The 142,282-nt window shown below is 34.9% G+C and overlaps 12 protein-coding genes, 4 long non-coding RNA genes and 1 other non-coding gene across 33 annotated transcripts; 4 read left to right on the top strand and 13 right to left on the bottom strand.

Moving 5' to 3' along the window:
- Positions 1-248: 248 nt before the first annotated feature.
- Positions 249-3,820, bottom strand: LOC146940425 (uncharacterized). 12 transcript variants are annotated; one of them, XR_015032007.1, is made up of 8 exons: positions 3,411-3,807; positions 3,086-3,297; positions 2,931-3,000; positions 1,865-1,956; positions 1,475-1,506; positions 949-987; positions 710-791; positions 249-567 (listed from the first exon to the last, which is right to left on the bottom strand). It is a non-coding gene; the product is annotated as an uncharacterized LOC146940425 (long non-coding RNA). The 12 variants fall into 12 exon arrangements; XR_015032011.1 differs by lacking the exon at positions 949-987 and having other exon boundaries at positions 1,865-1,911; positions 3,411-3,810; XR_015032005.1 differs by having other exon boundaries at positions 949-1,506; positions 3,411-3,809.
- Positions 3,821-9,215: 5,395 nt separating this feature from the next.
- LOC146940424 (uncharacterized) lies at positions 9,216-10,745 on the top strand. Its single transcript, XR_015032012.1, has 2 exons — positions 9,216-9,959; positions 10,222-10,745. It is a non-coding gene; the product is annotated as an uncharacterized LOC146940424 (long non-coding RNA).
- Positions 10,746-11,665: 920 nt separating this feature from the next.
- LOC146940422 (Tmem18) lies at positions 11,666-28,414 on the bottom strand. 2 transcript variants are annotated; one of them, XM_085754128.1, is made up of 5 exons: positions 28,128-28,414; positions 27,307-27,412; positions 23,557-23,705; positions 23,299-23,434; positions 11,666-11,886 (listed from the first exon to the last, which is right to left on the bottom strand). In XM_085754128.1, the coding sequence occupies exons 1-4, from the start codon at positions 28,272-28,274 to the stop codon at positions 23,339-23,341; spliced, it is 498 nt and encodes a 165-aa protein (XP_085610254.1). In that variant the 5' UTR covers positions 28,275-28,414; the 3' UTR covers positions 11,666-11,886; positions 23,299-23,338. The 2 variants fall into 2 exon arrangements, with proteins under 2 accessions (XP_085610254.1, XP_085610252.1); XM_085754126.1 differs by having other exon boundaries at positions 23,524-23,705; positions 28,128-28,395.
- LOC146940423 (small nucleolar RNA R71) lies at positions 13,764-13,870 on the bottom strand. Its single transcript, XR_015033748.1, has one exon. It is a non-coding gene; the product is annotated as a small nucleolar RNA R71 (small nucleolar RNA).
- Positions 28,415-28,701: 287 nt separating the features above from the next.
- On the bottom strand, positions 28,702-29,934 carry LOC146940421 (uncharacterized). Its single transcript, XR_015033493.1, has 2 exons — positions 29,387-29,934; positions 28,702-29,297 (listed from the first exon to the last, which is right to left on the bottom strand). It is a non-coding gene; the product is annotated as an uncharacterized LOC146940421 (long non-coding RNA).
- A 4,635-nt stretch (positions 29,935-34,569) lies between these two features.
- Positions 34,570-36,381, top strand: LOC146940420 (large ribosomal subunit protein eL15z). Its single transcript, XM_085754125.1, has 4 exons — positions 34,570-34,621; positions 34,719-34,885; positions 35,686-35,883; positions 35,976-36,381. The coding sequence occupies exons 1-4, from the start codon at positions 34,618-34,620 to the stop codon at positions 36,219-36,221; spliced, it is 615 nt and encodes a 204-aa protein (XP_085610251.1). The 5' UTR covers positions 34,570-34,617; the 3' UTR covers positions 36,222-36,381.
- A 5,401-nt stretch (positions 36,382-41,782) lies between these two features.
- LOC146940419 (protein argonaute 4-like) lies at positions 41,783-49,619 on the bottom strand. Of its 4 annotated transcripts, none has more exons than XM_085754123.1 (23): positions 49,415-49,619; positions 47,978-48,248; positions 47,680-47,885; positions 47,349-47,570; positions 47,108-47,244; positions 46,931-47,028; positions 46,758-46,855; positions 46,458-46,611; positions 46,162-46,278; positions 45,941-46,048; positions 45,272-45,334; positions 45,051-45,167; positions 44,801-44,966; positions 44,600-44,712; positions 44,211-44,348; positions 43,985-44,115; positions 43,785-43,850; positions 43,401-43,464; positions 43,209-43,320; positions 43,050-43,123; positions 42,569-42,663; positions 42,434-42,465; positions 41,783-42,334 (listed from the first exon to the last, which is right to left on the bottom strand). In XM_085754123.1, the coding sequence occupies exons 2-23, from the start codon at positions 48,224-48,226 to the stop codon at positions 42,159-42,161; spliced, it is 2,736 nt and encodes a 911-aa protein (XP_085610249.1). In that variant the 5' UTR covers positions 48,227-48,248; positions 49,415-49,619; the 3' UTR covers positions 41,783-42,158. The 4 variants fall into 4 exon arrangements, with proteins under 4 accessions (XP_085610249.1, XP_085610247.1, XP_085610250.1 ...); XM_085754121.1 differs by having other exon boundaries at positions 49,521-49,619; XM_085754124.1 differs by having other exon boundaries at positions 49,556-49,619.
- A 29,361-nt stretch (positions 49,620-78,980) lies between these two features.
- LOC146940418 (Glycine cleavage T-protein family) lies at positions 78,981-82,785 on the bottom strand. The gene is made up of 5 exons (XM_085754120.1): positions 82,275-82,785; positions 80,047-80,300; positions 79,845-79,943; positions 79,599-79,757; positions 78,981-79,493 (listed from the first exon to the last, which is right to left on the bottom strand). The coding sequence occupies exons 1-5, from the start codon at positions 82,706-82,708 to the stop codon at positions 79,249-79,251; spliced, it is 1,191 nt and encodes a 396-aa protein (XP_085610246.1). The 5' UTR covers positions 82,709-82,785; the 3' UTR covers positions 78,981-79,248.
- A 1,246-nt stretch (positions 82,786-84,031) lies between these two features.
- LOC146940417 (protein EDS1-like) lies at positions 84,032-87,465 on the bottom strand. Its single transcript, XM_085754119.1, has 3 exons — positions 87,046-87,465; positions 85,625-86,419; positions 84,032-84,945 (listed from the first exon to the last, which is right to left on the bottom strand). Exons 1-3 carry the CDS (start codon positions 87,367-87,369, stop codon positions 84,220-84,222), a joined length of 1,845 nt encoding a protein of 614 aa, XP_085610245.1. The 5' UTR covers positions 87,370-87,465; the 3' UTR covers positions 84,032-84,219.
- Positions 87,466-91,694: 4,229 nt separating this feature from the next.
- LOC146940416 (formin-like protein 4) lies at positions 91,695-95,279 on the bottom strand. Its single transcript, XM_085754115.1, has 2 exons — positions 93,835-95,279; positions 91,695-93,096 (listed from the first exon to the last, which is right to left on the bottom strand). Exons 1-2 carry the CDS (start codon positions 94,650-94,652, stop codon positions 91,836-91,838), a joined length of 2,079 nt encoding a protein of 692 aa, XP_085610241.1. The 5' UTR covers positions 94,653-95,279; the 3' UTR covers positions 91,695-91,835.
- A 1,790-nt stretch (positions 95,280-97,069) lies between these two features.
- LOC146940415 (two-component response regulator ARR5-like) lies at positions 97,070-99,685 on the bottom strand. 2 transcript variants are annotated; one of them, XM_085754117.1, is made up of 5 exons: positions 99,267-99,685; positions 99,081-99,157; positions 98,890-98,967; positions 98,661-98,731; positions 97,070-97,541 (listed from the first exon to the last, which is right to left on the bottom strand). In XM_085754117.1, the coding sequence occupies exons 1-5, from the start codon at positions 99,409-99,411 to the stop codon at positions 97,310-97,312; spliced, it is 603 nt and encodes a 200-aa protein (XP_085610243.1). In that variant the 5' UTR covers positions 99,412-99,685; the 3' UTR covers positions 97,070-97,309. The 2 variants fall into 2 exon arrangements, with proteins under 2 accessions (XP_085610243.1, XP_085610242.1); XM_085754116.1 differs by having other exon boundaries at positions 98,661-98,734; positions 99,267-99,646.
- A 4,279-nt stretch (positions 99,686-103,964) lies between these two features.
- On the bottom strand, positions 103,965-108,948 carry SDH4 (succinate dehydrogenase subunit 4). The gene is made up of 6 exons (XM_085754114.1): positions 108,589-108,948; positions 108,448-108,478; positions 108,315-108,328; positions 108,162-108,212; positions 106,512-106,576; positions 103,965-104,412 (listed from the first exon to the last, which is right to left on the bottom strand). The coding sequence occupies exons 1-6, from the start codon at positions 108,823-108,825 to the stop codon at positions 104,136-104,138; spliced, it is 675 nt and encodes a 224-aa protein (XP_085610240.1). The 5' UTR covers positions 108,826-108,948; the 3' UTR covers positions 103,965-104,135.
- An 8,709-nt stretch (positions 108,949-117,657) lies between these two features.
- LOC146940413 (uncharacterized) lies at positions 117,658-118,098 on the bottom strand. Its single transcript, XR_015033492.1, has 2 exons — positions 118,035-118,098; positions 117,658-117,891 (listed from the first exon to the last, which is right to left on the bottom strand). It is a non-coding gene; the product is annotated as an uncharacterized LOC146940413 (long non-coding RNA).
- Positions 118,099-121,469: 3,371 nt separating this feature from the next.
- On the top strand, positions 121,470-123,241 carry LOC146940412 (uncharacterized). The gene is made up of 3 exons (XM_085754113.1): positions 121,470-121,604; positions 121,690-121,778; positions 122,723-123,241. Exons 1-3 carry the CDS (start codon positions 121,575-121,577, stop codon positions 122,874-122,876), a joined length of 273 nt encoding a protein of 90 aa, XP_085610239.1. The 5' UTR covers positions 121,470-121,574; the 3' UTR covers positions 122,877-123,241.
- Positions 123,242-124,443: 1,202 nt separating this feature from the next.
- On the top strand, positions 124,444-127,284 carry OTP43 (Pentatricopeptide repeat (PPR) superfamily protein). Its single transcript, XM_085754111.1, has one exon. The coding sequence runs from the start codon at positions 124,700-124,702 to the stop codon at positions 126,161-126,163; it is 1,464 nt and encodes a 487-aa protein (XP_085610237.1). The 5' UTR covers positions 124,444-124,699; the 3' UTR covers positions 126,164-127,284.
- Positions 127,285-127,392: 108 nt separating this feature from the next.
- On the bottom strand, positions 127,393-132,596 carry LOC146940410 (uncharacterized). Its single transcript, XM_085754112.1, has 14 exons — positions 132,356-132,596; positions 132,169-132,269; positions 131,550-131,628; positions 131,401-131,461; positions 131,197-131,243; positions 131,015-131,107; positions 130,810-130,900; positions 130,584-130,632; positions 129,641-129,757; positions 129,413-129,560; positions 128,931-129,023; positions 128,785-128,853; positions 128,061-128,103; positions 127,393-127,677 (listed from the first exon to the last, which is right to left on the bottom strand). The coding sequence occupies exons 1-14, from the start codon at positions 132,509-132,511 to the stop codon at positions 127,577-127,579; spliced, it is 1,248 nt and encodes a 415-aa protein (XP_085610238.1). The 5' UTR covers positions 132,512-132,596; the 3' UTR covers positions 127,393-127,576.
- Positions 132,597-137,340: 4,744 nt separating this feature from the next.
- On the bottom strand, positions 137,341-141,561 carry LOC146940409 (aminoaldehyde dehydrogenase 1, peroxisomal). Its single transcript, XM_085754110.1, has 15 exons — positions 141,377-141,561; positions 141,108-141,250; positions 140,537-140,617; positions 140,289-140,437; positions 140,078-140,170; positions 139,872-139,995; positions 139,654-139,719; positions 139,505-139,571; positions 139,253-139,329; positions 138,920-139,033; positions 138,292-138,369; positions 138,055-138,206; positions 137,901-137,961; positions 137,696-137,802; positions 137,341-137,586 (listed from the first exon to the last, which is right to left on the bottom strand). Exons 1-15 carry the CDS (start codon positions 141,483-141,485, stop codon positions 137,496-137,498), a joined length of 1,512 nt encoding a protein of 503 aa, XP_085610236.1. The 5' UTR covers positions 141,486-141,561; the 3' UTR covers positions 137,341-137,495.
- Positions 141,562-142,282: the final 721 nt, after the last annotated feature.

Here is a 142,282-nt window from a genome sequence, read left to right as displayed (position 1 = left end):
GAGAAACGTAATTACTAATTTCAACTAATGATCAAAATGTGTGTTAAATTAAAATGAGTGGTTCAATGTTGGTTTCTGCAGAATTAGTAACTAATAATAGAGACCCTGCCAATCCACTTTAGATATTTACACATATTACTTGATTACTCAAAATCAAAATATTATGTTCATTAAAAACCTTCTTTTGCAAAATTGGTATTCTCAATTCTGACCTATGAGTGTGGCGGCATGAATTCTGACCTATCAAGTTATCTATTCCCACATGAGATCCCATGCCATTATGAATATGAATCATAAAATTATTTACAAAGATGAGCAAAATACTCACAATCACTTTATCTAAAGTCTATAAATAATTGAATAATGTTAACTTGAATGTCTAATTCAAACCTCTTGTCAAAATAATAATAAATAAAATGAATATGATATGAATCAACTCTAAAAGTTTTTTTTTTTATCTCCTACAATAGAATTAATCAAGAAAAGTCTTTGTTTGGCATTGCCCTTGAACTTTATCTCTTGGTCGCTCTGCTTGTTCTTCAGCTCCAACTTTATCTCAGAAAAAGACTACAAAATAGGAATTCAATTGTGAACTTTTCTTAATATCTCCACAATCTACTAAGTGTATGTAACCTTTGTACTACGTTATTCTAAAACATACAACATTTTTTTTTTAAACAAAAGGGAAAACTATGGATGGTTACAATACCTATCTTACTCTTTCAGATGGCCTTGAGCAAAACAAAAAACTTTAGTTCTCTTGTACTATATATTTGTCTTTCATAGCTTTTCTATATCCCATGGTAAGTGGAAAATGAGTCGTTTCAATAAATAAATAAAAAGAAATTTGAGATAAAAAGATGCTTTGGAATTTAAAGTGGATTCAAAAACAATATGCTCATAGTTGAACCAAATTAAAAAAGAAACCAAGTTAGAGGCCAAACTTACTTGCATGTATTCTACTTTATGCTCATAATGTCAATCTCTCTGTTGCATACATAAGACTAATGATAACCTCTCTTTGTCTAATGAAAACCTTGAAGAGAGTTATAAGACTATAACCTAATAATGCTATTATACCCAAAAGCCTTGAAATATTAATGGTAAACAGGTTAAAAATTTGATGCATAAGTCTTTAAGGAATATCAAAAGTCATATGAGATTGCCATTAAGAGCTAATAATATAACACATTATAAAAATGTAATAATAGAATTTTACAAAAGCTTAAGCTCATGACATTAGAAAGAAGAATCTTGTATGAGCAGTTTGAAATGTTTGGCATTATTAATGTTATACCATGTGAATCTTCGATCATAATTAAGTATTATAATCTAAGTTTTCAAAAAGAGAGACTTCAAATTTAACCTTCAAATTTACATACAATCAAGCAACAAATAAGCAAAACCTAGTTCTGAATTCTCTTAGAACTATACATAGACGGACATTTTGTAGGCAACTGATCAAAAGACTTACCTCATTCCTAACCTTCATCAACAACTCTGAGCCTGCCAAGTAATATTAGAGAAAAACGTAATTTAGAATCTCAATTAATGAAATACAAATAGGAATATAATTGAAGCAAGACGAATCCTACTTAATACATATTGAGACATTTCCTTAAACATTTAGTGAGCGCTCACTATAACAATGAAAAAATTAAATCCAAAATGTAAATGAAATGCAAACCATTCATTTTTTACATCAAACACCATAATCGAAGAAGCACAATTCCGAAATAAAGAAATAATTAAAATAAAATCACATGATTGAGAACAAAACAAATTTCATTTTCATGAAAATAACATACCTTATGGAACAAAATTACCAGAGATCAAGATGTACGTACTAAAAATTTGCACGTACCTGAGTCATATCTAATAAACCCTTCATTTCCATTCCTTTGAATAAATCTACACATTCACGTAACTAACAAAATCAGTGTACTTCAGGATTTGCTGCAAAAAAAATGCATAAAATCAATACCAAAATACGAAAATCAATAGCCTTATATTACTGGAGAAAATTTCAAATGATCATATAAAATTCACTTGAACATGTCTATGTTGTTCTCTTAAAAAACTACTCATAATCCTAGAAAATAATTCTGCATAATAAATAATTTTGCATTAGCAATGTTGATACCAAATTAATTTATTAGCTTATAAAAGATACACAGTAGTTTAGGATATGTAAACTCTACAAACAACCAAAAAATCAGAATCCCAAAAGAACAAAATATCAATGTATAGAACCAAAAATATCTCAAATTTTGAAGGATGCATCCATATAGTTTTGAAAATTATTATGCATTATGAACAAACAAATATTGCACCTATAGTAGAGAAGCCTAAAAAACAGCAGAAAATGGCCACTCAATGACGTGCAAAGGTTACTCATTCAATCACTTATAGTTCTAAATCACTATAAACTAAAGCACCGACGTGCTCAAACTCAAGATGTACAACATTATATACAAATACCCATTTTGGATGGCATATGACTTGATTTTCTGTTGCACAATAGTTCAATTGAAGGGCTATGTCATTTCCTAACATTAAATTGATACTAAGACCAACCCCCACTTGCTTGGTATTGTAACTATGATCTAGTAAAGTTCAACAGCTAAATTGCCAAATCACATAACTTATACAAAGGTTTCTATGCAACATTATTAGTATTACTTCAAAAGCGTTGAGAGTAACATAATTAAAGCTAAAAATCATAGTAACATTTCACATAGCATAAACTTAATCTCAATCAATTCACATTTCAAAGTACATGTTCATCAGAAAATAGATTTTCAAAAGTACACATTCATCAAAAGACTAATCTAAAAAAAAACCAAATCTCATATTCAACAAAAGACCAATCTAAAAAAATCATCAAATTACACATCCAACAGAAAATAGATAAAAGTAATTGTATATACCTTCAAGTAGTGATTATACCCACGCATATGTAGTTAAATCAAGAAAGTCCTTCTTGTCTAGAATCTTCACCTGAATTAAAAGAGAATTTTTGTAAACATTATACAAAATTCAATTTAAAAGAAATTAATCTCAAATGAGTTTTTAGCAATAATACCCTGTTCCCATCCGATTAGTCATTCTCAAAAGTGATTTTGATGGATCAGTGAAGATTTCTCCAACATGCACAAAACAGAATCATTCAAAACCAAAGATAAATTAATAGACTATTTTCTGATATGGGAAAATAATGGATTAGGGTTTCGAAATTCATATTTCACCTTGATTATTATTCTTCCCTAATTTCTTCTTCGTTTTCTCCGAAAGAACCTGTACGAAAACGAAATAACTCAAAACATGAGACTAAATGTGAAAAGGGAAGAAGATTGATAAGAGATTAACTAAAATTGATAGGAGATTAACAAAGACAGAAAAAAATTTACCTCACACTCAAAATTGATCCCTTTTTCACATGTTGAGTGAATACTTCTTCATACCCACAAACTTTCAGCAGTGAAACTCAAATCCTGATACCCATAAACTGATTTTCGAAAAGGGTCGAAGATATGAGCGACTGAGAGAAAGCAAAAGTAGAAGATTGAGAATCATGAAACCCATAATCTTTTCGTGAAGGATGCATAGAAAAGGATTGATTCGAAATAACGTTTGAAATAAGATGAGAAAGAGTTCGGGTGTGATTTTTTTGAAGAAGAAGATGAAGAAAAAGGTTTGTGTTGTAACGTAAGAGAAGAGCGGGAGTGGTGGAATGTTTGGGAATGAAAGAGAAAGTGATGAAAAACAGGATGAGAGAGAGTAAAAAAATGGAATGAGGGAAATTAATGTTGGATAGGATAAGGGAGAAAATGTATGAGGAAAAAAAGGGTTTAAATGAATTTGAATTTTGAATTTTGAATTGAAGAGGGAAAATGAGAGGAAATAACATTTTAATGTTGGTGTGTGTTAGTGAGGAAAAAAAGTAAAGAAATTTGAGATGAATTAGAGAGAAAGGTGAGTTCAAATTTGAAAGTGATGTTTGTTGGGATAAGAGAAAAAGTAGGAGGGAAATTAATGTTGGATAGGATAAGGGAGAAAATGTATGAGGAAAAAAAGGGTTTAAATGAATTTGAATTTTGAATTTTGAATTGAAGAGGGAAAATGAGAGGAAATAACATTTTAATGTTGGTGTGTGTTAGTGAGGAAAAAAAGTAAAGAAATTTGAGATGAATTAGAGAGAAAGGTGAGTTCAAATTTGAAAGTGATGTTTGTTGGGATAAGAGAAAAAGTAGGAGGGAAAGAAGGATTTGAAAAATTTTGAGATTTGAATTTTGAATTGAAGAGGGAAAATGTGTGATAATGATATTTTATTATTTGCATTGTGTGAATGCTTAAAGTGGCAAAAATAAAATTATTTTTTAATGATGATGTGACATGAAGTGGCTTAGAATTTTGACACATTGGATTGGTGCAAAATTTTTTGCTATTTGTTGTTCCCCATTTGTATATTATTAAGATTAAGATTAAGATTAAGATGTCAACATATGGTTAGGTTTGCATTCATATAACCTATTTGATCATATATCGTTGAATCATTCATCTACTTAGCTCAAAATCATAAGTCGATTGATACAATGAATATTTTATGTCATTAGACCGATATGTCAACGTACGATGAGGGGTAGATGAAAACATAATTAAATTAGGAGGAGTATATAATTATTCAAGAAAATATTTTTGACGATTAGTTAACAAACGTTAATTCTGACGATCTAATCTTTTTATTCTTGTTTTATTATTTAAATTGCAAAGACCAATTTATGAACAAACAAATCCTTCTTTTCATACTTAAAACAATATTCGTTGAATGGATTTAATATCCTACAATAATTCTATGACAAACTCCAAATCAAACCTTAGACTTTTTCTTTTTACCGGATCGACCATACTGACCTTGCAAAATCTAACTCAACTTATAACATGTTTTCACCCTTAAGTTCATAACAAGTTTACCCTAAATGCCATCACTCTTGAATGGAAAAATATATATTATTGCTATAGAATTCTCTTTAAAAGTTTCTTAAATTTTTGAAACTCAAAATCAGATGTAACAAACAAAATAATACTTATTTGCTGAGAAACCTGCATGCAGCTTGATCCCATGCTCTTATAGTAAATGCTAATTCACAAAAGTTGGCATTTATAATAATTTTCAGAGTAAGAATTAGACTTCACTAAAAAAAAAAATGGTGTTTTTAATTAATTCATTACCAGTATGGTATCTATGCGGGACTTCCACATCTCTCATTTTAACCCTCTAATCTAAACCAAAATGATCGTGTAATTGTGTAAGGGTTTTTAACTCATAAATATTTTTCTATAATTATTCTTTGTTTCAATGAGTTTTTTGGGATACGTTTGATTTGCAAAGGATAAACACTTGACGAAATAGTAGAAAACAAATCTTTTAAGTATTAAACAACTTTTTGTCATGTATGATGAACAATGAACAACACAAACAAAATAAGGTGAAGTTTAATATACAACACCCTTTACGAATCTAAATCTTAACAAAGGAGAGAGAGGGAGAGAGATGTTTTAAATAGAAAAATAAAAGAGGTATTTCAGATAGCTTATTTTTTGAACAAAAAGTTATTTTTATAGTTCAATAAGAACAATAATTTGGGCTTTTGTTCAGTCTATTGCTCCCATTTTGTCTTGCTACAAAAACCGTCTAAAATTAACTACATAATACACCTGAAGTTTTATTGTTCGGTCCCTTATTTTTCTGCAAATCAAACGCACAAACAAAATGACAAGCCACCTCTTGTCATGTGGAACAAGATAAGATTTTCAAGCCATACTTTAGAATCATAATTAAAACGTGTAGATATTATGAAGGATAAATAATTCATATACAAACATTCTCGACCAAATGAAGCCATATCCATCACGGAACAAATTTGTTGGAAGTGTCTTAGTGTGTGGTTGATACTTGATAGTGAGATGTGGAGCATGGTTTGCATGGAATTTGTTTATTTCTGTTTGAAATATTTGTTTTGTCTTCTTTCATTGTTTGGACAATCATTCACATTGGCATGCTACGTTGAAATGAAATTGTATTTGTACTATTCACATTTTATCTTTTTTTTATTATTTTTTCCTTTCAAAACAAAATCTCTTTTTTTGGTTTTTTGGTACAATTCAAATTTTATAGCTATGATTGACCAATTGAACATTATTGATTTGATTTCAATATGGTTGCTGGTATTATTTGTGGATTTCAGCTGAGTTGGCATCAAAAGAAGATTCAAGAAAAGCTCATGGAAGACATCTGACAGCTATTCTTCCTCCCCTCATGATTAAGGTCCATAGTGATTTGTCTGATTGTCATATGCTTTATTTTTAAAAAAAAAATTAATTGATGCCATGTGCTTTATTTTCTCACTTTTTTACTCTAATCCTGTTTGCAGTAAAATATTTATTTATTTGAGCAGTTAAGTTAGTTCCTCTTATCCAAACTACATTGGTTTTGAAGGGGTTGATATGTGCAATATTGTGTCCTTTTTTTTTTACTGTCGTTATATTTCTGATATATGTAACTTCAATTACATAGAAACTAGAAAGTATATTAGTTGGGCATTGTTGATGGGCAGCTGAGGCATGAGTCCTTATGTCTCAGAATGGAAAAGTATAAAATTCTATCATTATCGGTGAAAGATATATGGGAAGTCATGGTCATGGATGTAGCAATTGGGTCGTATTTGCTGAAAGCTTAAGGAAGTTTAGTTGGTCATGCTAATCATTTGATATCGTAGTTCTTTTGGCCTCCTAGTTGTTCTTTATACCGAAAAACAATCTTCTTTAAAAACATAAAAAATGTGATTCGAAAGTTATCTCTCAAACAGTTTGCGCATTTGTGGAAGGCCAAAAAATCAACGATGCAACTCCGAACCCATAATTGATCTATTTGCAACCCCATCTCAATATATACAGACATGAAATTTATAACTTTATAAGTAATTATTCGAGATCGGAAACTGTTAGATCAATGACCTGCATGTTACTATTTTATAGCTCACACTATATGATAATTAACTGTTTCATATCAATACGCAAGATACTGATTTTGCTTCCTGACAAGTGGGTTGCTAAACTGTTAGGGATGATGTTATTAAAGTTGAGAATGCATTGCTCCAGCTTAAGATTTTAAAAGAAAAAAAAAAAAAAGACTGACATTTATGTTTGGGTTATGATAGAAGACACCTTTTGTGAAGGTGTCTTTTATCAAGTTACTCTATGAATTTTTGCGAAAAGACACCAACTTACTTTTATGAAGGTGTCTTTTAGCAAAGTTATAACTGAAAAGTGAAAATCACACCTTAAGGTGTTGCTTGATAAAAGACACCACCAAAGGGTGTCTTGTAACATAACCCTTTGGGTGCGTTTGATGGTCAGGATAAAGAGTCAGGATAGGAAAGATATATCATATCCTGTCTTAATCCTTCGTTTGATGCACCAATAGGATATGATAAATTATTCCTTTAACTTATCATATTCTATCACTCCTTTGTATTTTCTATCCTGAGTTTAGGCTGGGTTAAAATTAACCTGTCAGTAATAAAAAGAAATCCTAATTTTGCCCTCACCCTTGTCCTCTCTACCTGATCGATGTCTTCCTCTCATCTGTATTCTCTATCTTTTTCCTAAATTTCATTTTTTTTTATTATCGGATTTCAATTTTTCTTTGTACAGATTCATTTTTTTTTTCTTTTCTTCTTTTCATCGATTTCACTTCCTCTTTTTTAATTCCCCTTTTTTTGAACTCCCCTTCAAATCATCTTTCTGAAACGAATTCTGTTGAATTCATTTTTGTTTTGTTTAAAATTCAAATCCTCATTTTTTTTATTCCGCTTCTTTTTTAATTGACTTCTCATCTGTTTTTTTTTTTTTTATAAAGATTCCTATTGGTGTTGTTTTTCTTCTTATCGATTTCAATTATATTCCATTGATGGTGCTGTATTATGAAAGCTTGTTACAAAATAAAATTGATTATAAGAGTAATTACGTCATTTAATATGATAAAATAATGTTATCTTACTTATTATCATGTGCGCGTCAAACACATGATATGATAAATGTTATCATGTCTATATCATATCTTGTCTCTATCCATTTTTATATCATATCATGTCTTTATCCTATCCCGACCATCAAACGGACCCTTTATGTTTTATGCATTGGTCACGTTTAAGATATATTTCAAATTATTAATATCATACAATTAATTTTGCTTATCAGTTTTACATTAGTATATTCTTATATGGGTTAAATATGTTTTTGGTCCCTATAAAATCGGGACATTTTAAGTTTAGTCCTTACTTAATTTTAATAGTTCTTTTAGTCCCTAAAAAAATATTCTGCATTCAGTATTAGTCCCTACTCAACTCAAATATCTGTTTAATTTATGCTTAAACTCTTGAGTTTTTGAACAATTTTTTGCAGACGTGTTAATAACATTACTAAAAGTTCCTCTGCAAAAGATTATCGCAAAATTTTATTTCTACGTCCAAATTTTGTTAATTTTATCTTTAACTTTTGTCGTTTTAAAAAATTCATATTTAATTCGTTTCATGTTAAAAAATTCTAAATTTTAGTAAATGAACCTTTCATAGTGTTCTAAACTTCTCTAAAAAAAAATCGTTCAAAAATTTAAGAGTTTAAGAATAATTAAACAAACTTTGTTGTAGTAGGGACTAAAATTAGAAATAATTTTTTTTTTGTAGAGAGTTAAAAACCTATTAAAATTAAGTAAGGACTAAACTTAGAAGTTTCCAATTTTATAGGGACTAAAAACATATTTAACCCTTCTTATATTGTCTTGAATGTAAAGTAAATTTGAAATTAGGCAAATGCTGTGTATAGCGAATTTTTGAATTTGATAAATTTTTATTTTGCTTTCCAAATTTAAAATAAAATAAAATTAGTATTATAATAAAAGTTTGGGTTTTTAAATTTAGTAAGGGACAATAATTTGGGTTTTTGTTCCGTCTATTACTCTCATTTTGTCCTACAAAAAAAAAGTTCTAAAATTAATTACGTAGTACAACCGAAGTTTAAAGCAAATTACTCAAGCATAAGAATTCATGATGTGGGCATCCTTGGATTTTGTTTTAGATTAACTACACACAAGCGAGCAACAAGCGACATCGCTAGGTATTTTTGGATGATAAAATCATTACTCGTAAACACAACATTCATGGACATAGGAGACTTGACATTGTCATGCATGACTTTTGAATTCTATATAGAAGGACAATAACCTCTGGTGCTAGGAAGTCAAATGTGTCAAATGCAAATGGTATAAAAACATGTTGATTGTCGGAACATGTTTTCTCATGTTTGACCACTTTGCTTGATGCAACTTTTAGGGTTATTTGTCTTACCGTAAAAATCTCGACGCTTAATCTCACAAGTGGTGAAACCTCAATCAAGTTTATACAGGCATATTTTCCTCCTACCCATTTGTACACCATAACATTCACATGTTTAAGTGTCGATCTTTTATCTACTGTGTCAATGAAAAAGTTCACAAGCACATCCTTCTTCATTGATATTCCCTCCCGCATGAATATATCAAAAAGAACATCCCTAACAAAATCATGTATGTCCATAGCCAAAAGGCTCCTTACAACCGAAGTTGTATTGTTCCATCCCATATTTTTTGAGAATCAAACGCACAAGCAAAATGACAAACCACATCTGCCATGTGAAGACAATATAAGATTTTCAGGCCATACACTTTAGAATCATAATTAAAACGTGTAGATATTGTGAAGGAAAAGTTATTCATATAGCGACATGATTGACCAAATGAAGCCATATCAAATTGATATTGTGAGTCTAAAATAAGCAAATGATCCATTTATCAGTCACGGAACAAATTGGATGGAAGTGTCTGAGTGTGTGGTGGATAAGATACTGAGACATGGAGCATGGTTGGTTTCCCTTGAATTTATTTGTTTTCGTTTGATATATTTTTGTCTTCTTTCATTATTTCGACAATCATTCACATTGGCACTACGTTGAAATGAAATTGTATTTGTATTATTCATATATTATCTCTTTTTTATTTTTTTGGTACAATTCAAATTTTATCGCTATGATTGATCAATTGAACATTATAATGTGTATGCATTTTAATTTATAGTATATTGATTTGATTTCAATATTGTTGCTGGTATTATTTGTGGATTTCAGTTGAGTAAGTTGGCATCAAAAGAAGATTCATTTGCTGAAAAGAAAAGCTCATGGATGACATCTGACAGCTATTCTTCCTCCCCACATGATTAAGGTCCATAGTGATTTGTCTGATTGTCATATGCTTTATTTTATAAAAAAAAATGTAATTGAAGTCATGTGCTTTATTTTCTCACCTTTTTACTCTAATCCTGTTTGCAGTAAAATATTTATTTATTTGAGCAGTTAAGTTAGTTTCTTCTTATCCAAACCACATTGGCTGAAGGGGTTTATTTATGTGTACAATATTGTGTCCTTTTTTTATTGTCGTTATGTTTCTGATATATGTAACTTCAATGAAAGTATATTAGTTAAGCGTTGTTGATTGTCAGCTGAGGCATGAGCCCTTGTGTCTCAAAATGGAAAAGGTGTAATATTCTATTATTATTATCGGTATATGGGAAGTCATGGTCATGGATGTAGGAATTGGGTTGTATTTGCTGAAAACTTAAGGAAGTTTAATTAGTCATGTTAATCTATGCTAATCATGTGAGATCATTGTTCTTTTGGCCACCTATTTGTTCTTTATCGTGAAAAACAATCTTCTTTAAAAGCATTAAAAGTGCCACTTGGAAGTTATCTCCCGAACAATTTGCACATTGTGGGGGCAAAAGAGCAACAATGCAACTCCATGCCCATAATTGATCTATTTGCAACCCATCCCAATATATACAGACATGGAATTTATAACTGATAAGTGATTATCCGAGATCAGAAACCGTTAGATTAATGACCTGCAGGTTACTAGTTTATAGTTCACTATCTGATAATTAACTATTTGACACAAGGAAGCAAGATACAAATTTTGCTACCTGACAAGTGGGTTGCTAAACTGTTAGGGATGATGTTTTTTTTTTGAAGGAAAACTGTTGGTGATGATGTTAAAGTTGAGAATGAGAATGCATTGGTCCAGCTTAAGATTTGAAAAGGAGAAGAAAAAAAGTCTGAGATTTATGTTTTAGAGTAGTGATATTTGTACATATCTTTGGTACAACGCTTATGACAACTTTGGTTTTGGTCAAAAATAATAGAGATAGAAAAAAGAAGAGAGAGAATAAGAAGATAATGTGAGTATGAGAGAGAAAGTTGTCAAAAAGTTGTTAAAAAATAGTTGTACAAATATCATTCTCTATGTTTTATTCATTGGTCCCGTTGTAAGATGCAAAGTAAATCTCAGTCTAAATTGGGAGAATGCATTGGTCCCAACTGAGATTTATGTTTTTGCATACAATTAATCTTGCTTATCAATTTTATATAAGTATATTCTTATATTGTCTTGAATGTAAAATAAATTTAAAATTATTAGGACTAAGCCGTTCATATTGAATTTGATCAATTTTTATTTTGCTTTCCAAATTTAGAATAAAATAAAATTAGTATTATAATGAAATATCTTGCTCCACCATTAGAACACTTACTTAACAAGTCAAAAATAAAAACGATACTTGTACAAGTGATCCTTCGTTTTTGGAAGAGTTACATAAACAGAATGAACTGATGCATGGGAAAATTCTTGGTAATTAAAGAAACTTTGTTTGGGAGGAAAGAAGAAAGACAACTCATTTGTATGGCCATGTGATTACAACACCTCATGGACACGAACTCCTTAGTTTAATCCATCAAAATTGATGACACTAGGTCATATAGCACTTTTGCTTTGATTTCTTTGTAATTTTCAGTTAAGTTCAGATGTTTTGTATGAGTTATGAGCCACAGAGAGGTGAAAATTCAAGGGCACAAGTACATGAACCATCGTACTACGATATGTAGCATCGTACTACGATATGAAGGCGTTTTGGAAGGCTGAGGTTACTGGAAAAATCGTAGTGCGATGTGCTTTCATCGTACTACGATGTCAAGGAGCGTTGAATGATGATCTGGTTTAATGAAGCATCGCACTACGATATACCAACATCGTAGTACGATATTGGCGTGACACAATTTTTTCTATAAAAGCCAGAAGGTTCTATTTGCAAAGCGTTCGGAATTTTTACGGAGAAAAGCGTGAATTGGAGTCTGAAGCATTGGGCCAACGGTGGGAGACCATCAAAACTCATAGTCAGTCATCAATTAAATGTAATGGATCCTTCTTTTTCATTTGTTATTTGTGCTTTAGCCATGAGTAGCTAGATCTATTGTGATTAGGTCAAGAGATGATTCTGTAATAGCTCATTTGATGTAACCTGAAACTTTTACATTTATGAATTTCAATCTAGTTTATTCAGCATAATTTGTTCTCAGTGCTTTTATGATCCTGACCAGATATAATTGATCTAAGAGATTAGATGACTATTGACACTAGCGTTTATCTCAGAAAATATTTATGCTTTTCTTTCTAACGGACAATCTAGGGATAGAGCGTTGTTAGATTGTGATCATTGAATTAACGAATCGATTAGCCTTTGATGATTATAGGTTCACCTAAGGGATTAGGGAATTATAATTAGACAAGAGGACTTAGGATCAAGGAATTGACTTAAGTTAAAGTGTTAATTTGTCGTTGACTTTGTGAAATTCGTGGATTTAAGATTACAGGTTACTTAACGAGTGATGTATAGATGAATCGATTGACCTAATCATCTCTTTAACATTCCAAAAACCAACTTTATTTCTGTCGTTTTTAAATTACAATTGCACTTAAAATCCAACTGCCTAGGGCAATCCCTTTATTTAATCACATCTTAACGAAGACGTTTTTTTTGCTTAGTGGAATCAAAACAGTCCCTGAGGATACGAATTATTTATTACTTCGATATCAATTAGTACACTTGCTAATTTTGTATCAAGTTTTTGGCGCCGCTGCCGGGGACTGTTGATTAATTTCAACGAGGCAACAACGTTAATTGTTAAGATTTCTGTCATTTAAATTTTTATCTGTAATTAAAAAAAAAAAAAATTATCTATTTATTGTTGTGGTGCAGTGCTACTAAGGTACTCTTTTGCTGTGTATGCGAGGTAGAGTCCGACCTGAGGACTTGCAGTTCAATCCGGAGATCGAAAAGACCGCAAGAGCTAATCGAAAAGCAGTTCGGTTAGCTAAAATAGCTGAGAGTACAAGCCAAGGTTCTTCGTCAACGGAAAGTCAGGACGTTGAGTCTGAACCTGAAGTCATAATCATGGGAGACGCACAACCACAAAGACCTATGATGGGGGACTATGGATTGGATGCCAACCGTGGCCATCTAACTCATGTTTTCCAACCAGCCAACCCGGTAGCTTTTGACATTAAGAGTTCTGTCCAACAAAACCTTAAGGAAAACCAATATGATGGGCGCGATGACAGAAGCCCTCATGAGCATCTGAGCCATTTCCATGAAACTTGTCAGTTTTGTGTGCCACCCGCTAATGTCACCGAGAGCCAAAAGAAGCTTAGACTATTCCCTTTCACTCTAACCGGTAGAGCCAAAGATTGGTTGCTGTCCATACCTAGTGGAACCATTCAAACTTGGGATGAGCTTGAGCTTAAATTCCTTAAGAGATTTTTCCCTATGTCAAAATACTGGGAGAAGAAACATGAGATCACCAACTTTAAACAAGGGGAGGGTGAGACCTTGTATGATGCTTGGGAGCGTTTTAACCTTTTGCTTAAGAGATGTCCTGCACATGGCTTAGATGAAAAATCTTATCTTCAAGTCTTTACCGAAGGGTTAACCGCTAACCATAGAATGTTCTTAGATGCATCTTCAGGTGGAAGTATGAGAACCAAAACTGATCACGAAGTCCGAGACCTGATAGAGAACATGACCCAAAATGAGCATCGAGCTGATGCTGAGAAAAAGAAGAGGGGAATGTTTGAGGTGAGTGACAACACTGCTATCTTGGCCAATCAAGCAGCCATGAACAAACACCTTGAAACCTTGTCTAAACAAGTCCAAGCCATAACTTTGGGACAAACACAAGCCCAACATGCCCAAGTACAACAAGTGCAACAAAGGTGTGATTTTTGCCAAGGAGATCATCCAAATGGTGAGTGTACCTTAGAGGGATCCAGTGAGGAAGCCAATTTCATGGGAAACTATCAAAAAAATAATCCCTACTCTAACACTTACAATCCTGGATATTCCAAACATCCTAACCTGAGTTACTCCAACACAAATACCCTTAACCCTCTTCTTCCTAACCCTCAACGCCAACAACCGCAGCAACAACAAAGACCCCCAGCAGCTTGGGAAGAGGCCATGACCAAATTCATGCAAATGACTCAAACCAATTTGGAGGAAATGAAAGCAAGCCAGGAAGCTGAAAGGAAAAATAATGAGGCAGCCCGAAAGATGTTTGAAACTCAAATTGGGCAGATGGCAAAGCAGATGGCTGAGCACACTAAGGGAGGATTCTCAGGCAACACTCAAGACAACCCTAAGAACAATGAGAGTTGCAAGGCTATTGAGTTGAGAAGTAAGAAGGTGTTGACACCTTTACCTCCAAAGGTGACTAAAAAGAATGAAACAGTTGAGGTGGAGGAGTATGAACAAGAAGTAGTTGAAAATGATAAGGGCGCAGTTGAAAATGAACAGGAAGAGAAAAATTCAGAGGGAGAAAAAAATAAAGAGGGAGAAAAAAATGAGAAGTTGATTGATGAGGAGTCCATGTTGAGAAAGACGAAGAGCCAGCTCCTTGAAGATGGTGAGAAGAAACAAGTTGTCCCTCCGTATGTGAAATTGCCTTATCCGCATTTATCAAAGAAGAAAGAGAAGGAGGCTGGTCAATTCAAAAAGTTTATGGAGCTGCTATCTCAACTACAAGTGAACATTCCTTTTAGTGAGGCCATTGAACAGATGCCGTTGTATGCAAAGTTTATGAAGGACTTGCTAACCGGAAGAAGGAAACCTCGAGATGGTGAAAACATTGCCTTGTCAGAAAATTGCAGTGCCATCCTTCAGAGGAAGCTACCTCCTAAATTGAAAGACCCAGGCGCTTTTACCATCCCTTGCACTATTGGGAAGGTGAATGTTGGAAGAGCACTATGTGACTTGGGGGCCAGCATTAATTTGATGCCGCTCTCTATGATGAAAAAGTTAGGATGCGGGGAGCCCAAACCAACAAAGATGACTCTCACACTTGCTGATAGATCTATTTCTCATCCTTATGGAGTGTTGGAAGATGTATTGGTAAAGGTAAATGAGCTGATGTTTCCTGCTGATTTTGTTATTCTAGACATGGAAGAAGATGAGGAGACACCTTTGTTGTTGGGAAGACCCTTCTTAGCAACGGGAAGAGCCTTGATTGATGTTGAAATGGGTGAGTTGATACTACGGTTTCAAAATGAACAAGTTGTATTTAATATCTTTGAGGCCATGAAGCATAGGAATGATCATCCTCAGTGCTATAGGGTTGATATGATTGATAGCCTAGTTGATGAAACAACTCTAGAAGAAACTCCGGTGCAACCATTAGAAAGAGTGATGGCAAATTCGATTGAAGTTGATGAGAAGAACACTAATGATGAAGTTGATGAGTGTGTGCAGCAATTGAAGGCATTGAAAGTTGAATCCTCAAGCAGAAAATTTGAAGTTTTAGCAGCAAAAAGTGAGGAGAAAACAACTGCACCAGAATTGAAGGAACTCCCATCCCATTTGAAGTATGTGTTTTTAAGTGAAGATGCCAGCCATCCAGCTATCATAAGTAGCACCTTATCCTCTCTTGAAGAAGAAAAGTTAATGAGAGTTCTTAAAGAAAACAAGGCAGCTCTTGGGTGGCACATATCAGATTTAAAGGGAATCAGTCCAGCCTATTGTATGCATAAAATTCATTTGGAGGCTGAATATAAACCGGTGGTCCAACCCCAAAGGCGCCTTAACCCCACAATGAAAGAGGTGGTCAAGAAAGAAGTCCTTAAGTTGTTGGATGCAGGCATGATTTACCCAATTTCAGATAGTGCATGGGTGAGTCCGGTGCATGTGGTACCCAAGAAAGGAGGGATGACCGTGGTGGCAAACGAAAAGAATGAGTTGATTCCCACTCGGACGGTGACAGGTTGGAGGATGTGCATCGATTACCGAAGGCTGAATCAGGCTACTAGGAAGGACCATTTTCCGTTACCGTTCATGGACCAGATGTTGGAGAGGTTGGCTGGACAGGCCTTCTATTGTTTCTTGGATGGATATTCGGGGTACAACCAGATTGCGGTGTCGCCGGAAGATCAGGAGAAGACAGCGTTCACATGCCCATTTGGTGTGTTCGCCTATCGAAGAATGCCCTTTGGATTGTGCAATGCACCAGCCACTTTCCAAAGGTGCATGCTGGCCATCTTTGCAGACTTGCTGGAGAAGAACATAGAGGTATTTATGGATGACTTTTCTGTTTTCGGTAAGTCCTTTGATGATTGTTTACATCACTTGGATGTTGTTCTTAAGAGATGCATTGAAACTAACCTTGTTTTAAACTGGGAAAAATGTCACTTTATGGTGACGGAAGGTATAGTTTTGGGCCATAAAATCTCTGGGAAAGGCATCCAAGTTGATCAAGCAAAAATTGAGGTTATAGAGAAACTTCCTCCTCCCATCAATGTAAAGGGGGTGAGGAGTTTTTTGGGGCATGCTGGATTTTATAGGCGATTTATAAAAGATTTTTCAAAAATTGCTAAGCCCCTCTGTAACCTCCTTGTTAAAGAAAATGATTTTGTTTTTGATGCTGAATGTTTGGAGTCATTTTCATTAATTAAGAAAAAGTTGGTCACTGCGCCGGTAATCATTGCACCAAATTGGGACCTCCCATTTGAACTCATGTGTGATGCAAGTGATTACGCGGTTGGAGCAGTGCTTGGCCAACGCCATGAGAAATTTTTCCATGCCATCTATTATGCAAGTAAAGTTCTGAATGAAAATCAAGTCAATTATGCAACTACTGAAAAAGAACTGCTTGCTATAATTTTTGCTTTGGAAAAATTTCGCTCGTATCTCATTGGATCCAAAGTTGTTATTTTCACAGATCATGCAGCCCTGAAATTTTTGCTTACAAAGGGGGACTCTAAACCCCGGTTGCTGAGATGGATACTCTTATTACAAGAGTTTGATTTGGAAATCCGTGATAAGAAGGGAGTGGAGAATGTGGTGGCTGACCACCTCTCCCGTTTGGATAATGAGGCGGTTACTAAGAAAGAGAAGGCCATTGAGGCCGAGTTTCCTGACGAACAGTTATTTGTGGTAGCTGAAAGGCCATGGTTTGCAGACATGGCAAATTTCAAAGCAGGGAACTTGATTCCCGAGGATTTTACATATCAGCAGAAGAAGAAATTCTTCAAGGAGGCAAATTTTTATGTGTGGGATGACCCATACTTATTTAGGACTAACGCTGATGGTTTGTTGCGTAGATGTGTTGCAGGTGATGAAGTGAAAAGTATTATGTGGCACTGCCATAGCTCAGCTTATGGAGGCCACCACAGCGGTGAAAGGACCGCAGCCAAGGTATTACAAAGCGGCTTTTGGTGGCCAACTCTGTTTAAGGATTGCCAAGAGTTTGTCAAACAATGCGATAAGTGTCAGAGAATAGGTAACATTTCTAGGAGGAATGAGATGCCCCTCAAGGGAATCCTTGAGATTGAACCATTTGATTGTTGGGGCATCGATTTCATGGGTCCATTCCCATCCTCCTACTCTAATCTCTATATCCTTGTTTGTGTGGATTATGTGACCAAATGGGTGGAAGCTGTGGCCTGCATAGCTAATGATGCCCATACGGTCGTTAATTTTCTAAAGAAAAACATTTTTCCTAGGTTTGGGACCCCTAGAGTTTTGATCAGTGATGGGGGGAAGCACTTTTGCAACAAATACTTAGAAAGTGTTCTTGCAAAATATAATGTGAAGCATAAAGTTGCTACTCCCTATCATCCTCAAACTAGTGGGCAGGTAGAAGTGTCTAATAGACAATTGAAACAAATCCTTGAGAAAACAGTTGCATCATCTAGAAAAGATTGGTCTAAGAAACTTGATGATGCATTATGGGCTTACAGAACTGCCTTTAAAACTTCCATTGGTTTCTCACCATTTCAGTTAGTTTATGGGAAGTCTTGTCATTTACCAGTTGAATTGGAACACAAGGCCTATTGGGCGATTAAATTTTTAAACTTTGATCACACATTGGCTGGTAAGGAAAGACTTCTTAAACTAAATGCATTGGAAGAAATGAGGTTGCAGGCGTATGAGAATGCGTCGATTTATAAAGAAAGAACAAAAAAATATCATGATCGCAACCTTGTTTCTAGGGAGTTTTATGCTGGGCAACCAGTGTTATTGTTCAATTCCAGGTTAAAGTTGTTTCCAGGAAAGTTGAAGTCCAAGTGGTCTGGACCGTTTATTGTGAAGAACGTGTCCCAAAATGGAGCTGTGGAGGTAATGACACCGGATGGTGAGAGAAGCTTTAAGGTGAACGGGCAAAGGCTGAAGCCCTATCATGGAGGTGACTTGCCCAAGGAAAGAGTGGGCTTGATACTCACCGACCTTTAAAAGGTCGTCAGAAGTCAAGCTAATGACGGAAAACGAGCGCTGAGTGGGAGGCAACCCACTGATTTTTGTTTCAGGTAATTTTTCATTTTCTGTGTAGATATACATGATAAAAAAAAAAAAAAAAAAAATGTTTTCAATGTGATACAGAAGGAACAACTGCAAATTTTTTCAAAGAGGCTATAGAAAAAATTTTCAGAGCAAAGAATCGTACTACGATATTTCACATCGTACTACGATATTAGAAGCCAACAAAAGTGGTTCCTTCTGGAAAAATCGTAGTACGATATCCAGAAATCGTACTACGATAACTAAGTCAAGAAAAGTCAAACGAGCAAAAGAAAAATCGTACTACGATATAAGATATCGTACTACGATATTTGAACCTTAAAAATAGCTCGTCTCTGGAAATATCGCAGTACGATATGGGGAAATCGTACTACGATATTCAAGTTTTTCCACGCTCCCCAACCGTTACAAACTTCATCGTAGTACGATAGGATCCATCGTGCTACGATACCATCTCCCTATAAAGCCTGGAACCAATCAGTTTTTCCCATTCTCATGGTTCCTTAGCGAAACTCTGCAGAAATTTTTCCCCAAATTCGTGAATCTTCAATCCCAAACCAATCTTCATCAAATCTTCATCTCTTCTCATTAATCCACCCCCAAACCATCAATTTTATCAACAAATCATCATCCTCATCAAATAACCTATCAATAACCCACAAAAATCTCAACTCTTCTCTTACCCATTTCATCAAACACCTTCCATACAAGCCAACTTCCTTCCTCAAACCACCATCCACATGGCTAGAACTTCGGAAAACACCGACATTCAACCACGAAAACGTACCCGAAACCAATCAAAGGCATCCTCATCAAACCCTCCACCACCAAATCAACCCCCAATGCAAACACCGCCCACACAACCCACCACTTACCAACGTTTCAAAACGGAGAAGGCAGAGGAAAGATACCAAGAGATTAAGGAGAGGGAATTTGTTGGAGAAAGAGCATTTGATGTTATTAAGCTCACCGGACATCCCACCTTTGAAGCAACACTAAGGGAAAAAGGTTGGGAAGGCTTAAATGGTATGGTGACAAAGACGAGCAATAAGTCCATCGCTTTGGAGTTCTTCGCAAATGCTTATGCGGAAGAAGAGAATAGAAATTTTGCAATTGTGAGGGGGAAAAGGGTGGTGTATGACGCAGGTATCATCAATGCTGTTCTGGGATTGCCGGCTCCGGCAAGTTGTGATGTGAGACGGCGAATTGCTCCTGCTAATTTGCCTACAACCCAGGAAGAATGGGATAATTTGCTTGTCGGGATCATGAAAGAAGGACAAGGGTGGAGGAGAAAGACCCCAACCAGCAATCCTCAAAGGATTAACACCGCACATTTGTTGCCAATCTACAGAGCTTGGGCATCTTTCATCAATTCTACTATTGAAGGTACTTCTGCTGCTGCTCAGATGATTGTGAATCGAGTGTTTATATTGCTAGTTCTCCTCTCAGAGCATGAGCAGATGGATGTTGGAAGGCTGATTTCCCGCAGTATTAAGGAAATGGTGAGAACGAAGAGTTCGACATTGGGTCATAGCTGTTTGATAAATATGTTGTGTGAGAAGGCTGGAGTTCCAACCGAGCCGTTGGATGTGTTTGTCAAGTCTCAGAATCCTATTACGGACATCACACTGGAGGGATATGAGAAGAAGATGAGGGAAGAGGGAGGTGTTCAGCATGAACTAGGAGAGCAACCAGAAGTGCAGGGCCCACCTGAAGCCGAGTACCCACCGATGCACCCTGCATTGGCGGAGTACATTTATACATCGGCAAATTGGCAGGAGGAAGCATCATCTCAGTTGCTAATTGAACCGCCTCGATTCTCGGAACAATTTGCAGCTATGGCACTTCAGTACAAGAGGAAACCAACGGGTTCTTATAAGAGGTTTGGTGGCTCTAAGGATCGCATGGAGGGTTACTTTGAGGCTACCAGACAGAGGGCAGTTCAGCTAGAGAAGGATATTAGAGAGGACTTTGAGTTCGGAGAGAATGTGGAGATTGCAAACATGTTAAGTACCGACCCTCCCGACTTGTCTGGAGACGATCAGCAGGACCATCAGCAGGACCAGATGGATGAGGAGGAGGGTTGACTCCGGACTCGTAGAGCAGTAGTTTTTTTTTTAGCTTTTCATTTTGTTATGCTTTGTTTTTGTGCAATAAAAAGATCAGTGTTGTGACTGCTGCTAGTGTATTGTCTTTATATGCCCTGTTGTGTAATTGCATCTGCGCTTGTTTGTTATTAATGAAATTGCTTTGTTTTTGAATTTTACCAGTTTAGTAGCATTTGTTCATCCATGGTATATCAAAAGTTCAAGGAGGAAGAGCTTGCAAGAAGGTCTCGGTTGAAGTGTACGGCAATGTGAAACAACTTCCATAAACCTCAACCAGTAAGTTCCACAGCCAAAACTTTTATTTTTCAATTTTCACCAAATATGAGTGTTCCATTCTAATGCTATTTCTGAGATTTGCGGATTTTCTTTATGTTGATTGGTCACATTGCTTACACACAAAGGCAAAGTGCTTGTACCTTGAGCCTTTGAAGCCTACCTGTTGCATTGAATTCTTCCCATTTTTAAGCCAATTTTGAGCCAATAGGTTAGACCCCGTTGTTTCGGTGACAAACCACATATTTTTAGCCTAGAGACCTTAGGAAGTTGTCCCGTTATTATGTTGGAGTTAGGCAAATTTTGATGTGGTTATGATTCTAAGTTTGGGGTTGCTCATGGGATAGCAACATTTTAAGTTTGGGGTGAGGGTTACTGAGAACATGAGTTTATGGATCACAAAGGTCTCAATCATAATGTCTCACATATAAAAAAAAAAAAAAAAAAAAAAAAAAATGGTTAAATCAAGTTGATACAAAAAGTAATCAACTTCAAAAAAAAAAGAGTTGCTTTTGTGGAATAAATTGAGACGTGTGTGTAAACTTAGTGATTTGAATCATATTGTGTTCTCTAACTCTCTGCATTGAATGTCAAGTTGTGGTGATCTTAGCTGAAATAAGTAGGAAGTGTCTAACTCCAAAGTATCATGTTTAAGCCTACTGTCCAAATTATCCCACCTTTTTAACCCTAGCCCCGTTACACCCTAAAAGTCCTTAAATGTGTGCATGGCAATGTGATTTTGATCGATGTTTAGAAGGTTCCCAAGTTTTGGTAATATAGTGATTAGTTTGTCGACTGTGTGAACCCTTTCAATGATGTTGCGTGAAGTTGTGGAGTGAAGGATTTGGCAAGCAAGTTAGCCCACTATTGCTGACTAGAAGATGAACTTTTGATTTACCATTGAGGAGGTAGGTGCTATTTTACTGTTAAAATCCATTTATAAAGTAAGTTCCTTGAGGACAAGTAACGATGCAAGTTTGGGGTTGTGATGACACTAGGTCATATAGCACTTTTGCTTTGATTTCTTTGTAATTTTCAGTTAAGTTCAGATGTTTTGTATGAGTTATGAGCCACAGAGAGGTGAAAATTCAAGGGCACAAGTACATGAACCATCGTACTACGATATGTAGCATCGTACTACGATATGAAGGCGTTTTGGAAGGCTGAGGTTACTGGAAAAATCGTAGTGCGATGTGCTTTCATCGTACTACGATGTCAAGGAGCGTTGAATGATGATCTGGTTTAATGAAGCATCGCACTACGATATACCAACATCGTAGTACGATATTGGCGTGACACAATTTTTTCTATAAAAGCCAGAAGGTTCTATTTGCAAAGCGTTCGGAATTTTTACGGAGAAAAGCGTGAATTGGAGTCTGAAGCATTGGGCCAACGGTGGGAGACCATCAAAACTCATAGTCAGTCATCAATTAAATGTAATGGATCCTTCTTTTTCATTTGTTATTTGTGCTTTAGCCATGAGTAGCTAGATCTATTGTGATTAGGTCAAGAGATGATTCTGTAATAGCTCATTTGATGTAACCTGAAACTTTTACATTTATGAATTTCAATCTAGTTTATTCAGCATAATTTGTTCTCAGTGCTTTTATGATCCTGACCAGATATAATTGATCTAAGAGATTAGATGACTATTGACACTAGCGTTTATCTCAGAAAATATTTATGCTTTTCTTTCTAACGGACAATCTAGGGATAGAGCGTTGTTAGATTGTGATCATTGAATTAACGAATCGATTAGCCTTTGATGATTATAGGTTCACCTAAGGGATTAGGGAATTATAATTAGACAAGAGGACTTAGGATCAAGGAATTGACTTAAGTTAAAGTGTTAATTTGTCGTTGACTTTGTGAAATTCGTGGATTTAAGATTACAGGTTACTTAACGAGTGATGTATAGATGAATCGATTGACCTAATCATCTCTTTAACATTCCAAAAACCAACTTTATTTCTGTCGTTTTTAAATTACAATTGCACTTAAAATCCAACTGCCTAGGGCAATCCCTTTATTTAATCACATCTTAACGAAGACGTTTTTTTTGCTTAGTGGAATCAAAACAGTCCCTGAGGATACGAATTATTTATTACTTCGATATCAATTAGTACACTTGCTAATTTTGTATCAAAAATCTGACTACATTCAATCAATCAAAATCCAACTATAGATCAACTATTCCTGCTTACTACGAGCAGCCCTTGCACGATGTCTTAGTTCAGCTCTTTTCCACTTAACAATCAAGTAACATAAGGAAAAGAGTGTATTGATCTGCAGAAAGAGACAAGATACTTATAGTTAATATTCAATATGAAAAGATGACCGATAGTTAATATTCAATATGAAAAGATGACCGTCACCATAATGGTTGTGACATAAGGGGAAATACCAACCAAGATTATCATAGCGAATGCAAGAAGAGGACCAGACCAAAGAACTGACATAAATACTCCACTTGGATCAAAATAGTTTTGACTAGAGAAGCTTTTCCAGTTTTCCCCCAGAATACTATTAAGTCTCTCAGCAAGATATACACCAGCCACTGCAAAACAATTTCCAAGAAAGTTAAGCTACATTATTGGTTCAAGTTCAACAAAGATAAAAGAACTTAGAAAACATAAAACTGACATCAGGATTAAGAGACGTATACACCAAATATGTGCATGGAAAATGAACAGACACAAGAATGCACAATGGGAATGTGTGCATCTTATCTAAACCAGGTATCCAAAGTTCCACTCTGATAGAAACCAACTGATATAGAAGAATAAAATAGGGAAAATCCCTTTTGATTACAGAATAATATTGCAGAACTTCGAGGGTCTGCACCTCCCTAATGCCAAAATGCCAAAATGGCCCCTTCCCAGTCAAATCCTCAGATGCCCCTCAATCTTCCCTTCTCTCCCCTATTTATTCTTAAAACTTAACCTCCCACTACTGACTTAATTAATTATTAATCATAATATATTAATAAACCATAACTGCATAATTAACTACTATAATTATAATAAAACTGACACAATTCTAATAAGATATCTAACAATACTCCCCCCCTAAAGATTCACCTTGTCCTCAAGGTGAATGATATCATAAGTGTCCACCTGGGTCCCATAACTTGAAGTATAATGACAGAGTGATGTGTGAATCATGCAAACTTATGCCTTGATCATATACTCTGTTTGTAATGATATTTTTGAGAAAAAAATACAGGATGATTGATGTCGCGGTGCCCATAGTAGTTCCCCTTATCTCTGACCCCATTCTCATTTCTTTATTGCAAATAAGTTTGCACAAATCCGTTTTGCTCTCCTGTTCCATTTCCACAATCATGACATGCATATGGGCATTTTCTACACTTACTTAGACTGAAAACGTATTCTCTGTACAGAATGTGAGGTGAATAGGCAACCATATATAGGCATGAGTCTCTCAATCACTTCCATTGATTAAGGAAGGAAATATCTAAGAAAGGAAACATAAATCAACACACAATCATACAATATCTCAACACTCCCCCTCAAGGTGGTGCATATACATCATAGGCATCCATCTTGTCACATATGTAAGTTATCCGAGGACTTCGTAGAGATTTAGTAAAGATATCAGCAAGTTGGTCCTTGGAATTGACAAAGGAGGTTCTAATGATTCCCGTGATAATCTTCTCTCTAAGAAAGTGACAATCAACTTCTATATGCTTTGTCCTCTCATGAAAGACTGGATTGGATGAGAGGTGTAAAGCTGACTGGTTATCACACACAAGTTCCATTGGACCAATTTCACAAAAATGAAGTTCCTGAAGTAAATGCTTCAACCACAATAGCTCACATGTGGCATGAGCCATGGCTCGATACTCAGCCTCCGTACTTGAACGAGCAACAACAGTTTGCTTTTTACTCTTCCATGAGATCAAATTTCCACCAATGAAAACACAATAACCTGATGTAGACCGTCTATCGCTAGTATCTCCTGCCCAATCAGCATCTGAATATCCAATGATATCAGTGTTGCCTCTATCAGTGAAAACAAGCCCCTTTCCAGGGGATCCTTTGAGGTACTTAATAATTCGAATCACTGCATTCCAATGGTTGTCACAAGGAGAGTTAAGAAACTGACTTACTACACTGACTGGAAAAGATATGTCAGGTCTAGTCATGGTGAGATAGTTCAACTTTCCAACAAGTCTCCGATATCTGCCTGGGTCGGTATAAGGCTCCCCCTGATTAGGAAGAAGCTTTACATTAGGGTCCATAGGAGTATCAACTGGTTTGCAATCTGTAAGACCTGTCTCCTCCAGGATATCAAGAGCATACTTCCTTTGAGAGATAGCAATACCTAACTTTGACTGGGCTACTTCGATGCCAAGAAAGTAACGAAGAGGACCTAAGTCCTTTGTCTGGAAGTTTTGAAATAAGTGTTGTTTTAACAATTCGATACCCTCATTGTCATCACCTGTAATCACAATGTCGTCAACATAAACCACAAGATAGATATATTTATTTGATGAGGAGCATTTAGTAAAAACAGAGTGATCTGCCTCACAACGGATCATCCCAAATTGCTGCAGTACTTTGCTAAATCTTCCATATCTATATCTCTCTATTTTCCCCATTTCTACATCTTCCAAACCTTTCTCTTCTCCTATCGCGGTGGGATTTGGATTTCCCTGGTCACTATCTTGTGGTTGAATATTGAATGAACCTTGAGTCGTCAACCGCTCCAATTCAGTTTCAGGTTCCTCTTCTTCATCAGACATAGGCATGATATCCCGATATTCCGGTTTAAAACGCCAAATAAATGCAAGCGAGAACATATGCCAACTAACCTGTTGATGGCGTCGATTCCACCAGTGTGACCATTGGTGAGCACGACCTCTGAGTAACATCAACGCATCTGTCAGTTTCTCCTCATCTGGTGTATCTCGCTTTTTGAAATGTTCCTCAATGCATAGCAGCCACCAGTATGCATCTTCTTTGCCATCAAACACTCGAAACTCCATTTCTACCATAACGGTACCACGGTTCCAAGATCAATGCTCTGATACCAGTTGATAGAAACCAACTGATATAGAAGAATAAAATAGGGAAAATCCCTTTTGATTACAGAATAATATTGCAGAACTTCGAGGGTCTGCACCTCCCTAATGCCAAAATGGCCCCTTCCCAGTCAAATCCTCAGATGCCCCTCAATCTTCCCTTCTCTCCCCTATTTATTCGTAAAACTTAACCTCCCACTACTGACTTAATTAATTATTAATCATAATATATTAATAAACCATAACTGCATAATTAACTACTATAATTATAATAAAACTGACACAATTCTAATAAGATATCTAACACACTCCAAAACCCAAAACCATCCATTCTTCCCTATCAATTCAATTATATCTTAGAGATGTAAGCACTAAAAACATGGGCATGGAAAATGATCAAACATGTCTATCTGATACAAGTTTAGGCTTAAGACGCAAGAATGCACAATGGAAATGCGTATATCTTCTCTACACCATAGGTATTCAAACTTCAACTCAAAACTCCAAAACACTGTATTCTTTCCTGTCATTTATAACCTGTCCACTCTCCTCTAAATAGCTATCGAACTAGCTAATTATTTTGTATCTCCATGACCTGATCAGTGGCTAAGATAATATCATGAAAAACCTCATTCTAAAAGAAATATTTATGTAAATAAATTGTAGTTTCGACGAGTTACAATGACCATATATTCACTCTTTTGAAAATTTTGGGTATATTTGCAAGTTGCAACCATCAAAGCATGATAGGATAAATGGATTTGTATGCATAAAGCTAGAAACCAAACAGAATAGACTACAGCAATAACAACAATCAATCTTTATCCCACTAAGTGGGTCGGCTACATGGATCAAATTACGCCGTAATGTTACCAAATTGAATAGACTACATAATTTATTTATTTTTCCAAATATCACGTTATCGCCGCTCAGTATTTCACCCAATGTAGAAAATTAAAGGCAGGGTGATAAGTTGATTATCATGGGGAAGGCAACAACTTCAAACAGAAGTGAAGTGAGGTACATGAAAACTAATAGAACAGTTTGATTAAGCCTTTATAGTTTATTCAAAAACAACATTCCATAAAATTAAAAAAGGAATGCTACGTACACGTCAAAAGGAACAAGCACATCTGAAAGTTGGTATTCTTCCTGGAGACAATAATCGCAAGAAGCAATAGAACATGGAATGTTAACAATCCCAGTAGCCAAGGTTCCTGAAACAAAAAAAAATAAAGACAATATTAGTAAGTTTGCAGGATACAAATAACTAGAAATTTCTAAAATGAGAAAATGGTAGAGATTGAATATGATAATTCAAAACACCAAAAGTAATATGATCCATAAAATCATATTATATCAAAAACAAACATAAACTAGCGCTTCAGCGCCCCTATTTGACAACTCAGTGGTTGCCTGGTTGGTACAAAAGTTTAGGCAGTGATTCATTCGAGATGAGATTCATGTCCAAAAAGATACACACCGCGGATTTGTATTAATCAGGGGCTTGTTTGGATTAGCTTATTTTTGAGCCTATGCAAAACAACTTATACAAATAAATAAGCTTGTCGAGGTAGTTTATGAAAAAAGCTTATTTATTTGCATAAGCTCAAAAATAAGTAAATCCAAACAGGCCCTAAGTTCAATTTAGTAGCGAATCAATATACAACTCGCATGAATCTAACTATGCTTATAAGTGATAATCAATGAATGATATTACCAACAGTCCAAACAAGTACAAAACATGACAGTAGTTTCAGCACTTCAAGCTTAGTTCATTTAATTTCTCACACACCAAAATAAATAGATAATTGAAAAAACCACATTCAATTAAACTCCATAATTGACGAAGCAATAAAAAAGAATAAGGAAATAGAGAGAAATGCTAAAAGAGAAGGTTTGCGGCGAAATTGGAGGGAGAAGAGTAGGTACCTTCCAATCAATAGCATGAAAGAAACCTAAAAAGTTATCTTTAGCAGGACGAAGATTAGTACGAAGTTCAGAAGAGATTTTCTGAACAAGATCTGACATAAGATCAACGTGTTCCTCCATAGCAGATTTCAGTTCATCGATCGACATGGCGTTGCGATCTGCAGTTACCGGAAATTGACTACTTCAGCACTTCACTTTCTTTGCATTCTCTGGTTTTTGAATTTTGATTTCCTTCAATTCCAGATTCTTCTTTTTCTTTGTAAGTTGTGTTCTAAAGGGTAAATTGGGAATTATGGAAGAATGAATGTGGGGCGGGTCCATTTGTTCTACTCTTGCTGGATTCGAGTAATTAGATTTAGATAGATATATTATGTCCTTGCTATCTACACCCCACATTTTTCCTTATGTTTTATGTTTGTAAAAAAAAAAACATAACGATTACATGCTGGCTAAGTATTGGATTACTTTTTCTTGTAACTAGATCGCCGGCCCGTGCTATCGCACGGGTCAATATGAACTCAATAAATTAGAAATTTAGGAGTTCAACATCACATGAAAGACGATAAATTAGGAGTTCACATTGAAAACCAAATACTTATATTAATCAGATGAAACATACAGACACGGACACAACGCAGCTGGGTGCGTATACAAAATAAGCCAAACAATGCACTTCCAATGCATATCCCACATAGAAGACTGAAAAATATAATTATGTAAAATGACGACAATATAAAAAAGGGTACATGAAAGCAGGGCATGGCTCAAACATACATAAAAAAGCACATGCAAATAAAAGCAGTAAATACACCACATAGTTCACACTACAAACAAAGGACACAGACAGAAAGGCATTAAAAACCCAAACAAAAAAAACATTCCATGATTTTTCAGCACTTAATTCAGAACACCAACGCAGACTGGTTAATTGATCTTTGAAGCTGAACTCTAGAGGCAGATTATTTTTGGCTCTTTTGTTGCGGACGCTTCACCCTCAAGTTGAGTAGAATCAAGACCTTCAACGTTCCCTACTGCCCGTTTTCCTAGTGATTTGCTTGTCGAGCTTTCACCCAACTCGAAACTCTCGTCTTTGCTGTTTGAATCTCCGCCTTCAATGACCTCCGCCGTGACTGCACCCACGCACATCGCCTGGCCTCCCTCATTCACTTCCTGGAAAATATACACCAGAAAATGCAATTCAAATAAAATACGAAGATACTTTTACAAACGTGATTTCGCAAAGAAAGGGTAACTCTTACATTAAGACCGTGTAATGTTAGGAAACGATTGATGGTATCATCATCAAGAGTTAATTTCTTCACAGTAAAACTCTGCCAGTTGCGAAACAAATTTGCGTCACCAACTTCCACCTTAAATGTCGACGAAGAACAAAAGGAATGGGAAGAACAAAAGGAAGAACAAAAGGCTATCTTTTTGAAGAAAAAATATAGAAAAGAGTAATCTAAAAGTTCATGGAAAATGGGCAAACAAACATGGTATAAGAAAACAATCTCCAATCACAAAAACAAACTTTTGCAGAAGATTATTGCAGAGGAGTGTGAGAAAATGAGTCATGAAGTAGAAGAAGAAGTGGAATTTGAGAGAATGAGTCATGAAGTAGAACTTGAAAAATGAAGAGAAACTTGGAAAGCGGTCACCGATTAATAATTGTGACAATTTTCCAATATGATAATGAAGAGACAAAAAATTTGAAAGAGTAGAAAACAACTCTCGGAAGTTGGAATGAATTAAATGCCACCGATTTTTTAATTATCTTTTTAAAGGAAAAATTCGAAATTCAAATTGGCATGAATTTAGGAGGGAAATATTTTTAGGGTTAACCTGATTAGCATTTAATGCAGCAAAATTAGAGGCAAATTTGTAGGGTTTAGTTGTTGCAACCCGTAACAACTTTTAAGAATAAGGGATTACTTTTACTTTTCATCAGAGTATGTAGAAATTTTTTGTTGATTTATTTTTACATTCTTTGACACAATGACTTTGAAGCTTTCACTATCTGTGTATCGACAATCTTTTCCGTTGATACTTATATAGTGTGATTGTTCATTTTGCAACTTCCTATTAATGCATGATGGGTTGCTTCATTTTTGCTGCATTATATTACTTCATTTGATGTCCATTTTGATTTGGATTGATAATACTTAGATAAAATATGTTTGTCCTTAATTTATCATGTTATACAAATGATATGCAGGAACCTATATAGTGAAAGATTGAATTCAGGAACCTATTTTGGAAAGAGCTTCTCTTGAAGACATTGCTTTGGTTTTAGCTGTTTTTTGGGGGACATGGTTTCAACCACTAGTACTGCAAATTTCCAATTTTTGAAGTAAGATTTGTGGACGCAATGCAGCATTATCTGCTCATTTGGCTGTCTTGCTAATGTTACCATCTTGTACAATTCATATAAATTATAGTTTTGCTGTCATGTGGTAGCTATCAAATGCTTGTTTAATGGATGGTATATATGAGGTTATCTTTGATGTTCGGATTGTTTAGCTTTCTTTGACGTGCTGCTTGCTTAGCTTTCTTTGATGTGCTACTTTGTTTATCTTTGATGTTTTTAGGAGTTGAGTAGAACTTTTCCCTGATGTAGATATGATGGAAATTTTTTATTAGAAGAGATTGGTGAAAATTATGTAAGATTTTGTTGGCTGTATTTGGCTGTATCAAAAGTGGAGTAGAATCCCTTGGACTGTTTTATTGAACTGATGTAGTAATATAGATTTCATAACAAGTGTATAAGCTTCCTTCAAAAAAAGTGTATAAGCTGGAATGAGTACAATAGAGAGGGAAGAATTAGAGAAAATCTAGACTCTAGAGAAGCAGAATACATATAGTCCATTTTCTTTAAGCATTTTAGTGACCCAACTTTGATGGCATTAGGTTTTCTTCAATTGGTATACAACATTTCTACCCCCATTAAAATTGACCTTGTCCTCAAGGTCATGGCCATGGATGTATATATGCAGAAAGGTGAAAGTCTTTAAAGAAAAGAGGATTGTGTACCTGCACATTTGAATCAAAGGTATCACAAATAAATTCTAGAATCTCATATAGGCTTCCAATGCTGTAATTTCCCTTCCATAACAGTAGGAGAATACCAGGCAAAATTTGAATCCAAACTATATTGAATCTTGCATCAGCATAAAATGAATATACTCTCTCATTCCTGTGAATGAATATACTCTCTCATTCCTGTGGTAATATACTTGTTATGAAGCCAAGAAAGCACAAAATTACTTTCATGCACATGGTTCTTGAGCTTGATATTGAAATTGTAACACTCTTATTGTATAGCCACCCAAAATTCCTTTTCCATTGGCATAAAGTGTAGTAAAATCTTTACAGACAAGAGCTAGACTAGGATTCAAGTTCAAGCCATCTAGCACATATGTAACATCCCTCATGCCGGAAGAATTTCCAATTTCATGCACATGATTATATTCATGACTAGTGTGAAACGCAACTCTAAATCCAATAAGAAACAACATGATGTAAAATTTTAGAGACTCAATATCTGTATTATTCAAGGCAAGAATTATGAAGCTAACTACTTGCAACATGTTCTTCCTTCCCCTTTTGTTGCCATCTTCACCACCATTAGTAGATACCATCACGTAAGAAACATAGCTCCTGTTTGTTTTTGCGGTGAATGCAAGCTTAACGTGTGTTTTCTCTAAATCTACAAAATGTAGCTTCTTCATTTTTCAGGTTAAATATGTCTCGGGACACGATAAATGAGAATCTACCACTGTTTCAAACAAGCAAATAACCACTTTTGACTCTCCTAAAGTGTTTGAAGTTAACAATCTGATTTAAATGAAAGCATCTAGTAGTACTGTTTTCATAAAAAAGCATGTGGCACTAGCGATTTCTCAGACAAGCATCTTTACAAGAACTCGATGTTAATTTTAAAAGTGCTGCATCATACTAAAGAACACAATTTGGCATTGCTCTATGATCGAAGTATTTTAGAATCTGTCTCAATTTTCGGAAGCAACTTTTTTTGAAACCTCTTTCATGTGTAATCTGATACCCACTGCATTCCTGTTGTGTTATGTCCATTACTTTATTAGTCCATTACCTCATTAATCGGATCCATGTGAATTTTTAAATAAACTTGATGTTGCTGTGGTATCATTTTTTCAGCAAACGTGTAGCATGGAGTCAAATAGCTGATTCACAAGCAAGTTTGCTACTTAAGTTTTCTTCTCAAAGTTAATAAAAAGTTTCTTTTTTATATGAAAAGTCAATGAAGATTATATTTTGTTCTTCTATTCATTGTTGTTCCTAAGTAATAATTCTTCATCTTCTAAAAAAAATCGATTAAACTTTTTTGAAAGGAAAATTTGACGAAAATTGAACGTGTTTCTTTATTTATCTACCTACCCTAAAATTGAACGTTTTCTTTAAGCATTTTAGTGACCCAACTTTGATGGCATAGGTTTTCTTCAATTGGTATACAACATTTCTACCCCCATTAAAATTGACCTTGTCCTCAAGGTCATGGCCATGGATGTATATATGCAGAAAGGTGAAAGTCTTTAAAGAAAAGAGGATTGTGTACCTGCACATTTGAATCAAAGGTATCACAAATAAATTCTAGAATCTCATATAGGCTTCCAATGCTGTAATTTCCCTTCCATAACAGTAGGAGAATACCAGGCAAAATTTGAATCCAAACTATATTGAATCTTGCATCAGCATAAAATGAATATACTCTCTCATTCCTGTGAATGAATATACTCTCTCATTCCTGTGGTAATATACTTGTTATGAAGCCAAGAAAGCACAAAATTACTTTCATGCACATGGTTCTTGAGCTTGATATTGAAATTGTAACACTCTTATTGTATAGCCACCCAAAATTCCTTTTCCATTGGCATAAAGTGTAGTAAAATCTTTACAGACAAGAGCTAGACTAGGATTCAAGTTCAAGCCATCTAGCACATATGTAACATCCCTCATGCCGGAAGAATTTCCAATTTCATGCACATGATTATATTCATGACTAGTGTGAAACGCAACTCTAAATCCAATAAGAAACAACATGATGTAAAATTTTAGAGACTCAATATCTGTATTATTCAAGGCAAGAATTATGAAGCTAACTACTTGCAACATGTTCTTCCTTCCCCTTTTGTTGCCATCTTCACCACCATTAGTAGATACCATCACGTAAGAAACATAGCTCCTGTTTGTTTTTGCGGTGAATGCAAGCTTAACGTGTGTTTTCTCTAAATCTACAAAATGTAGCTTCTTCATTTTTCAGGTTAAATATGTCTCGGGACACGATAAATGAGAATCTACCACTGTTTCAAACAAGCAAATAACCACTTTTGACTCTCCTAAAGTGTTTGAAGTTAACAATCTGATTTAAATGAAAGCATCTAGTAGTACTGTTTTCATAAAAAAGCATGTGGCACTAGCGATTTCTCAGACAAGCATCTTTACAAGAACTCGATGTTAATTTTAAAAGTGCTGCATCATACTAAAGAACACAATTTGGCATTGCTCTATGATCGAAGTATTTTAGAATCTGTCTCAATTTTCGGAAGCAACTTTTTTTGAAACCTCTTTCATGTGTAATCTGATACCCACTGCATTCCTGTTGTGTTATGTCCATTACTTTATTAGTCCATTACCTCATTAATCGGATCCATGTGAATTTTTAAATAAACTTGATGTTGCTGTGGTATCATTTTTTCAGCAAACGTGTAGCATGGAGTCAAATAGCTGATTCACAAGCAAGTTTGCTACTTAAGTTTTCTTCTCAAAGTTAATAAAAAGTTTCTTTTTTATATGAAAAGTCAATGAAGATTATATTTTGTTCTTCTATTCATTGTTGTTCCTAAGTAATAATTCTTCATCTTCTAAAAAAAATCGATTAAACTTTTTTGAAAGGAAAATTTGACGAAAATTGAACGTGTTTCTTTATTTATCTACCTACCCTAAAGTGTTTATTTTCATTTCATTTTTACTATTTTTACAAATCTTAAGATATGAAGCTGCAACTGGTATAGTTGATGGTGAACGGTAAGAATAGTTAGTGTGATTCATTGATCGACATAATTTTTATGCTCTAAATAGATTGCTCTAAATATAGAGTTTGGTACTGAATATAGATTGCTCATTCATACATATATACATATATATATATATATATATATATATATATATATATATATATCAATTAAATTTGAATTAAAAAAATAATTTGAAATAATAAATACAACCATTTTTCCCCTCAACAAAAAAAAAAAGTTTTCAAATAGCAAATAGGTAGGTGCATAAATTACTTTACAGTAAACAGATTCAGATATGAAGGAAATAGAATTTGGGTCAACCCGAGATGAAAGCCCATTGGCCCAATACGAAATAATATATAAACTTCCTCCATTCTCAAACCCTAAACCTTACTGGGTTTGCTGCGCCTAATCTCCATCATTCAAAGACAAACCGAGAAATGGGTATGCATCCATCTACTCTTCGATTCTCCATGCTTTTGTTTCTGTATGATAATCATCAGAGAAATGTGATGTAATTATTGTTGTTATTTGTGAATAGGTGCCTACAAGTATGTTTCTGAGCTATGGCGCAAGAAGCAATCTGATGTGATGCGATTCATGCAACGTGTGAGGTGCTGGGAGTATCGTCAGCAATCCTCTATCGTTCGTCTCACCAGACCCACTCGTCCTGACAAGGCTCGCCGTTTGGGTTACAAGGCTAAGCAGGTATTATTAGATCTATGTTCTTGCTGATTTATGATGAATTTGTTCTTGTTGATTCTCTGGATTTTACTTGCTGCGTTTTTTGTATTTTCATTTTAATGAATTTAACAGTTACTAAGAATTAATCACTTAGGGTTTTATAAAAGTGATTTTGTCATAATTTAGAGAATGATAATTTAGTCATTTTATGAATAGAAACAATATTGTGTATATTTACAAATAAGTCATTTTTTTAAAATGGGTTTCAAATGGAGTAATATTGTTGCAATAAAATGTAGTGTCATCCTATTCTGCTGTTCATGGTTTACTAGTTAACACCTGGGTGGGGCAGAAGTTACAATAATTGGTTTAAATATACAGTAAATGTGTTAATAGTAGAGTAATCATAATTATAAAATTTCATATTCATATAGAAGGTAAGTTTGTATCCTTTGAACCATTGCTCAAGACCATGTACAGGCCTAGAGACTATCAATTTTTTGTGGTTTATTAATTTCCAAATTTTTGTTAATGTCTGATACTAGACTTATCTGCTCTCTTGTTGTTTGTTTATTAGTTTATTTTCTTGTGTTTGTATTTTTATTTTTACTGGTTATTCATGTTGAACTTGTTATGATTAACCTTGCTAAAATTTGTGATTTGCAATGTTGTTTTTGTTTATTCATGTTGATGTTGATACTGTATTAACCTTGCTAAAATTTGTCAATTACTGTATTTGTTAATGCATGTTGAACTTGTTATGAATTATCCTTGCTTCATTTTGTAAACATGATTGTGATACTGTAATTGTCACATCATTTCAGGGATATGTTGTGTACCGGGTGAGGGTACGCAGAGGTGGTAGGAAGAGGCCAGTTTCCAAGGGTATTGTTTATGGTAAGCCCACCAACCAGGGAGTTACCCAACTCAAGTTTCAAAGGAGCAAGAGGTCCGTCGCTGAAGAGCGTGCTGGACGGAAGCTTGGTGGTCTTAGGGTTCTCAATTCCTACTGGGTCAATGAGGTTTGTTTCTGTTTTTGAACTAGTTGAAGTTCAATTTGGTTGTGATGTGCTGGCTGGTTGATCCAACCCCATTGTTTTGTTTTGTGCTACAGGATTCTACCTTCAAATATTTCGAGGTCATTTTGGTTGATGTTGCTCACAGTGCTATAAGAAATGACCCAAGAATCAACTGGCTCACCAACCCAGTCCACAAGCACAGGGAACTTCGTGGTCTCACTTCTGCTGGAAAAGAAAACAGAGGTTTGAGTGGCAAGGGTCACCGTTACCACAAAGCCCGTCCATCCCGCAGGGCAAACTGGAAAAGAAACAACACCCTGTCTCTCCGCCGTTACCGTTGATTTTACTGCAGTTATTTTGTGTTGCTTCATTTTCTGGATATTGAGTGCATTATATCTAGATTTTGGATAATTTATAATCAAGTTTTGTATTCCCTACCTGTGACATTGCCTAGAAACTCGTTTTGGTTGTTGAAAATTACAATTTTCCCTTGTTTGATCATTTGTTATTTAATTTTGTCTAAGTTTTAATATTATGTTTTGGTTTATTTCCGCCTTCCTTTTTTGTTTTGATTTGACACATCATTCCCTATTACTGCAAATTTTTGGGTCTTCAAGCAAGGTTTTATGCGTACATTATTGCAGCAACTCATTTGGCTTTTAAAAGAAAAATCTGTCGCAATTTGCTGTTTTGTTAACTCTATCATCAAACAAAATCAAAGATGTTATGATTTTGCTGTAATGTTAGCTGCTGTAAAATGGTGATTCTCTTGTAGCGTCACAATGGTGCTCAGGGCACCTTAATTGATGCTGATCTATTCTTCTATTTGCTGTTTTTTATTTTGCGTAGGCCTTCAGTTGCCATTTAGCTTGCTTTCATGTTTCTAGAGATAATTTTTTCTGTAATGTATATACTGGAGTCATAGAATTTTTAGGTCTTGTGTCTTTGATTTGTTGTGATTAGTAGAAATGTAACTACTAATGTAGCTATTGCGAAAATTGCCTAGCACAGTCTGGAATAAGTTGTGTTTAGTTACAACCAGGTTAAATATTTGATGCTACCTCTCTTTTTTGACGAAAAGATACTACCTCTTTCAAAGCCAGTATTCAAATATCTAGGGATACTCTTCGGTTATGTTTATTAATTGTAGCCCATATGAATCTTCATATAAATTTGGGAACTTGTTTGATTCCTCTTCTCATAGCCGTAGTTAGAGCTATTCAAATTGCATTAGTGAAAGGCTTCTCAAAACAATTGTTGGAAATTTGATTTTGTAGCTTGACATTTTAAGTGTTACTTTTTACATAATTGTAGTGCTTCTTGCCTTCAAAATTTTTTTTTTTTTTTTTCGTTTTTTCAGGAGATCTCTCTTTTAGTTTCTTGTCGTAAATGAAACTGATTAAGCAAATAATTTTATAAGAGGACAATTTCAATAAGGTCATGCATGTTGCGTTTGTTTGCAAGTCACCTCTTACAGGAAGTTTCCAATTGAAGTATTTTGAGAAGAACATAACTCTAATCTGAAAAAAGTTTGTTGGGTTTGAATTTAGTTTTAAATTGGTTTGAAGAAAAGGTTAACCAAACAGCTCCAATGCCATCATTTAAGAAAAAAAAATCTTGAACAAAGGTTAGAAAATCGTATTAACAACAAAAGCAGAAAAGTTAAAGGATAATGGAGATGAAATCGTTTCATTACATGGCTAACTCTGACAAAGTTTGAAAATTAAATTGCATTCTTTCTGCCTTGCAAAATTTGGCAAAGAGAACAGTATAAATGTGGAAACAACATGATTAGATCAAACTTACAAATTACAATCAAGATTATATGTAGAACTTATATGTGCTTACTATGAATGCTAAATGCTAAGTTAGAAATATTCACAATGTCTATACTTATATTTTCACTTTCTTTCTATTGTTGACATAATCGACAACAATAATGTTCAATAACAAAACTAATTAAGTTGTTTAATCGAAAAGAGAAGACAGTATACTTAAATTTTTACTTTCCTTCTGTTTCATCACCTACACTTTTACTTGATAACAGAGAAGACAAAAATAATGAATAACCTCATGTTATTATTAAGTGAAAATTGACGCAGGAGAGCGCAAAGTCTGAAACATAGATCAGTTTACATAGAAAAGGGAACAACTAGGAAGGGGAGCGGATAAGACTAACAAACTAAAAAAATGGTTAAAACATAACAACTAAAATCCTTTTTATCTAATGTTATGATACGTACTAAGTTTCTCTTGTTAGCGGCCAACACTCGGGTGGGATTTAGTCCCACATCAGATTGATAGGATCCTTGAGAAGAGTTTATAAAGAGGAGGCACTCCTCACCGTACAAGCCGGTTTTCTAAGGATGAGTTAGGTCTTGATTCTCGTTACATGGTATCAGAGCCTATCGGGTCCATCGTTGGGCTTCCTGCATCTCCACGCTTCAGGCCCATTGGGCCGGGCTGAAGCGTGAGGGGGTTTTGTAAGGATGAGTTAGGTCTTGATTCTTGTTACATCTCTAATACTCCCGAAGAGCCGGAGAGTATATACCTGTTAATTCCAGCTTGAAGATGAAATTATGAGGAGGACAAACCAAAGCACGATCCATCTCTATATGGTTGATGCGTTCATGAAAAGGGTTTGAGGAAATAAGGCGAGCAGATTGATTGTCACGATATAAAAGGGACTATGCATCCACAGTCTGAAGTAACGTAGAAGATATGTAAGCCACTACCCAGTACCCACTGGATCTCACAAAGAGGTTGAAGTTGAAGTCGTCAACTTGCATTCGGCTTCTGAGGTAGATTTTGACACAGTTGCTTGTTTCCTTGACTTCCAGGGCATTAAAGAATCACCAACAAATATACAAAAATCAGTCATGGATTTGTGAGTGTCCATACAACTGGCCTAATTGGAGTCACAAAAGGATTTAAGCTGAAGTGTAGACGAGGATGGCATGAAAATACCCTGCGCTGGTGACAGGTTGAGGTATTTCATAACTTTCACAACGGCATCATGATGAGTAGTAGTAGAATCAGTCATGAATTGACCAAGTTGCTGCACTGCTTAACTAATATCTGGCCAGGTGTTAGTAAGGTAAATCAGTTTTCCAATGAGTCTGCGATAAGCAGCTGGGTCAGAGAGAGGTTGTCCTGCATCCTTGGTTAATTTTCTGCTCTTTTTCGTATGAACAGAAGCTGGTTTTGCTCCTAAGAGACCAGTTTCAGAAAGAATATCCAATGTATATTTGCATTGACAGACATGAATTCCGGTCTTCGAACGAGCAATTTTCAAGGCATAAACAATACTTCATATGCCCAAGAACTTTGATCTAGAAAGAATTGTTTAGAAATTCCTCAATGGCGGTTACTTTTTTAAGGTTATATTACCTTCAAGAATCACATCATCTCCACAGTTTTTTTTTTTTTGAAGGTCATATTACCTTCATGAATCACGATTCACATCATCAATGTCAATTAGCAAAGCAGTAAACAAAGAATTTGAAGAGACGCCTGGAGGTAATTACATAAAAACCTCTCCATTTAAATCACCATGTAAAAAGGCATTGTAGACATCTAACTGGTGCAAATGCCAATTTTAAGATGCAATAACAAGAATGAGTCTTACAATGGTTAACATTACCACAGGAGAATAAACGTCAAACAAATCAATACCTTCGATTTGATCAAAACCTTTTGCGACAAGCCTAGCCTTATTTCAGTGCCATCGGCTTTATATTTAGCTTAGTAGACCAAAAAGCAACAAATAGGATTCTTACCTGGTGGTGATTCAGGAATTAATTCCATTCTATGAACCCAACAAGGATCCTTAACTACCTGCTTATGGGTAGTAGGTTCACTTGTAGTAGATACAGCCGATATGAAACTAAAATAGAATGATGAAAGATTTTTGTAAGATAAAACATAGGATAAAGGTATAAAGAGGTAGTGCAAATAAGTAAAAGAATTATTTTTTTTCATATAGGTCTGCTAATATCATTAGAAGGATTAGACGTAACAGATTCATGTTGATTATTTGAATGTTTAGATTCCTGATTGTTGAGTGCAGTAAAAACAGAAATAGGTTCATCAATACTTATAGAAAATCAGAATTAACAATCCGAGAATTAGTAGAAATATAAGGAAATACATGTACATAAAAAAGATAGCATTTATAGAGAGAAAGTAAAGCAAATAAAAGATAACCCTTGGTGCCTTGTTTATAGCCAAGAAAAATACATTTTCTAGCTCTAGAATGCATTTTAGATCTATTAATTGTTTAGGTAGAACATAAGAAAGACATCCAAATACTTCTAAATAAAGCATACAGTAGGATTATGATAGGAAGTCATATAGCATGACCAAAAACAATTGGGCAATTTAGAGTGGAAAAACAAAGCTCTAGTCACATTTAGTAAATGTCTATATTTTCTCTCAAGAATCGAATTTTGTTGAGATGTTTTAACACAAGTTTGATATAAAATGGCTATATTAGAATAGAAAGGAGGCATTGTACCCAAAAAAAAATAAAAAATAGAAAGGAGGCATATTGAATTCAACACCATTGTCATTACTTGTTATTACGAGTGGTTTTTACTTTAGTTTGTAATTAAATGGAAACATAGTATACAAAATTTTACATAAGACACCTAATGACTGATTTATTTTTCATAAGGAATAGCCAAGTAAATCATGTAAAAAATAGGCAACATTAATAGGGTCATCAACAATAGGCAAAAAATAACGATGACCTTCAAAAGAGGCAACATTAATAGGGCTCCATATATTCGTGTGAACAAGATCAAAAACATGTAAAGTAATGCTATAACCAAGAGGAAAAGGAAATCTGAAAAACTTGGCCATATAACAAGAATAACAAATCACAATTTATTAACGGAAATAAATGGAAATTGTTTACATATTTTCTATATAAGAGGAATAGAAGGGTGGCCTAACCTAAAATGCCAAAAAAATAAATAAAAAAACAACACCAGAAGAACTATTGACATGGTTTAATTGAGGATGTAGAGGTTGTTATGATGCTCCACATGCCCAATCATCCTCTGGGTATGTTATGGTAATCCTGAATAATACAAGAACCGTGAGAAAGAGTTATTTGACAATTTAAGTTATGAGTCAATTTTGAAATATATAAATAGGGGTTTTTCTATCATGAAGATATAAAGAAGCACGAGTTTTATAGTTCCTGAATAGCGTGCATGAATATTGGAACCATTAGGAAAACAATAGAAATTAAACAGGTTTGATGATTTTAACGAGATAGATAAAATAAATAGACAAACACCTGAATCCAAAATCCAAAAAGAATTAGGATTAGAAAAGAAACCTGAATTTGAGATACTACAAACTATATGTGATGGAGTTTCTGTGGAAGATTTATATGCTGTGGATGCTTCAGTCTTGCAACAATCTTAACTATTTCATCTAAATCTAAGATAAGCACCAACTATTAACTAATTTACACCGAAACAAAAACAAACAACTCTCCTGTCTAATTGAACTTCAATTTCCAGTTTTGCTTTTAGCATCAATACGGAATATACACTTTGATCTTATTCAATTTCAAGCCCTCAAGTCATGCTTACCTCAAATATATAAAAATGCAGTACACTAGGAAATTCATATAGAATCTCATAGGAGATTCAGCATGAAAGGATTTGAGAAGTGCAAAGTAAACACCTTACCACAAACTGGATAGCTCTCACTTCTCTCCATCCACTCATATGCAACCATGAAAATGATGACAAGATAAGAATCAAACTAAAGGTCCTATTATCATACTAATCAGCTTGCTGGCATAAAAAACATGTCCTTCAAACAAAGACCAATTTTCACGGAAACAATAATATGAAATTAAGAACTAGCTTTCAACGTGCTCAGGTTTCATTCCATGACCATAACATTATATAACATTAACTTCAAGTCATAACCATAACATTATATAACATTAACTTAAATCCAACGATAAGTCATAGGTACAATCGATAACCATAACATTAACTTAAATCCAACGATAAGTCATAGGTAAAACGCCATAAACACTTAGCCTACCACAAAACGCAAAAAGGCTCGAGACTGGAGATATATGTGAAAGCTTGTGTTGAAAGCTTTCACATATAAAACGTCAACAGCCTAAGGCTAGCAAGATCAAGTCAACCACATGGTTTAAACTAGGTTCGAAAGTTAGGTTGGAACAGTTATATACACAGCATTCTGTCATGTCATCAAAAGTCTCCAGAGAAGCAGGCTTATAAGCCTCAAACAAAGAACATGGAGTTGCACACGTTGTCCTGCAACTTTGGCAGCTGAGGGACAGGTACAGCTCCTGCAGCACTCAGCCCACCATGGCTTGAGGATGTCTCAGATTTATCCTTGAATTTCATGAACTGCCCCAACTGAGTAGCGGCCAAGTGTGCATAGCATATAGGTGCAACTGCGGATAAGAATATAATTTGTAGATAAGTTTTAATCATGAATTAGAACATAGGAATGCCAATCTATCTAGAAAAATAAATGATGTGCAGGAACTTACCAACTGAAATAGCAGTCGTGCTCCTCTGGTAACTGTGATATCAAAGATAATTAACTTAGATTGATCTTAGGTAAATCAAAAAAAAAAAAAAAATATCAGTCTAATGCAATCAAATGGATCCAATGTTCTACTTACACATATGATAGGGAATGAACAAGCTCCTGAAGTTCATCAGGGGAGAAGCCAATCTCATCAAGCAGCACATGGTAGTGGGTAGGCCTACTGGTGCCCTGAGCACAAAGTAAAACAGTTCAAAGCTCACATAAGTAGAATGACGGAAAGAATTCCAAATTCTGGAATAATAAAGCAAGGTAATTTCCATATAACTTTCATGAGGTTTAAGATCGTTTCAAAACATGATTTCAAAAAAGTAAACATCAAATTTTGAAACAAGTTAACATTAAATTTTCTTTCAGAAAAAAATAAACATCAGACACCAGGAACAATGTACAAAAAAGGGACATGTAAAAGTGAACACGTGCACAATTCAGACTAAAAACATACAGTATATTCACATAAGCCACAATCATGTTCAAAACTAGAAGTATATCAAGAGAAACATACATTATGAAGAAACATATCAGCAAAATTATTTTAAAAAAAAATGGATACTCACTATCATCCCAGCATGAGCACAGAGGTAGAAATCATAGTTTCTTGGATGACAAATTTTATTGTCGATAACAGTTCCTGCAAAATAACATGTTAATAAACAATGGAAAGATTGTGTCAGACAAAAAACTATAATCTATCTGAATATTCTGAAAACACTTGCCAGGTGGAACGTTGTCAGGAGAATTGGGCTGGAAGAATCTTGTGTGGTGGTTCTTTTGAGCAACAATTACCACAAATTTTGGAGTCCAGTTTTCATCAAGAAACTTGCATGCCTAAGAAGTTAAAAGTCAAAATTTGTGCTCACGACAGAAATGTATACTACATAAATAGCAAAGTTGATCAGCTCATGAACCTCAATGATCTGGTCGAGTTCAATATTCAAGACTTGATTGAATTGTGACTCACTAACACCATCCCTATATTGACAAAAAACACCATGATCAGAACCATCAGAAAAGAATCGCAATATTCAGAATAATATAAACATGCTTCAACAAAAACAGGATGTGTTTTGTAGAAAATTAATATATATAGGACAAATACAGAACAAACAAGATCATGTTATCTTAAATAGCCTCAACTGTTAAATAACAATATACCACATTGAAAATCACAATAACAACAATTCCTCTGTATCAATTTAATTTATTTAAAACATTTACAGTTAATACAACCAAATTTAAAAAAAGGAAGAAGGAAACAATCAACACCAGAAGTGTGCTCAAAGAAAACGTACCTGAAAATAATTATGTTATCTGGTTTTCTATTCTTAGAACTAGTATAGAAATCGAGCAAGAGTTCCCTGCAGTTGGTGAAATCATCAGGCTAAACAGTCCTTTTATATATACTATCTGGGAAGAAAATTGTCTGAAAATAGGACTACCAATAAAAGCGCAAGAATGATGATTTAAACGGACATGCCCTATATTTTGATACCTCATGATGCCTTCATCCTCAGTATCTGATACTTTCTTGAACAAATTATCTATCATTTCAACTTTTGCAGACTGTGTGCGAACACATGCCCTATATTTTGAAATCAGAGGCCACTGTCTAGAGCTGACAACCTACAAGTACATATTTAGCATTAAGCACAGGAACCAATATGACATCCAGAAGACCTAACACCATTGAGAACAAATAAAACTCTATTATCGCTTACAGCGGCAATTGAAGGAATATCAGTCTGCCCTGGTGAGCCATGGGACACATCCATTCCTAGAATGAGGGTAGGTGCTTTGGAAACAATAGGAAGAGATGGAGAACTTTCAACACCCAACAAAGAGTTCAACCCACCAAGCTGCAGGACAATAGAGAGATTAAATGGATAAAACATCATGATACAACTAAATATGCAATAAAATAAAACTATAATGTCAAACCATATTTAAAATAAAACTATAATGTCAAACCATATTTATTCAAGTAGATGGGGAACAAATATGAAGGAGTTCAGATATGGCAATGATACTACACACTACAGTCGACAATCTACATGTAGAAAGTAGCCTCACAACTTGTTACCATTAACGCCGAACCGTAACTATATACCTTGGCATTTATCTTCAACATAATATTACCCAAATAATTATCATTGACTCTTAGAGGACACATGCACTGATTAACGATTCCAAAATCAGCAAGATTCTTCTTTTTCCAGGGCCCTTGGATGTCAAAGAATAATTCCAATATCAGCACTGGAAAATTGCTTAGGCATATATAAATAAGATACAATAACATCAATTTACTAACCATAAATATCACAGTTTTTCCGATCAGGAAGCAAACAAAGAAGGAATTGAGGAGCCCCTGGAAGTTTGGACTGAATGTCCTCAAACATTTTCTCAACTCTCACCATTGGTGGAGCTCGTCTAAACTGAGGATTTTCTTCAAACACATCGAATGGTTGGTCAATCATCTGCAAAGGTTAAAAGACAAAAATAATTCAGTGAGAATTAGCACATTCACTCTTCAGTTAGTAACATGCAATAGTAGAACTTACAATTCCTTTCATATTTCCAATTCTAATTATATCCCTCACAAGTCCTCGTACATCACATCGTGCAGAAAAGTTTGCCACAGCCCATTTTTCTATCTTCTTTGTTGGCTGCACAAATTTCTGTAGAAGCATTCAAGTTATTAGAATTTAGAAGCGAGTCAATGTTGGCTTTAGCTGAATCATATTAAAAATCATCTCGTGTGAGAAATGCATTACACAGTTACCTTGTTGTTGAAATTCCATCGTCCATTTCTCGGAGTGAAATCTTCACCATTGCCGAACTTCAACTATTGAAATAGATCCAATAATCAGTTTCAAAATACAACACATAATGCTAAATAGACCCCTATGAGCGCAACAAGCAATTAAAACTTAAAAATGTTACATCTATTCACACTCTTCTCTATATCAAATTGAGACCTAACATCTAAAATCCAGTATAAAGCAGATCAGATTTTCATGCAATACGGAAATTGTCAAGCTAAAAGATAGCAAAGATATGAAATGTCTATACATTTGTGTAAAGTTCAACAGCGTGTTCAGAGTAACAAGGAAGAGCGGAATATGTTCTCTACAGTAAAGAGAGCAGGAGGAATAGCTTTGTTTGTTCTGTAGATCCAGATAATGTGATTGAGTCTTAATTGTTCAAGATCTTCCAAAAGGAAACCAGAAAAACAATATATAGCAAAAGCATTTGCTAAAAAGGCAATTCTTGCCATCATATTAATAAGGTGAACAGTGATTTCTCATACAGGGGACAACAGATTCTGTATTTGTCAAACATCAAGACAGGTCAAGATGATTTTCTTCAGATAGAAAACTAGACAAAATTTATAAATTAACAAAGAAGTACACAGTCAGGACCAGTCGACCACAGGAATAAAAAAAAATACCTTTGGAGCAGGCAAAACGCGTCCCTCCACTTGAGTGAAGCCTGTGCTTATAGAAATTCCACAACTTTGAAGCAGAGGTTCAGCCCCATAGTTGCTAGTTTTAAGTGCCTTCGGCAACAAAACAAAAAAAAAAAGAAAAACTAGTAAGACCCCCTTAAGCTATGATGTGTTGATACTTGATAACATGACAATATCATTCAAAACATGGCAAAACAACTTACATCCGTCAAAATTCTCATTCTCTCTTGTGGCTTCTGTCTGGACTTCTCCACCAGTGAAGCCCTTTGAAGTGTGGATAGAGATTTAGTATATCGTTGTAGTGATACCAATTCACACAGCTATAAGAGCAAAGATGAACAAAGGGAGAGTTAATAACTAAACACACAATTTTGATCACTAAAAAAAAATACAATATGTAACAACAACGACGACAACAACCAATCCTTATCCCATCAAGTGAGGTCAGCTACATGGAACAAATACAATACATGAAACAAATGAAAAGACTGAACTTCACCTCCATGGGGAAATATGTTGGCCGTTTAGGCCTGCCAACATTAATACATGGAAGATCAGCAGAGTAGCGCAGATCTATCTTTCGGACATTAGCAAAATAATCCAAAACAGTCATTTCATCAGTACCCTCACCATCCCTTTTCTTCAAAGTAAAACTGCAAAATAAAAAATAATTATCATTAAACCTAAACCCATCATGTAAAAACAACTCTGCAATTACAATGCAGCACATACAATAAGTCAACAAAATGTCATCCTCAGCCAAAGGGATTTAAAAGAAATTAAAGGAAAGAAGAAATACGTAAGCTCTTTGCATGGGACTTCGCTGAGTCCACATATTTTCCACTCTTGATTGGATGGATGAGTCTTCACCCTCAGATTTTTTAGGGTCCTCTTGGCCTGTTTGAGGAAGCAAGTAAATGATCAGACATGATCAATGAAGGATGATAAAGAATATTAAGCAAATTGATGTACCTTTCCCCAGTCAATCTGAAAAGGATCTCTAACATTTTGATTGGAAATTAAGAAATCCACCACAGGCCCAGGTTGAATTATCATGGTAGTTGAGACATCTATGTAATTTGGAAGATTGCGGAAAGTTAGACAACAAGCATTGCCATAACAAAGTTGAATATGGGATTAAGATTTAACCTATGTTAAGAGAGAGCCCGCTCTGTGTAGCTCTAAAACTTGAGTGGAATCCTCTACAGCCAAGAACACCACCCCCAACATCAGCAAAATTCTTGGGATCATTGTGGAAGAAAGACTGGCGCACAAGTAAGCAGCCCCTGTCATAGACAATTTGAAGTTGAAAATATTGAGGTTGATTATGCAATAGACAAAATCGAAAATATCACAAAAGTATTAGCAGGATATTGAAAGAATTACTTACTGCTTAGCGGCATGTTGCCTCAATATGATATCAAGAACTCTAACAGCTTCTTGGAAATTCTCTGTTTCCTGCCCGCGTAATGCATTTGCAATCGCATACATAGGAACTTTCGTAGCAAAGCTAATCTCAACTTTAAATGTCTTTGCATTGTACGGGCGTCGCACTCTCTTTTTGTCAGCTTCATTGTCTCCATTAGCATCAGGACTACGATTTCCATTGTTTCTAAAAAAAAAAATGAAGAGAAAAAAATTAGCACAGCTGAAACAATAATATATGAAAACTGATTTCAAGGGCCAGTACAACACAACAACTTTATGATAGTCATTTCTACCTGCTGGAAACAACATCCTCTAAAACAATTTCAAACTCAAGCTTGTTTTGAGGAAGAGAGCCAATAGTAAACAAGCTTTTCTCCCCATCATATGCAAATTCCTTGCCATTCAAGTCAGAAGCATATGTCTCCTGCACCCTGTCCATAATCTTCCTCCCAACACCCTTACCTTCCACAGGGCGTCCATCTTCATAAGCAAACGACACCTTTTACATAAGAAGAAAAAAGTCAACTTTGTGTAAGGAGCTTAAACACAAACACAAATAATACCAAATCACAAGATATGTGAGGGACATACACTGTACTGGAAAAAGTATCCATCATTTTTACCAATGTTAACGCTGAAGTGATTTGTTAGAATAGGTATCTTCATTCCTTTTGATCCTAGACCGCGTCTCGCCATTGGAAGACGAGCAATTTTTTTCTTAACAGGTTCAGGAGGGGCCAGCTCCTCTGCTTTGAGAGGTACCACATCAGAGGGGACAACAGGAGGTGGAGGAGGCAATGACTCCTCCACCCCATTTACCGTTACCATTTCCGTTTCCATCTGCCTCAAACGAATCCATATCCTACAGACAAAAGGTCACAAGTATTAGATAAAACATGAGTGTAAAATTCCAAAAAGAATTCAATAATTTATAAATGGCAAATATCTAAAAGAAACTACATGGTAAACCTATACAGCTAAAACAGCCACCACTGAAAATCACCGCACCCTAAAAGGAAAAACATATAAAGCATGTGTTGGAAACTAAAAATAGGTAACTATAACTTGTTTCATGGCACTAGCATAACATGATTGCAACAAAACAAGGAAAAAATTAAACTTTGTAAATGTTCTTGTACTGCTATAAATATGAAACACTATGAATGTACTTGAAAATATTAAATAGCCTCTAAGAAATCAACTTCACTAGATCAAAATATTGGAATAGACCACTATTTTGGGTAAATACCAAAACCTTTGAAAATGTGTTAAAACTATGACAGATTTTAAAAAGGAAAAACAGCAGTACTAGTTCATAACTACGACCAGATGTTAAACATTATTTAAAAAAATAAAATACAAACATTAAACAATTACTAATCTAAAAAAGGGGCTGAAGTAAAGAGTTGAAAAAAGTCAAATAGACAAAAATGAACCAAAATCAGCAAGTGGAGAAGTTACACAAACAGAGGAAAAACAACGCATTCAATGTACGGTCAACACTACTCAAATGCAGTACCACTGTACCAGATACCAACAAAGACCAACTTTGCAACAACAAAAATCTAATTACAAAAAAATAACATAAAAAACCAAAAAGAACACCTCAAAAGCTAAATAATAACCACCAGTACCGAGTAAAGAGTAACCAAAAAAAAATTAGAAAAATGTAAAATTTCCAAAACATCAAGCTTCATTTCTTAAACCTAATAAATCAAACACCTTTTTAGTTCAAAATAAACAACAAAAATCACAAGATCGAAGCTGTAAACATGCATGCAGCAACCACACCAAACTATAACACCCAGAAAATTAAAGGGTAACATGGTAAATTTTCATTTTTCACAGAAGAAAAAAAAAATCTACAACGAAGCTAAAGCAAAGTAACCCTTTTTTCAAAAAAAAAAAATTAAATTCAAACACAGTAATGTAGCATGCATGACCAGAAAAACCGAACAAACCAAACAAACAAAAAATTTAATTTTCACAAAAAAAATATAAAAAAAATTGAGAGGTTAGTTAAGTGACCTTTGAAATGAAATGGTTGAAAAATAGAGTTTTGGGTTGAAAGAGAAAATTGCTAAGAGTACACAGTAGCTAAGAAGAAAGAACCAAAACCCTAAATTTTACATACCCCAGAAAAGAGAGAGAGAAAAACAAAACACAAACACAGTACAAAACACTCACACAGTACTTTGTTTCTGAGTTATGTGAGTTTTGAAAGCTCGTTTGCAATGTGTCAACGCTCTCTATCTCACTATTAAAAGGTGTGATGTAATGCATTAACTACGGTACTTGTTTCCTACGGTGCGTTTCGGTGCAGTGAGGGAATTTGAACCGTTGATTTTATTAGTGGGATTTGATGGAGGGATAAGATTTAATCAGGGTTTTTGATGAGAACGATGCGCATTGCGCACGCTTTTGATGGGGTATGTGTAAGTGTTGGTGAGTGCTTTCGTGATTTTGTTTATGTTGTGTTGGGTTTCTACAATTTCGGAAATGACGGTTTAGTCCAAAGATTCCGTTACTTTCTATTCCATTTGATAAAAGTCTAAAAACTAATTAAATAAGGAAAGGGAAAATGGATAACCTATGGATATGGAGTGGACCAAAAAAAATGTGGTCCATAGAGTACATTCCTACAAAACATTGGATGCTCAATTTTCAAACATTACAAGAATTCTACTCTTCCTCCAGCACAAAACACTCGCACTCTGCAGCCATGTTTAAAATGTGTCTGCGCTAGTTAACTAGCGCAAGTATAAATTAATGCGCAATTTAAGTTACGTGGCGCAAGGTGGATATTTTTTTTAAATTTATTTACTATTTTCAAATTATGTTATTTACTTTATTTGTAAAATATTTTATTTGCTTTATTCTAAATTATTTGTTCACTTTATTCTAAATTATTTATTTATTTGTTATATTCTAATTTAGTTATGCACTTAAAATAAATTCGATTTTATTCTAATTCAATATTTATTCTAATTTATTTATTCATTGAATACAAAATTAGAAAATAAATTCAATTTTATTTATTCAATACATAATCATAAACATAAAATAAATGCAAATATAAATGCAAATAAAAAACAAAAATAATAAATATAACTCTCATTTTATTAATATCATTCAAACATTACAATAATCAATACATATATTTTATTTGAATTCCCTGATCTACTTATTATATTTTTACCCTATTGGGGTAAAAAGTTATTTTTACCCTCTTCGGTATATAGCAATAGCCCTTGGGGAAAATAGTGATCAGTCCTGTTGGGGAAAATGACATCAAGATTCCTTGAGGTAAATTTAAATTTGGTTCCTTTTATACCCCATAATGACCACTACTCCCCCCCCCCCCCCCCACCCCCCCCCCCCCCCCCCACTCCCCAAAAGCCACTGCTATATACCCAAAGGGGTATAAAGAGCCTAAAGACTAAAGAAGAAAAAAAGAAGAAGAGAAAGAGGGGGAGAGAGTGGGAGGAGATAATGTGAGGAAAATATGAAGTTTGTGAGGGTATTTATAGGTGGTTTAAGGTAACATAGCACTTAATGAGGTCAAAAAACGTGAAAAAACTTTAAAAAAAAGTGTAAAAACCATTAAAATGCATTGACCACCGTCCAAAAAATGTGTGTTCTTGAGTTCTAACAACCGGCCAACTTGCGCGAGTTAACTCGCGCAGAGGCTCAGTGGTGCGTGACTTAAGTCACGCAGAGGTTATAAGGTGCGTGAGTTAAGTCACGCAGCGTGACTTAACTCACCCAGGGGTATATTTGGAAATCATGCTAGCGCGAGTGGTTTGTGCTGGGGGAAGAGCAGAATTCACATTATAATGGGAAAACTTCGACAAATGCCATCTATCTGTTTTAAAATGAATGTTTTTTTAGTAAAAAATAATTTATTTTAAAATAAATGTCATGTTCATTTTTTAATGTAAACTTTTACAATTATGCTCCTCAAAGTCATATTTTTTAATTTTGGGGAAAATACACCAATAGTTATAAGGGGTAGTTTAATAAAAAAAGTTATGTATTTTGACAATTTTTTTGCATTTTTTAACATGTTGTTAAATTTTAAATGACATTCATTTTAAAATGGAGGGTTATTTTTGGTGAGATTTTACACACTATTCACATTTTATGATAGTTGGTGGTAGTGTATAGTGTGAGATTTACATCAACACTATTTACATTTGTGTTTTATGACGTGTTCCTTTGTTTGAGAATGCTTGTCAGGGAAGTTGGGTTTTTCCACAACATAGTCCAAAACATAAAAGAAATAATACAGAAAAACAGAAAAGAAATAATACAGAAAAAGTTGAAGCAGTAATAAAATGGATAACACAATAAAAGACTGAAACAATTTTACAATGGTTACACACACCTGAAAATAAAAGAAACAAGATAATGATAACATCAGGAACATAAAAAACGTAAAAAGAAATAACATGGGAGGGAATATTAGTGTAAAAAAAAAACAGAGAAAAGATTTCATCAAAAAATGAAGAAGAGTGAAAAATACTGTAAAAAAAGTAGAAAGGAAAAGTTATGTATACCTTAGAACCAAAATAAGAAGAAAAAGAAAGACAAAATAAAAGTATATAGTACACTCTTTCAAAAAGAAAATAAAAGTATATAGTACACATTTTAAACATTAATACATTCAAGCGTAAAAATTAATGTGTATAGATAATTGATAGCTTGATCTGGTAACTCATGCAATTTGAAAAATCAGTTGTATCTATATTCACGTGGGTAGCAACTTCAATAGGCATGTACACATATCCACACTCATTGCCCTCACTTTCTTATATATGGAGTACATATATAAGAAAGTGCACCTGGGCATAAAGAGTTTTATAACTCTTGCCTAAGTATCACAATTTTCCAATAGAGCTAGTACGGTAAGCATAACAGTTACTCCCTCCGGTCTCAAATATAAAAAAAGATTCCTTTTTTAGATTCATTGAATAATTAATGTATTTGCTTTACAATGTAGACTAGATACATTAACTAATCAATGAACATAAAAAATGAATCTTTTCTTATATTTGAGACCGGAGGGAGTACTCCATATATAAGAAAGTGAGTACTCCATATATGTACTCATGATCACTAAGGTCTAAGGATGCCAAATATTCAAAGGCATGGTTAATTGATAGACGATTGACAAGTGTACCAATTATTATCGAAGTAGTAAAAATATCGATCCCACGAGGACTGTTTTTAACTTCAATAATTCTATCGCGTTATAAAAATAGAATGTATAAAAGTTTATTTTGTTTTGCCACTAGGCAGTAGATTTTGGTTTGATTTAACGAAATCAAATAAAAGAAAATAGATTTGATTAAGAAAATATGGAGAGAGATGAGATCAGATCCTTCAAATCCTCTAAGTTCCCCTAATTGGTATACCGCACCTATTTGTTATGAATCTTCTTCTAATTTACGATGATTAACAAAATAGCTCTAATCAATCCCTTGAATTAGAACCCTCTTCTCAAACTACAGCCCTCAATCCCTTAGGTGATCTAATAATTCTTGAAGGTTTTATCGAACGTTAACCTATTATCACTAACAAACGATTATCTATTCCTAGACTAACCCTGTTTATTAGAACAATTCAATTAGGTCTAAGTCGAAAGCCATGGTCAGTGGTCATTCGTTCTCACAAAATCAGGTTATATGTGATCAAGATATAAAAAGCATTAAGAACAATTGAATTGAATAAACTAGAATTGAATTCATAAACGAAATAGAGTTTCACAGCAACATGGTTCAATTAGGGTTACAAAGATTCATCTCGGATCTAATCTCTGAGAGATTTAGCTACTCATAATCGAGTTTACAAATAGCATAATCAATGAAATAATTAAAACATACATGAATTGGTAAAAGGTTGAAGAAATCGCCCTTCTAGCCGTCTCCGATGTCTCAAAATCGCACTTTGCTCTCCAAAATCGTAACCCTTGTTCTTCAGATTTAGTGCAGTATTTATAGAAGTCATGGGCCTGACCCATCAAAATCGCGTCGCGCCTTGTATATTGGCGTGCCGCGATTTCCCTCAAACAGGGATGATGTAATTTTGCTTCTGAAATCGCGGCAAGGCTGGAAATTGGCGTGGTGCGATTTGCTTCAAACAGACTTCAATATTTCAGCTTTTTGCACTCCAGAACAGTATAAGTTGCATGAGAACTCTATCAAAATGTCACAATAAGTCCTAAAAATTACGTAATGACAGCATGTCATCACAACCCCAAACTTAAACCATTCCTTGTCCTCAAGGAATTTGCTTGCAACAGTGACAAACAACAGTAAAATAACAGTTACCTGACAAAACGATAGTACCCAAAAGTTCATTCTCCTTCTAGCTAAAGATGAGTTAGTTTAACTTGTTCGCATCCACCAATTCACAACTCCTCGCATCAAATTGAAATAGGGTTTTACCAGTCGACATGCAGGTCTACATATTACCATACGCTTGAAAAGTTTCTAAACATCAATCAAAGTCAATATCATTACACACTTTTGAGGTCTTTAGGGTTATAATGGGGCTTAGGTGAAAGGTGGGATATATTTGGATAAGTAGGCTACACAAAATTTGAGTTAGGCATTCCTACACGTGTAAAACAAGATTCAATCCTCCAATCCCTATTTGAAACAAAACTTAGGTACCTAGAGAACATTTTCAATAACTTTTTCAAAAGTTTGGGACACATCGAGTTTGAAGTTACTCGGATATGACATTGTGTGCCCCTTTTTCAATTTATTTCCTCTTTTTCTTTTCTTTTTTTTTTATACACCTATTTATGTGTGTATGTTTTTCATTCTTTTTCATTTTTCATCACTTGTTCTCTAGTACCCCCACCCCAAACTTAGTAGGTTGCAAATTCCAAAGGCAACCCCAAACTTAATATCAAGCAACATCCTACATAGCCTAACTCAAATTAAAATTTCAAGGTAATCATCCTAAAAAGGCTCTAGGCTTCATTTGTAGCTTGTCACCGAACAAAAAGTTCTAATCCTACCGGCTCACAATTGGTTAAGAAAGGATAAATTCAATAAATGAAAACAGGGTAGGCTTCAAAAAGGCTCACAGGACCAAGCACTTTTGCCTCAGTGTGTAATTGACAAAGACCAATCAATAATAGAGAAACAATGCAAGTTCTAGAAATGTAGTTGCATGGAAAACTAATCTAAATATAAGTAAATTGAAAAACAAAATTTGGCAATGAACCTTATGGCTGAGATTTCTGGGAGTATGTGACTACCTAGGAACGCCGTACACTTCGCCTTTGAATCAAGTCACCCCTCCTTTAGAACTTTTGGAATACTGTTTCATCAAACAACTGTTACTAAACTGGAATAGGTCACATGAAACAAAACAAATTCATTAATAATAAACAAGTGCAGGAGCAATTACAATAGAGAAATAAGTTCAAGGGACTTCGACATAAAAAGAAAATAAAGAAAATACATCAAAAAGAAAAATAACTGAAAATAAAATACAAAGCAGGACATGCTAATCCATCAGTAGATCAGCCCATGTTCACATCATCATCCGAGTGTCCAGCCCCTGGTGTCCTCAATCCTTCAAAGATGTCATCCCCTTGATCTTGCTCGGTGGCATTGAAATCATCAGTGATTTCCCTCCTCATGTGCATACCATACTCCTCTTGATGTGTAAAATACTGCTCCATGCACTCACTGGAGCCTCCAAACCTCTCATAGGACCCACTAATCGGACCCATATTCAATTGAGCCTCCGCAGCAAACGCAGCTGAGGAACTAGGACGGTTCACCCACAGCTGGTCCGAAGTCTCCGTCATCTAATTAGCTTGAACATGCATGAACTCCTCAAGCTTTGGGTGAAGAGGAGCATAACCCCCTTGGCTACTACTCCCTCCTTGCTCCATTTATTGTTGCCTTGTTGTCTCCCTCTCTCTCTCTCTTTCATGTAGCCCTCATACTTCTTCACGAATCCATCCATGACTGAGTCGGTGATCGGCTTCATATTGCTGGTGTTGAGATCACTATCATACCCCGGCACCAACTCTTGCTCACACAACCAATTAATCAAGCTTCCATGCCCCAATTGTGTGGTGTTACCGGTTGCTAGATCATGAAGACTATTGGCCAAGAGGCGGCCAATATATATAGGGTACTCCTTGATGATGGCATAGGTAGCAAGCACCCTCTTGAGATGAATTTCAGAAGTGCAAGAGGCACTTTCAAGAGTTTGGACCAAATAAGACACCCACGCCTTGGGTATCGGCAACATCTCAACATAAGTAAGCATCCGGGACTTTTTCCAAGTCGACCCAGGCCTACACATTGTTGTAATGATCTCATCAAAAGTATCCTCCGTAATGCCTAATCTCTCCCTCCTCAATTTCTCAACCCAACACTCCTCCGGTGGTTGAACATTCAGCCATGCATTAAAAGCATCAGGGCTGAAATCAATGTACTTGCCTCGAACAAAAGATTGGAATGGTGTATCGGACACCCGTGCATTTGCAAAGAATTCGACGATCACGGTTTTGTTGTTTGCTTCATCGATCATCTCATTCAACTTCGTCCACCCTCTCCTTCGTAATTCGGCCTCAAAGAATGGATACTTCACAAGCCTTGTGAAGTCAAACTTTCTCTCCCCCACGACTTCAAAACTCTTCATAGATTGATGGAACTCTTGGGCTTGGTCATTGATGAAATGAATGGCGTTTTCGGGTGGTTCGGATGCGGCACGAGGGCGTTTGGCTTTGCTTGTGGATGGCTTGGGGTTGGTGGCTTTCTTTGAGCGGGTGTTTCGTTGGTTGGAGGCCATTTGTGGTTAAGGAAGATGGTGAAAGGGAAGTTTTGTGAAGTTTGGGAAAGGTGTAAATGAATGTGAATCATGATGGTTTGGATTGATGAATTTGTGATAGGATTGTGGTTTGATGATGTTTAGGAAGTGATAAAGTAGATGAAGATGGGAAAAATTTGTTGGAACAAAATGTGTTTAACAATGAACCTTAAAGAGTTTTGATGATAACAAGGTATTAAAAATTGTAAATTGGACTAGCTAATATTTGTTCAAGTGTACAGGACCATAATTAAAAAGTTACATCATTGGTTGGTTCTGAATGAGCAAATAAAGAGCAAAAGAAAATGAAGCTTAGATGATTCTGAAGGCAAAGCGCTCCTGAAGTCAAGCTGCTCCTGAAGAAATACCGCTCCTGAAGTAAAGCTGCTCCTGAAGAATAATGCTTCTGAAGACAAGAGGTCCAGAAGCCACATCATCAGAAGCTGCGTCATCAGAAGCTGCAGAAGTTATATCATCAGAAGCTGCATCATCAGAAGCTGCCTCATCAGAAGCTATTTCACCAGAAGCTGAATCTCAACTGGATTTGCAAAAGATTCAAGAATTGAAGAATTATCAATGCAAAAGCTGTCCATTGGATTCGAAAACACAAACAAAGGATTAGTGGAATTTTGCAACGGTCATTTCAAAGGTGTTTGAAGGCTTGTGCTTGCATTTTGGACGAAAGCGTTGACATTGTACTTTGTACGAATTGTACAACCACGTTCTCCACTACTCTGTTTTGTGTCCACGCTTCAAGACAAGAAAACAGCTCCAGAATACGGTCTCGCCTGCATATATGTTCCTTTGGATAAGGAATGGATTTCAAATTGGTTCTTTATAGGACAACAACCAAATCAGGCAAAAGATCATTGGTGAAAGATCAAGCTTCAACTAACGACTCTTTGGTGCGCTGGCAATTTCACAACGTCTCTTTCACACCTCTATATAAAGGAGTGAAGACCTAGAGAATTGGTAATGCAAGAACGCTGAACGAAAGACTCACAAGATTTTCACAAGTACCAAACCTCTGCTGAAATTGTTCTGCATTCACTTAGAATTTCTGTGTCTCAAAGTCATATCTTAGAAATTCTTAAGCCCATTGAGTCTGTATCTGATTTGTATTGTGAGCACCTCTGATTGTATATCAAGTGTTCAATCTTAAACAATTTTCTGTGTAATTTTGTTTAGTTAGGAAGTCTCTTGCAGTTGTGCTTGAGCAGGAAGTCTCTTGATTGTGTTCTTGAGCAAAGGAAGTCTCTTGCTTGTGTGCTTGAGCATTGGAAGTCTCTTGCTTGTGTGCTTGAGCATTTGTAATCAGATATTACTCATAGTGAAATCTCCTTGGAAGTGCAAGGGGGACTGGACTACTTCCGGATTGTGGAAGGAACCAGTATAATTGCTTTGTGTCGTTCTTCTTCTCTCTCTCTGTTTTATTCCGCTGCATTTAGATTCTGATTATCACTTCAGAAGCTGTCTCACCTAGCTTCTGATCAGTGTGTTCAGTTTTTAGGAGAAACGAAGAATTTTTCAAAACACAATTCAACCCCCCTTCTTGTGTTTTTTCTCACCTTCAATTGGTATCTAGAGCCTTGGTCTGTTGTGTATCACTTAACCGTGCAACAGTCAAAGATCTGAGAAAAACATGTCTACTCCTCCTCCTACTGGTTCTGGTGAAACTAGCTATAAACATGTCTCACATGATTATAGTGATAGTAAGAAAACCAGTGTTGGAAAAGTTCCAAAGTTCAATGGAGATGCTGAAGAGTTCTCTTGGTGGAAGACCAACTTTTACAGTTACATCATGAGCCTGGATGAAGAATTATGGGATATTCTGGAAGATGGTGTTGGTGATTTAGTCCTTGATGAAGAAGGAGCTGCTGTGGATAGAAAGAAACATACTCCAGAACTGAGGAAATTTTACAAGAAGCATCATATTATCAGAGGAGCCCTTGTCACTGCCATACCCAAAGCAGAGTATATGAAGATGAGTGACAAATCCACAGCTAAAGCTATGTTTGCTTCTCTCTGTTCAAATTATGAAGGGAGCAAGAAGGTCAAAGAAGCAAAGGCTCTCCTGCTTGTACATCAGTATGAGTTATTCAAGATGAAGGATGATGAAACTATTGAGGAGATGTACTCAAAGTTTCAAACCTTAGTTTCTGGGCTACAGATTCTAAAGAAGAGCTATGTTGCTTCTGATCATGTAAGCAAGATACTCAGAAGCTTACCTGCCAGATGGAGACCAAAAGTGACTGCCATTGAGGAAGCTAAAGATTTAAACACTTTAAGTGTCGAAGATCTTGTTAGTTCTCTCAAAGTTCATGAGTTAAGTCTTAATGAACACGAGTCTACTAAGAAGAGTAAATCAATAGCTCTTCCATCCAAAGGCAAGTCATCAAAAGCTCTCAAAGTGATTGAAACTGAAGAGGAAGAACAGTCAAGTTCAGATTCTGAACCAGATGCTGCTGAAATGGCCATGCTCTCAAACAGACTTCAATATCTGGCCAAGAAGAACAGAAAGTTTCTCTCCAGAAGGGGTAACTCCAGAAGCTCAAAGAAAGAATATCAGAAGGGATGCTTCAACTGTAAGAAGCCTGGACACTTCATTGCTGAATGCCCTGATCTTCAAAGAGAAAAGTCAAAGGACAAGTCAAAGAGGTCTACATTCAAACCAAGCAAACTCAAGAAGCAGATTAAGCAGAGTTTAATGGCAACCTGGGATGATTTGGGTAGTGAATCTGGATCTGATAAAGAGGAAGCTGATGAAGATGCAAAGGTAGCTGTTGGGTTGGTAGCAACAACAACTTCAGAAGCTGGATCAGATTCAGACTCAGAAGATGAAAACGAGGTATATTCCAAAATTCCCAGAGATGAACTTGTTGAGTCACTTAAAGAACTTCTTACACATTTTGAAGTAAGAACCAATGAGTTGAAGGATTTAAAAGAAAAATATGCTGATTTGGTACAACAGCAAAAATCAACTCTATTGGATCTGAAAGCTTCTGAACAAGGACTTAGGGGCTTTGACTTCATGTGTAAAACATATGAAGATCAGCTCAGGTTCTTATGTCAGAAGCTACAAGAAAAGTGTAATGAAAAACCTTTAAGTAACCATGAAATTGCTCTTGAAGATTTTATTATATCTGGCATTGACAGAAGCAGAGTGGCTTCTATGATTTATAGCATTTACAAGAACAACGACAGAGGAATTGGTTTTCCAGAAGTTAAACTTGAGAGAACCAATCTAAAATCTTGTTGTGAATGCATCAAGGAAGGTCTGAAAACATTCTTTGTACCAGAAGGGGCTGAGTTGGAAACTGTTGTTCAATCAGAACCTGAAGCTTCTAGTTCTAAGGCTAAAATTACTTCAAAGCCAAAGAACTCCAAGTCAAAGGCTATGATCAAATCTGATTCCAAGACTTCAAAGGTCAGGATCCTGAAAAGATCAGAACCTATTCCTCAGAGTCTGGTGAAACCAAAATCTGGGGTTCTGAAGTCTAAGTTTCAGAAGAAGATAGTTACTGCTTCTGAAGTACCAAAACCTAAGGTGATGGTTAATCAGAAGCAACCCAACTCACAGCACAAGGTACAAGAAGTGAAGAGTAAAGCCTTAAGTACTAACCTTCCAGGACCCATAGAACAATGGGTACCTAAATCTAAAAATGTCAATGATGCAGGTATGTCTAAGAGCAGTGCCAAAGCAAAGATCATGGTACCTAGACAGCGGTTGCTCAAGACACATGACAGGAGACAAGTCCATGTTCCTCAGCCTAACAATGAAAGAGGGAGGAAATGTGAAATTTGGGGGCAACCAGTCAGGCAAGATCATAGGTACAGGAACTATTGGTAATTCCTCTACCTCAATTAATAATGTATGGTTGGTAGATGGTCTTGAACATAACCTTTTGAGCATTAGTCAATTTTGTGATAATGGTTATGATGTGCTTTTTGAAAAACCCAACTGTACAGTAATCAACAAGAAAGACAAATCCATTGTGTTCAAGGGAAAGAGAGTTGACAATGTCTATAAAATCAATTTTTCTGAACTGGCTGATCAGAAGGTGGTTTGCCTACTATCAGTGAATGATAAGAAATGGATGTGGCACAGAAGGTTGGGACATGCTAACTGGAGGTTAATCTCTAAGCTTAGTAAGTTACAACTTGTGAAAGGGCTACCAGACATTGACTATCATTCAGATGCACTCTGTGGTGCATGTCAGAGAGGGAAAATTGTGAAATCATCTTTTAAAACCAAAGACATTGTTTCAACCTCAAGACCTTTAGAATTACTCCATATTGATTTATTTGGACCAGTGAGTACTGCATCCCTATATGGAAGTAGATATGGATTAGTCATTGTTGATGATTACAGCAGATGGACTTGGGTGAAATTCATAAAGAGTAAAGATGTTGCGTGTGATGTATTCAGTAGCTTCTGCACTCAAATTCAATCTGAAAAAGAATCAAAAATTTTGAAAGTCAGAAGTGATCATGGTGGAGAATTTGAAAATGAGCCATTTGAAGCTTTTTGTGAAAAACATGGAATTTTCCATGAGTTCTCTTCTCCTAGAACACCACAACAAAATGGGGTTGTAGAGAGAAAGAATAGAACTTTACAAGAAATGGCCAGAATCATGATTCATGAAAACAATTTACCAAAACATTTTTGGGCAGAAGCAGTGAATACAGCATGCTATGTTCAAAACAGGATCTATATTAGACCTATTTTGGAGAAAACAGCATATGAACTCTTTAAAGGAAGAAAACCCAATATCTCTTACTTTCATCAATTTGGATGTACATGTTACATTCTGAACAACAAGCTCTACCTAAAGAAATTTGATGCCAAGGCCCAAAGAGGAATCTTTTTAGGTTACTCTGAAAGGTCAAAGGCATACAGAGTGTATAATTCAGAAACACTTTGTGTTGAAGAATCTATGCACGTTAAATTTGATGACAAGAAGCTTGAAGATAAAACTTCAAAGCAAGGTGAAAGTTCTGCAGAGATACAGGTTCCTGAAGCTACTCCAGAACCTGATCAGATAGTTGAATCTGAAGATAGTCCAGAAGCTGAACCCACATCAGAAGCACAAGATGAAGCTGCTTCTGATGAAGCACAAGATGGCTCACATCAAGCAGATCCTCCCAGAAACACATTCAAACACAAGTCTTCACATCCTGAGGAGCTAATCATTGGAAACAAAGATAGTCCAAGAAGAACAAGATCACATTTCAGACAAGAAGAGTCAATGATTGGACTAATCTCAATGACTGAACCTACAACAGTTGATGAAGCACTTTCAGATGATGGATGGATCCTAGCTATGCAAGAAGAGTTGAATCAATTTCAAAGAAATGATGTGTGGGATCTGGTACCCAAACCTCAGCACAAGAACATTATTGGAACAAAATGGGTATTCAGAAACAAGCTGAATGAGCAAGGTGAAGTAACAAGAAACAAAGTCAGGCTTGTTGCACAAGGGTATAGTCAACAAGAAGGCATTGATTACACTAAAACGTTTGCTCCAGTTGCAAGATTGGAAGCAATCAGGTTACTTCTTTCCTATGCAGTTAATCATGGCATAATATTATATCAAATGGATGTCAAGAGTGCATTTCTAAATGGTGTCATAGAAGAAGAAGTGTATGTCAAGCAACCTCCTGGATTTGAGGATATTAAATATCCTGACCATGTTTTTAAACTGAAGAAATCACTATATGGCTTGAAACAAGCTCCCAGAGCTTGGTATGATAGACTAAGTAATTTCTTAATCAAAAATGATTTTAAAAGAGGACAGGTTGATACTACACTCTTCAGAAGGACCCTTGAGAAAGATATTCTTGTTGTGCAAATATATGTTGATGATATAATATTTGGTTCTACTAATGCATCTCTTTGCAAGGAATTTTCTGAGTTAATGCAGGATGAATTTGAAATGAGCATGATGGGAGAGCTGAAGTTCTTCCTGGGCATTCAAATCAATCAATGCAAAGATGGAGTCTATGTTCATCAATCAAAGTACACAAAGGAGCTTCTGAAGAAGTTCAAACTTGAAGATTGTAAAGTGATGAACACTCCAATGCACCCTACGTGCACCTTAAGCAAAGAAGATGAAGGAGCTAAAGTAGATCAGAAGCTGTATAGAGGTATGATTGGTTCTTTGTTATACCTCACTGCATCTAGGCCAGATATTTTATTTAGTGTATGCTTGTGTGCAAGATTCCAATCAGATCCTAGAGAATCTCATATGACTGCTGTCAAGAGAATCTTCAGGTATTTGAAAGGAACAACTAATCTTGGACTCCTTTATAGGAAATCCTTAGATTATAAGCTAATTGGATTCTGTGATGCTGATTATGCTGGTGATAGGATTGAAAGAAAGTCAACCAGTGGCAATTGTCAATTTCTGGGTGATAATCTTATATCCTGGGCTAGCAAAAGACAAACAACTATTGCTATGTCTACAGCAGAAGCAGAATACATTTCAGCTGCAAGTTGTTGTACACAACTACTTTGGATGAAACATCAGTTGGAAGATTATCAGATAACTGCTAACAGTATTCCCATTTATTGTGATAATACTGCTGCTATTTGTTTGTCTAAAAATCCAATTTTGCATTCAAGAGGTAAGCACATTGAAATCAAACACCATTTTATCAGAGATTATGTTCAAAAAGGAATTTTAGATATACAATTCATTGATACTGAAAATCAATGGGCTGATATATTTACTAAGCCTTTAACTGTTGAAAGATTTGATTTCATAAAGAAAAATTTGAACATGCATTACGTGTCTGATTAGATGTTTGCTTGCTCCTGAATAGGATTTTAGGTTCTGAAGTTAGTTCAGAAGCAGTAGTCCATCAGAAGCTCTTTATTGAGGTTCTGAGGAAAACTCGCTTCTGATGACGTCAGCATCTGAAGTCCAGAAGCTGGATTTATTGCTTCTGAATAGTTGAATTAGTGGAAACGTTGGGAGTTACTTTTTAAAGTAACTTCTGGCCCACTAATTTGGTAGTTACTCTGTGAACTTCTTACGTGGCCTGTATGTGTTGGTGTATAACTAAAAGGGCAATGATGATTTAATAGCTTTGAAAGTACTTTTCACGCGCCCCCAATTTTGTCATTAATGTTATGTTTGTTTGTCTCTTTTGAATTGCAATCGTTTTACTTTTAACACTTTGACAATTCACACACTACTCACTCACAACAAACACATTTGCTCTCAAACCTCTTGCGAAGTAAGCGCATTCTCTCAAAACTTAGAACCCTAAAATCTTCATCTTCTTCAAATCTTCGTCAATCATCAAATGGCATCATCAAGCTCAAAAGTTTCAGAATCTACTTCACGGATGGTCCCTGAATTTGACTACAAAGGAAGAAGCATGAAATTGGAAGAATGGGAACTACAGGTTCAAATAGAAAATCCGGTGGATTTTGAATCACTCGCCTTCCATGAGTGTTGGATCAGAAGCTATTATGAAGAGCAGGAACTTATGCATTACTTCAAGATGTTGAATGGACCAACATACGAAGCATTGGTAAGACACTTCTGGGTAAGGGCTAAGGTTTATGACAAAGCTGCGTCTATAACTGAAGAAAGTCAAAAAGGAAGATGACTGCAGAGCAATATCTAGAGGTTGAACAATCTGCTAAAAAGGCAAAAGTTGCTACTGACAAGCTCAAAATTGGTAGTTCATCAGTACCTTCTATTGAAGAAGCCATTGAAGACATGGATTCCAGGATGATCATGGATGTTGGCATTACTCTTGATCAACCTGCAATACCAAAGAAGAAAAGGAAGCAAGCAGTAAGGAGGACCAAGAACTTCCCTCATGTTTCTAAGAAGACTGAAGCTGCTACTATTGTGTCAGAAGCTATTGGAAAAGCTATGGAGATTGCTGCTGAGCTACAAGAGTCTGTAGTTTCAGAAGCCAAGCAACTGTTGCTGATGACCAGTGAGTCTGTTAAAGAGGATTCTGTTCCTGAACCAGAGAAGGTAATTAATATATCATCAGATTCCGCATCCACACCATTATCAGATTCTGATGATTCTGATGATGATATACCCTTAGCCCAACTCTTTCAAAAACCAGTAAAAAGCAAGTCAACATCAACCAAAACCAACGAAAAGCCCTCTCAGTCAACTACTTATGAGCCAGTTGGTCACATAATTAGTGAGAAGTTGGCTGAAATGGCTGTGCAGAGAGAAAAAGTCATTGAGACTATCTTTCGCCTTAACCCTCAACCCCTTAACATTCAACCTCTCAACATGATTCCTCCAGAAAATGTTGAATCTACTTCAGAAAAGGCCTCTGAAGCAACTCCAGAAGCAGCTGCTTCTGGAAATGTTGTTTCAGAAAACCCTCATCAACAAACACCTGAACCACATAAACCCACAACACCCCCACAATCACCAACAGCTACCATTGACCCCCAACTCAACACTCAAACGTCAACTTCACCACAACAACCATCAACAGAAACTGACCTTCAACCTTTACCTGAACACTCCCCACAACCAACTCCCATGGAGGTTGACATCTCTCTAGTCAATGTTCAAGCTCCAACCTCTACCACACACATTGCCTCTGACCAGCCTTCATCTTCAAACACACAAACACACTTTACCATCCCAGTTCCTAACCCTGTTCAAGATTTGGAAATCAGTGATTCTGATCTTGAAATCCTTGAACAACCACCCTCAAACATCCTGGAATCTGGATATATTAATTCTGAGCTTCTCACAATCCTGAGTCAGTTGCATAATCTTGTGGATCAACGAAGGACAATTGATCTCACAAGTGCATATGAAGACTCCTGGGCATCTCTTCAGAACCGGGCAACTGAGCTAATTGAAAGCATAAGGGCTAAGTGCATCAGAAGCAAGGAAGCTTCTGTCAGGAAATTAATGGAGCATCTGAATCAGAGTCTCAGAGTAAGAAGTTCTACACTGCTCCTGGCAAACCAGCCTTTCTTCTCAGAAACGGACTACTTGACCAGAGAAGCCAGGTTGTGTAAGCTTCTGAAGAAACAGATGGCACAGCAGCAGCAAGAAGCTAAGGAAAGGGAACAGGCTCTTCTCCAGAGGCAACAACAGCTTGAAGAACTGTTACAGAAGAAGATTGAAGAAATGGAGGAGATGAAGAAACAACATCAAACCAACACTTAGTTGCACACCCTTGTGTTTTCTTTTTGTTTGTTGTTTGTTTTGAATTCCTAGTCCTTGCTTCTGAAACCATTCTGTTTTAATTCTCTTTGCTTCTGAATGCTTACTGATTCTGACTGTTTAGCTGCTTCTGATATTTTAGATATTCATGTTCATATATTTTTGATCTGATTAATTTCTTGTATACTCTCTTTTGTTTGAGTTTTTCTCAAATCTTTTTGTCTTTTATGTTTTTTTTTATCTTTTTTTGATAATGACAAAAGGGGGAGTATATGTGACAAGTATTTAAAGGCTCTGAGCCCCATTAATGGCATTTGAAATTTTTTGAAAAACTTCTATCATTTTTTTTTACCTTATTGGTATAAGCTATGAACGAACGAAGGAGTATCAAAATTCAAGTAAAATTAATTGAACCATTCTTCTTATCTATAAATTAATTCTTTCAATGATTCAATTTTGTTTTTAAGCTCTGATATTTTTATTGTGCGAAAAATGAATTTAATTAACCTGGATAGAACTTAGGGGGAGCTTACAAACCTCACCTTAAAGACTATCAGACTCAGGGGGAGTTTGAGCTTACAAACCTCAGATTCTGAGCTTACAAACCTCAGAACCCCAAAGTCAACTTGTTAATTAGATTAACAACAATTGATCAATTTTAAATACTTTTGTTTGTCATCATCAAAAAGGGGGAGATTGTTGGAACAAAATGTGTTTAACAATGAACCTTAAAGAGTTTTGATGATAACAAGGTATTAAAAATTGTAAATTGGACTAGCTAATATTTGTTCAAGTGTACAGGACCATAATTAAAAAGTTACATCATTGGTTGGTTCTGAATGAGCAAATAAAGAGCAAAAGAAAATGAAGCTTAGATGATTCTGAAGGCAAAGCGCTCCTGAAGTCAAGCTGCTCCTGAAGAAATACCGCTCCTGAAGTAAAGCTGCTCCTGAAGAATAATGCTTCTGAAGACAAGAGGTCCAGAAGCCACATCATCAGAAGCTGCGTCATCAGAAGCTGCAGAAGTTATATCATCAGAAGCTGCATCATCAGAAGCTGCCTCATCAGAAGCTATTTCACCAGAAGCTGAATCTCAACTGGATTTGCAAAAGATTCAAGAATTGAAGAATTATCAATGCAAAAGCTGTCCATTGGATTCGAAAACACAAACAAAGGATTAGTGGAATTTTGCAACGGTCATTTCAAAGGTGTTTGAAGGCTTGTGCTTGCATTTTGGACGAAAGCGTTGACATTGTACTTTGTACGAATTGTACAACCACGTTCTCCACTACTCTGTTTTGTGTCCACGCTTCAAGACAAGAAAACAGCTCCAGAATACGGTCTCGCCTGCATATATGTTCCTTTGGATAAGGAATGGATTTCAAATTGGTTCTTTATAGGACAACAACCAAATCAGGCAAAAGATCATTGGTGAAAGATCAAGCTTCAACTAACGACTCTTTGGTGCGCTGGCAATTTCACAACGTCTCTTTCACACCTCTATATAAAGGAGTGAAGACCTAGAGAATTGGTAATGCAAGAACGCTGAACAAAAGACTCACAAGATTTTCACAAGTACCAAACCTCTGCTGAAATTGTTCTGCATTCACTTAGAATTTCTGTGTCTCAAAGTCATATCTTAGAAATTCTTAAGTCCATTGAGTCTGTATCTGATTTGTATTGTGAGCACCTCTGATTGTATATCAAGTGTTCAATCTTAAACAATTTTCTGTGTAATTTTGTTTAGTTAGGAAGTCTCTTGCAGTTGTGCTTGAGCAGGAAGTCTCTTGATTGTGTTCTTGAGCAAAGGAAGTCTCTTGCTTGTGTGCTTGAGCATTGGAAGTCTCTTGCTTGTGTGCTTGAGCATTTGTAATCAGATATTACTCATAGTGAAATCTCCTTGGAAGTGCAAGGGGGACTGGACTACTTCCGGATTGTGGAAGGAACCAGTATAATTGCTTTGTGTCGTTCTTCTTCTCTCTATCTCTCTGTTTTATTCCGCTGCATTTAGATTCTGATTATCACTTCAGAAGCTGTCTCACCTAGCTTCTGATCAGTGTGTTCAGTTTTTAGGAGAAACGAAGAATTTTTCAAAACACAATTCAACCCCCCTTCTTGTGTTTTTTCTCACCTTCAAAATTCGTGAATGGGAAGTTTAGGGAAGTTTTGGTAGAGAAAAGTAGGAAGAATGGAATGAAAATGATGATGAACAGTGAGGGATTTATAGGCTGTTTGGGCAAAATCGCGGCACGCCAATATATAGGCGCGGCGCGATTTCAAGTGGTAACGGGCAATAACGGGCAAAAATGTAACGGCTAGAAGTTCCAACGGCTATTTTTTTCAGAATAATGGCATAATCGCACCGCGGTGAATAATATGCGTTCCGCGATTCTGCAGAAACAAGAAGTTTGTTCTTTTGCTTGTGAAAATCGCGTTGCGGCCATATACAGGCGCGGCGCGATTTTGGTCAAACAGGGAGCATGTTTTGCTTCCTCAGGCCAAATTTTTTTTTATTTTCTTGAAAAATGCCTGAGTTCATTTAATTTCTGAAAAACTTTTGAGGAGAGAATCATGCAAGACATCAGTACCTTGCATGATTTCCTTGGCAGGAGGTATACTTGAACAAATTTTTAGACTTTCCTGCCTTGTATTAAAAGAAAGGAAAAATATTTTTGTGTTTTTTTTTTTGAAAGCAATAAAATCATACCTGAAAATTAAATAGTGGGTTGCCTCCCACCCAGCGCTTCTTTACCGTCACTAGCTTGACTGATGACGATCCCTAAGGATCATTTGATGTCTCTCCCTCTTCATTGTTTGGGAGTCCACCTTCACGGTACCGTTTCAGCTGTTGTTCCTTACCCTTGAAGGTTCCTTGTGCACCAGCTTTCCTTAGATTCACAGCTTTATTAAAAGGCTTGTTCCTTACCACCCCTTTGTCATAGTACCTCCTAGCTCTTTCTATTGTATCAGAGAAGATCGAAAGCATACACCATTGAAAAGTAGTCGGCCCGTTGCGCATACCAAAAGGCATTCTTCTGTAATCAAATACACCAAAAGGGCTATTGGAAGTAGACCTTTCTTTTTCTTTATTCAAGGTTTTCGGTCCCCCATACTTGTCGTCCAGGATATCTTCAGGTGGTGGTGGTTGCATCTGTTCAATGCTTACTTCAAGTTGCTTAACACACTCTTTCACCCCAACATCTTCAACCACTTCTTTACTTTCTATAGACTTAACAATTTCTCTTTCCATAAGTTGAATGTGTTGAAATTCAAGCGAGTTATCTTCGACTGTTTCTTCAACAACGTCAATCCGGTAACACTTGGGGTTCTCATCTTGGTGCTTCATTGCCTCAAAGATATTGAACACTACCTGCTCCTTATGGAATCTCAACATTAACTCTCCACTTTCAACATCAATCAAAGCACGACCAGTTGCAAGGAAAGGTCTTCCTAGAATGAGTGGCATTTCTTCATCTTCAGCCATATCTAAGATCACAAAATCTGCCGGAAACACCAAATCATTAACTTTGACTAGCATATCTTCAAGCACACCGAAAGGATAAGAGATTGACCGATCAGCTAAAGTAATGGTCATTCTTGTTGGTTTTGGTTCCCCACACTTAAGCTTTTTCATCATTGAAAGAGGCATCAAATTGATACTTGTTCCCAAGTCACATAAAGCTCTACCAATGTCTACCGTTCCAATTGAACAAGGGATAGTAAAAGCACCAGGATCCTTCAGCTTAGGTGGCAGCTTCTTTTGAAGAATAGCACTACAATTCTCAGAAAGTGCTATGTTCTCATCATCCTTAGGCTTCCTTCGTTTAGTCAACAAGTCTTTCATGAACTTAGCATACAACAGCATTTGATCGAGAGCTTCACCGAAAGGAATATTCACCTGAAGTTGTGAGAAAAGTTGCATGAACTTCTTGAATTGACCTTCATCCTTTTCTTTCTTCTTGGCTAAGTGAAGGTATGAAAGCTTCACATATGATGGAATAACTTGTGGTTTATCTCCATCTTTCAAGATTTGACTCTTCGACTTCCTCAAGATTGAATCTTCATCAATTAACTTCTCACTTTTATCTCCCTCTATTTTTTTCTTCCTTTTGTTTTCAACTACTCCATGATCATCTTCTTTTTCAACTACACCCTCATTATTTTTTTTCAACTTCACCATCTTCCTCTATCTCAACTACTACATCAACAACCTTCTTTGGAGCTTTTGGAACTAAAGGTGTCAAAACCTTTTTGCTCCTCAATTCAATAGCATTACAAGACTCATTCTAAGGGTTTTCTTTAGTGTTACCTGAGAATCCGCCTTTGTTTTGTTCAGCTAATTGCCCCAACTGAGTTTTAAGCATCTTCCTGGAAGCTTCATTGTTCTTTCTTTCAGCTTCTTGACTCTTCTTCATCTCTTCAAAGTTGCCTTGAGTCATCTTCATAAAGTTCATCATAGTTTCCTCAAGAGCTGAAGGCTTTCTTTGTTGTTGTTGTTGTGGAGGAGCAAGCATCTGAGAATTCAAAGCGTTGTTATTTGAGTAGCTTAGATTGGGATGTTTGTTGATTTCTGGAGTGTAGTATTGATTTTGCCTCTGATATCCTCCCATGTAGTTAGCTTCTTCACTAGATCCTTCTGGTACACATTCACCATTGGGATGTTCCTCACCACATAAGTCGCATTTGATTGCAGCTACTTGTTGTTGCTTGTGGGCCAAAGTGAAGCCTTGAAACTCCTTAGTTAGAGCCTCTATTTGTTTGTTCATGGCTGCTTGGTTAGCAAGGATAGCAGTTTGTTCACTCACCCCAAACATTCCTATTTCCTTCTTCTTAGCTTCAGCACGGTACTCATTTCCAGCCATGTTTTCTATCAAAGCTTGGACTTCATGATCAGTTTTGCTCTTGAGACTACCTCCCGCGGAAGCATCTAAGAACATCCTTGTGTTTGGTGTTACCCCCTCAGTGAAGATTTGGAGATATTGTTTCTCAGTGAACTCATGATTAGGGCATCTCTTAAGAAGCAAGTTGAATCGCTCCCAAGCATCATACAATGATTCACCTTCTCCTTGCTTGAAGTTAGAGATCTCCATCTTCTTTTCCCAATACTTAGACATAGGGAAATATTTCTCTAAGAACTTCAGCTCTAACTCTTCCCATGTTTGGACAGTCCCGTTTGGTATTGTTAGTAACCAATCTTTTGATCTTCCCGTCAAGGTGAAACGAAATAGCCTTAGTTTCTTTTGTGCTTCAGTCACGGTGGCTGGTTGCACACAAAACTCGCAAGTTTCAGCAAAGCGGCTCAAGTGTTCATGTGGACTCATAGCTTCAGTCCCATCGAATTGTTTGTCCCGCAAACCGTTGAGAACAATTGTCTTGATGTCGAAAGCTACGGGGTTAGCTGGTTGAAAAGTGTGGGTCAGTTGACCGCGATGAGTTGCTAACCCGTAATCTCCTAGCTTAGGTCTTGGTGCAGGTTCTCCCATGATAGCAGATTTAGGAGAAGCAGTTGTTTCAGATTCAGTTGAGAGTGGCTCCGGTATTTGTTCTCGAACACCTGGTGGAACGGAATGAGCCAACCTTTGCAACCGGACAGCTTTCCGGAGTGCTCTAGCAGTCCTTTCAATTTCTGGATTGAATTCGAGATCGTCGGCGCTCACTTTACCTCGCATAAACAGCAAAATACCTTAGTAGCACTGCACAATGCAAAGTAATCAATGAATACTAAAACAGAAAAATAAAAATTAAAAACAGAAAATTAAATTGCAGAAATCCTAAATTATAACGTAATTGCCTTGTTGAAATAAGTCAACAGTCCTCGGCAACGGCGCCAAAAACTTGATAGACGATTGGCAAGTGTACCAATTACTATCGAAGTAGTAAAAATATCGATCCCACGAGGACTGTTTTTAACTTCAATAATTCAATCGCGTTATAAAAATAGGATGTATAAAAGTTTATTTTGTTTTGCCACTAGGCAGTAGATTTGGTTTGATTTAACGAAATCAAATAAAAGAAAATAGATTTGATTAAGAAAATATGGAGAGAGATGAGATCAGATCCTTCGAATCCTCTAAGTTCCCCTAATTGGTATACCGCACCTATTTGTTATGAATTTTCTTCTAATTTACGATGATTAACAAAATAGCTTTAATCAATCCCTTGAATTAGAACCCTCTTCTCAAACTACAGCCCCCAATCCCTTGGGTGATCTAATAATTCTTGAAGGTTTTATCGAACGTTAACCTATTATCACCAACAAACGATTATCTATTCCTAGACTAACCCTGTTTATTAGAACAATTCAATTAGGTCTAAGTCGAAAGCCATGGTCAGTGGTCATTCGTTCTCACAAAATCAGGTTATATGTGATCAAGATATAAAAAACATTAAGAACAATTGAATTGAATAAACTAGAATTGAATTCATAAACGAAATAGAGTTTCACAACAACATGGTTCAATTAGGGTTACAAAGATTCATCTCGGATCTAATCTCTGAGAGATTTAGCTACTCATAATCGAGTTTACAAATAGCATAATCAATGAAATAATTAAAACATACATGAATTGGTAAAATGTTGAAGAAATCGCCCTTCTAGCCGTCTCCGATGTCTCAAAATCGCACTTTGCTCTCCAAAATCGTAACCCTTCTTCAGATTTAGTGCAGTATTTATAGAAGTCATGGGCCTGACCCATCAAAATCGCGCCGCGCCTTGTATATTGGCGTGCCGCGATTTCCCTCAAACAGGGATGATGTAATTTTGCTTCTGAAATCACGGCAAGGCTGGAAATTGGTGTGGTGCGATTTGCTTCAAACAGACTTCAATATTTCAGCTTTTTGCACTCCAGAACAGTATAAGTTGCATGAGAACTCTATCAAAATGTCACAATAAGTCCTAAAAATTACGTAATGACAGCATGTCATCATTAATCATAAACACATTATATACTTATAGATGAAATATAGGTGGAAATTGAGTTAAAATACTAAACGCAAATTCATATTAATTCATATATTGGGTATAACTTGTACTGTGTGAATTAAAAAAAAATGAAGTCCTACATTAGATGGATAATAATTCCTTTAAGGGGGATATGTAATTATGTGAATAAAGTAAATATTAGCAAAAATATAAATTTATATATTTTATTATTTGAAAATGTTAAATTAAATAATTATTTTAAACATTATTAAAAAGTGTTTTCTTAATCCCCGAGTTTTGCTAAAATATTTTGGTATGCAATCTGAAATATTTTGGTATGCAATCAATGTAGTTTGGTGCATGATTTGAAATATATTTTGATACATAATATAATGTATATTCTTCGCACTCAATATAATGTATTTTGGTACTCAATTTAAGATATTTTTGAATTTGATATAATATGTGAATTACTTGTCCCCAAATTAATATAATTACCAGTTCTCAAAGTTTCTCACATATTAGTTGTAAATTTTCTCTGTTAGTTGTGAATTTTTTCTATAAATAGAGAGCTCACATAGTACATATTATACACCGAAAAAGTATTTCGAAACTTCAAATCATTTTATTCTATCCCTCTCCCTTTCCGACTTGTGTTGACGGGTATTTCTTCGTATTCTCTTTTTTCTGTCCCTTCAGAATTAAGAGTGTTCTTAAGACCATAAAGATTTCTAGATATAATGTCCTTTTGGAATGGTTTTAAGAGCATAGTCCATTTGATAATTTATGTCCCTTCGACATAAATAGTATTTTTAAGATCGTAGTCTCTTTTGAGGTATAATGTCCCTGCGAAAATTAAGAATGTATTCTTCTACAATTCTTGTAGAAGTTAGATGTATGAGTGGTGGTAACACCATATTTGAGTGGTCACAATATCATTCTTAGAATGAGATCGTAGGTGTTTTTGAAACAATAAGAAGAGATGGAGAACTTTCAACATCCAGCACTAATCAACGATTCCAAAATCAACAAGATTTTTCTTCTTCCATGGCCTTCGAATGTCGAAGAATAATTCGAAAATCAGCACTGAAAAATTGCTTAGGCAGATATACATAAGATACAACATCATCAATTTACCAACCATAAATATCACAGTTTTTTCGATTATGAAGCTAACATAGAAGAAATTTAGGTTCCCCAGGAAGTTTAGACTGAATTCCTCAAACATCGTCTCCACTCTAACCATAGGTGGGGCTCGTCTAAAATAAAATCACAGTTTTTCCTATCATGAAGCTAACAGAGAAGGAATTGAGGAGCCCCAGGAAGTTTAGACTGAATTCCTCAAACATCTTCTTCACTCTAACCATTGGTGGGGCTCGTCTAAACTAAGGATTTTAGACGAGCCCTACCTATGGTTAGAGTGGAGAAGATGTTTAAGGACATTCAGTCTAAACTACCAGGGGATCCTATAAATTCCTTCTCTGTTATAAATTCCTTCTATGTTAGCTTCCTGATGAGAAAAACTGTGATATTTATGGTTGGTAAATTGATGGTATTGTATCTTATGTCTGAGCAATTTTCCAATGTTGATTTTGGAATTAAGCAATTTTCAGTGTTGATTTTGGAATTATTCTCTTGCAACCAAGGGTCATGGAAAAAGATGAATCTTGCTGATTTTGGAACATTAATAGGTACATGTGTCCCTCCAAGAGTCAATGACCAGTACTTGAGTAAATATTATGTCGAAGATAAACTCCAAGGTATATAGTTACGATTCGGTATTAATGGTAAAAAGTTGTGTGGTTACATTATACCGAATAGGGACTAAGGTCTTAGGAAAACTCTTAATTCCGAAGGGACAAACTAAGGTCTTAAGAAAACTCTTAATTCCGAAGGGACAAAAAATTAGATGAGGAGAAGAATGACTCGTTAACACAAGCTGAAGGGAGAAGAGAGAAAGAGTTCTCGACAACTCAATAGAACTCTTTGGTGTATGGAATGCACTATGTGAGCTCTCTATTTATAGAGAAAATTCAAAACTAATAAGTGAGAAACTTTGGGAACAAGTAATACATTATTTTGAGATTAAGTTATTCACATATTAGATCTAGTACAAAAATATCTCAATTGAGTACCAAAATATATTATGTTGAATATATTATGTACCAAAATATATTTCAGATTGCATACCAAAATATTTTAGATTGTGTTCCAAAAAATTCTAGATTGCGTTCCAAAATATTTTAGCAAAGCTTGGGGACTTAAAAAACACTTTCTAATAATGATTAAATTAATTATTTAATTTATCATTTTCAAATAATAAAACATATAAATATACATTTTCTTTAGTTCTTACTTCATTCACATAATTATGCACCGCTTTAGAGGTACACCCAAATTATATAAACACTACTAATGTGTGTGTTTCATCCGATGTGAAACTTCCACTTATTTTAATTCACACAACACTAGTTCTACCTAACGTGATAATTTGTGTTTTATCTTTTAACTCAATTTCCACACATCTTCCAACAATAATAATAGTAAGTCATCCAAACATAAAGAATGGTAAAGTTTCATATGATCTATTGCATATGTGAGCATGTATCAGGGTATAACACCTATATAATTTGGAAAGATTTGTAGACGATTTTCTTACAAAGTGATCGAAGAAGAGCTACAAACATGTTTTCACATTTGTATTTTTTTTTTTGCTGAAGGTGGATTTGATGTGGTTCACAGCGGAATTTCTTAAAGATGGCCAAGCTATCGCAATGAAACAATTAAAATCTAGTGGCGCTCAAGCATATCTTGATTTCTCAAGGGAAGTTCACATTTTAAGTTGTCCCCATATCTGATATGCATCGGTATCCGATACACATACGACGTGTCTCTGATAATATGCTTAACTAATGAAAATTAATTTAACACAGTACAAAATCTACTATATATTAGTAATAATTCAGATATACTTTATAAGCAAGTTGGCTACTTCATACCAAAAAAAAAACATTAAGCTGGCTTTGATAGACCTAAAATGCTTTTTTTGTGGCTTGAAGATAGACCTATATTTATGCTATGCTAAAAAGCTTTTCTTGTGGCATGAAGGCAGACTTCTTTATGCTATGTTTAGAACCACGTCAAGAAACTCCATTAGCATTAGGACGCGGTTTAGGCGGTATCGTAGTTTTGAAACGTGGAACCAAAAACTCACTTAGCAAAAAAGATTTCTTAAAATAGTACGGCTTGACCTGACATGTCCATGTCGATTGACAATCCATAAACATGACTTTGTGCCTTTAACAATTTAATTATGTTTCATATTTAAATTTAAATCTACATCATAATTTATGGTATTAAAAAACTAAGTATAAATTAAATTTAGCCACAATGCCCTTCATAACAAAGTCTAAAAATATGCAATAATCAAACAATTTTCCAAGAATTTGTAGATGGCAACTACAAGCAGCGGAAAAATAGGAAAAATGTAGCACCCTAAGAAGCAGGGCCATTATGTAACCTATTAGCAAAAGCAAATTTTATAGGATAATGATTGAATAGACGAGCAACTTTGTAATACACTTTAAACTTGATTCTTAAGGAACTTCATGCACTTGCAAGTAGAAGAAGGATTGAATAAAATTATCCACATTTGTATAATAACGCATAAATGAAAAGAAAAACTATGGACCTATAGAGTAAGACTAATGTTGTCAAATGTATTGCTAATCTTTTTTAATGACAACTTCCTTGTGTGTAACCGAATTAACAACGACACTGAAAAGAAATTAAGAGCCTGTCATTTTTGTGTCTGTTTGTAGGGCGAATGTTTCAACTCTTGTTTTTTGTAATCAGTTCAATCAATAAACAGGAAATTAATAGTTTGTGTTGGTTTTAATGCTATGAGAGCTGAAGTTTCTATTATGCACTTTATAAGCCTTAGTCTCTCGTTATCCTTTAATTAAAGAAAAACATAATGACTACAAACAAACATATATTTGCATAAGAACATACTTCTGAATTAGATTAAATTTTACATAATAAAAAAACACTTTAATCATTATTCAAATATATCACACAATGAAAGATATCTGTTCATACCACCAAAATTGAATTGCATTAATTCACACCAAGAATTTTCCAAATTAATAATTATTAGCTCAGATTATAAGGACATTGTATAATATATGCAGATGTCGGGGTTCGAATCCCAAACACTCACGGTGAATTTCTAGTCATTAGGCTACTTGACCAAAATAATAATAATAATAATAATAAAAATAATATGATCAATCTGTTATGTAGTGCATCTGCTCCTTTTCTGCAGTTCCTCCTGCTACAACAAGTTTTATGAATGGTCCTGTAACAAATAAAACAGAATTATGGATACCAATATTATATGCACAAAAGGTGCTGATAAAATCATATGAATAGCATATAAGTTAATTTAAAACAACATTGAAGGTAGAAATGTTTTTATCCCTTACCTTTGATTAGCTTGATGAAGCCTATTCATTCTTCATAGTCATATGAATAGCTTTAGACTTATCCTCTTCAACCATCTCCCTAAGTATATTATCTTAAATCTTCTCAGCTTGCCATTTAGAAGGATCATCAACAAACTCCTCACTAAAAATCAAGAAGTATCTTCGAACTGCTGCAATGATCTTCAAATTTATCTATCACTTCCCCTCTTTCAAACAAATCTAGTTCGCAGTTAGTAACAGAATCTCTTCGCCATTTTGCCAATGAAAATACTTTTCAAATAACTATAAAAACCTCACAGGTGCAATGCAAGGTTGTGGAAAAGATAAGAACCTTTTCATTTTTCACCACACGTGCACGATTAGCCTCAGAACAAATCTTACTTTCGAACCTTTTCTCAAATCAAATTTGCATCCTTCCAATCTCTTCAATTCTTTTTTTGGCGAAAAACTTAGCTGCACGTGCTGCTTCTGCTTTGATCAACCATGGATGTGTCGGTCCGAGTGTTATCAAAAGATCAACCTCAAGAGGGTAACCAATTCAACAACAACAACCAAGCCATTTTCCACTAAGTAGGGTCGGCTTGAGGGTAACAAATACACTCAGCTATTTTCTTTTGCAGTTTCTGCAAAATCTCATGCTGTTCATCGGATGTATTCATGAGCAGTGTATATATTTGTAAACCAGGAAGAGTATTAGAAGAATTTCCATTGTCATAAACATCGATGAAACTACTCATGATTTTTCACAACACATATAGACCCTGCATTTTGGCTCATCAATATCTGAGTTAGTTTTCTTTGCAATGCTGTCCAAGAAGAATCTCCTCTCCCGCACCTCGAGCAAATGCTGCGCTTTATTCGCTATTTTGCCTCTCTTGTATTTAGGATCTAACTCTTGTAGAAGAACAAATTTCGGCCTGAACTGATACTCAGCATGTATTCAATAACTATAGCAAAGTATGCTCATTTTACTATATATTTAGCAGTAAAACTGATAAGACACCTAGGCAAGGAACCTTCTAGAAGATTGTAGAAACATAAAGAATGAGAGTTAGCTAGCACTTTCCTGGATTTTAGGGACTATTATGTTATAAAAGGAGGGAAGGGCAGTTTGTAACTCATGGATGAATATTGTCAGATCATTATTAGGAGGTATCTCAAATATTTACAGTGGCATGTCTAAGTCATTCACAAGCCTAGCTGATGTTGTCACAACCCCATCAGTGAAAGACACTGTGAAACCGGAGAGTGCTTACCCATTTTGGTGGCTTTCAATAATGTTTGGAACAAAAATAAAAAATTACTCTTTGAGAAGAGACGGTGGTAGAATTTCCAAGAGAACGGCAATGAGCTTGGGTGGAAATGTTCTAGCTCTTGCAATTGCATTGACCAATTCTGATAGCGATTCTGTTTTAGCCAGCAATACACCAACTTTGTTATTGCAACTTGATTCTGTTTTGGCCAGCAATACACTTTGTTATTGCAATTTGCATATGATTAGTACCAGCCGCAGCACAGTAACTGAGAATGGTGCAAATTTTGCACATGGAAAAATAAGCACTACTAGAACATATCATTAATAACTAATGTCATCCAAACAAATCACCCGTATCAATAGCTGGGAAAGTAGCATCAACACAACAGCAGCTTGAATAGAAACTGATATCATTGATACTTCGAATGCATCATTTTCATATGTCAGTAAGAAGTGAAGCACTAAGACATTCAAGAATGCATCATTTTCCTTTGCCAGTAAGAAGTGAAGCACTAAGACATTCAAGTATCCAACACTTTAACAGGTCTAAAATTAGGAAGGATTAATGGTTATACAATCTACATCACCCTGACATCAATCACATAACAGAAATTCCATATACCATTCACATAGTAAAGTTATGCACAGTAAATTTTGCCAAACAATTCGATCGAGAAACTTCAAAATTGTGATTTTATTTGCAGCTTAACTGCATAATTTTGATTAAAATTCCGTTGAATGTATTTCTTTCTAAAGCATTGTGCTCGAGAATATAAAGTATATCTAGAAGTGCTCATGAAATAATGCAGATTTTTTCAAAGACTGCAGAGGTTATTCTTGCTTACATTAGCATTTCAAAATTCACAATGTTATCACCTGACCAGATACATATGGTCTCTCTGTGGCATCAAGTAAGTTTACACTAATACTATTTTCCCATCTTATAACACTCATCAAGTAAAATGATACATATACTACTACGAGGGTTTTGTACAAAGTTATAATTAAATTATACCGAATCTTTCCTAACCAAAACAAAATTTGTTCTGCATTAAGGTTTCTAAGGAGGAAATACGGCTAACTGCCATTTCCATAGCTCACTCAGCAAGAAAATCCACAACTGTTGCTGTCATAGTTTCCTCATCCACCAAATTGTTCAAAGATACTTGTCTTTTGAATGACATTTATGCAAACGCAGTGTGCTGTTGAAGATCTTGAAGCCAATCAGAAGGCCACCAATCTGGTTTACTAGCAACAACCTCAACATCCTCTTGTCCTTGAATAGACAAGGAAGTGGATCCCTTTAGAGCTTCCTCCAGCCGCAATAGTCCCATCCCACGACATCCTAGGGCAGTAGTCACTAAACCAACTTTTTTCCCAGATGCTGTGTTTATTACTTCTGAGCCAGGACTGACCTTGCTTATGATTTCTGGATTAGCAGGAAGACAAAGGCTCAGAGTTCATTTACCATTATATTAAGTCAAGCAATGGATATCATAATAGTTAATACTAAAGAAGACAAACTACTAATTACCTTTCCCATCATTATCTTGAAACCTTAGAGGAACTATACGCTTTCGAATCACCCCTCGGTGGTGTGTACGAGCTATGAGTTCTTGTCCCACATAGCATCCTTTGTCAAAGCTGATTGCATTAAGGCCTACAAAATTATACTCAAGTGGCATTGCTTCACCTGAACATGATCAATTAATCAAGATTGTCAGACTCAGAAGTATTCACTCTTCTTCTAAGGAGTTTGTTAGAAGGAAGGATTATGAACCTTTTGGAATCTCGGTTGATCCTTCTGCTACTCCATTCTCTATTCTCCACATGAGGTAATTCTGTTCATCAGTCTCTTTGTCAGCCTCAATTAGAGGTGCTGAAACACAAAGGAATCATTAAGACCAAATTAAGACCATATATCTATAAAAGATTGCATACAAAAAAAAAAACCTAAAATGAGCAAAGGGGTTGATACTAACGAATGATATTTGATGGGAAGATCCCTCTGAAGCCAAGACAGGCCAATCTGGGATCCTTAAACCATTGCCAGCCAAGATTACCACCATGAGAAGATGACATTGCAGCACCATCCTCACCAGCTCCCCACCCAACCGAGGCTGCTTCCGGTTCTTCTACATCCGAGGAATTCTCAGAAAGCCCAGAACCATAACGCTGCCAACACGAGAATTCACTAGCAACATTATCAATCTCAACCTTCGACCTCAGCCGGTATCTGCAGCACTAATAACTTCAGGGTCTCCACGACTAAATCTCAGAAATAAGAAACAAAAAGCAGTAAAAGTAACGTAAGGTGCTGCCTACAATGCTAAGGAAATAATCATAATATATCAATCAATTTATTTTATTTTATTTTTTAATTTTGAACTGCTAATTTCATATATAGACAAGAAGGGCACAAAGAGCAATGGGAAAAACTAAAGGGGACACCAACTAACAGAAACACCAGAAACCGTGACCAAAAAGCAGGACAACCCACACTACTTGCCTAACCAACTGAATAAACACCAGTGCACACAACAGTAACAAGCACAAACCACTGCACTGCCACACACGCAGTGCACCTCAACACAGATCACACTGAACCCTGTGAAGAAGATTCAACACTGCAGTCCACCTCTCTATCCCAGGATAGAAAAAAGAAAAATCTGCCCTACTTCTTTGCAGCACCCCCTCTACTCTGCTTATGACACTGTGGTAGAAGCAAACTAGCAAAGCACATGATTCCAACACCATTCTTAGCCATCCTACTAAGGAACCACCTCCAAGATACCTCTTTAATCCTATCGACCACTTCTTCCAGCAAGCACGACCGATTATAATTTTTTTTACCATTCCTAATACTCCCCAACATCCACACCGTAGTATGCCAAACCAAAATCATACCTCTCCTTGCCACTTTATCAGAGCATGATTCAACCATTAAGGCACAGAGAGTAAATAAATTGAGAGGAAAAACAATCACCAACCCCAGCCATCTAAAACATGCTGCCAAATTCCCCTCTCCACATCACAATGTAACACCGACTCTACTGACCCATCACACAAAGAACACCGGTCTTTATCCCCTTCTAAATTGATTTCCCTTCTTCTGAGATTCACAAGAAGGTGCCGGGTGGGGCTCCCCTAAACACCTTTAAAAGCCAGCTATTCAACCTGATGCAAGATTGTTCTAGGACCGTTGAGAGCAGAGACAAATTCATAAGTAGACTTAGCCGTGAACTTTCCTTCAGACTCAAGAACCCATCTCCACATATCTTCCGAATCCATCAGTGACATTGTGCCTAACTGCACCATATGGTTATGGAGCATCTCTTCCTCCCAAACAAACATCCGCCTGAGCCAAAGAAACACCCATCGCCATCCTCCCTCTTCCGAAACTCCCATATCCGTGATGCTATGATTACCCTGAGTAGACATTGAAAACAGACGCAGAAAACTCTGACAGTGAGGAGTCTCCCCAATCCACTTATCCAACCTGAAAGACGTCACCACACCGTTCCCCACTTTGAAACCAGTTCAGATTTTGAAAACTCCCTCCACCCAATGATACAATATCTCTCCACTACAAAGAATTTTGCCTCCAATACCTCCTTCCATTGCACCTGCTCCCTCACTAGCAAGCTCCACCTCCATTTGGCAAAGAGATTAAGATTTCCCAGCAGTATATCTCGGACACCTAATCCTCCGTCCTATTTTGGACAACACACTTTCCTCCCATTCACCCAGTGTATTTTCTTCGTCCCTCGTCCCTCCAATCTATTTATTAATCTACCTTTCTTATCAATTACCCTATTTATCAATCTACCTTCTATTACTAATACTAATTCTATCAAAATAAAAAAATCCTAATCAGAAAATTTTGTTTTAGCTCTGCATCTTGTTATCACTTATCACCTCCTTAAATTAATTAACATGCGATATAAGCTGTTTTTCGATTATTGTCGAAGTTTCTCCAAGATCGCTCAAGAAAATAACTTATAGCTTATAGATAAGCACTTATAGAAAGTTGCTTGTCCAAATAGGGGCTAGAGTAGACTAGTTTAAGCTGAATGAAAGTAATGAAACTATTGTAAGTTCAGGTATATGATACCAATGATCTCTAACTATCCACTATCTAATTGGTAATTGCTAAAAACAAATACAAATGCAAATAATGACACAGAACAGATAAACAAATGAAGCTCACTTGGTGAAAGTTGCCAACACCTCATCCAAAACAGAAGCATCAACATCAGCAAATAATTCAAAAGGCTCATTCGGTTCCGAAGCAGGTCCAGTTCCAGTGCTATCAAGCTTAGTATCTTTACTCGGCGGTTTATAGAGAAAGAGGTCATAAAGAAATCTACCTTGAGGTGTTAACAACGCCGCATAGATAGGTGGAATCGAAATGGCGGGAACATTAGGTGTAGGAAAATTCGCAGTTTTATCGCCGGGAGATTCGCTGAATTTGCGTATATCGTTGGTTAAGAGGCCTTGAAGGAATTTAACTGTGTCGGGTCCTCGGAATCGAATGACAGAGCGGGATTTTATGAGGGAAGCGACGGGACCGGAGGTTTGGAGTTTGGTTTGGTGAATTGTTCTGGTAAAGTGTTTGGAGAATGATGATAATGCACGATTCATGGCTGTAAGGTTTTCGTTTTTTGGGATTTTGAGAAGAGTAATAGTAATGTTGCGATTGCGAAGAAGAAGAAGATGATGAAGAATATAGTGATGGTGTTTTGGGTTTACGAAATGAGTTGAAGAACACGTGGTTAGTTGGTAGATTGACACGTTGGGTTAGCGACCGCTAGGTGTTTGATGAAAGTTGTGTGAGAAATCCCACTCATCTAAAAACTATACTCTAGTCTATCATAGTCTTGTTTGAACAACCAATCTGGTGACAACTTATTTGACAACCATAATTTACAAAGAAAAAATAGTATTGACATGGAATCTATAATAATAGAGGGATAAAGTAAAAAATAATGAGAGTATGAGAGAGAAAATTGTCACAAAAATTGTCACCAAATAGATGTTCAAATATCATTTCTCATATCAATTTGGTCTCTCTCGATTAATGATTTAGAATCAGATTCATTAACAAGAATATAGTTTAGAGATATTTTAGTTGTTTTTATTGGTTTAAAGGCTAAATTCATGATAGCAATAATTTAAAAATTGAGTGGTACGTTGAATTATTTTTAAAAAAATAATAAGTATTTTGCAATAAAGTGTTAATTTTTCATTCTAATTTTGTTCTCAACATAAGTAATATTTAATATTTCTATCTTCTTTTAAAAAAAAAGTAATATTTCTACCACTCACAAGCAAAGCTACTTTATCCTACTCCCTCCGTTTCAAAATATAAGCAAAATTTACTTTTTAAGTTCATTCATTTAATGATGTATGTGGTTCATAATATGGACCACATACATCATTAAATGAATGAACCTAAAAAATGAATTTTGCTTATATTTTGAAACAGAGGGAGAATTTTGTTTATATTTTGAAACGGAGGGAGTACTATTTATTTGACAATGATTGAATTCCAAAAGTTAAGGAAGATAACAATGTAATTAAATTGTCGAGTCCATTAAATTATTAATTCTTTTTCTTAATCATTATAAAAAAAATAAACTTATCATCATTGCTGCATATGAAACTCACCACCAAAGGAAAAAACTCAACATGAAACTGAGATAGTCATTAAATGGCTAGGAAGTTGAAAGAGTTTAAGAAGGAGGTCCAGCATTCCATTCCAGGTGTCAACATTTTCCCTTCCTCCTTAATAATATATACTAACATTTGGAGTGGTGTTGGTTTGTATTTTGGAGTGTATTCGTGTCAAAATCACAAGTTCTATTATCTCCTATGTCAATATTGATAGGCTAGTTTGACTTCTAAATAACAATATGCTAACATTTGCCTATTAAAAAACTGAGACTGTATAGAGATCGAATTTACTTTGTTTTTTCCTCACAAACAAGATATAGCTCACATTTATTACACAATATAGGAAAGAAAATCATCCTTATTACATAACCAAACAAAGTGCATGATCCAACTGAACTATAGCTCACACTTAAAAATCCAAAGTACTATATTAGTATAATTTATAACTGCATTAATCCAGTGGATAAGCAGCACCTGTGTCACACTTCAACAAGACTTCTAATGCATGATTGTTCTTTATGGTCTGTTGGTAATTTTTTCCACCACTTAACAAACGTAGAATCCACTAAAAACACATCCTTAAACACATCCTTATCAGCCTCATCTTTCTCATGCCACTTGCTTATAAATTCCTCCAATGCCTCAACCTTTTCCTTAACATCATCAAAAGGCTTGTCAGGATCATGACAAAGATCCTCCACTTCAGCCCATAAACATGATTCTGAGTAACCACCTTCATCCCTCTTCTCATAATGTTCCAACCATCTTTGTGTATACCTATACCTTTTTGGCCTTCCTCCTTTAGCCATATAAACACGTCCATCACGGTTCCTTGAATGTCTATAGTAATTAGCAATATCCAAAGGCTCAACTAGTCTTCTAAACTTCGTTCCTATCTTAATCCAATCTTCGTTCCCTTCTAAGTCTTCTGGAAGTTCATAGTTTAACAGCTTTTCGATTATCTCATCCCATACTCCTGCAAGTTCTAGCCTCTGTACATTTGCTTGGAAATCTTCCGGGTCTAATTGATCCTTGAATGCATCGTAATAACCTTTTTTCTGATGTCCCCGCGTTTCTCTGTAACTGTCCAGTGCTTTCATCCTATCCTCCACAGCGGCTATCTTTTGTAGCATACTTTTCTCGTTGTTCGTTTTCCGTTCCTCTAATGCTGCAGCTGCTTGAATGCATAGTCTTGCTCTTGTACTCTAAAATTATTTACAATCAATTCATTATCTCATAAATATCAGACTCTTCATGCTATTTTTTCATGTTCAATGGTTAAGATATAAATACATAGTTTCATTTCCACCAAGGTGTGTAATGCATATAACAGCATGGTACAATAACATATTTTTCAATGTTTGTTTTCTCATGTATTATGTATGATAGGAGAAAAATGAGTTTAATAGACATATAGAGACAGTGTAAAATAGTTTTATGCATCCATTCAATTATATCTGATTATGTAGTAATTTATTAGACATAAGGTTAGTTATCTTTATCATATTCATTATTAGAGTCTATTGTTTTCTTTATTGATCAATTGATCGAGTTATCAATAAATCAGATATGTCACTAATATGGTATCAGTGTCTATTTAAACATATATGAGTATACAATTATATCTGATTATGTAGTAATTTATTAGACATAAGGTTAGTTATCTTTATCATATTCATTATTAGAGTCTATTGTTTTCTTTATTGATCAATTGATCGAGTTATCAATAAATCAGATATGTCACTAATATGGTATCAGTGTCTATTTAAACATATATGAGTATATAAAGTAAAAGGACATCACAAATATATAAGATTGAATGCAAGTTTAAAACTGTTTTGACTTTAAAATCGACAAAAATAGGGAAGGATAAAGGTTGCATACCAGGCCAAGGTCATTTAAGGCTATGTTAATGGCTGCAATGTTGCCACCTGAAGTAGTATGCTCAGACAAAGGAAGATTTTCCAGTTGGTCTAAGTACACAACATTCTGCTTTCCAAAGTTTTTTACCAGTTCAAAATGTTGTCGCAGGCTTTTAAGGGGAACTTCCTCAGCTTCTTCTTCAGAGCTTAACTGAGCACAGAAATACATGACCTGCAGAATTGCATCAGGGTTTTTTATGACAATTTGCTTTCCTTCATCGCCACTTGTAGTGCAGAAAATGTAAGTTCCAAAGGGTCTATAAGGACTCAAAGGAACAAAATTTGCAATAGTTTCAAGTGTTGCTTCTGTTGTTCCCATTAGCCTACAAGCAGCATGTCTTGTGACAGTTGCAGCATTTGACATTACTTCAAAGTAGAAATCTGAAGTTGAAGCGATTCTTCCAAGACTCGATTCGCTCATGAATGATTTGCTTTTGGGATCTATGAGCTGTGCAACTGTTTCAAATTTTTGGTCGAAAGAAGATAGAGGAGCTAGGAGGATTCTTGGCACTATGTCATATCTCATCACAAAATGGAAGAAGTGGTTAGCCCAATTTTCTCTCCTTGTAGCATGAGAAAATATGTGATTTCCAACTAAAGGAGAACCAAAAGTAATGCAGATGGGAGGGATACGATCGGAAGATTTTGGAGTTGGAAAGTTTTCTAAGGCCCAAAGTGTTGCCAGAATAGCCACTGGACCACCAGACGAGTGTCCTGCAAACACTATCTGCTTCTTCTTCTTCATTGCCCTATCCACCTACATATTCATTGAAATATATGTTCTCTTTAGATAAAGAAAGTATCATTTATAACCTTTTTAACAAATCCATGTGATATTTGATAGTGTCACTGAAATAGTTCTAACATATTCATGAATCAAACGAATCTACTTATACTTAACCTGAGTTATTAAATATGTTTTTAATCTCTATAGTTATCTATAATTTTACTATTAGTCCCTATACCCACTTTTCACTCCCAACAAATTATACATGACATTGACATACTTTTGGTCCTTAAAGAGGGACTAAAAACATGCAACTTTGTAACTTGCAGGAACTAAAAAGTAGGTATAGAGAATAAAAACAAAATATGTAAATTTTATACGAATTAAAACGATATTTAAACATATAATTAACAAAATTAATTTTCAACTTAGGTTAAGTTTTGCTCATTTGATTCATGTACCAAGTTGGACAAATAAATTGCCTAATTGAGTCTCTAATGTTAAAACTAATATTGAGTTGTTTTGGTTCATTTTTAGCATTAAGGATAGGGTAGTTAAGTATAGATGCTATAAAAGGAAAGAAAACTGAAAAATGAAGTTTGCATAACTAGATACACATGCTAAGATAGAGGTTTCTATTTTGACATATATAATACCTCATCTTCAAGTGATGACTTTGCCAAAATATCTTTGAATCTTTGGAGAAAAAATTGATTAACCTTAGCAGCTTCATTGTTACCAATGCTTTTAAGTGAACGAAATAGTTTAAGATCTATCTCAGTTTCACCAAAAGTTGTTTTGGAATACCAATCTTTGAAAGCACCTGATGCTGGAAAGCTGATGATAACTTCTGAAGGATTCTTTTCTAGAAGGTAGTGTCTCTCTGGTTTCTTGTGAGCCTTCAAGGACGCATCAAATGACTTGTCAATTCTCTCTGCACTCAATTCTTTGATCTTACTACCACCTCTTGATGAAGCCATGTGTGTGTGTGTGTGCGTTTCAGTTCTTCTTCTTTGCTTGCTTCTTAACTCCTTGTTTTTTCTTTGGTCTGTGGAAAGTATGGTCAATGTTTATGTGCTCACCAAGTTGAAGACATATGCTTTTTTTATCATATTGTTTAGGAAGACTTTGATCTGCTTGACTTAAAAACTTGAACCTGGTTGGCCAGTTGGCCAATTAAATGGAGACCGTACAATAATAGTTGTTGTAAATGAATAAGAAAAGAGAATTACTTTTCCCACCCTATGACCTCCTCGCGCGCTCTATGCAAATTACCAACATGCCCTCCGGATTATATATTCCGGAAAATCTATGAAATTCCGGATTATATAATCCGGACAATTGCGAAGTATAAAAGCAACTTCACCTCCCATTTTTACAATTTTACATTTTCACTTTCCCATTCTCTCTCTCTCTCTCTCTCTCTCTCTCTCTCTCTCTCTCTCTCTCTACATTATCTCAAATTCCGAACACCACAAATCTTGTCCAAATTTGGAATTTTCTTGCTCAAAAGCACCGCATTTCAACCCTTGACAAACATCATGGAAGGTAAGTTCGATTTCTATACACATGCAAGTTCAATTAGTTCGTTTTTTTTTTTGAATTCTGTTCGAATGCAATCCGGATTTTGTTTTCCAGAGTAGGTTGTTGCTCATCCGGATTACGAAATCCGGACAAACCCAGAATGTTGTTTTGCTTCTGTTTTGTGCTGTTTGATTGTGATGTTTGATTACCCTAATTTAAATGTTACAGAAGGTTCAACGTCTAATACTCAACGCGTAAGGGAGGCAGGGCATGCTTCCCGTAGGAGAGCGCATAGGGAACAGATGGAGGCTGAAGGTGTTGTTCCTCCGAGGCGTCGGGGTGCTAGAGGACGCCGTGCTGATGTCGAGCCTGATGTCGAGGATCAGCCGGAGCAGCAACAGTATATGCCCATGGAGGAGGAGCAGACTGATGTGGATTTGCAGCATACGGAGGAGCAAGAGCTTGAGGAGGAGCTGCAGGGTATGGACGAGGACATGGAAGATGCCGAGCCACAGCAAAGGCGAAAGAAAAAGGAGAAGGTGGTGGACCCTGAGCCACTAGATGACTATCCCGGTGGCCCACACCAGACTGACCTGCTGTGGAGGTACCATGTGCACGTGGCCAGGAAGGCGGCTGATGGCGTGGTATGTACTGTTTAACTCACTTTATATATGAAGCTCACTTTATATCTGAAACTGCTTGGTTATGTACTGTTTATATCTGACTGGTTTATTTATTGTTAAATATGTTTGTGAAGCCATGCGTTTAAACTCACTTTATTAATTTTAAATATTTGCAGTGGCGTGGAAAATTAAAATGCATCAACAACGGAAAGAAGATAGAGGCGATGCATGATGATGACACTAGACCTATCATGGCTGCACGGTGGTGGGAGAGCAGATTGCGTCGCACAGGCCTTGGTTGGCTCCAGGATACGAGCTACATGATTATTGATCATGGGCTGATTTGTGCGTTCGTGGAGAGGTGGCACGAGGAGACTTCCAGCTTCCACCTTCCGTTTGGGGAGATGACAGTCACACTTGATGATTTGGCCTCTTTGCCGCATATCCCCATTGATGGCATGCTCCTGTCCCACGGGTCCATAACACGGGACGAGGCGGTGGAATGGATGGTGGAGTACTTGGGGTCTGATTTGGGTGATGCACTCAATGAGGTCGAGAAGACCAAAGGTGCACATTGCAGATTTAACTACTTGAAGAGGATATTCAAGGAGCGGTTGAAGGAGCAGAGGGATTTGGCGGAGGAGTATGGTGTGACTGAGGAGGTGGAGAGGTTGCGTGACCAGGTTGTCCGCATATATTTGCTGTACTTGGTGGGCATCACGATCTTCAGTGACAAAAGCAAGTGGAATGTCCATGTTGTCTACCTGAAGTACTTCAGAGACCTTGATATTTGTGCTAATTTTTCATGGGGAGCTGCGGCACTAACTCAGTTGTATAAGGAGCTCAACAATGCTGCACGTTGGAACACCAGTCAGGTGGCAGGATACCTGAGTTTGTTGTAGGTATAAATTAAGAACTATGTTTTATTTTTTTTAATTTAAGTGTATATGGTTTGTATATTTATATGTGGTTGTCTTTGGTGCAGGCTTGGGTGTTTCATCACTTCATAGGTATGGGAAGCAAGGATGTCTGGGACGGATATGTGGAGAATTTGTATCCACGCGCAATGCTTTTTGTGCCACTGCATGGTTTAGGCACGGTGGACAACTACATGAACTATCTAGATGCGCTGGATTTGACGAGGGTTGTCATGGCCCCATATGCTGCACACCGTCAGGCATGTCCGTTTGAGCGGGTCAGCCTTTACTCTGGATGGCTGAGATGCGGAGACCGCATGGTGAGATATCTGCCGGAGAGGGTGCTTCGCCAGTTTGGGTGGGTTCAGACCATAACGAGACATCCCGTTCAGAGTGCACCTGTTGATGTTAACTTGGCGGAGATCACAAACCGCTTTCAGCGTGTCCTTGATTATACGCTGACACCTCAGGAGTTAGGACAGATTGCAGTTCATGGTGTGGAGGTAGAACATGGATACATCGAGTGGTTTTACCAGGTGTCTCATCCACGCATGATTCTTCCAGACATGCCGGTACCGGTGCCACAACCACCAGAGCGTGAGGTCCTTGATGCCCGAGCTGCTCAAGATGATGGAGACCTTGCGTACTTACAGCTTAGCGGAAGGATGACCCGCATCAGATACCACATCTATGTTGTGATGAGAAGCGGTATGGTGCCGAAAGGAAGTGAGGAATGGCAGCATTTGGAGGATGCGTTGAGAGAGGTGCATGATGCAAAAGTTTACCGTCGTCGGAAAGCTACTGAGGGTGGCAGGGGTGGTGGCAGAGGTGGTGGCAGAGGTGGTGGCAGGGGTGGTAGTAGAGGTGTAGTTATTAGGGACTGATACTATTTTATGTAATTTTAATGTTTGAATATTTTGGATAATTATGTTATGTACCATTTGGATAATTATGTTATATTAAAGTTTAAAAATTTTATTATGTTGTTAATTTTGATGTTATAATTTGATTTCTGGTTTGCGTATGGTCAAAGGGCAAAAACATTGACTGAATCTGCTCTAAAACAGAGGCTCAGCCAAAACAGATGGCTTCTGCCTCTGTACTGATGCATTCCGGATTATATAATCTAGAACTGTCGTTCACCACCCCTTTTTGTTGACTTTCAACGGGGTGATTTACATGTTTCGGATTATATATTCCGGAATCTCTCTAACATTTTCGGATTATATAATCCGGACCCATATTTTAATAACTGGTATCATCATCCATCAAGGTGAATGGATTGCAAAAATACACTAATGGATCTGGATTATATTTTCCGGATTCAGTTCGGATTATATAATCCGGATTAGGGGTATTTTGGGAAAAAAATAGGGCGCGCGAGGAAAGACATAGGGTGGGAAAAGTAACTCTCATAAGAAAATGATGCTAAGTGTCTGCAGTGGCATGCTATTGGGTTTGTGGGCTGTGAGGTTGAAACCTATATTTGGACACTTTCTGATTGGACCTGATTCCATGGAAGATTGAGAATTGTTTTTTTGACATTCAGAAGTTCCTAATAACACAAGTGAATTACTAAAATACCCCCCAGCGGTAGTTAACTACCGTTGGATTATAACTAGAAACCCAACGGCAGTTAATTGTCATTGGGTTTTTTGGTCTTTTACTTGTGTTGCTAAGACATATCAAATGTCAGAAAAGCAATCGTCTGGAAGATTTGATGGATGCTCTTTTGGCCCTATTTGCTCTTTATCTTGAAAAACAACTTTCGGAAGTTATCTCTCGAAGCCTTTAAAAACACAAAAAATGTCATTCGGAACAGTTTGCGCATTTGTGGAGGGCCAAAAGAGAAACCATTAGAAGGTTTTTCTTGGAATATTTTGTTCCTATGCTTGTATAAGTAAAAAAATAAAACTAGGTTTTGTTATAGAAAAACTCAAAAAATAACAACAAAAAGAATGTTTGCAGCAGGTCTTCATACACACACATTAAGATATTTTTGTGTGTGCGCGGGCGCCCAAATGTTTGTGCTCATGGAAGACTTTCTCCACACACATTGCCTTTTCAAATGCAACGATTAAAAAGGAATGGATGGAGTACCTAACTACAACAGAAAATAAAATAAACAGTTTAATTTAAAATATTTTTAAGAAAAGAAAAGAATTCTTGGACTTTAAAATTTTAATGGTGAATATTGTGTCATTCGTTCTTCGTGTGTATTTCTGAATTGTGCGTAAATGGTAGGAAAATACACTAATAATTTATGTACATCTTGAAGTTTGTGGAAGTTTATAATTTTACATAACAGATCTATAATTAAACAAGGAACTAAAATGACCATTTTATGCATAAACCAAAGGGGTACAAATTCAAAATCCAGCTTCAGAAGTCATCTTCTGACTGGCTGGAAAATGTAGACTCTAACTTATTGGACAGAAAATTTAAATCAAGGTTGCGGAATCTCAGTGGCATTATCTTTGATGGAGACAAAGGTGGCGTTGTTGATGCAGACTCCACTCCTACATTCTTCTTTTCTACCTTCTTTTTTAGTTCAATGCAAGCTTGACCTACCATTTCAACAAAATCTTTTACAATAACAAACAAATGAAAAGGATTAGGCATATTGTCTTTAGGTGCTCCTGCTAGATAGTACTCATTTGTTTTCTTCACAAGTTCCATGATCCTTGCTTGTTCCTCTTTCACCACCTTAAGTTCCTCCTCACATAACTCTAGAAATTCTTTCATTTCATTGAAGAATCCACCTTTCTCAGTGTTTCCACAGCATGTTATGATGTCTCTAATTTCAGTTACATGAGAAATGAGATTGGAACACATAGTGATGAAACTATGATAGTGGATGCTAGCTGCTTTTTTTGCTTCAGATAACTCATCACTTAGTTCACCTAACACTAATAAACCAAGAAATAGATAACCTTTTTCACTTTCATCATTGTGTTTTTCATAGATAGCTTGTCTTTTACCTTCTGAATGAGCTACTTGTTCCACTACAAAATGAAGCAAACTAGTTTTACCATTTGTGCTTTTTACATCAGAAAGTTTTGTTAGAGCACTCAGGTTGAAACCTTGTGCATTGCCTCTTGAAGTTCCAGCATTCATTCTGTTACCAGTTTTGAGAATTGCCTCAAGGAGTTTCAAAAATAGACTACTGGTTTTCAGTTCCTTGCAACCCAAGTCAAGTGTTTGTAAGTGTTCCTTAAGCCGAAGAATTTCACTATCGTAATTCGATCTGAAAAGCATTGCTTTCAAACGGTTGAACGATGTTGGAACTGCTTTAAGGATGTAGTATAGGAAAGACTCGGCTTCAGCAAGGTTATTCGGGTTGCCGCTGAATTGGACTATTTTGGATGCTTCTTCTTGAGATGGAGCTATTTTAGTGAGTTTTTCAAGTGTCTCAACATTGAGTCCTTGACCATCAAGTACTGCCTCCAAGATTTCGCGCCGAGAAATTGCTAGTGATCTCAGCACAATTGCAGTATTTTGAGATTTTCTTGGCTCAAGGATGAATATTTGAGTTGGTGTGCTGAAATTGGACTTATTCATAGTGGAGAGAGACCTGTTTCTTTCTTGGGCTTTATAGGCTGCTGAATATCCAAATAGTGATTCCATGAGCTCATCATCAAACCTGTAAAAGGTAAAAACAGAAATTGGAAATTGTGAAGTTTGTTAAATGTTCTTCCTTAGATCTCACTCATATGACATATGAGAGTATCTAAGCAGAGTTATAAATTATAATCATGGCACAGCTTAAGATCATTGGCAATGTAATGCTCAAATGTAACTTCAATACTGTGGACCTAGTTTATCACATTGCTTGCAAATCTAGGTCTGATATCTAGGATTGTTCATAGTTCGATAATTCAAGAAGGAAAATCAAACTGAACAGGTGCAAAGATTTAATTAGTGCACCGATTCTGTGTTTTCGATCCAAACTAGTTACAGAAAACTGAATTGTACCTTTTAGAATTGAACACCAAAATGCTATTATACATTGATATTCGCACTGCTAAAAGAAACAAAAACTGAACAACTCCCAAAAGAACCAAACTGTGACAGAAAGTTCACCAACTGAATTGAATTGAACTGGTTCAGTTTGGCTCGTGAACTCTGTCATAGTTTGGTTCAGTTTAATACTTCAGTTAGATTTTTTTATGACAGACCTATTGATACCAATTTAAATGTGTTTGAAGTCTGCACTCAAAATCTAGCTCAATGAAAATGTTCAATCACATATAATCATTACACAACTTTGGAACATTGGCAACTTGAGACTCAAATGCAAATATCAATAAAGTTGATAATATGTATATAATGATGAAAAACAGATGCTAGTCAAAATTAACATTAAGGAAGATAACATTACCGAAAAGATCCATCATTAATCTGATCCCACACAGTTGAATGATCAACATCAGCTACAACCTTATCCCAATGTAGAGGCTTTAGCCTTGGTTGGCCACCACCCTTCTCTCTTGAACTCTCTCCTATTATACCCTCTTTGATATTTGCTTTTCCTTTAGGTGCTGGTGGCGGTTTCATGGATGAAATGAAGCCACTAGACTTTGGTAGTGGAGGTGGACCAGGAGGTGCTGCTACAGCTGCACCTTCTCTGTACATGGTTGGAGGAAGAGGTGGTGCCTTCGGGATTTCTTTTCGTGGAGGAGCTGGTGGTGGAGGAGGAGGAGGAGAAGGAGGTGGAGATGGTAGTGGTTGATTGTAATAACTCGTGTGAATCTTGTTCTTCTCAAGATTCATTGATGAAGTTTTTTGTAGTGGTGGAAGTGGAAGTGGAGATTCACATGCAAATGGAATCTCATTGGATGTTTTGGACTTATGAACCAATACATCTATTATCTTTTCTTCTTCATGATCTTCATAACTAGGATTGTACATACAATTTGGAAATCTAGTTATCATTTGTCTACTTTCTTTGTCCAGCATATAAATAACATCAACACCATTTTTTTCAACAATTTTTCCTTTCACATTACCACAAAATCTATTGATATCTTCATGATGGTTCAGTACTGGCTCATGAAAAAAGGTACCTTTAGTAATAACTTTGTTTCTACTTTTGTATCTAGCAAGAATAAATTTGTGGTAGAAGTAAAGAAAAATTCCTGATATGAATAACATAGCTATGGCTGTGATTGCCACAGCCATTGCAATAGAAGCTAACATTGATAAGTTTTAGAGTGATATGAATAAATTTTTTGTTGGAGATATTCAAATGATTAAAGAAAAAAGATATTATAAAGGTGATGTGAAAAATAACATTTACTCCAAAGTAGTATAACTAATTTAGTGTATGTTATTTTTTTTAATGTAGTAGCAATGGTTGATGACAATTTCAATGGGGTAGTTGTCTTTTGGTGCCATGTGATGAGAGTGGCAGCACAAATTAATTGGCCTTAAACTGGAATTCCAAATTTATGACCAATGAAATGATACAAGGGTCACTGAATTTTGGATGGTGAGGTTATATTAAAAACCAGACCAAAATATCGGTCTAATTGGAAAACTTGACTTATGTTCATACCATAAAATGAAAAGAGCCAAGAACTAGTATAGAAAAATGGAAATAAATCAAATAAATATCTTAACAAAAAAAAAAAAAAAACCCTTAACTTCACCAAAAATTTATGAAACAATGTTTTAACAATTTCAATAAATGTTCTGATTTGTTGATGGTGGATGTAATGGTTGAGCCGTCCGTCTCAATTTTTAATGCAAATTTGTTTGTTTTGTTAATTAGCCTATAATTGACGTTTATGTTAAAAAATAAAAAATGATGGTCCTATCAATGTTAATTTAAGCTACTATAATCTGTTATCTATATATATGCCATCTCTATGGTAACTTCTGAGGTGACAATGTTGCTCCAGCTATTGCGTTGGGGAAAGGTTGTTGGCTTCTTAAGCTTTTAAGTGATCGAATATTTGATTATTTATTAATGGATAATATATGGTTAACATCAAGAGTACCGGTATTGAAGAGTTGATGGTTTTTTATTTAAAATATTTCATTTTTTTATATTACCAAAAAGATAGTTACATATTTTTATATTATGTTATTGATATTAATATAGAGTACTAGTAATGAAATAAAACCGTTAATTTATTGTACACCAGATGGTATTGCTTGGTTGGTTAGAATTACTGGAAATGGTTTGGAAATGCAGATATTGTTTTCATATTATTGTCCTATTCTGTTTTGGTAGATGCAATATATTAATGTTCTTGTCTTACAAGGTTCACATAGGACAGTTAAATTATCAATGAAAGCCAAGGATAACTGAATTTGGACTTGTTTTGCAAGCTGCCGTTTGGCATGATTAAGGAGCATTCCATAATTTCGTTAACTAAACTGTTTTATTTGCGTCAAATAACACAATCAAATAAAATGATAGAAAATTCCATTAGCTTTTCAGTGTAGGGGCGTTCATATCAGTATTACTATTTCATTAGATTTGTCGAAGAACTTTCTCCACTTCTTACATGACTCTCAATGTGTAAATTAAGAAAAAAGAAACTCAATTTTAATAATGTCCAAAAGACCAAGGGCATGCTACGCAAGGGATAACCAAGTGAGTATAAAGAGGAAGGACCAACTATTTTGTGTTTGGCAAAACAGCTGAGCTAAGGGCCGATTATTGTCATGATGGACCGACCGAATGAGTACGTGACCTTGTTGTAATATGGCCCACAGACATAAGGTCTAATGGGTCTCACTTACTTTCTATATAAAGAGCATGACTTGTCCTAATTAAAGAATCTCTCACATTCCTACTCGTTTGTTCGTCTACTATATTAAGTCTCGACTAATTTTGGTATTAGAGTGTTTTTACATGTACCTTCCATCGGACAACCACCACGACAGAGGACATCCACCACCTTCACCGGAGATCCTTCGACATTGACCTCCCCTGAGGTTGATTTCTGTTCATGATCATAACATTGCCACGTGATAAATCAATATATACAATCACCATATATATTAACATTCTTTGATAGTAAGTTATCTCGGTTAACGGTGTGAATTATGATATTAAGTAATGGAGTAAACTTTATCAATTTCGTTTGACTTTAGACAATTTGTGACTTCATAATTGTTGCATGATTTACGCTGTAAGCATGATGGCAAACCTTGTGGGTTGATTTGGCATCAAAAACTAATTTGAACATGACCTTTTCAAATGAAACCTGCTTTGGCCCAAATTGTAAAATCCTAGACTTGGTTGCAGACTTGTAACTTGGTTCCACCATGGTCTAACGCAAGTGGTTGGTGTCCAGTGTGTGAGTATTATATAAGGATACCAAATTTGACTCCTACATAAAAGAAAAGTTTATTTTAGGATACCAAATTCGATTCCTACATTAAAAAAAAAAAAAAAAATTGCAGTCTCATCGATGATGCTCTTTACCACAACTTAGGCAAACGTTCATTTTAGATTGGAATTGTAGTTAGGATGATCAATGTTACATAAGAATGCCTTGTAGCAAAACTCATTACCAAAAAAGACAGTAAAATAAGAAGATTACACTGTAAATAGGGGGTCCAAATCTTTAACATCATTCTAAATGTTAAGTGAAAGTAAATTTTGAAGTAGACCCTGCCAAATGGGAGGGTTTAGTTAATTTCTAATAAATTTTCTTTACAATAGCAAAATCAGCAAATGTTAGCTTCAAAGCAAGTGATTTCAGAGATCCTCTTCATCAGTCCTAATCCTATACTCATTGTCAGCAATTTTTAGTATTAAAAACTCAAATTACATCGCAATATGAACATTAGTTCAGCAAAAATGGAGACATAAAGGGCACCGCTAAATGAATCAATGGTTATAGTCTGGATTTCTTTGACGACATTGCAGACGGTGACAATGGCGACAGATCACATGTTGAACAAGCCGTTGATAGAGATGAAATACAATCATCTGACCGACTTCTTTTTTGAGATATTTTTCCTCCGACTTTCTTTCCTTCACCTCTCATTATGAAATCTGTTAAGCGTTTCACATCTGCCAACTTGACAGGTTTCAATAGAAACTCCTCTGCTCCTTCTTCCAAGCAACTGTCAATGAACAAAAATCAATGATCAATAAATATGAAACAGGCAAGAAAGTAAGAAACTTCCATTCATGGATCATCAAATTTGCAAGGTAAAGAATAAGATAATTTATAATAAACTACTCATGCACATTCCCTTATAAGGCTGAGAAGGTTCAACATAACAAAATGGTGTTTGTCAATAATTTCAGGAATAAAAGTAGGCATCATAGAAGTTGTTGATAAAACCTATAATTGTGTGGCAATTATAATATTGACAATAATGTTGTCATGCCAGCAGGGTCCTTGTAGGAAAATGGATTTCATCACACTTCAATTATTATTATATTATAGCTACAATTGCAAGATAAGAGCAGCATGTTCTGCCACACTCCATGTGTCTAACTCTAACATGGTGATATTATTGAGGGATTGATTCTGTCCATTAGTAGAAAGATTTTGCAAGATTGTGCTAACCTATCATTTTAGTGAAAGGATTTTGGCCATGTGTTGGTGAGAAAAGGGATTTATTGTTTGGTTAAAAGTGATCTCAATTACAACAAAAATACAACATAGCCTTGGTGGTAAATTGGTAATATTGATTCGCTTTAGATCTACAAAACTGTTAAACTTCATATTGCCAATCATTAAGAAGGCTTAATGCATTATTTGCACTTATAATCCACATTCAGTGCCAGCCTAAACCTAATTAGATATTGAGATCTTTGACACGATTCGTGATTCACATAATATGATTTGAGTATTATGATTATGATCACCCACCATGGCTATTTTTGGATTTGGTGGTTGAGTATGTACATCTATAAAATAAAATAAGCATTGCTAGAACCAACCTAGAATAAGAAAAAACGTGTGGGATCTAATCACCCATATACCATACATATTTCACAAATGGATTTCATGTCTAGATGGGATTCAATACCAAAAATATACATGTCTTTAATACAAAAACTAAAGGATAAAAAATAAAAGAATTGCATAGGCAAATCATCAAACATCATCCAATATGTAACTATAACTAATCAAAACAAGAGATCAAGCTCAAAATCTCAGCTAAAAAACAATAGGCTTGATTAAAACAATACTAATTCAAAAGAGGATGTTAATCTGATCAAGATCTTACCTATCAATTCGGGTCAAGATGTTCTCAGAGGACATAACCACCACTGGAATTTCTCTAAATACAGATGATTCCTGCTGAAATTAACAGAAATAAGTAAAGATTAATAACAAGATCAATAAAATTTCATACACTGCAATCTAATCTAATCTAATCAGGATTATTCCTCTTTCATCAATACATACATCTCTAATCTCTAAGAAAACAAAAACATAACAAGAAGAATTCACACCTTAATCTTCTTGAGCAATTCATATCCTGTCATCCCAGGCATAGAATAATCTGTCATTATCATATTAACCTTCACACCCTGTAACCATATTCATCAAAACAACAACATAAGCACCAAACACAAAAACTGAAAATACCTCAAAAAAAAAAACACAAGAAAATTTCTAAACCAAAATTAGAAACTTTGCTTACATCAAAACCAATGGAACTCGTGTCACCATCCAAACCAAGATACTGTAAAGCTCTAGTTCCACTCTCAACAACAGTAACTGCAAAAAAAAAAAAAAAAAGTTCCGAAAAACATTAGAATCCAATCCAAATGAACCAAAAACACATAAAAAAATTCAAAAGGGTCATCAAATTTATCATCTTTATTACCTTTGCAAGAAGTGAATTTAAGCAACCTTTCAATGACTTTGCGATCAACAAAACTATCATCCACTGCAAGAACGTGCAACTCTCCAACACCAGCACCACTTACTTCCGGTAAACTCTGCCTGAGAACATCACCAGCAGTAGCCATCACAGAAAAGCGATGAAGAAGAAGTTTGTTGATGGATGAAAAGAGAAATGCTAAAAATATAGTGAAAGATATGAGAATAAAAGATATTGCTTTTTGAAGAAGAAGAAAAATGGTAAAGTGTTATATAAAGGAGAAAGAGAAAGAGAGAGAGAGATACGGAGGATCAAAATGTGAGTGATTTTGTTTGTTTTTTTAAGCAAAAAATCGAGGACAGAGGATTATCCCACCTGCAATTGTCGCTTCTCAAGTCACTGTTTTTTTATTAATAACGTTAACAGTGTTTGATTTGATAATGAGACAGGACCAAAACGTATCTTATGTGGGGTCCATTTTTGTGCTGTGGTTGAGATTGAGTTTCCTTCCAGTTTTGACTTTCATACAGTTTGTAAAATAAGTACACTTTTTCTTTTACTTGTTCAAGAATGGCTTTTTGTTTAAGCCGCTGGCTGGCTGGCTGGCTGATTAAGAACACGGTTTGGCTTTTCAAGTATTGCAATATTTTAGTACTATTGTATTTGGGTGCATGATTGGAATTGAAATTGAAATTGAAATTGAAAGGCTGTTTATAAATTTGATTTTGTCAATAATGTCAACCTTTATAATAAAATCAATCTATAGAATCTGTTTATGCTACAAAAACTTATTTTTGACTAAATATGCTACAAAAACTTGTCCTCTGTTACGCTACATTTACAATTAATTAAATATATAAAAAAAAAAAATTGTGGTTCATTATTGACTCAATTTGACAAGGTGAATAATTGTGTTTGTATCAAAAAATCGATTCTTTCTCGAGTCTATGAACGTGGATCTGAGACTGAGTCAAAGCTTAGTGAAACTGGATAATGAGGCACACAACCCATGCTCCAAGTTTATTAACCATGAAGGATGATGAGAGAGAAATCACGTTATTGGGGACCTATGTACAAAACCCTTATCAACGGATCATGTCGTGAAAAAGGAAGCATGGAGCCAAACGCATGGTACCATGATCCCCTCAATGAGAGGAACTTATGCATTACCCACGAAATTAATCACACAGAGTATGAACACTCTAGGTCATGCCGTAATTTGGCTAGTACAAGTAGTTTTTGTCAATAAATCTTTTGTACATTATAAAAAAAAAAAAAAAAATGGCATCACCCAATCAAGCACCAAATTTAGTTTGCTATTTTTATCTCTATCAATCTGCCTTCATTCATCTTTTTTATACATTTCATGGTTTAGTAGCTCAAAAAACACAAAACAGATGTATTTAACGCTTCGATAAAGCAATCATTATCAATCTGCATTCATTCATATTTTTATACATTTCATGGTTTAATAAATCAAAAAACACAGAATAACCTTACTTGACATTCTAATGGAGCAATTAAGGAAACCACAAAAAGGGACATAGTTCCTCCCTTAACTTTAATCGCTTGAAGGAAGGGAATTCCAGTTGAGCACGTTAGTCGAACCTCGACTAATTTTTTTCTATCAACAAATTTGTCACACTAAGAAAGACTATGTTTGACATATGCACTTGAAGTCATGCCAACATAGAGTGAATAAGCCTTCACAGACAGTGGAAATAAAAACAATTATGGCTTCTTCTAACGTTTATTAGGCACAACCGATCAAAACAATGACTCCAATAGTAACGACATCATCTTTCATTAGACACTAGATCGACATAGGATACATAGCATTATGTATCAAGTATCTAAACAACTTGTTGACATTGTTAAACTCGTGGTTCACAATGAAGTTCGACAAGTTAAAGAATCAGAGGTCTAGTGACAATTATGTCACCAATACTCCGCAAGGAGTACAAGGGAGCCAGGATACGACAGAAGTTGCTAATAGAAATCGATAGAAAGACTTCTTCCAAAAAAGGAAATTGATATATATATATATATATATATATATATATATATATATATATATATATATATATATAAGTTTTGCTAGAAGCCACCCATGAAAGTGTCTTTTAGCAATCCATACCTCAAGATGTGATTTCTACTTTTTAGTTATAACTTTGCTAAAAGACACCTCAATAAAAATTAGTTGGTGTCTTTTAACAAATGATCATAGAATAACTTGCTAAAAGACACCTTCATAAAAGGTGTCTTCTAGCAAAGTTATAACTAAAAAGTGGAAATTACACATTGAGGTGTGGATTGCTAAAAGACACCTTCATGTGTGGCTTCTAGCAAAACTCTCTCTCTCTCTATATATATATAGAGAGAGAGAGAGAGTGTGTGTGTGTGTGTGTTTGAGCTGAAAATAAAAAGGTATATAAATTGTATTTGAGACAAAATTGTATCTCATGATTTAGCGAGGGACAACAATTTTAATTTTTGTCCGACCTTATTGCCCCAAATATGTCTAGTCGCATAGACAATTTCAACAAGAAGAATCTCTCTAAATGGAAGAACAATAAAAAAAAATCTTATCGTAATGCTTGTTTCATTTATGTTTTTGAAAGAAAACAGAATCATGTTGAAAAGTGGGATATACAAGATATCGCCATATTAGAAAATTTTTTAAACATGAGATATTAAAATAAAAAAATTTCTCGATCCTTTTATTTTGGGGTAGTACTTGGGTGCCATAGTTTTTTAGTGTCGTTGATGTCATATGTAACTTTGTGTTTATCTCTCTCTTAACAACTCATTCTCTCTCATCTAAATAATTTATTTTAATCATTCTCTCTCTTGTAAAATGAACCTATGTCACCGATGTCACCCAAAAACTATGGCATCCAAGTATTTTCCTTATTATAGGTGATGTCATGGTTGAAAATAGAAAATGAATGAGGGTACGGCCGGTAACCGGCAGGGCGGTGTAGTCCAATTAAAGCTTGGCCATCGTCAGCATCAACACCTGAACAGTGTTTGATCAGTACCACAGTGACAATACAATACAAGAAAAAAAAGAAGACTTGGAAATTACCGTACAGTAAAAAGGTTTGTAAATTGGTAAATGGCTCCACATAGGATTTGTAGCTAGATTTGGAAGGTACATAAAGAATCAATTTCATTTACTTTTTTAAGACTACAGACAGAGCCAGGTGACGGTGATTTCATATTTTTGGTGGGTCCACCCTCTCTTTATGTATACTCCTACGTGATACTCCTACGTGATTCGTGATAGAGATCTTGGGTTACAGAACCATTGTACCTTACCTTTCTTCCATGACGCTCACCCACATGATCCGTGATCCATTTAGTTTTCTGAGCTCCATTAATCTATTATTATTTAATAAGATTAGACTTGCTTGGACATAAATCTTCAATTTTATTTTCAATTATACTCAAACAATATTATTCATCGATTGTGGATATGATAAATATACTGATCCCATAATTTATAACCATTTATATAAAGTACTGAATAAATCTATCACGAAGAAGATTATGATATAATTCTTTTTTTCAATGGAGATCTTCATAGTTACTTGACAGGGTGGGTCTTAACCAGCCTCCTGGCATATAGTATTGTTTCAATTTTTAGTGCAAGACATATTTATATTTTTTATGCAGTGTATTGAAGACCATACATGTTTATTTTGTATTAATCCACTAGAAATTCCTTCTTTTTCTTATATCCACTAAAATGTCCATTATCTTCTAGTTCTACTAACCAAAAGTCATTTGACAGTCTAACTTTGAAGTCCACCTATAAAACTCAAAAGTCATTTGACAGTCTAACTGGCTCACTTAATTTGACCACATAATAACATCTTTAGTGATGGGTCATGTTAACTTGTGCCCTAAGAGCACATATTAAGGAGCTTTAAATGGAAATAAAAAATAAGTTTTATATTAAAAATATAACTTTTGAGACTTTTGATACATTGAATGCACAATTTCCAAGTAAAAACTTCTACATTTGTTTTCTTAACTTATGCTTCAAGGGCACAAGTTAACATTTCCCAATTTCTAAACGTGTGTGGTACCAAAATAAATAAATCTCTAAACGTGTATTGTTGTTATCAAGAAAATAATTTCATAAGCTCAAAATCAAGGATTTAAAAATAATATATAGAAGAAGATGCAACACTTTCCTTCCATCTTTCTCTATTACTTACTAAATAGAATTTCATGATGATCTCACATTCAAATGTCAAAAACAAAATCTAAGTTGTTAAAAAAAGTCAACGCCATTATTCAATAATAAAGAGTAAAACAGAATTATCAAATAATATAGTAGTGTTAAAGTTGTAACTGTGCAAACCAGATTGTTCAAAGAGTAATGATATTTGTACATCTCTTTCTTACAACTCTCATGACAACTTTGTTTTTCTCTCATATGATTGGTCAAAAACAATAGAGAGAAAAAAAGAAGAGAGAGAATAAAAACATAATGTGAGTATGAGAGAGAAAGTTGTCAAAAAGTTGTTAGAAAATGGTTGTACAAATATCATTTATCTTGTTCAAAGGAGGGGGAGGGGGCAGAAAAAAAAATAAAACTGGTTTCCAAAACATTTAACAATGCATTTCTCCAACTCTTTATTATCTATCACAACAATTATTTTTGTATAAACCACGATTAGCAACGGAATATATATCCTGCAAAATACAATTCAACCATTAACTTGACAAATCATGAAGTTATCATGTTGCATCGCCTCTATGTTTGAGAAGAGACAAAAACTATTCAACAGGTTTCTCAAGTTTGCTCCTCAAGGAGCTCTTATTGCAAGGCAATGTAAGTACCACACAAACTCTATCCAATCATACAAATACAAAATTTAAGAAAACGTCCTTAATTGCTATTATCAGGAACAACCTGAGAGAAATCAAGACAAATTCCCTGGTCATTTCATGGTGAACGTAGTCTGCCAAAATCTCTTCGATCCCTGCATTTATGTGCCAGAATATGAAGAAATTTGCCGCGAGCAATGAATAGGCATTTGGGTATATTAAAAGAAGGGGAACAGCTGCAGTAACTTTTAGAAGCTGTTCTCTCTTTGTCTTTGGACCTTGATTCCTCAATCCACTGTTTCGCTCCCTATAGATGACAACCAATGGTTAAGGATAAATGGGAACAAACCAAACATCCAAACCATATCTACTAAATGCCATATCAGATCAAAAAGGAAATTCATGAAATTCAAAAGTGTACCAATTGTTTCTCTAAATGCCAAACAAATTCAAGAATTAAGACCAACCTGATACCCCTTTTAGCGTTACATAAACAAAACCAAATATTAAGTTAAGCGCAAAAAGTAAAACGTCTATAGATATGTATACCTCCATACATCAAAGCTAATTGCCTAGCGATAAAGAAAAACCAGCAATTGAAGGACTGAAACAGGCTTGTTATCAAGAAAATGAGTGAAGAAAAAACACATCAGATCCAAAACACATAATGACTTGTATTGGAGGTCTGTATCACAGCAGCCTAAATGTTAAAGTTCAGGCTGAAGACACGCTATTGCCTAGGCAAGAAGGTAACACAACTTCTATTGCAACACCTATCTACAGAATATTAACCATGGTGGTATATAAAATCAAGGAATATGCTCCATCCATCAACATTTCACTGAAATAGTGGACATGCCGCCATGGTCATCATATCCTTGCCAACCCCCATAATACATTACAACAACAAAAACCACCAAGTCTTATCCCACTAAATGGGGTCGCTACATGGATCATAATGTTCCATCGTACACCATATTTCGATCCACCAAACTAATCCTATGCTAGGAATAAGCAACTCAATAAAGCTGTATATTCTATGCTGTAAGAAAACCTCTATGCTGTAAGTTTTAAATTGATCCAGAACACAAATTAGAAAGCCACAATCATGTCTCCCCTGTCACTTAAGAGAATAACCATCACAATAACTACCCAAAACGAATACAAAAAATTGAAATTTCAGCTTCATAGACTCAGTTGGAAAGTGAACTTAAAGATAGATTTGTGCATCAGAATATGCAAAATTGCTATATGTTGGTGTTCCAAAAATATTACAATTTTCAAAGAGATCAATCAAAAGCATTTTCTTCTTGCGGCCATATCTAGAGTTTTCTCTATACAGAAAGATAGGAGTGCAATTGAATAATATAATTGTTAACAGTGCCGCGTAATTCAAGTTTAAACTCTATCACATACTCGTAAATGACTAGTTTACAGAAGACTTTACTTTTGCAGCATTGAGATAAATAGATTTATCTATTTATGATGTGATGAGGATGATATTCGTTTATTTTATGAAGAAGGTGGTGGTCTGCTTTTGGATTAACTTAAAGGTCGTGGGTGATCAACGGGATGATCAAAGTGATTAAAATCATTTTGAGCTTTTAATCAGCAAAAAGTTCATAAAGAGTTTTATGACTATGATGGAAACTTAGTAGGTGGCTAATACCCATAAGGAAAATTTAGTCTTCTGGGAGGTTATTCAACCAATGCTGGATTGGAAAGGCAGTTCTGCCATGCTTGCAAGCTGGAACATTTTGGATACAGTGAAAGGTGTCAAATTGGATGAAGTTATGTCTATTACACCTTCAGGCAATGCAAGATATTTTCTGATCCACAATCACTTCTTATTTCAATGCGGATAAAGTTGGTTAATACGTTGGGTTAGGAGGTGAAGCTGGTTTATGTAAGGTGGTAAAGGAACTTCAACGATTAAAAACAATAGTATATAATGGCAGGCATTAAGGAAAGGGAGTGTTATGTGGTGTTTGATTAGTATTAGCCCATCACTTTCTTTGCAGGTATTTTGTGGTGGGAGTTTCTTAGGATAATGTTAGGGTAGTTGTGGTGGTACCATTTAGCATTTTCTCATTGGGTTAGTTTGTATTGAGGCTTACAATGAGTTATTGCATCATTGCTCTTATTATTGTAGATGAAGTTCATTTTGGAGGATACCTTGGCCTCTCTTGTGTTTTCCTGTTCCTATATAATAATATTTATTTTTATAATACAAATGACAAAAATGGTGGCATGTACAATCAAACTTTCAAAATTATAGTTTACATGGCCCCTAAAGAATGCTAACAGAATCAAGACAATAATCGAACTCATCAATGCGATAGCAAGGCAGCAAAAAAGCACAGCCAATTTTACAAATCAAATGCTTGTCATAATACACCAACTAACCTTTTGATATCAACCTCTCCGGCAGTAGCAGCTGTGGAATAACCAGCTACGGTGTGAGGTGGAACCTGCGAGTCATTGTTTCACACATATAACCAAGACTTAGCATTTAACATTACCAGCAGATAATATAGAATATGTAACATTCAGCTAGAAAACATAGTGTAGGTCATTAAAATGGATAATTACTTGACCAAAGCATGCAGTATGACTCTTTGAGTTGCTCAATGAATCTGCTTCAGCGAGACATTGTTTTATAATGTTTGTTGTTATCTCAATGCAAACCAAGGGTTTAAAGGAGTTAAGGAGTTAAAGGTCCAGGGTTCGAATCTTGGCAATTGAGAAAAACACTAACATAACGATTAACATACTAACATTTAAAAAAAAGGGCGGCTGGTGCACTAAAGCTCCTGCATATACAGGGTACGGGAAGGGGTTCCACCCTTTGGTGTATTGTACGAAGCCTTACCCTGCTTTTTACACAAGAGGTTGTTTCAAGGAATTGAACCCGTGACTTTTCAGTCACATGACAACAACTTTACCATTGCGCCAAGGCTCCTCCTTAACATACTAACACTTGTCATTCAAAAAAATTAAAAAATGCAAACCAAGTAGGATGAACAGCCTTGTAGATACATCCCAATGAAATTCTTCAGCCAGGAAATGTACAGATAGAACAATAAGAAAATGTTTGGGGTTAACTTGTTGGTATTGTCCAAGTAAATTGTTATTAAAATTTAAGTACAACATTAAGTACTCACATGTTTCTCTTCATTTGCTTCACCATGTTTCTCGTGAATGGGAAGAAAAGAAGTTCTATAATTGCTTATGAAAAGTTTCCCCCGCAAAAGCAAGAGGGGCAGATGAAGTACAATATCAAGGCATACCATATTGTGGAAAGCAGAGACAGGGAGTTGGTTGTAAGCATCATGTTGTCTAATAAAGAGGGTCCCAAAAATTCCCAATATGACTATACCTAAACATAATTGCTACAAAACCTCTCCTTCAATTGGAAGTCAAAACATAAATGTCACATGAAATGAAAGCCTCTGGAAATAACAGTTCCTTTGAATGACAGAAATAATGTGTTAATACTTGGTGCATGACTGGTTTCACAATGGAAAATGGTTTTGTTTCCGGCAAATGTGATTTAAGCGACTACACGTGTTTGATTAGTGTCTAGTAAAATTTATTTTGCTTTCAAACCCTTGCTTAACTATGAGTCATAAAAAGTACTAGCTTTTGAGTTGTATCAAAGAATTTACACTATGTTTCACATTAAACTTGCTTCCAAAGTAAAAACATCCAAACATGAATCACACCCCTTCAAACTCAATACCAACCAAATTAATTTTATATACTCAATTTAATTCAATGTCACGTTTGACAAAGCTCGTCCAAATACACGCTTAATATTCACCCTAATAATTCTCTTTTCCTTGTCAAAGGCAGTTAAATTTATACACAGGCACCAACAACTCAACATTCCCACCTGAAACTACAAATCAGACATAAAGTCCCATCACTATAATAAATAGACGAAGAAACATAACATGCAACGGCAATAACATTCAATAATAAGTTTATTAAGCACTACCATTCAGCCAGGTATATAAGAATGTGGAAGAAAATAGCAAAAAACTTATCACAAACCTTGATAGCAGCTTTTCCTGTTCCTTCCAGAGAGTGATATTGTCTAAGAACCTGATACAGTTTAGATAACCAAACACAGAGTTAGATTAACACAACAAACATCAACTGAAACATTCTTTAACACATGCAATTTATCAAATACTTAGTAATCACCTCATACGCGCGACCTGAAATCGATCATATACATTCGAACCACATCCACCAGAACACAAATCCAAATTCAAACTATCAGCAACTAATAACATAGCAAATTGAACAAAACAAAATAATTAAAAATCAAAACTACCTTGATTTTCAATCAAATTTCCAACTCTAACCTGCAAAACAAGTAGAAACAGTCTTGAATCACAATCGAAGAATCAAATCACAGTGAAACGATTTCAAAATTGAAAAGATCCATGCAATTGAAGAAATGAATTACGCTTACATCAGATCCAGAGAAAGTGAATCCGCGGGTTTGAGAAGCGGACCATGGAGCAGTGAGGAGGTTGTTGAGATTGGAGGCGGTAGTGGTGGCGTTTGCGGCGGCGGAGATCGGAGATGACGGTGGGGAAGGGGAGGAAGAGGTGGTTGAAGCGTGAGCGATGAAGTTTGATGAGATTCTCCAATGAGGATGCGAAGAATTGGAGAGCCTCTTGCTGAGTTTCAGTGATAGAGATTGCATTTTTTTTTTCTTTTCTGTGAGAGGTTAATTGAACAAAGTTTATTCAAACACACCTTCGAAAATGAAGATGGTGACTAGAAAGCTGTGAAGTTCTAGCGATGAAGAAAAGTTTATGGGAGATTAGTGACCTAAGACACGTGTTAGTTGATTAATAAACTACTTTTTTTTTTTTTGAGAGAATTGATTAATAAACTACTACTCCCTCCGTTTCAAAATGAGCGTCGTTTTAGATGTTTACACACATATTAAGAAATGCAATAATTAAGAGAAAGAGAATGGTTATTTTACCAAATTATCCTTATTAACTATTGGTTAGTTTTAAAAGTAATACTTTGAAAGTAGTGTGCAGAGTATTAATTGGAGGGTACAATTGAAAAGAAAAAGTTATTATTGCATTGGAAACTGAAAGCGACACTCATTTTGAAACAAATTTTTTTGGCTAAAGCGACACTCATTTTGAAACGGAGGGAGTATTAATCTCAATCATTTTTTTAAAATTTTCGATTATATAATTGGAAATAAGCAATTACCTTAACATCAACCTGAATTATAATTCAACAGCGTAACACAACAATTCAATACAACTACAGTAATAAATGGACAACATAATTAAACACGGAAGAGATTATGGATAATTATAGAGATGATATTGTTAGAATTAAGTTTCGTTAACTAATCATCTAATATCTTTCCTTGATCGATTGTATACTCTTCATATTTTACTTTTACCTTTACTTGTCCCTCATCGTATGTTTCAATGTCTGAAGAACTATGCAATATCCATTATTGTTATTAACTTCTTATGTCTATCTTAGTTAATAAATATAATGGCATTACAATCAAACACTGTGTGTGATTGTAAACATATCCTGATGTCTCACAACCAGTATCCACAAATGCTCATACTCAAGTCCCCTGCATAGAAAGCCTGTGTCTAACACTTTCTATGTCAAAATATCATTTTTTGGATTGAAGGTCGAGAAAAGCATTAAAAACGGGAATAGAAACATTGATATAATGAAATACAAATTATATAACCAGTTAGATCAATTATCCACATCATATTCATAGAAACTACATGTAATCCCGGCAGTAGAGAGATTTAGTTAAACATAACCTTACAATCCAGAACAAGAAGAAAAGGGATTGGACATCAAAGTTTATTTCTCAATTTTCTTCTCCGTAGCCTTCTCTTCTAGATCACTCTATCTCCCTTTATGTATTTATGATTTTCTCTTCTCTGCAACAAATTTTGGTTCTTTGGTATGTGCTGATATTCTTGAAGAGAAGTGAAGACCTTTATTTATAGAATTCTTGTGAGTGAATTTTCGTCTAGTGAATCTGGCTCGTCTAGCGAATGTGAACTTTCTTCAAATTAAAGGAAATGACAATTCATCCAACAGGTCACTAAAACCTCCATGATTTGCTAGACAAAGTGTTGCTCATCTAGCATATCGAATCTGATCTTGCAGTTTTCCCTAATAAACTCTATGAAATCCTCTCGCTTTGAGATCGCTTAAGCTCGCCTAACGAATGTGCTCTGACTCATAATCCTTGATCTTTATTATTTCCTCGCCATTAAGCTCAAACACCTACAAAGTTGAAGGGAAATAAGTAACAATAGCTTGACTTTAATAATAAATATAAGAACTAAGTATTTATATGAACTTGGGGTTTTCCCTGAAATTACTTGCAAAACAAGTTAATAAGTGCTCTGAATAAATAAATAAAATAACTTAAATCTACACTTGTCACTCAACTGTGATTTCATTTGCTTTAAGTGATTGAGGAATTATGTCCCTTAGTTTTGGGTTATTTAACTTCTTCAATAGAGTGTTAGGTATAATTGTTTTAGGTTTTTTTATTTACACTAAAAAATGCATAAAAATAAAGATAAAGACATAAAGATAAAGGGATAAAAAAAGGTGAAAATAGTTTGTTTTTGTGATGAATATTATAAGTAAGTGGATGCCTATAAGTTATTGGGCTATATATTGGGCTACACTAGTATTCCAAGTCATACCATTGCACTTTTCTCTCAAGTCACACCAATATACTTTTTCTTTCCATATGGATATATATATGTCTTTTGAACGGTCGCAATCTATCATTTTAAGGGTCGCAAAATGCATTTTTTCTTGTAGTATATCATTGTACTTCTTTATAACTAGCTTCATCATTCAAATGAGAACCCACCACTCTTAACAACACAATCTCTCATAAAATCTTTTATGTTCTTAGAATCACTGAGAAAGATAAGAGGCAGAAAAGTACAAATTGCTTTAAAGAGATCAGATTCATCTTTCAGTTGATAAATTTAAATTATCCTATGAATTTCAAGTTATTACTTTGCTATGTTATTTAGTTAATATTATTCTTAATGCCCTTTATGCGTCTACAGATGTCCATAAATTGATCTAGGTCACAATGAGTACTAACCCTAACTTTGTTGACTTGACATATTTTAACCATTCAATTATTGATTAGGTTTAGACATACAATAATGATAATTGTATATTTAATTTGGTGTTCTTAAACCTTCGAGGGTTATGGGCTTCACCAAAACATCGGGGGCAATAACCGGTAAAGAGAGTTAGTGACCAAAACAACGCATCTTACTATTTTGATCAAATGTCTTAAAATCAAGTAATTAGTCTAAAATGCGTTCATTGTTTGTAGTTACCAAATTTTTTAGAGAAGTGAATCGAACAACCGAATCATTCTCATTACCTTGATCTTATTCCTTTATTTATTTTCTGCAAACAAAACTTGTGCCTGTTGCAAAAAAAAAAAAAAAATCCTCATTCACACATCATATTAACAATTGATATTGTTGAGTAGAAATTTCATAATATTTATGGAGATGAACTTTTTATAAATACTAACCATGTAGAGTATCGTATCCACAAGAATTGTTCTTTCGTCCGAACAATTCTCGTTACTTATTTTTGTAAGTTGACGGTATAAAAGTTAGTTGCAATTTTTATATGTTTGTAACAGAGTGAATTTACCTGTTTGTGGCTGCAGAAAAGTAAGCAGCGGTTAGGATTCTTCGAATCTCCTATGTATATTTATTGTTGGATAATACATAATCTAAATGCCGCGTTTATTTATCTCTTGGTGACTATATAAGTGATAAGGTCGTTGGGAGTTTCCTAAATAGGTAGGGCACCACCTGACCCAATAGATTTTAGCCACTGGGTACCTAATTAGGCCTCTCCCTCCGATGGCTAACTGCACCTGTTGATCGCACAATGATCCTTATGTGCGGGGTCTTGCTAATTCAAAGGTAATTGAAACATAAACTTAAATTGGTTTTCCAGTGTTTCACAAGGCAATGAAGGCTAAGGTTCCCTTAGGCCTGCCCATCTATGAATCTTAGGACACTCATAGCACACTCTCTCTAGGCTTACTTAGTAATTCTACAAACAGGCAGCTCTAATCTACGTCTACATTACTAAGGGTTTCAAGAGAATGGTCTTACTAGGTTATAGCTTTAAGTCGGACAACTAGGTGCTTTATTCCCTAATTACTAACCAGTTAATTCCTAGATTCGGTAATGCACCACACGACCCAATGGGTTATAGCCACTGGGTACCTACGTCTAGGGTCAACAATTCCTATGGTATCTTTGTCTAATTAATAATTACTTACTTCCTATATAGATAGTTAACGGTAAAAGGATATAAATATCAAGATATAAGCATCGAGATAGTGAAAACAATATTAGGTCCTGTCACAACCTAAGTACCTAATCTAGGGTTGCACCTCTCACAGAAATAAAGACTATAATCTAATAAAACTCTATAGTGGACAAAAGCATAAATAAAATAAATAAACGACAAATTAAATTAAATAAATATCCAACAATAATATACAGAGGTTCATCTTAGAACTCTAACCTAAAAAGATTTGGATACACATGGTAACTAAAAACAAATTACTAAAGATAAAAACATACCCTAGAAAATCAAGGAGAAGATAGAAACTCTCCCGAAGCTCCAAAGTTTCCTTCCTCTTGAACTGCTCCAGTTCTGAACGAGAAATTCTGAATGAGGAAGGCTGGTATTTATAGTGAGAGTTTCTACCTGGGTTTGGGCTAAAAGTGTGGGCTTTACCCATTTCGGAAGCAGGAAAAGACAGTTCCGCCCTGACTTTTTGCGTGCACGGGCCACATAGTGCAAATAATATGCATGCACGGGGCGAATTGCATATGCCCTAGGCACATGAAATCAATTTCCATGCCCTAGGCGCATTGCAAATTCCCTAGGCACATTTGTCTCTCTTCCGGGCCCAAATCTCCGATTTTCCGTTGTTTTTAGGTCTTCATCTTCAAATAACTTGCCTCGGTACTTTGGGAACAGAATTTCTCCAACTTGTAAGTCTTCCAAGGCCTCTTGAATCTTTATTCCTTGTCTCTTGAATCTTCACAGTTCTTCGGTTGTTCTTGATTTGCCAATTTGCATGATTTCTTCGTGAATTACTTCAAAAACCCCCTCAAATTGCTATGTTTCGAGAAAACTAGAATTACAGACTCAAATATAGAAAACATTACAAAATCCCCAAAATCATAGGCAATCGTTCTAATACTCCTCATTTTTGCTGCTATTTCCTACTAAAATTAAATGAAAAACATGCTAAGAATAACGTAAGATGATTTGTCATCAGTAAGTTGCCTGCATTAACATAGAATGAGAATTTTATGCTCGTACATTTCATGGTATATTTAGTCTATTTTTATATGTTATTTAGTTTCTTTTTATTTAGATTTGAATTTATTTTATTTAAATATTGTTTCCTTTTTGAGCTATTTTACTTCAATTGCATATTTTTATATTTCAGGAATGAATATTGGATGGAAGGTGTCTTGGAGCAAAAGAAAGGAGTTTGGAGCTGATTTGGAGCAAAAATACGAAAGATTCGGAACAAAAATATAAGGCCCCCAAGTCAGAAGCTTGGCACGGCCCGTGCCAACATGTGGCACGGCCGTGCCACCTCACAGAAGGCCTTTTGCTGCTTTTTCTTCAAACCCAAGTTACTCTGTTTTAGTTTTACCAAATAGCCCTTGTAGTTGCTTAGAGTTTAAGTCAATTGTAAAGCTATAAATAGAGTAGCTCTCCATCACAAATATTCATCTTTTGTTCTTGGAAATAATATGTGACAATTGTTTCTTTGAATAAAAGTTCATCTTTATTTTCTTGTTATTTATTTTATGTTCTTCTTCCTCTTCTTCTCCATATCTACAATGAACGTTAGTGAGTAGATTTCTTTGTCTTGGGATTGTTGGATAAGTCTAATGACGTAATCCGGATCAAGCCAAGCCTCAAACCTTAATTTTATGTAACCCTAATTTCTAATCTAAATTCACTGTTTTAACATGAATTAACCATTATCAAACTGTGGAAGCGAACGCGGAGGGTTTGATAATTGTTAATTCATTATCTCAAATATCAATTCATAAAGCGAACGCGGAGCTTTGATATTCGAACAAGTGAATTTAGACAAGGATTGCGAAACATGAGAATAGTCTAGCAAACCTTGAGACATATAAAGTTTCGATCTTCAAGGGTCCCAAAGGCAATCACCCATGAGAATAGGTGTGGTTGTTGGAGGGATACACTCACTGACTTCGAGAGAAGCTTTGATACGCTTAAGAGAAACTTGTCTTTAGAAATTGGGACTAACGTAAAGTTATAAGTTTAAGGGTTTGCTTGCGAAGGACTTGTCATTAGGATGAACCAATAATCCCAAGGCTCCTTTTATTTTATTATTGTTATTTATCTTCAGCCAACTAAACCTCCTTTTTATAAAACTTTCTTCTCCTCTAATCATTCTTTTAAAGTTAATTAGATTGAACAACTCCCTAGCAGAACGATACTCTATTTTACTACTATTACTTCGATAGACCGTGCACTTGCGGTTTGGCTCTATCAATACATTGTTTTATGTTTTTTGAAGTGCATGCTTTGAATTGAAAAACTCGTTGCATAAAATATTTTATAAAATATGACACATTTGATTCATATCTTTATTTTTGAAAGACGTTTTCGAAATAATTTATTTACTCTGATGTAAAACTAAAGATGATCATGAATCGTTTAGTGAAAGGTTTTGAGTCATGCTTTGAAGATCTGTGTGTTTACACACGCCCTTGACGTAATTGGATTAAACTTATTTGTTGTTCTGGACTTCAATATTTTATAAATATTTGTTGATCTTTATATTCACACCTATTTATATTTTTTGAACTCTTTTAATTCACTCTATTTAAGACTTTCTTCATCGGTGGCATTTACCATGGGAAGATCCAATCCTTTCCCACCATGGGAAAGGTGGTTTTTTACCTGCAGCTGCAGGTCAAACAGGTTGCATTGGCTTTGTTTGATATTGCAATTCAGCCAAAAAATCATTAATGAATTATTATAGTACTAAACTGTGAACTACACCCCCCATTTAAAAAAAGTACTATTGGCTTTGGTCTGAAAATTATTAATTTTTTTTTTGCTTCGATTATTTTTGGTGAATTCTTCTTCTTCAAATCGTGAGACATTATTAATTCCAAATTGTGCCTCTTTATGATTTAATACTGAAGTAGGACTTGTTTGGTATTTAATGTTGGTTGTACGTATCAGTATGAGAAGATGAAGTGATAAATTAACTCAACTTGCTGCTAGATGGTTAAATCATATTTTTAGGATTGGAGCAACCATTATAATTGAAAATTTCCGGTTTAATCCACTGGTGCATAAAAATATGTTTTATTAATATCGATCATGCCAACAAAAGAAAATATAATAGTCGAATTCAAACGCTTATTATCTAACCATCAACCAAGATTGATTGAATTTTGTTTTGTTAATATTAATAAGTTGTCAAATATTGTATAATTTTTTAGCAAAAGTTTACACATAAATATTGTTAATTTTATAAAGCAAGAGTGTTCAATTTTTTTACATTTTTTTTTATCAATACTAAAAATTATATAACCATATTTTAAAATAGGGTTAAATATGTTTTTTTTATCTCTATAAATATACGAACTTTTCGTTTTACTCCCTCTAATTGTTTTTCGATTTTCGGTCCCCTAAAAGTTTTTCATCGTTACTTTTGGTACCTCTTTTCAAATAAACTCATGTAAAATTCATATTTTTTAATAAAAAAAACATTATTTTATCAATGATTTAAGTTTTGAGAACATTTCTTAAAAAAAAATGTTCTGAGAACATGGTTCAGGAGGTCAAAATTATTTTACCAAATAATACTTAATGTTTTGGTTTTTTGCAGAGTCAGAAATATGTATGCGGGGGTTCCAATATAATGTTTTGGTTGGGCCTTGGTTGTGCCAATAGCCCATAAAATAAAATACATTAAACCTTATCATGTGGGGTCAATTTTTTTGTAAAATTTTAAAAACAAAAAGTCATCAATAAGTTGCAAGTGAACAATCTCAACCATTCAATATTTTTATTAATATATCAATGGTTCACATACACCTTTCCCATGGTGGGAAAGGATTAAACCTTCCCATGGTAAATGCCACCTTCTTCATCTCTTTGAAAGACTTTCCTTCCTGATTTTAATCCCACTCAAACTCATCACTCACATACTCACACTATTGTCTATCCTTCTAACCTCCAACCTTTTTTTTTTAACTTTGCCCCAAGACAACCTCAATAAGTTGATAAAGTTATTTCAGGAATCCTATGTCACTTCATCAATCAATCCAAAAATTAGTATCCAACATGTTATCATTTTTTTTCCAATCTATACTATAAGGATGGATCCTTTCAAAAAAGTTTCTTTCGTGTTTCTCATGTGTCATCAATTTTACCATTGAATGTAAAAACGTGAGACGGTTTTTAATATAAAACGGGGAGCAAAAACGTTTAATAATGAGATTGATAACACATGAGAGAAAAAAAAAAAACTCCAGAGAATCCATTCCCTTAGAAGATAGTCATATATGTTGAATTTTCCAAGTTTTTTTTTCCTTTCTCTTCTCTATTTGGCATATATCATTCCACCTTTTCATTTATCTAAATTGAATTCCTTAGCTACAATAGAGAATAAAAAATGAGAAAAGAGATCCACTCGTCTTAACCTATGACCCATTTCAAACTCTCTTATGGGGGTATCATTCAATAAAACTTAAATTGATGATTTCTTGAAACATTTTTATATCTATATCATCAAATTCTCTTGCAATATCATCTTATCAATGACAATATATATAAAATGTTAGTAAATGAGTCATGTGCCTTTTCAAAGTCCACTTTAAACAATAAAAGTTATTTTTTCTTTCAGTTGGCCTCCTTCGTAATTTTGTTTGCAATTAGGATATCATCTAAGCTTTGTGTACATGAGATCAAGGCTAACTGTATTTGTGATATTTCATACCAAGTCAATCACCTCTATGGACATATTTGTCAAAATCTTTGATATTATCTTGTATATACATCCAGTTCACAAAATCTAACAATTTCATTGAGTTTTATCTCAAAGGAATTTGTTTAAGGGCACTTTTTATCATACAATTTTTTTATCGCTGTTGGACCGCGTATCAAATGCATGACTAGAAATCGTACATGTATTGTTTTCTTGTGTTGAGAGTCATGTTGTCAATCTTACTAGCACCACGTTTATTTTGGTATGAAATACTTATATTGTTACAAAGTGATCTTCTTTATTATTTAAAATATATTTTTATTTTCAAATTTTTGTAATATTATTATACTTCGTGTAATGCATGAGCTCCAGCACTGGTTAAATTCTAATTCGTAAAATAAGAGAATGTATGTCTTTTCACAAAACTGCTACAATTTACAAGTTAAATAGATTTAAAACTTCGTCTTTTATTTTAGCAATTGAAGTGATACAATATAACTCATTTCTCGTAACAACAACATAGTTCAGTAACTATATTCAAACAAACTCCACCTTTTTTATATCCTCTTTGTGTACAATCTTGATAGCAGTTTGGACTACAATCTCCTTTGCAGCAATAATATCTTGGAGATCCTATGCAACCATAATCTATTGTTGCAGTCTCCATACCAGTAACTAATCCTGAACAAATAAATATGTCATTATTATGTTGTTGAATACATAGTCCATACATATTAATATAAAAAATCATAACAATTTTCAATATAAGTTAGTAAATTGGTTATGAAACATACAACTCAAAGAAGAACAAAATTCCTCCTTACCTGAAGCTAAGACCAAAGCAATGCATAAAACACCAAAAAGATAAGATTGATTGTTTGAAATAGTCATTTCTGTATAATTGTTTAGCTTATATTTTAAATATTGTAAGAAGTGAGATTAACATCATTTCTAATATATAGACTTAGAAAGTGTATTGAGTTGAACAATGTTGATATTCGAATTGAATAAAAAGTTATTGAAAAAGTAATTTGCATTAATAAAATTTCTTTTATTTGTAATAACTAAATAATATAAATATAGTAATTTTTTTTAGGATATAAATATAGTAATTATATGTGTATTCAAATGATTGTGAACATGATTATAATATTTTCTTCTAAAAAAATATGATTATAATATTATAAAATTTTCAAATTATCATTAATATAATAGGTAAGAATGGACAAATAATTAAATAATTAATGTGAATGACTATTTTGAGCTTTTTGAATATATTTTACTATATTATATTTTATTATGTTTGACTCAGGAATATATAACGAGGCTAACCATCCTAATCAAAATTTAAGAATGTATTAATCACATAGAATATATATATATATATATATATATATATATATATATATATATATGTTTTGTACCTTAAGCATGTCATTGTATTTTTTGTTTCTTTTTTTAAGGATTTTTTTAAGCTAGTTACAAAATTGCCCTTCTATTTAAAATTAATTAGAACATAAACAAAATGGTGTTTTAGTAAAGGGAAATGTTAACTTGTGCCCTCAAGGCACAAGTTAATGATTCAAAATAGTAATATTTTATTGTAATTAATGCATTTGACTTTAACTTTTTTACATTTCAATAATTGAATGCACAAAATTTAAGAAAATGTTTCCATTTTTGAGTTGCTTAACATGTGCCCTAAGGGCACAAGTTAACATGACCCTTTAGTAAATTATAAGTGGGTGCAGCTTGCTAACTTGCACCTTAGCGTTTTTAGGTGGGTGTAAGTTAGCAGCCCCCTATATATATATAGTTTAGATTCTTTCAACAAAAAATAAATAAATATATATAGTTTGGATTCTTTGCTTTGTTTCAGGCAATTGTATTTGGTAATCAATATTTTTAAAAGAAGATAATATTAGATCGGGTTCAGATTAATTTCTTAATGGATCAGGTTTATTAAGAAACCTATTATTAGAAACCTGAACCCATTCCATTACAAACAAATATTTTTATCTTCTTTTAAGGAATTAATTTGATTTTGTTTATAATGGATTCTATTCTTTTAAGAAATTAATTTGAATTTGTTTATAATGGAACAGGTTCAGATTTCTAGTACTCCCTCCGTCCCGGTTTAATTGACCTACTTTGGTTTTTCACACAGATTAAGAAAAGTGTATAAATAAAGGGGAAAGTGGAATATATTGTATTGGGAATGATAAAAGTAGTATTATTTAGTGTTATATTGTATTGGGAATGATGAAAGTTGTATTGAAAATTGAAATGAGTCAGTTGTTTTGGGACACTTTTTTTTAGAAAATAGGTCAGTTATTCCGGGACGGAGGGAGTAATATGTTTCTTAATACTCCCTCCGTCCCGGTATAATTGACCTACTTTGGTTTTTCACACAGATTAAGAAAAGTGTATAAATAAAGGGGAAAGTGGAATATATTGTATTGGGAATGATAAAAGTAGTATTATTTAGTGTTATACTCCCTCCGTCCCAATTTATTTGACCCCTTGGCTCATTTCACACAGATTAAGAAAAATGTATAAATAAAGGGGAAAGTGGAATATATTGTATTGGGAATGATAAAAGTAGTATTATTTAGTGTTATATTGTATTGGGAATGATGAAAGTTATATTGAAAATTGAAATGGGTCAGTTATTTTGGGACACTTTTTTTTAGAAAATGGGTCAGTTATTCGGGGACGGAGGGAGTATTGTATTGGAAATGATGAAAGTTGTATTGAAAATTGAAATGGGTCAGTTATTTTGGGACACTTTTTTTTAGAAAATGGGTCAGTTATTCCGGGACGGAGGGAGTAATTCTGAATATTGTCGATTAGGTAATGATTCCTTTCATAGTTATTAATTATAAACCTCATAACCGAGCCTGAAGTTAATATTCTTATTTATTAAGAAACCTATTATTCTGTCAAAAAAAAAAAGAAACCTATTATTAGAAATTTGAACCCGATCCATTATAAACAAATATTTTTATCTTCCTTTAAATTGATTTGATTTTGTTTATAACAGATTCTCTTCTCTTAAGAAATTAATTTAATTTTGTTTAGGATCAAGTTCAGATTTCTAATAACAGGTTTCTTAATAAACCTGAATATTATCGAATGCCAAAAGTGTTAGATAACGATTCCTTGCATATTTATTAATTATAAACCTCGTAACCAAGCCTTCAGTTGAATTTATTACCCTATCACTAACAAGAAAGATCTCCTTAATCGCTGAAATGATGCAAAAATATTTTATATACATATAGCGTTTAGCTACAATAGGCCGGCTCCTTTTTTTTTTTTTTTTAATATCATTTTAGCAAATAACACATTTTTAGTTGGATAAAAAACACAAATTTTATGTTTTGAAAAAAAGTTAAAAACCACGACTGTAACCGTAATTTCTACTGCATTATTAATACTATTTTTTTTCACTACCAAAAAAAAAAATACAACTTTTTTTTTTCTTACCCACTATTGATTAAACCCTTTTCTTTTAATTTTTTAATCTCACTTTTATATCATTAATAAAAGATAATTTTTAAAAGGGTTAATTAAGTAAAGGAAAATGTTAACGAGTGCCCCCGGGGGCACTCTTTAAGCACTTTATTTAGTAAGTTTTTAATGAAAAGTTGTGCATTGAATGCATTGGAAATTGTAATAGTTGACTTTTTAAAAGAATAATTACTAAATATAGGATCCTTAAAGAGTGCCCCGGGGGCACTCGTTAACAAGACCCGTTAATGGTCCTTATAAATGTTCAGAATTTTGTTTTTAATCCCTACAAAATAAAATCGCACTTTTTAGTCTCGCACTTTTTAGTCCCTATAAAATTTTCCATCAACAATTTTAGTCCCTCTAAAATTTTTCCATCAACATTTTAGTCCTGTCAAAAATTTCTATCAACATTTTTGGTCCCTAAAATGCTTAAGAAAAAATGTCATTGGAACTAAAAAGTGTGATTTTATTTTGAAAACAAAATTGTGGATATGTATAGGGATTAAAAACTTAATTAACCATTTTTTAAAATATTAATATTTTTTATTTTTAATTGAGTGGAGTGTTGGAGTGAGTTGACAGTTTGCAAATACATCGGGCTGAGTGACGCGGGTATCACTATCCATACGGACAAGTAAGCAAGTTGTAAGTCACCAATGACCAATAACATTGCATCTATGCGGATTTAACAATATTTAATTTCCATTTGTAAGAATAAATAAACTCTTGCTTATCACTCCTCCATTCTCTTTCTCTCTCAGAGACCATTTCCATTCCATTGCAAATTGCAATCATCTTCTCCCCTTTGTTTTTGTTATCTTCTTCTTCTTCTTCTTCAACTGCTATCCATGGCCACCAATCGCTGGATCAGACCCGAGGTGAGTCCTTTTCGATCTGTATTTTGCCATTTACTACTTTGCATTTCGTAAGAGAGTTAGGGTTTCACCATCTTTTTTGTTATAGGTATACCCTCTGTTTGCTGCGGTTGGAGCTGCTGTTGGGATCTGTGCCTTTTCACTTGTTCGTAACATCTGCATCAACCCTGAAGTCAGGTACTGATGTTTTTTTATTTTTTTATTTTATCTTTGAGATTATTGATTGATTTTTCTCTTCTTTGGAGTTTGACTTATCTCAGATCGGTGATTAATACTGCTAATAATTGCTTTCCATTAATTAATTATCCGATTAGTAAACATGATGGAATATTCCTTTTTTATTTTTGGTTTTCCTATCTGAGAAATGATATGATGTATCCGCTTAAATTTTCACAATTTGTTTCTAGATATTAACAAAATTTAATGGGATTCTATTTTTTGATACCTACTCTCTCTATAAGCGACTTTTTTTTTTTTTTTCCAAATTAAATAACTCATGTATCTGGACTAAATGGATTTGATTAACTAAGTGATTTTTAGGAGATCTTTAACTATGATAATGATCCGATGATTGAAGCTGATTTGTCAAATTTATTAAAGCGAATTTTGCACAAATAACGTTTAATGGTGATTTTAAAGTTGTTGGCTACCCTATTTGATATTAGAGATTAATTTTTATTCATTGGAGGTGTAAATTTTGTTTTACACGTGCATCTAATCAAATCACGTCAAACTGATATTAGAGATTAATTTTTATTCATTGGAGGTGTAAATTTTGTTTTACACGTGCATCTAATCAAATCACGTCAAACTGATATTTTGAGATATAACTTAAAAGAGTGGCATCATGGTGTGATTTTATTGAATGCATCTGTAAAAATGTTTTACACTGTCAGTGTATACAAGTTAAATCCATGATATGTTTGCCTGGTTGAGTGAAATGAAGTCGGAGATATTCAATTGCTTGAGATTATTTAAATTATGTCTTGACAGAACTGCTATCTATTGAAAATGAAAACTTTTATCTCACAGGGATGTAGCTATTGTTGTTTAATTTTTAGCCAGGATTTGGTGTTTGAAGGAGTATAATGGATGTATGTTTGTTCTTTTGATGGGTTTAGGGTGAACAAGCAGTCTCGAGCTGCAGGAGTGTTGGAGAACTTTGCCGAGGGAGAGAAGTACACAGAACATTTGCTGAGGAAGTTTTCACGCAACAGATCACCAGAGATTATGCCCGGCCTCAACAGCTTCTTCACTGACCCAAGTCGCAACTAAGTTATTTTGGATTAATAACAGTGGTTGAATTCTTATGCGAATGCGAGATATATTGTGTTTAAAACTCAGTATTATTGTCATGCATTTAGGAAACAAAGTTGTGTTTGATCTCTCTTCCTGAACAACGTGCATGCTGTGGTTGAGAATAACAATACCCTGTTTGTTGCGTTAATTGTTGCTGTAGTTTTATAAATTTGTTCGGTGTGCCGGTATCGAACCTAGATCATCAAGGTTGAAGAGCTGATTTTCAACAAAGTTACTTCTAGGGAAACTGGCTAGTTTTATAAATTTGTGATGTTGTCTAGGTTGCTGCAGACATGCTTGTTAAAACTGGTGTTATAATATAACTGAGTTGCAATTTCTAATATGGGTTCCAGCTTGTTACCACCCGTGAGTACTCAAGAATACAAGACCTGCAGTTGCTTTGTAATCTGAAAAATCACAAAGCAGCTTACGTAAAAATGCGTCCTTTCCATATAATCGAGATAAATTCTTAGGATTGCACGGCATATACTCCGATACTCTTAGGCTTTGTTTGCGAGTTTGGAGGGGAAGAGAGGGGAAGGTTTGGGAAAAAAGGAAGGAGCAAGTGGAAGAAATAGAGGAAAATGGGAGGGGAGGACTTTGGAGGGTTAACTTTTCTTCATAATATTAAACCCTTCTCATTTGGGGGAACTAAAAAATTGTATTGGAGGAGTGTTTTGGAGGGTTGATATGAATTCTTCAAATTTAATCTATGTTGTTATATTATTTTTAAAATTAAAAATATAGTAATCATATGCATTAATTTATCATTCTCTATAAAACCACTCTTTTAAAAAAATTGAAAGATTTCTCTATTTTCCCTCACATTTTCCACCCTTTAAAGCCTTCCCTTCCCCTCCCTTCCAAACTCGCAAACAAAGCCTTAGATTTGAAGATAATCTCATATTGTTTTTATCTTACTTTTTTAGTCCCTTTTAAAATGCGTTGTAATTTTTTATTCCCTTTTTATTCCAAGTTTATTCTCTTGGTTTTGTATTCCAAATTTATTCTACTTGTGAACAACTAATAAGATTGTAGCTCAAAAAATAAAAAAATTGTAAGTCATCTATCAACAAGAAAATTTTAGCTCAATCTACATTCGAATTCAACTACGCTCTAAAGAGCTATGAGTAATCATGTAAAGTATCAGTGTAACACATTTTATATATAAATTTATCGTTATAATATTTTTCCTTAATATCCATAAAATTTGTAGATCTTATAATAAAAAACGCATACGTAAATCAGTTGATAGATACATTACATAATATATAATGGGGTTAGAGTTTGAACCCTAGACACATCTCACATTAAATTCAATAAAATTCAAAATTGAGTTTGTAGAACTCTCTTATAACTCTAATAAACTCAATTGTTGATGTTTTGAAAGTTCCGTACAATGAGTTTATAGAACTCTCTTATAAACTCAATTTTGGATTGTTTTGAACGTTTTGTAAAATTCAAAATTATAGGTTTATTGATTTCGTAAGGTGGAGAGGTGGAGAATATATGCATTTGGACTTGGAGGCATGCAAATACAACAACGATAAACAAACTTTATTCCAGCAAGTGAAAGTTAACTATATAAATCATACGTTATCATAATATCATTCAATTAAATATATTAATCTCTATATTTCTCTTAATAATTTCAATTATAATATTTTTAAGTCTTGCAAGTTCAAACCATCTATTCTAAACTAAATTTCCACCAAAATTATCAAAAGTAAGAATTTAGTAGTATTTTGGTCCATTTCAATTATAAGAAGTTCAATCCCAAAAATGAGAAAAACCCCAACATGTTGAACCAGTTACTGGTTAAACCAGCTCAACGAACCTTGAACACTTCCCGATTCTGTCTTCCCTTCACCACCGTACCCGAATATCCACCACTTTCCATCGACGCCACCGTCGCAAAACTCGTCCTCGAATCAGATCCAAAAACCCTCTCCCAAACTCTATCAAACCCCACTTTCCAATGGACCCCACTTCTCGTCGACAACATTCTCAAACGCCTCTGGAACCACGGACCCAAAGCCTTGCAATTCTTCAAACACCTAGACCGCCACCCAACCTACATCCACTCCACCTCCTCCTTCGAGCACGCCGTCGACATCGCCGCCCGGTTACGCGAATACAACACCGCTTGGGCCTTAATGGGCCGCATGCGGGCCCTCCGTCTCGGCCCAACTCCCAAAACCTTTGCAATCCTCGCTGAACGCTATGCAACCGGTGGAAAAGCTCATAAGGCTGTGAAAGTGTTTTTGTCAATGCATGAACATGGTTGTCATCAGGATTTGAATTCGTTCAACACAATCCTTGATATTCTTTGCAAGACGAGGCGCGTTGAAATGGCGAATAATTTGTTTAAAACTCTTAGAGGGAGGTTTAAATGTGATAGTGTTAGTTATAATATAATTGCGAATGGTTGGTGTTTGATTAAGCGAACACCGATGGCGTTGCAGGTTTTGAAGGAGATGGTGGAGAGGGGGATTAATCCGACTATGGTTACTTATAATACATTGTTGAAAGGCTATTTTAGGTGTGGGCAATTGAATGAAGCTTGGGAGTTTTTTCTGGAGATGAAGAAGAGGAAGTGTGAGATTGATGTGGTTACTTATACTACTATGGTTCATGGGTTTGGTGTTGCTGGTGAGGTTAAGAGATCGAAGAGGGTTTTCGATGCAATGGTGAAAGAGGGTTTGGCTCCTTCCGTTGCTACTTATAATGCTTTGATCCAGGTTTTGTGTAAGAAGGATAGTGTGCAGAATGCTTTGTTGGTTTTTGATGAGATGGTGGGGAAAGGGTGTGTGCCTAATTTGACTACTTATAATGTTGTTATCAGAGGTTTGTGTCATTCGGGTGAAATCGAGAGAGCTGTGGAGTTTATGAAGAGAATGGAGGAAAATGGGTGTAGGCCAAGTGTTCAGACATACAATGTTGTGATACGTTATTATTGTGATGAAGGGGAACTTGAAAAGGGTTTGGAGTTGTTTGAAAAGATGGGGAATGGGACTTGTTTGCCCAATTTGGATACTTATAATATTCTGATTAGTGCTATGTTTGTTAGGAAAAAATCAGAGGATTTGGTGTTGGCTGGGAAGTTGTTGATTGAGATGGTTGGTAGAGGTTTCTTGCCCCGTAAGTTCACTTTTAATCGGGTTTTGAATGGACTTGTTCTAACGGGGAATCGAGAATTTGCGAATGAGATATTAAGAATGCAAAGCAGGTCTGGCCGTGTTCTTCGTCATGTGAAATTGTGATAACGTTTGGATTTGGTTCTTGAGAACAGCCATTTATGTTTCTGTTGTCTTTCCCTGCATTATGCGTATTATGAACTGATTTTAGTTTTGAAAATGTCTTCTCAAGTTTGAGAACTAAAATCAAGTCTTTCATGGGGAAAATGAACGTGCGAGTGATGCAAGTTCCACAATATTTGAACAAATAAACCCACTTGGGTTGGCCTGGTGGTAATAGCTTGGGACCTGGGAGTGTGCTCCTCCTTGAGGTCTCAGGTTCGATTCTCTCCGGTGTCAATTTGGGTGGGCTAATTTAGCTTCTTCAAAAAAAATATTTGAACAAATAATTCATCTTTGGTGCAGCAATTGGTTTGACATTTGGCCATGTAGTTTAATAACTTAGGGTTGAAGAACTCCCTAATCCACCCCTGTTCAATGAGAAAGTATCCATTGGTAAACTTTTGGCAAATGTCTAAAATGGAACATGGTTTGAGCTTCAAAAAATCTTTCTACTTATTTTTATAGTCCTGGTTGCTTCCTTGTTTGAGATTAATCTGATTGCAACCTATGCTTCCTTGTTTGAGATTAATCTGATTGCAACCTAAATTCATGAGAACTAAGAAGTCCTTTACACCCCATTCGGTGGTTGTAAGCTGTGATTTGATGCTTATCAGCTTATATTTATAAGTATGCTGCTAGCATTGTCAAATACCATTGTATTTAGCCTCTTCAATTCTGAACAAACTATCTTTGAAGTCTGACCGGTTTTAGGATTCTATATACTTCCTGGCTCCTGCCCTTTTAATACCATCATGTTTAGCATATAGTATATTTTCAGCCGCAATGGTGATAACAATTATGGCGGCCTATTGTATGCTGAAGTATGAGCTGGTAGATCAGTAGAAGAGCTGTACTGAAGAGAGCTACTTGTGGTTGCTTCTGTTGTAAGTCATCACAGCAATTACAGTTAGTTGGTTACTTGCGGTTAGTTAGTTAGTTTGCAAGTTGTTGCCAGCTAGATAGCTCTATGTTGTTAGAAAGTAGTTACAGTTAGTTAGAGCCAGTGTTCATAACCTGTGCCTATATAAAAATGTACTCTGCTCCAATTATGAGTCAACAATAAAAAATCCAAAGCTTTTTCAGAATTTTCTATCCTTTCTGAGTTTATTTCTTGAGGTTGTATATGTTGAATTTTTGCAGCAAAAAAGGTAAATTCCTTTACAAAGGAGCAATCTGGGACTTGAAACATGATATTCGAAATACTTTATTTTTTTTAATTATTAAAATAGCAGCACAAATGTGTTTATGCAACATTAAATATTTTGGTCTAAACAATTTGACAACATGAACAATATACACGTTTTTTGGCTTCTAAACTAGATATTAAACACAAGGCAAATACATTAAAAATTAAAAGCCAAGAGCAGAGGACGTGTTCTATAGAAGTATCTCATCTTGAACGCCGACATTTAAGGTCTTGTGTGGAAGGACAATGCTACTAATAACCACTACCTCATCCTCAACGGCAACAGATTCACCTGGTCACGACATGAGAACAAGATTTGTAGAGTTAGTATTCTGTTATTTTATCCTTTCACCGTGATAACAGTATGACCTCCGTCTCTAAATATTTAGTCTCAATTATCTCTAAATATATAAACTCAATTATCTAAATCTCGAGAATTAAAAACGTTTATAGTGGTGCTAAATTAGTTAACAACAAATACTGTTAAGTTTACTCATAGAACAAAGATATAAAATAATTATGGGTAATTCAGTATTGAAATAATTAAGGCAGTTAAAAGTTGAAGAATAACCTATAGAAAAGACGACTAATTTTTTTAAGATTGCTTATATTTAAGGAAGGAGGTAGGTATTAAATAAATAAGAAAGAATATGAAGACAACAATAAGAAACATACCGAGTATAGTGACCCCAAACTTTGCGTTGTAATCTCCACGACCCTGAATTAGTTTATACATTTCAGCAAACAAATTACGAATAAAAGGAATGTAAAGATAGGAGATGAAAAATGCAACACACATCATTTTTTTACGAACGCTATAGTAGGGCACGTCACCCTCAACATTGGTATGGAAATGAGGTATCAAAATGGGAAAATATTTTGGACAACAAAATGAGAGAATTATCATATTTTGAAGGACTAAAAATATAATTGAGTCTTAAAATTACCTGCCGGTGATGCTAATAGTAAAGTTTAAACATATTATCACCGAAAAAGAAAGCAAAATCAGCTGATGTTTTTTTTTTTTTTTTTTTGGGTTTCCAATAGGTTCCCTCCACCGGAGGTAATCCTATTTGAGGCATGTTGAATTTTGGCAAGTATAGTTGTCTGTTGAGTCTCTAAGTCTGTGTTCTAGTCTAGCCTCTAGGACCATGCATAATGCTATGTCTTATAGTGGACCAAGTTATACTCTAAAAAGTATATGTTCATTCAGGCTCAAGATGAGTGAGATGCTTCTCATACAGGAGAAATGGAATGCAGCATTAGCATTTGCTTATTGCAGCAGAAAAGCATTATGACAGCTTCTTAGCAAATATTAAAAACTCAAGTAACAGGAAATACAGAACAAGCCTTTAGCTAGTGGAACAATTTAGTTTAATATTAAAATTTCTAAACTTGCCTGGACACGTGCCCATCGTCCAATGGAGGATTTCCATCCAACAATTGCATGAAGAACAACAGCATTCTCCTGTAAGATGAGATATTTAAAATTACAACTCCAAAAATGTTTTATGCATTTCAAAACCAATTAATGTGTAGACTTGCCTTGATTTCAACATCATCAAGGACTATACAATTTATGAGCCTTGCACCAGCTCCTATACGAGCATTTGCAGATATTGACACGCCAGGACCAATCTGTTCAACCACATTAACAAAAGTCAAGTTGCATAACATGTCAAGACATTTAGGTTTTCTTTTTCTTGGGCCTCTCACTCAAAAAGATAAAATAGGTCCTCGCGGGTATGGGCAGGGAGTAGGAGAACCTACATGATATGCATCAATTAAAAAAATTTATAATGTATTCTCATAACACAGATCAAGTGGCTAAAGACATACAATTTGTCTGTAAATGCAACAAGAACACAATAAATTACTTGATCATGACCTGAAGTACAACTAGTAACATTAAGTTGTTATGAGTAAAAAATATTAGGCATATCAAGATTGAAATAGAGCAGTTAAGATGACCGTGAAAGCCTTGGGGTAGAGAACTAGATGTCGAAGAAAAAGAGTTGAATATTAACCTTTGCAGACGGATGCACCTTTGCTGATGGGTGAATATAAACATCACCAATGATGCAGGCTTTCTTAATACCATCTCCATTTGCTAATAGGTGAGGGGATGTGTGGCGAAATTGTGAAAGATACAAGGCCGAACATTTTATGGACATTCTGCAAGCATAAGTTAATAAATACGATAATCACACATGAAGGAAATGATGAATATGTAACATGAAAATATTCAAGCTTACCCAGGAGTTTTGATTTGTTCCCAAAAATCCATGGTTTCATATATATACAACTGTTTCTTCCCTGCAAGAGGTGAGAGGATATCTTGATCCAATCTGACATAATTTGCCGGTAGACTCCTACAGAAGAACTCTTCAGAATCAGATGACAATAAACCATATAAACTATCCTTGTTTTCACACTGTATAGTGTAAACAAAAATTACATAGATCAAACAGCAACACAATGTCCTGCTATGAAACAAGGTCATAATGTCCTCTATGAATCATTTCTATGTTTAGAACATTTAACTTGGTCTCTTTCTACCTCTCACTGATGTATTATCTTTCATTCTATCCTTCCTCAACAGTGCTTATATGGGTTTTCTCCACACATACCCACTTAAGGCAAGATTCTATCAACTTTTCTATAACACGAGTTATCTATACTTATTCCCTAAAGATTTTATTCCAAATACTATCGATTCTTGTGTGACAACACATCCATCATAGAATTCTCATCATCTCAACAACACCGGTCTTATTTTCTTATTGGCTTTTAACTAATCATTTTGGGTGATAATGAGTGTACAAAATCCATGCTTAAATGATTTATTTTGTGATACGTGATGTGCTTAACTATGAGAAATGCCAATATTGTTGACAATCGTATAACTTTTAAAACAATTTGTCAGTTTAAAATATGTTATACTAAAAGTAAATGTAGAAAATAAGTGTATGCATACATGGATATAAAAAGAAGCAGATCTGAATGATCGAGATCTGATTAAGAAGGTAAATAGTTAAATATTCAAACAGTTGAGACATTTGATCAGAGCTTTTAAGTTTCAGTTCATTGCATGAATTGCTCTCGTTGATGTTACTAATGATCAGAGTAAAATTTCAGAAAGTTCTGGTCAGCTAAATTTTGAAAAACAGGAAACTTTTTGTTATCATACGTACAAACCTTGTGTCCTGCTGCATTGCTTCAAAGCTGGAGACACGTCTTAAGTTTGCTACAAAACAAAATGACCCAAAAATTATTCTTAGTTAATATACACAAGGACAAACTCCAGTTATCTACAGTTCCTTATATATCCAGCACAAATTAGATTGAACATTTTGATTGAATATTTTCACATTATAAAACTAAACGCAAACTTCGTATTTCTGGTTTACCATATTTGAGTTACCTCTGTCTTTCCGCTGAGAAGAAACACCCTCAATGGCAGTAAAGATATCTGGTGTAAATATATACACACCACAGTTTATAAGGTCACTAACCTGCAATCAGGTAAGCTTGCAGCATAAGACGGTAAACAGCAGTAGGGACGAGAGAAAGGATTTTCAAATTTTAGTTCAGCAATTCAAGACATAACATTAAGCACACAAACATACAAAAGTTTCAGGTTTCTCTGTGTAATGCAGGAGTTCATTGGTGACTGGATCAGCTACCAATTCGCCAAATTCACTGGCCGACTCTGGAGAGACCTTCAAAAAGAGGAGAAAAAGATCACAAAAATTGGATGGTAATCATCAAAATGCCACAATGGAAAAACAATGTGTGCCCAATTTCTAACCTTGACAACCAGTATTGTTCCCATGCCACCATGTTTTTTGTGAGCATCTGTAATCAAGCGCATACACAGAAAAATCAACAATTAATTGTTTCAGCAATGATATAAACAGCTAAGAGATGTCAATGAAGTAGAACATTACTATTATGCAAAGAAAAAAAACATGCGTGCAGAAGAACACCGAGTGTATCTGAGAAAAGAAATTACCCAGCATTTGTGGCAGAGGAAAACTGCAGCAAACATCACAATTGAGCAAGAAAATATGGGACTGCCATTAAAAATATGAAGAACTCCGTCAACATACTGGTACTAGTAGCATATAAAATATGAAGAAATTAAAAGGATAATATAATAACCGGATCCTCCTCCATGATGACATCTTTGAAGTTATAAAGACCACCAGCAGAACCATGAGGCTTGTCCTCCTTCAAGTATCTAATATACCATAGTGAACAAGATAAATGAGGAAGAGGAAGCATAAAAATAAGAGCAGAAAAAAATTAGGCCAAGTTTGGATAAACAACATATTTTGAGTTTATTGCACAGTCACCAATAAACGCGTATGTATAATCTATTTCTATAATAAAAGATCAAATAAAGTGTTTTCGTATAAACTATCTTCGAGAACTTATGAAAATAAGTAGTTTTTATAAGTTCTCCCAAACAGTCTCATAGAACTTATGTCAGCTCAAATACGTTGATCCAAACCGGCCACTAATCCAACTTAACAGGGAGTTTAAATCTCATAAACACCTATCATGATAAACGCTTATGTAAACGCTATTTCTATAACAAAAAGTAAATAAAGTGAAATAGTTTTCGTATAAGTTATACACTATTCTCGTAACTTCGTAAGCTATCTTGAAGAATTTATGAAAATAAGCTGAAAACAGCTTATGAACAATGTCATAAACTATTTACTTATGTTAGTAGATATGCTCAAATAAGTCAATTCATTCAGGCATGAAATCCAACCTAACAGGGAGTTTAAGGTCGTTGGAGATGGAAGAGACGTATAATGCAAATTCGCGTTCTTCGTAGAAGCCAATGAGATAAATCCGAGCTAAATTAGGAATCTGAGACAAAGAAAAACAATAATATTAAACAAAAAAAGATTATTAATAATAAAAATATGAATATGAAATGTGAGAATTGAGTATACTTTTCGACAAGCAGAGATTGGATGATGAACCATGGGTTGTCCAGCTAATGGAAAGAGTGGTTTAGGAATGTTGAATGATAATGGACGGAATCGAGTGCCTTTGGTGGGGCCTCCAACCATGATAACCGCCACAACTCTCTCTTCTGCATTTCCCATCTTATTCGAGATCCGCAATGAAGATGAAGGATATGAGTTTCAGAAATTACAATGAGGTTGTTGTTGTTGCGTTGTGTTAAATGTTGATTATAATGATGATGATATCGTAAATAAATGTGCTGGGGGGGTTGGGTTACAGTAACCAACAAAATGTGTGAAAGTGTAATGAAGCTTCCAATTTCAAACACAAACTAGAGAGAGAGTGAGAGGGATGGAGGGAGATTTAACTGTCTGTAACTCTAACACCGTTACAGTTACAATTGCAGATTTGTAATCTTTATAAATTTAAGATTTCTTTAAGTTCACTCCTTACATAAATTTTGTTTAATTTAGGCTTTTGCCCTCTTTTGTACCAATTTTTTTATTTAGTTTTTGTTCAATTTACCATTGTCAACTTTCTTGAAGGGAATAATTACTATGTCAAATTATAAAGTATTGAATGGAATAATTACTATGTCAAATTAAAATGTATAACATCAATTTAAAAATAATTTCAAATTTAGTTATTATAACCTGTAATGGTAATTTTTAAAATAACCATACATTATTTATATAAAAATGATGTCAAGAGCACAAAAAGTGCCACATGAGATTAAATCTCAACCAAAGATGAATACAATACAAAATAGCTTTGTTCACATGTGACATAGCATAAAACAAGGTACCCCCACCTCTACATAACACAATAAATGTTTTCTTATTTATTTTTGATTAATTAATTATAATATATTTGAAAATAAAAGTAAGACAAGTGCTTTTTTTTAAAATAAAATAATCATTATTTTTATCATGTAAGTGTAGGTCATATGAGTAAAGATTACGAGGATATTTGATATGTTAGAGCATAAGTTTGAACTCATTATGCCATTCTATGTGTGGGTTTTAGGAAAAAAAAGTGGTATGCATAAACAATGTGGGTTGTGTCTAGTAGAAGAAGCTACACTCTTCCAACGTGAAGAACTAAGATTGAAATTTCGGTTGAAAAACAAAATATTATGGTGTCTACATATCAACATTACATTAGAAGGTGTCGGATTGAAACCCAATTTTTTCAACAAGATCTCATGTACTAGTATTGTGGACCAAGAAAATGTAGTTAAGAGGGAAGACTCCACTCCACTCAACTCTCAAGGTGGCCGCCAACTAGAATCCTCTTGAGAAATTAATCATCAACAAAATTGATGGATACTCCACATCAATAACACGGTTACTACAAAATATTGGCATGCATTTTAGGCAAGCTTTCATAATCATTAATGAGACCAACACAAATAAAAGAACTCAAGAAATTAGACTACAAGGTTTTACTTTCTTGCGGATGAAGGAACATTTTTCCCTAAGGTGGATTTTGCCTCAGTTCAGAAAGTTTCCATTGGGCACAAGATAAATCCTTAATTCCCCCATATTGCTTTTGATCTTGCCTCTGTTTACATCGGTTAAAGAAGAGTGCACTGTATAATATCGTGCAAGTGACAAAATACCAATAATCATCTTAATTTCAATGTCACACTTGGCATCAGGGCCAATTTCTCCTTTTCGTTATGTTAATTCAATCATAATTTCATAGAAGTTGAGTTCGAACTAACAAGGCATAATGCATTAGGTGAAATTTGCAATGAAACAGCACCTATGATGAAGACAAGAAAAGGAAAGAGCAATAATTTGTTTCCTAGTGCTGTACAAGATCAAGGGGAAAAGAATAAACATTTTTACCTGCTAGCAATCATCTCCAATAATTTCAGCGAGATCAAAAGGCAAAATAGTGCAATCATTAGCACTTTTAAACTGCTCTAGTGCTAGTCCAACATCAACTTTAAACGATATAGCCAAAAAAGTATTAGTGGTGTGGACCAGATTTTCTTAATTTTTCAACCATTGATTTAGTTCGTATACTATCATTTTCTCTCTAATGTGATCTCTAAACTATATAAATATAATAAACAGTTCTTAAAGTATATAAAAGCTGTCGATTTAATCCTTAAAAGTATATAAAATTCGGTCTAAATATAATAAACAGTTCTTAAAGTATATAAAAGCTGTCGATTTAATCCTTAAAAGTATATAAAATTCGGTCAAATTAGTCTTTAATATTTTAATAACAAAGACTAAGTTAACGAATTTTATATTAATTACTATGTTAAATTTTTTCTCTTTGTCTAGGTTTGAACACTGTACTTTAACTCTTTAAATGCCTTAAATCAAACAAGTTTGATATGAATTATTTATTATATTTATATAGTTTAAAGAATAAATTGAAAAAACGAGGTTAGTTAAAAGATTAAACTAATAGTTTATTCATTAAACAAATATTAGATCGCCAAGATCCAAAAATTTCAAAGTAATCACCCACGAACCAATTGTTTATGTTTTGTTTTCTTCTTTTCAGCTTCAAGTGTGCATCTGAATGTATTTAGTTCTTCAAGGTACCTAAGACATGTGTTTGAGACCTCAAGTTTAGTTGCACTAGCTAGAAAGGTTGAGAGCAAGGTTATCAAAATCGGGACTTTACTTCAAGTCAAGTCGAAAGGGAGTAGCAAAATCGGGACACGTAAAATTGCAATCAAAATCGAAGGATTTTACTCAAGGACTTTTGTAGAATCGATATAGGATAGCAAAGTCGGGACTCATAAAATCGCAATCAAAATCGAGGATTCTACCAAAACAAAAAATAATGTTAAATATATGTTATATATTGCATATAGTCATAAATGACTAAAGTTTAAAGTCCACAAAATACATATACATAAATGTGGGGGGAAGTGAAAGACTGAATTTTTTTTGCCTTTTGGGTATTTATAGAACGGGTCATGGATTCAAATTGGGTCAATTTACGAACCGGGTCAAAAATTGACCCTTATCAAAAAATGAACAAAATCCTTCAAAATCCATCAAAATCCTGCGATTTTGAATAGATTTCACGATTTTGTGCGATTTTGTGCGACTTTGATACGATTTTGCTTGTTTTTGGGACTTTGCTATGGATTTGAGTCGTTGAAGCTACGCAAAGTCGCAAAAACCAGGATTTTAGGACTTAAGTCGCGTTTTTGGTAACAATGGTTGAGAGTACTTTTGATAAAGTCATTACAACTACCACTTCGGTAAGCAACCAGGTAGCTTTATGCCCCATATTTATTGTTTCATTTTATTTTGAAGCAGGAGCCAGAGAAATTTATGGCAAAGGTTACACGTAAAACAAGTCCAAAAATAAATCCGTGTGCATGGAAGCGGTTTCATAAATTGATTGTGGTCACTATCTTTGAAGGATTTGCTTAATAATCCGCGCCATGTGAGGCCTTGCTTGAGTAGATTTCAAATCGAGAGAAAAGCAAACTGTTCTGTGATCATGTGACATTAATGTGCAATTTTGTGATATTTTTGTTTTTATTTTAACTCTTTGGTTTTTGAGGAAAACGGTTCTTAATAATATGAAGTTCGTAGTGAGGTAGGTAAAGTCTAATCAGTACTACAATTGTTTCAGTTGGAATTCAAACTCTAATTCTTCCAACGATAAGTTCTTAACTACAGTTTATTAAACACTTGGTAAAACCAATTGGTTATCCCAACTTAGCAATATAGTTTTGCATAAAGATGGTGGAAAAAAAATGCTGTTGAGTAGCTGAAAATTTCTTTCTTCTTGAATAAGCAAGGAACATGGGATTACCATACGTGAGACACTGAGACTAGACAACAGAGCGTTCATTTTTCGTGGGGGCCTAAAAGTCCAAAGTTGTACCACACTTATAATTATAATAACCGAATGCATTTGACTTTAAGTTAGCTAATTAATGAACTTGTGAATAGAGGACCTGATACACTGTCTACATTTTTATTGAAGACTTTGAATTATATTACACTTCAACAAAAGAGTTACAGCATGAAATTTGATGTAAGCTATGAGAAACATGGAAATGCAAATTACGGCATCAATGATTCAATGTCATCATTAAAATTGTATTTTAAACTATTAGAGGAGTGTGGACTCATCCATCTTAAGTTGGAAATTGTTGAAGAGCCCTGTATTGCTTAAAATTTATAGAAAACACCTATGAGATGCTACGTTCCGATAGGGTTTGCAAGCAAAAAAAAAAAAAACATACTTGAAGTTACATTCCGATAGGTTGAGCAATTTGGGGCAGTACAACGAGACCCTCATTCGTTTGGGAGTTGCTATATTGTCTATTAGGTCTTGATCCATTGTACTTGCACACTTCCAAACTTTTTATACAATTTGATTTTGTTCATTCTAGTCAATGTGAATTTTTTTGTTTACTCGAACAAAAGCTAAATTTGCATGCATAGCATGAACTTCATATTCGTTAAAACCAAGACTGTAAACTGAAGGCTATCATGATAACCTTACATCCGATTTTTGCAACAAGGAGTCAGTCTTTCAAGAAAAACACAAGTAGACGATGACACTGACAATGATCTTTTGATAAAAAAATAAGCAAGCAGTTGTAGCCAAAAATGATAAACAAATTAAACTAAAATAAGTGATTGAAGAAAGTACATACATAAGTTTATCAGGTGTTTTAATAATTATTATTGTGTTATAACTTATAACAGAGATGTGGATTATGGACTCAAAGAGGCAGTAGATGTGTGTTTCTTCAGAAGCTACCATTACCAGGGTCTTGTTTCTACGGCAAAAAGGAGCCCAAACGCGCGGTCGCCTAAACCAAACACTCTAGAAGTTACTTATATGGTTTAATAATCAAGTACTAACACATTAATAGGTGACTTGCTACCTAGTATTTCAGTTTCTATACTTATCGAACTCTTCTCAAACTATATCAAATCATAACATCAAAGAAAGCAACATGGCACTATTTCACATCAATATTGTCTGCATATTATTATACGTAACATAATACAATATGTTCCAACAACTTATGATAATAATAACTTGGTGTCAGCCACAGTACACCTTATTCGATGCCAGACTCTAGAGATCAAATTTATCATCACTTTACATGGTTACCTATCACAGCTTTGAAGGGGATTGATACCAGCCCCATTGCTCATCAGATATGTATCTAGTAACTTGCTTCACACTCAAGTAGTTATCAAGTCCCCTGAATGACAAAAAACAACAAAATTTCAGACTCTAATTCTCATATTTTCACATTTGAGAGGGGGAATTAAAGGTATTTTGGAGATTTTAAGAAACATGATTAGTCATACCATTCCCCTAATTCACGACCAAAACCGCTACGTTTAATGCCTCCCCATGGAGCTTGAATGAAGCTTGGTTGAGCACAATTGATCCATACAATTCCAGCTTGAAGAGCCTGCATAAAATCAATATAAATATTTAAACCATTAAGTTCGAAAAAATTCCAATGATTTTGTCGTTTTTATATGATAATATATCCTGGATTAGACTCACCTTAGATACGCGCTCACATCTTTCTAAATCGTTTGACATTACAGCAGACCCCAAGCCATAACTGTGAAATATCAAATTTGTGGCTTTGACATCAATCCACAAGTGAAGAAAAAAGTGGCTTAGAAATGAAATAAATATCAGTTCATCAACTCACTGAGTGTCGTTCGCTAGATCAATTGCTTCTTCCTCGGTGCTAAATGTTTTTACAGAGAGTACAGGACCAAAAACTTCTTCTCTCCAAATTTGCATCGAGGTAGTCACATCGGTTACAATGGTTGGTTCAACAAAGTATCCCTTTTTTAAATGCTGCCATCAAATTTTGAGACATTAATTCTCGTGAAAAATGCAGAAAAACAGAAGCGAACACACATACTCGAGGGTATACTCATACCTCTGGGCGACGCCCACCAGTCAAAATTGTTGCACCTTCACTCTTAGCCGTTGAGATAAAACTCAATACTTTCTTATACTGAATCATATAACCCAAATATTAGATATTGAATTGTCTTGGTTCAAGGCAAATAAATGCTGAAATCAATCTTAATGTTTTTAAATATCATGGTCAGAAAGAAAGCTAAATCATGGTAACTACGCAAAACTTTGTATCACTACACACTGCATGCAACTTGGATCATAATCACTGATATCACACTATTATATGTTTTCATTTTGGATAACAGAGAAAGCATTGGAACAAAACAAACACGACAAATACAGTAAGTCCATGCTAGCAGTAGATTTCTCGGATTATGTATCAACTGAATGTTTTAACCAAACTAAAGCCATTAATTAAAAACCTCCTTTTGCATATAGATACGATAACGACCTCAAACAACGTTTTAAACCAAAAATCTTATGAGAGTAGATGCAACAAGGTTTCTTTGCATATAGATACGATAAGTAAGACTCAATTGCCGCTTTCAATCTCTCCACCAATAACTAATGTATGATTTAAACAGCAAGTCATAAGTTAAGCACATATCTGGTGTATATACAGAAGTGACAAACCGCAAACATACCTGTGCTTCACTGACAATAGGGCCTAGCCTGCAACCTTCTTCCAACGGATCCAAAATTTTAATGTTTTCGGCCCATTTCACAAGTTTATTCACAAATTCTACGGCTATGCTTTCCTGGAACAGTTTAAGTGTTTTACTTTATCATTTTTTTTAAAAATCAAAGCCAATAATGATAAAACGTTTTCAGACACATGCTACTTTTACCACAGTCTAAGGAAATCGGGACCCTCCGATTTATACAAAAAGAAAATTATGCTACAAGTTCATTTTTATGAACATGTATTATACTATTATTGATGAAATGGGGAATTTGAGTGTCTCTATTAAACTTACATGCACAATAAGGCGAGATGTTGCACTGCATATCTGACCATTTGTAAAGAAGCAGCCAAAGATGGTCCATTCAGCAACTGTTTAATAATGGAGAACAAATCAATAAAATATAAACGGCATATGGGTAAATGTTGTGGATCACACCAATACGTCATAGGTTACGGATACCAAAAATTCACATTGAAAGAAATTAAAATACTGTTCATGAAATGTGATTCCACAATTTAGACATATTTGAGAAGGCACACCAACCCTTATCAAGGTCAACATCCTCAAAAACAATTATCGGGCTCTTTCCACCAAGCTCTAGTGAAACAGGCTGCAAACAAGAAAACACAATTTGATATTGCATGAATTCATTGAACTGACAGTAATTTGTAGATGATCATGCTTAAAAATACCTTGATTAACTGTGCCGCAGCTGTCATAATCTTGCTCCCAGTTGCAGAGCTACCAGTAAAGGAAATCTATCAAATAATGCGCACAATGGTACAATATCTTAGAAAGCTTAAAGACAACATGATAACAACACTTGTGAGATAATATAAACCAGGATCTAGCTTCTTATAGTTTTGATTCCATTAATGACCAAAATCATTTGAAATACCGAAGTTCAAACCTTATCAACATCGGGATGGGATGCCAAAGAAGCACCGGCTTCATGGCCTAATCCAGTAACGATATTAAAAACACCAGGAGGAAGGCCAACTTCTTTGCATATTTCGCCTAACTCCAAACAGGTCCTAAAATTGTAAACAATAACACAAAACGATAAATAAACATAACAGATTGTACTCTAGTTTGTAATAATTGATGAGAACATACACAGATGCCAATTCAGACGGCTTCAATATTGCAGCACAACCAGCAGCCAGAGCTGGAGCAATTTTCCAAGTTGCCATTAAGAGAGGATAGTTCCTAATATATAATAAAACCGGTTACAACATTTAACGAGTCCACCAAATAGATCATCAAACCAGATAGTTTTATTGAAAAAGAATTCATAAACAACAAAGTTGAAGAAAAAAGCAGATACCATGGAGTAATTAATGCAACAACACCAATAGGCTCCTTCAGAACATGGCTCTTAAAGGTATCCATAGGAAGGGATACAGGAGCCTTTTGCTTTGCATCCAACCCTTCAGCAAGCCCAGCATAGTACTCAAAACAACTAATAACATCATCCTATATAATCAAACCACAGCAGGGTCCAAGTAAGCAAAAAAAAGAGAGAAAAAAAAAAAGAAACATGGCAACATGTTTTTCCAGTCGAATAATAATTACCAGATCCGCTAATGCTTCATCCAGTGGTTTTCCACAATCAATTGATTCAAGCTTGCCTAGTTCATTCTTTTTCTCCGTTATCTGTGAGAATGGAAAAGAAGAAGGACAGCCAATCAGGTCTCAATCAAACAGTAAATAAAATAACTAACTAGCTACAGTTTTAGTCCTGAAATTGTAAGCATTCCGTAACATGGTCCCACAAATGAACACAATTCTAAAACGATCTCAGAAATTAAAAATCATCTATCACACGAGTCTTTTTCGTTAGTCAATTAACGAGATCTACTTTTTATTTCAACTCATCTATCACATGAGTCTTTTTCGTTAGTCAATTTAGTTACTGAAATTGTCTCAAATGGACTAATGTGATCTACAATTTCCAATTTCATGGACTATTTTGGAATTTTATTAATTTCAAGACTAAATTGTGCAACATTCAATTTCAAGAACTAAATTGGTGATTCAGTTATATTCTTATACTTTTTATTTTGACAAAATTATAAAAAAATAGAACGAAGTTTATTAGTCCCTTTAATCCATCAAAGAACAAAAATAGAAAAGAAGTTGGAACCTTTGCAGCAATTGCTCGAAGATAGCCAGCACGAAGAGAACCAGAAGCAGTAGACCAATCTCTACCTTTGTTCCTGGAAATGGCTCTTTTAGCAGCATCCACAGCAAGGTCAACATCTTCCTTGCTAGCAGCTGGTATATCCCCTGCATGTGTGTCAACCATTCATATAATGCCACAACTTAGAAGTAGTTATTATCATCATATCATACTTGATAAAAAAACTAGAAACATTAAAATTGCAAGACAATGAGAGGGATTAAACAAAGTACCTATGATGTTTTCATTGGAGGGATTGATTATTGGAATCCTTTTGTTGAGGATAGGAGCTTTCCACTCTCCATCTATGAATAATTGTCTACTTGCTACTGTTGTCGCCATTTTCTCCTCTCTGTCACGCACTGTTAGCTTGTGCCTTGTGTATACGTTTCTTTCTTTTTTCAAAGATTGGATCAATAATGATCCATGCTATATTGATAATATTATCAATAACGTTGATGCTACGTCACGTTCTTAACTATTTTTATTTTTTCATTTCTTTCTCTTTCTTTTTTCTTTGAAAATATTTTTAGTAAGTTTCAATCCAATATGTAATAAAGTAATACCGTGTTAAAAGAATAGGTGTCCATGTATTATTAGGACAACTCTCACTTTGGGTTCCCTTTGGCCACTTTGACAATGGTTGGAGAAATCGGTAGTCAGCAATGACTCATTCCCGGATGTTCTACAGCCATTAAAATAATGGTCACGTGACAAAAATGAATTGTTTAATATTTTCTCTGTCCAATAATGAAGGATCAATTTAATCAACCTATTAAAAAAAATGGTCCCGAGAGTTTAGTTGAAATGATAAAGATATTGCATAATTATGTTTCTAGTCCCTATAAAATAGCGACCTTGTAAGTTTAGTCCCTACTTAATTTTAATAGCATTTTTAGTCTCTATAAAAAAAAATTTACTTATAATTTTAGTCCCTGCTAAAACAAAGATTGATTAATTATCCTTAAACTCTTAAATTTTTGAACGATTTTTTTGAGACAAGATTAGAACACTATGAAAGGTTCGTTTACTAAAATTTAGAATTTTCTGACATAAAATGAATTAAATATGAATTTTTTAAAACGACAAAAGTTAAAGATAAAAAGTAATAAAATCTGGATGTAGAAATCAAATTTTGC

The sequence above is a fragment of the Medicago sativa genome, chromosome 3, assembly GCF_051527215.1.
Source record: "Medicago sativa cultivar Bolivia chromosome 3, Bolivia_mono, whole genome shotgun sequence".
NCBI classification, from domain to species: Eukaryota; Viridiplantae; Streptophyta; class Magnoliopsida; order Fabales; family Fabaceae; genus Medicago; species Medicago sativa.
Note: the sequence above shows the minus strand (reverse complement) of the source record. Positions and strands in the feature narration are given on the sequence as shown.

Bases quoted from the DNA above. Each gene is read 5' to 3' on its own strand.
- LOC146940422 (XM_085754126.1), bottom strand. From the start codon at position 28,274: ATGTCGATCGATGAACTGAAATCTGCTATGGAGGAACACGTTGATCTT. The intron at 27,413-28,127 runs GTACCTACTCTT...TTTTTGTTTCAG, and splicing joins TTCATGCTATTGATTGGAAG to GAACCTTGGCTACTGGGATT. The intron at 23,435-23,523 runs GTGACGGTCATC...CTCTTTCTGCAG, and splicing joins CTTATGTCACAACCATTATG to ATCAATACACTCTTTTCCTT.
- LOC146940419 (XM_085754123.1), bottom strand. From the start codon at position 48,226: ATGGAAACGGAAATGGTAACGGTAAATGGGGTGGAGGAGTCATTGCCT. The intron at 46,279-46,457 runs GTGAAGTTCAGT...TTGCTCTTATAG, and splicing joins CAACATATTTCCCCATGGAG to CTGTGTGAATTGGTATCACT. The intron at 42,664-43,049 runs GTGAGTATCCAT...CTTTGTGCTCAG, and splicing joins GTGCTCATGCTGGGATGATA to GGCACCAGTAGGCCTACCCA.
- LOC146940417 (XM_085754119.1), bottom strand. From the start codon at position 87,369: ATGGCTTCATCAAGAGGTGGTAGTAAGATCAAAGAATTGAGTGCAGAG. The intron at 86,420-87,045 runs GTATTATATATG...ATGAATATGTAG, and splicing joins AGTCATCACTTGAAGATGAG to GTGGATAGGGCAATGAAGAA. The intron at 84,946-85,624 runs GTATGCAACCTT...AAATAATTTTAG, and splicing joins CCTTAAATGACCTTGGCCTG to AGTACAAGAGCAAGACTATG.
- LOC146940409 (XM_085754110.1), bottom strand. From the start codon at position 141,485: ATGGCGACAACAGTAGCAAGTAGACAATTATTCATAGATGGAGAGTGG. The intron at 140,171-140,288 runs GTATCTGCTTTT...ATTATATATTAG, and splicing joins GTTGCATTAATTACTCCATG to GAACTATCCTCTCTTAATGG. The intron at 137,587-137,695 runs GTATGACTAATC...TTTGTCATTCAG, and splicing joins GGTCGTGAATTAGGGGAATG to GGGACTTGATAACTACTTGA.
- SDH4 (XM_085754114.1), bottom strand. From the start codon at position 108,825: ATGCAATCTCTATCACTGAAACTCAGCAAGAGGCTCTCCAATTCTTCG. The intron at 106,577-108,161 runs GTTTGTGATAAG...AATGACTCGCAG, and splicing joins CAGGAAAAGCTGCTATCAAG to GTTCCACCTCACACCGTAGC. The intron at 104,413-106,511 runs GTTAGTTGGTGT...TGTCATCTATAG, and splicing joins GGAGAGGTTGATATCAAAAG to GGAGCGAAACAGTGGATTGA.
- LOC146940418 (XM_085754120.1), bottom strand. From the start codon at position 82,708: ATGAATCGTGCATTATCATCATTCTCCAAACACTTTACCAGAACAATT. The intron at 80,301-82,274 runs GTGAGCTTCATT...TTAGTGCTGCAG, and splicing joins GTGTTGGCAACTTTCACCAA to ATACCGGCTGAGGTCGAAGG. The intron at 79,494-79,598 runs GTAATTAGTAGT...CTGCTAATCCAG, and splicing joins TCAAGATAATGATGGGAAAG to AAATCATAAGCAAGGTCAGT.
- LOC146940416 (XM_085754115.1), bottom strand. From the start codon at position 94,652: ATGTTAGCTTCTATTGCAATGGCTGTGGCAATCACAGCCATAGCTATG. The intron at 93,097-93,834 runs GTAATGTTATCT...TACCTTTTACAG, and splicing joins ATTAATGATGGATCTTTTCG to GTTTGATGATGAGCTCATGG.
- LOC146940410 (XM_085754112.1), bottom strand. From the start codon at position 132,511: ATGGGAAATGCAGAAGAGAGAGTTGTGGCGGTTATCATGGTTGGAGGC. The intron at 130,633-130,809 runs GTAACTCAAATA...TTTGTTTTGTAG, and splicing joins TTCTCAGCGGAAAGACAGAG to CAAACTTAAGACGTGTCTCC. The intron at 127,678-128,060 runs GTATGTTTCTTA...TGTCGTGACCAG, and splicing joins GTTTGGGGTCACTATACTCG to GTGAATCTGTTGCCGTTGAG.
- LOC146940412 (XM_085754113.1), top strand. From the start codon at position 121,575: ATGGCCACCAATCGCTGGATCAGACCCGAG. The intron at 121,605-121,689 runs GTGAGTCCTTTT...TTTTTGTTATAG, and splicing joins ATCGCTGGATCAGACCCGAG to GTATACCCTCTGTTTGCTGC. The intron at 121,779-122,722 runs GTACTGATGTTT...TGATGGGTTTAG, and splicing joins TGCATCAACCCTGAAGTCAG to GGTGAACAAGCAGTCTCGAG.
- LOC146940415 (XM_085754116.1), bottom strand. From the start codon at position 99,411: ATGGCTACTGCTGGTGATGTTCTCAGGCAGAGTTTACCGGAAGTAAGT. The intron at 99,158-99,266 runs GTAATAAAGATG...TTTTTTTTGCAG, and splicing joins TAAATTCACTTCTTGCAAAG to TTACTGTTGTTGAGAGTGGA. The intron at 98,968-99,080 runs GTAAGCAAAGTT...ATATGGTTACAG, and splicing joins CGAGTTCCATTGGTTTTGAT to GGTGTGAAGGTTAATATGAT.
- OTP43 (XM_085754111.1), top strand. From the start codon at position 124,700: ATGTTGAACCAGTTACTGGTTAAACCAGCTCAACGAACCTTGAACACT.
- LOC146940420 (XM_085754125.1), top strand. The intron at 34,886-35,685 runs GTATTATTAGAT...ACATCATTTCAG, and splicing joins TGGGTTACAAGGCTAAGCAG to GGATATGTTGTGTACCGGGT. The intron at 35,884-35,975 runs GTTTGTTTCTGT...TTTGTGCTACAG, and splicing joins ATTCCTACTGGGTCAATGAG to GATTCTACCTTCAAATATTT.